Below are 129,188 nucleotides of genomic sequence, written 5' to 3'. Positions count from 1 at the left end.
TCTTTTACCAATTTGCAAAAAATCTAGTCCTTTTAACCAATTTAGTTCTAATTGCCTAGGCAAGAGAGAGCAACCCTCATCATCACAAGCGCAGGTGACCTCCTAAGGATGTTGAGGCCCTTGTTGGTGACTAGCAACCTTCACCAGCCATTGACGAGGCCTGGCAATGGCCAGCAAAGGGAAAAATGGGAAAAGGGGAATAGAAAAGAAAATGAAAAAGGCAAAAGAAGAAGAAGAAGAAGAATGCAAAAATTCTCCACATCAGCACTAATCGTGTCGTGAAGGATGACTTTTGCTAGCTAGACCACCATGCCAGTTATTTCTGGTCAAATTTGGCTAAAAAGACTAAATTGTCAAAATGTTTATGACTAATTTGACAAATCACAAAAATGTTTAGAATTAAATTAGCACAATTGAAAGTTTTAAGATTAAATTAGTAACCATAAAATAAATTTAGGATTTTTTAGACAATTTTCTTTAGATAGATAGGCCTACAAGTTTTATCGAACAAAAATTTTTTTGTTAAAGATTTTTAGTACTCGTAAATTGGACATGAAAGATCTTAATAAAACATATCACAACCCAATAAACATAATCGAGCTTGGTCAAATTGATCTCAAGCTGGGAATATTTATAATACTCAATCAAGCAAAAGTCTATTTCTAGGATTGAGTTTGTGAGTCGCATCGAGCTCGAGCCTACCAGTGGATCGACTCTACTTAACTCAACTTGAATGCATTCGTACCCTTGAAAGAAAACAATGGACATATGAATAATTCTATATTTCTCAAGAGAGCCTTCATATTCACTTAAACTCAATTTTCTTCTCCTTTGGTTATATCAACATGGAAGTTCACCATTATGATTGTTCATCTTGAGTGCAAGTTTTTGGGGCCGCGATCTTTTGTACTTTTAGCCTTTCCTCATTATATCTATTACCTTTTACCAAAAAAAAAAAAAAAAATCATGGAAGTTCACCATGTTTCAGTTTCCAAACTAGAACCATAATTATCTCATAAATTAGTTTTGGTGTTATTTGGCATAGGGCTTCACTTATGGATGAGAGTATCCCAAATTCTGCAAAGATCAGCAAACAAACAAAAATGGAGTCAAAAAAGAGCAAACGACAGGAGCATTTACGTACACTGTAAGAAGTTTGCTGGCGCTAGAACAGAACTCTACGCATGTTGCAGCCCCTCATATGTCTCCGCCAACTTCGCTTTTCAAAGCGCAAACCAGAGGTGACATATTGTCATCAAAGCTAATCACTAGAGCCTGTTTTTTTCTCTGAATGATCCGATGGTGAAAGAGCCAATATGTCGAACATGTTAATGTCCGGGTGACGTGTATATATTCCTGTCAAGGATCGAGGTTTTCGATTAGCTCTTGGATGTCAAGTGAACGACTCAGTGTTAAGCTCAAAGTCTGATTGATCTGATGGTCAAGGAAAGAACCGCAGATGCAAATGATATGTCGAATCAGTTTGATAGCCTGATACAGACTAAACGTTTTAGTATTCAGCAAAGCTGCATAAGCGAATCTGCTACAATTGTGACTCATTTCATTTGGAAAATCTTTTTTTCTATCAGTAAAAGAACAACAGTAACAATAAATCTTCGTAGCGAAGTTTCATTGGAACAAGATATTCCTATACTAGGACGATCAGAGAAACTGGTAGGTGGGTAATGAAAAAAACACTCATTTTTTTAGTGTAAACAACATAAAATTCTCATTTTTAATTTAGCAGAAAAGAAAAAAGAGGACATTGAAAAGTGAAGAATAAATTATACTGGTCATCGCTTTCGCCAAACTCCACATGATGCTGCCAAGTAGGGACGTGCGATCTGACCCGTAAGTGCTCCATGATCTTAAGTACTCCTGCAAAAGCGGGCTTCAAAAGGCTTATTTGAGTGAAGCCTGTCGTCATTAGCAGCATTGATAATGTTCAAGCATATATGTCAAGTGAGATTGTGCGATGTGCATTCTGCATCTTCCTGAGTCATGAAAGTATCGATAGCTTGAAGGAAAGATAAATCTGCTCTATTTTTTTGATTCATATAATTAGAAATCGATACAATTCAAAGAGATAGGAAACGAATACTCTTTCGCCCCATCAGGAGTTGGCCTTATGCAGGAACTTTGATAGTTTACTTCTATTTCCGAACAAGAAGTTTTTAATTCCTTCCTACCCTGCACATTCAACCATATTCAAACTTTACATGCATCCCGGCGCTTAGTTTGGATTCCTACTAGTTTTTATTGCCTTCAATATGCTGAGATGGAAGGAAAAATGGATTAAAAATATTTTTGACATACTGCATTTGGTGTCCATTACTTTCTTTCAAATATTGAAATGGCTTGAGGAGAGTGACAGTCACGGACCGGCTTCGCGCGTCGTGGATGTGAAATGCCGAAAAAGGTATCCTTCTTCTATGGTAATTACTATACGAATGAAGATCTGCTAGATTATGGCGATCGATCCAACACCTGCGCATTGTTGAAACCGTCGCCTACATCTGGGGATCTTTTTTTTTTTTTTTTTATTATCAATCTTCTGTCCTTTAAAGAATAGAAGATCTTGTCCCTAGATTCAATTAACCAAAGCAACATGCTTCAAGTTCAATGAGGATAAACCTCCTAAGACAATCGGTTTAAGGGAAGGTTAACTGGCCCGCTCAGATGTCTAATTGCAGCAGGTGACGAATGACCGATGATCGATTGATCTGAAGCTATAACATAATCAAGCAACAAGAGCAAAGGTTAAGCACAACATTCTCACTGATCAGATATGAACATAACAGGGAACGCATTATACCCCTTGAAATCTTTAAACAGACCCCTTTAGCTTCTTGTTTTGTTATGTAAATGCAAAATGACTTCACACATACGATCATACAAGCAAATAAAAGTTCAGAAACATAAATAACTTCAAAATACATCACTAAATAAGCATATAATCACATATCCATAGAGCCGATAGAGAGCTCAAAAATATCCGGATCCAAATCCAAAGTTGTATTGATGAGGGTTGGGCGGCATCACTGGAGCGCTGGTTCCATTCTGCGATTGGAAAGGAATAGGCGGTCCATGGCTCGAGCTTGCTCCAAAGAATGGCTGAGTGTTGGTTGCCTGGATCACCATCTGCTCCGTCTCCTTGCTGACGTTCTTCCGGAGCTCAAACAGCGAGATCTTCAACTGCTCAAGTTGTGGCACACTCAGCTCATCGACTGGTCTCTCCCACCAGTGGCTTTCCTGGTTAGTCCTTACCGCCTTCTTGAGCTCCTCGCCACGCTTCTTCTCCATTTCAAGTTGGCCAAGCACCTCAGTCAGCTGCACGTTGAGCTCGCAAATAGTGGCGTTGCGATGAGCCTCAATGAGCTGCGCCGTGCCAGCGGTCTGCTGGGGCAGCTCGTTGCCATTGAGGAATCGATCGAGCACGGTGTCGACATTAGGGTGACCAAAGGAGAAGGCCTTCTCGCCTGGTGAGAAGACAATCAGCGCAACATCTGCACCACAGAGGGTGCTGAGCTCGCTTGCCTTCTTGAAAAGGCCAGATCGGCGCTTTGAGAAGGTAACTTGAAGGTTACTCTCGTTGTCCATCTTAGCCATCTGAATCCTTTGGCGACCTCTAGTTGTTCTTGCCATGGCTAAAGCACAGGAAAAGGGCAAAGGGACTTCTCGAGAAAGACCAGATAAGAGAATGGAGATGTGAATTGAAGGGCTTGGAATAGGGGGTTTTATAAGAGCTCCTGTTTTGGCCAGGATTAATGTCTTTGGTTGTCAAAAATGTTACTGTCTTTCAAGCAATTAATCTCTTACCGCCTAAAGACAGCCCAGAATCTCCTTCAGTCTCATGTATATGGCATGTAAATTAGTGATTATTGGTATGTATAATGCCTCATACATGCCAACGATGCGTGTGTACAGGCAAATGAAATACTAGCCACATCTCATCCTTAGGTGCACTTGTGTATTTCAGGAAAAGAGAAGGATTAGGATGCTCAAAATTCTTAGTTGGACAATTTAATTTTCCCTTATCGGGGCCATATAAATGCTATACTATCGTAATTATGATATCTCGAGAAAATTTAAGTTTCGAAAAGTACCTTTTAAATACAGTACATATCCTGCTTGCTGGTGCATTGTGTGTACTGCTTCATTACTGAAATGGCTCTCCCATATCGGTGGCAGTTTTTACTGGACAAGGACAAGTATTTATCTGTCGAGATATGATAAGAAATATATCTTCCCCATATGATTTGCTTTTTCCCGTCCGTACTAGAACCATGACATTTCTCATTCTGTGCAAATTTTGTGAATCCCATGAGTCCACAGTCAGCTACGTTGGATGATGCAGCGCCTTAAGCAATTAGGTCCGCGATAAAACTGCCATTATCCTCCACATTTGCATTGTGTTATCTCATCAGTTATTTATCAACCAGAAAAATCTCAATTCTATTTCGACTAAGGAAATCTCAGGTGATTTCAGATAAGGTTCAAGCATCGTTGATGGTATTAATAACTGACGTATTATAGGCTTTGGAAATAAATCCATCATTGGGTAGATTCATGTATCATGTGGAAGCAGAACAAGCCACAATTATTATTATTTTTTTTGGGTGAAGACAAGCCACAATTATTTTGAAGACAGATATAGCAAAAATGCAGTCGACCACTTTGCGTTTCCTATATTGAGTTTGCAAAGCAACTGGCGTTATTGCAGATTTCCATTAGTATTCAACAGTTGTCATTTGAATGCGTTCGAGCCTAGATATTTTTCATACATATAAATGTACATAGTTTAAAATGTATTTTGACAGATTAACGGGATTTAATAACTGATATTGTAGGTTTTGGAAACAAATCCACGAATAACCAGATACATGTATCATGGGGAGACAAATGAGCCAAATATGCCATTGGAGGTTGATAATAGGAAGAAGTCGACCGTGTTCTTGTTTTTACCATATATCATGTGAGTATTATAAGGCATCCTGGCATTATTACCAGTTACATGTATCATCATGTCCAATATGTCAACAGTTGTCAATGGCTAACGTTCGGATAAAGACGTAACCATTTGCATGGTTAGCATGGGCACTCGGGCAGCGTTGCGAACTTCTGGAGTCTTAGGAAGACGGGTTATTTGAGCAAAGTCAGCCATAAGTTTTCCGGTATATGAATTAGGAGAGAGCAAATCATGCAGACGTGAGTAAGTCCGACGATATAAGTAGGCAATGGTTTTTATCAAAAATTAGGTGCTGCGACTTTCGATAGAAAGAGAAAGACCCCTCTAAGAAGTATTGGCTTGGTAAAAACTAACTTGCCAGCCACAGCTCATATTATCGGGCATTCAGTTTACTTATTTAGTAAGAAGCATGAAAAGTATCCTGGTAGTGACAGGGAAGTCTGTGTGAAGCATTTTTAGAGGGACCCAGATTTTGCAGGGTAGCAGCAGCAACAGCAGCAGACTACTCCATTCACAGAGAGAGAGAGAGAGAGAGAGAAGGAAAGCAAGATCGTGGAATGATAGTAAAGGAATATCAGGGAAGGTCTCTTGGCCTAGACATCTTTAAACATGACAAATTACTTCCATTAAATTTACTTGCTTTCAATATTCCTTCACTTATCTCAATGACGTGTTACATTTTAATGGGTACTGAGAACCTGGAGATTTGTTATTAGCGGAGTAGGTGAAGGGGCTCACAAACAATGTCATCACGTAGAGTAATCTAAGGAATTAGGAGATTCCATATTAGAAAATGTGAAGCCTAAATGAAGAGAGAGAAGCCGAATGCGTTATCAGTTTCGTACACTGTTGATTAATTTTTCAGCATAATTAATCCGTGAATTCCATAAAGGGTGGAGGGAGGAAGTACGGTGGATGTACCAAAAGTTATATACAATGCTCATTTTAATGTAAAAAATTTCCGTGACTTACTTAATTGCCAATCGGAAAAAAAATGATCACTGAATTATGTAACGGTGGGATATTTCGATCAAAATGATTACTTGACTTATATATTTAAAAAAATAGATCGAGTTGGATATTTTGTTGAAAATTCAAGTCCACTTGGTTGGCAAAACATTTCGCTCAATCAATGTGGCTTGGTGGACCACACGACGCCACACCAATGCGTTGCCGAAAAACGATGCCGCACCATCTTGCCCAAAACAATGCTGCACCAATGCTGTTGCCCAAAAATGACACCACACCATCCTAAATCCAAAAAAACACTTGGACTCAGGGTGCCGAACATTTCTTCCCGGAGTACAAAAAATTTGCACAAAAAAACGTTTGATAACTACACAAAATTTTTATCTAGAAATAGAAAAAAATGGAAATGCGTTTGGTAAGTGCAGTTTCTTTGTTATATTTATTTGAAAATCCAACAAAAATGCTAACGTGGTGTTTTTCTAGCGAAGCACTTGCAACGACGTCATTTTGGTGCGACCCGGCCGGGCGACATGGCCATAGGCTGTCGGCCTCCGGCGGCCGGGCGGCGGCGGTCTTCCGGCGGCGGCTGCGATCGGCCGCGGCGGGGTCGGCCCAAAGGGAAGAAGAAGAAAGGGAAAGAGAAGGAGAGATCAAAAAAAGAAGAATAAAAAAGAAAAAAAAAATTAACTTATTTCTTAAACTTGTTCTTGAAAACAAGAAGTTACTTTTTTTCTCATTTTTGATTCCAAAACCATTCCGGGCTAACTTTTTGTTCTCACGAATAAAAATATGTTTTTTTTTAGGGAAGGAAGAACAAAAATTTTGGGCAAAGGTTACTATTCTTTTTTTGTGCCAAAAATTGGCACAAAAAAACAGAATCAAACACAAGTGATACTTAAAGTAAAAACAAAATGGATCCTTAAGTGTCCATTTGGTCAAAATTCAATTTGATAACATGGATTGATGAATGCGTGAACGTTGTTTTGGCGACATGGCCAAAGACCTTGTCCTGCCAAACCTAAGAAGTTCAAAAAGGATGTGTTTGAGAGAAAAAAATAGAAAAGAAAAAAAGAAAATAATTTATTTTTAGAAATACTTTTTTTCTCTTTTTTCCCTCAAACAATTTATGAGTAAAAGAATGAATTTAATAACTACAAAAATTTCTATTATTATAATATAAAAAGAATATAAATACATTTGGTACAATCCACGAATTTTTTTGTAACATAGAATTTCTTTTAATTTTTCAATATTTTAATTTTATTATTTTTATTTTCCTCTCTTCTTCTTCTTGCTCCTCCTCTAGTCAGTGGCGGGCAATGGTAGGCAGTGGTGGATTGCAGATGATAGGAAGTAGCAAGCGGTGAGAAAGAAGAAGAAAAGGAAAAAAAAAAAAAAGAAAATGACTTAATTCTAAAAATTATTTTCAGAAATAAGAAGTTACTTTTTTTTTCTACTTATTTCTATTTCAAATTTATTCCCAGGCTACTTTTTAACTTTGGAAAATAGAAAAAATTAGTTAATATTATAAAATGAATTTATATTTTTTATTTTGTTAAAAGAATAGAGAAATTAGAGTATATCATGCACATTCTAATTAACTTGATTTTTGTATCCCCTTTGAATGGGTGCATACATACATGTACTTGGGCACCCTCGGGCGATTATAAGAAATGATGCCATGTGTAATTCAGAAAGATCACCTACTAAAATATTGCTTCTAAAATTCTTTGGCATCATGAAGTCCTCTAGGGTTGTGATCAAGTTAGCGTGATACAAGATTCACTGCTTCTAACACAATAAGCTTCTACGTGTCAAAACCACAAGTCACAAAATTTCCAAAGTTCAAAGAGTTATCAACCAACACATGAGGGACATAACCAATTATTCATATTGTGAAATTTTAGATGGAGAGAAATTGTTATTCTCATTCATATCTTCTGGTACTTTACAATGTTGTATTTATAGGCTAATACATAGATAATTCCTAGCGAACAAAAAAAAAGAAGGAAAGAAAGCCTAAAAAAGGAGGAAAGCTAAAATCCCACGATTTGTAGGTTAACAACTATAATCCCATGATTTGTGGGATTTAATCAGAATCAAATCAGAATAAAAAACCTCCTAAAAAATCCTATGTATATTTGCCTATTTATAGCTCAACACTCCCCCTCAAGCTGGTGAATAGATATCTTTCATTCTGAGTTTGGAAATTAACTCATGAAAACTTCCACCATTAAGCCCTTTGGTCAAGACATCCGCCACTTGCTGTCCCGAAGGAACATAAGACAAACAAATCAATCATTCTTCAAGTTTCTCCTTGATGAAGTGCTTATCAATCTCAATATGTTTCGTCTTGTCGTGCTGCATAGGATTATGAGCAATATTAATTACAGACTTATTGTCACAAAATAGCTTCATAGGACTCTGCCACTCAACCTTTAAGTCACTAAGAATGATCTTGATCCATAATAACTCACATATTCCTTGACCCGCTACCCTAAACTCATATTCTACACTTGATTTTGTCACCACACTCTGTTTTTTACTCCTCTAAGTTACCAAATTACCTCCAAGGAAGGTACAATAATTAGACCTCATCTCAACCATTGAGCCTGCATAATCCGCATATGTATAAGCCTCGAGCTTAAGATCTAGGCTCCTCTTGAAAAGTATTCCCTTTCCTAGACTACTTTTTAAGTAGTATAGGACTTGATGAATAGCCTGTAGATGTGATTCCTTTGGATTATGCATGAATTGACTAATCAAGTTAACGGCATAGGATATATGGTCGGGTATGAGTAAGGTAAATTAACTTTCCCACCAATCGTTGAAACATTTCTCAATCCATTGCTACCTCCTCTTTTGCTTTTGTTAGCCTCTGGTTCGGCTCAATTGGAGTAGCTACTAGTTTACAACCAAGCTTCCCAGTTTTTTCCAAAAGATCCGTCACATACTTTTGTTGTGAAGTAAAGACCCCTTACTTGGAGTACGGAACCTCAATTCCTAGAAAATACCGTAGCTTCCCTAACTCCTTTATTTCAAATTCCTTAATCAAGCACTATTTCATATGCTATTTCTCCCTTTCATCATTGCCTGTGACTATTATGTCATAAACATACACCAACAATGCTGTAACTCCCCCCATGTCCGAGTGTTTTGTGAACATTGCATGATCTCCCTAGCTTTGTTTATATCCAAATGCCTTCATGACTCTAGCAAACCGTTCAAACTAGGCTCTAGGTGATTGCTTGAGCCCGTATAAATGCTTTCTTAAGTTTACAAATCTTTTAAGTTGTTTCATTTCCTTCAAAACCAGGTAGGATGCTCATGTAGATTTCTTCTTCTAAATCTCCGTGTAAAAACGCATTCTTTACATCATACTGTTGAAGTTTTCAATCAAAATGAGTAGCTAAAGACAATAAAATTCTTATAGTATTCATTTTAGCCACTAGTGCAAATGTCTCTTGGTAATCCACTCTATATGTTTGAGTGTAACCCTTTGCAATCAATCTTGCCTTGTACCTTTCTAGAGAGCCATTTGCCTTGTACTTTATAGTGAATATCCACTTGTAATCAACTAGATTTTTCCCCCTTGGCCTATCAACAATTTCCCATGTTTTATTTTTTTCGAGTGCTTCCATCTCTTCTTTCACGGCATTTCTCCATTCCTCTTTTGAAAGTGATTCAAACAAGGTGTTAGGTACAACAATTGTGTTTAAACTCACAATAAAGTTTCTCCATGATGATGATGATAACCTATTAAGGGACACATAATTTGATAGTGGATGTATCAATTTCTTGGTGCACTCTCTAATCAATTTTCTAACAGCAATAGGTAAATCAAGATCAATCTCAAGTGTATCACTAAGTTGTTATCCAAAGGAGATTTAGAACTTACTATGCTTTCATTGATAGTACCTGGAGTGGTATTTTGGACATGCTCTTGTGTTGGAATGGCTGTCCTCCTTGAATACACTTGAGAAAATCTCTTAAAATCATGCATATGAGTTGGACTAGTGAGAATAGGAACAGAGATAAGTTGTTGTGTGGGAGATTGTGGTGGACAAGAGACTGGATTCAAGATAGGTTCATAAGCAACAATGGATGAGTTTTGGTTGATAGGGACATTGGATGATAAATCTAAGTTATCAATGACAGCAAGATCCTTATCTTCCATGATTGAAAAATCCCCCTAAGATAAGATTGTGAAAAATAGGGTTTATTTTCAACAAAGTAACATCTGCAGAGAGATAAGAGTTTTTTAGAAAGAGGATGGTAACATTTATAGTCTTTTTGTGTTTGTGAGTAACCAAGAAACACACATTTGATTGCACGAGAATTTAAGGATGCATTTGGTAACATTTCTGTTTAAAAATTGTTTCTAGGAATAGAAATAGAAAAAAATATTTTTGCTTCAGGAAACGGAAACAATTTTTGAACAAAAAAACACGTTTGGTAAATCTGTTCTAGAAATATAAAAATAATGGAAATATGTTTGGTAAATTTGTATAATTTTATTTATTTATTTTAATTTTAATTTTTCTATTTTCTTTCTTATTTTTCTTATTTTCTTATTTATTTTTCCTTTTTCTTTTTCTTTTTCCTTTTTCCTTTTTCTTCTTTTGCCGACGGCCTCGCCTTGGCTAGGCGAGCTCGAGCTCGCCCATATCCGGCGAGGTCGAGCTCGCCCAAGCCCGGCGCGAGGCCGAGCCTCGCCGGGGGCTAGCGACGCTTCGGCAAGGTCGTCGACCCTCGACCGATTGCCGACCATGGCCGAGGCCGGCAACCGGCCAAAGAAAAAAAGAAAAAGAAGAAGAAAATAAGAAGAAAAAGAGAGAAGAAAATGGAAAGAGAGAAAAAACATTTATAAATTTTGTTCGAAACAAGAAACAAAAGATTTTGTTTCTTATTTCTGTTCCAGATATGTTTTTGAGAACAAAAAAAATAGATTTGGAACAAAAATGTAAATAAACGCGTTTGTTCCTTTTTGTTCCCAGGAACAAAAAAAACAAAAAAACTATTTTTAAACAGAAAAAAGAAGTGAAAACAAACAGGCCCTAACTTTCCTCATTGATGATGATGAATGTGGGCAAAGGAAGTGCAACCAAAGACTCGAGGTGTAAGATCATTAGATATACGAAGGTGAGGATAGAACTGAGAAAGAACTTCCATAGGGGTTTTGTGGTCTAATATACGTGAGGGTAGTCTATTAATCATATATATATAGCTGTAAGAACAGCTTCCCCCCAATATGTTTTAGGAACTTGTCTGTGAAACAAGGCATGAGTTGTGTTAAGGAAATGACCATTTTTCCTTTCAGCAACAAAACGTTTTGTTATGGTGTATTCACACAAGATGACTCCTGGATAATGCTCTCCTTTTGAAAATAAGGGGATAATACTTGATTGAAGTATTCTCTAGCATTATCCGACTGAAAGATCTTGATCTTGACCCCAAATTGAGTTTCAATCATTGAATGAAACAAATGAATAATGCTACTCACATCATATTTATGTTTGAGTAAGAAAGTTCATGTATCCCTAGAGCAATCATCAATTAGAGTGACAAACCAACGAGCTCCAGAGATGTTTAGAATCATGGAAGGTCCCCAAATGTCATTGTGAATTAAGTCAAAAGGATTAGAACTACAGTGATTGCTAATAGGAAATGGTACACGATTATGCTTGGCTAATTCACAAACATCACAATGAAAGTTTTTAATAATCAGATCTTTAAATAAGGATGAAAACATAATACTTAAGACTTGAAAGGACGGATGACCAAAATAAAAATGATGAAGCCAAATGACTTCTTTATTTGAAGTACTAAGAAATGACGAAGACATATTATTCATGATCATTCTTGTAGTAAGAGGTGTCTCAAGGTAGTATAGCCCATTTCATTCCTTAGCAAGTCCAATCCTCGGAGTACAGCCCATTTCGTTCCTTAGCAAGTCCAATCCTCCTCTCCGAGTCCCAATCCAGAAAAACACAGTAATATGGGTAAAAAATAGCTTGACAATGAAGATCTTTTGTGAGTTTCTGTATTGAAATTAGACTGGTAGATAGTTTAGGGACATGAAGAATATCTTTAAGGACAAGATTAGGTGCGATAGAAACATTTCCAACCCCTACAACAGTAACAAGAGACCCGTTTGCCACAATAACCTTCTTATTGCTAGGACAAGGTGTATAAGTGCTGAAATGGGATGAGGTGTGAGTCATGTGGTCGGTAAACCCTGAATCAATAACCCAAGAATTACTTGAGAGTGCTAGTGAGCATGCAACAGAGGGTTTATTAAGAGACCCTAACAAACCTCTTAATTTCTCAATTTCTTCATTGCTGAAAGTTGCTTTCTCCTGAAATTCTTCTTAACCAGCTTTCTCAATTAGGAGGACCCAAGGCCTTGGCCGTGTTGCCCAATTCACCCACTCTCGGCTTGAAGTAGTTGGTCTGCCATTCAATTTCCAGCATTGTTCTTTTGTATGTCTGGGCTTCTTGCAGTAGGCACACCACAAGCTGTCCCGGTTGTCTTTCCTTGGTAGGTCACCATTTTCATCAACCTTTCTAGTAGTCGACCCTTGTACAGCTTATGGTTCTAGCATGACGGATTGACGGCTTTCTTCTGCCTAAATCAAGGAAATTATTTCCTCTAATGATGGCACTTCCTTCTTGCCAAGTATTTGAATTTTGACTTGGTCATATTCAGAATTAAGCTCGGCTAAGAAATCGTAGACCCAATCCTTTTCAATAAAACTCTTTAGAATGGCCGCATCATTTGGACACCGCACCTGAAATACTCGATAATGATCAAGTTCTTGCTATAAGTTTTGCAGATAATTAGCATATTCGGTAACAGTCTTACCTCATTGCTTTGTCCCACTAATTTTCACCTTAATTTCATACACCTAGGCTGCATCACGAGCCTTTGAGTCCATCCGTCGAACGGAATCCTAGATCTCCTTTGCGATTGGTAGAAACATACAAGTGTCGCTTGTGGCTGGTTCCATGGAATTCCATAGCCATGACATGATCAAGGAATCAGCCTCATCCCACGCATCAAAATCAGGATCTCCTTTCTTGGGTCCCGTCCCAAGTAAATGGCTAAATTTTCCTTTCCCCTTCAGATATGTCTTGACAAATTGTGACCACTTGAGGTACTTCTTCTCATTCAATCTATAGATTGGCCTGATATTCTGAAGATCACCTATCATGTGTGTTGAGGCGACCTCCTTAGATTGGTTCATGGTAGGATCTGTGGCTTTGGGTGTGATTTCAAATGTGGCCATTTTGGAGAATGAATGTTAAGAAGAGAACAAGAGCAATAGTGCAGCTATGAATGTTGTGTAAAGAAGAAAGAATTTTTGAAAAATAATAGACAGCAATGAAGGCTGCAATTGAAATCCATAAATCTATTTATGGAGAATAATAAACGACAATGAAGGCTGAAAAACGCAACAATGAAGACTGTAATTTTAAATTCAAGAATCTAGCCTAGAGCTCTAATATCATGTGAAATTTTAGATTGAGAGGAATTGTTTGGCCTTGTTTGGTAACCATCCGAATAGTAACTGATTTTGATTTTTTGTTCTCGGAAGCAATTTGAGAACAGAATCGCGTTTAGTAAAATTTTTGTTATCGGGAACTGATTTAGAGTAGAATCAATAATTAAAAAAAAAAGTTGATTCTTATTCCTAGGAACAAATCTAATAATCAAGTCTTTTTTCCCTTTTCTCTTCTTCTTTTTCATCTACCGCCATCCTGCGATTGCCGTTTGCCGCCGCCACCGTCTGCTGGTCGTCGACAACTGGTTTGGCGAGCTCGCCGGAGGCTCACTAGGTTAAGGTGAGGTTTAATGAGCTTGCCGAAGGTAAGCCTAGCTGCCGAGGCTCGCCCAACCCCATCAATGGCCGGGCGAGCCTTGCTTAGCCCCCCAGCAAGGCACGCCTAGCCAACAGTGAGGCTGGGCGAGCCTTGCAATCTGGCGAGGCTGAGCCTCGACGGGACTAAGTGAGCCTTGCTGGTGGCTAGGCAAGCCTCGCCCTCACCCAACCCCACCGAGGCTCGCGCGGCCTCATGATGGCCAAGCAAGCCTTGCCCAACCCCGCGACCAACCACTTGAAGAAGAAGAAGAGGAGGAGAAAAAGAAGAAGAAGAAGTAAAAAGGTCAAAAAATTAAAAGATATTGATTTAAAATAGAATTAATGAACACGGTATTAAACGCAATTCTATTCCAAAATCGAAAATTTTGGATAGTTACCAAATAGCTTAAAATACTTATAAATTATTTCCAGAAAACATAATAAAAAGAATTATTTCGATCGAGAATGCATTAGAACAGAATCATTCCAAACGCGCCCTTACTCTCATTCATATCTTTCGGTGCTTTACAATGTTGTATTTATAGGCTAATACACAGATAAATCCTAGCAAACAAAAATAAAGGAAGAAAGCCTAAAAAGAGAAAAGCTAAAATCCCACCATTTGTGGGATTTAATTAGAATCAAATCATAATCAAAAACTTCCTAAAAAATCCTATGTATTTACAGCCATATAATCTGTCTATTTACAACTTTTAACACATATCAACTGCTTCCATTTTAAGTGATGCAGCCATAGAGAATCCAGATTGCAATCCATCAACGATAAAAAAATCAGATAAACGTTACTTATCAGTGAAGTTTCTGTCCTGGTTCCCAGGCATGTTTGACGCAACATTGACAATTGGCTCATTAGGTGTATAGCTCTTTCAAGCCCCAAAAGGGCTAGGACTATAAGAATAACATAAAGAAAAGCTGCTTTGCTGATCAACAAAAACTTTTGATATTCCATTAGTTACATTTATGGAGACAAACTATTGAGGAAGTACATTCCAGCCACTCATGTAATTAATCCTTTCATTATTAACCTGCTCTTGAGATATTAATGAGATTAAATGATAAAAAAATAGGTCACGTCTTAAAAAATGATAGCTATAAAGAGGAGCTAGCTCAACACTCATAAGTTACTGGGCCTGCAAGGATAGATCTCTCAGCTGCTGAGGATCGACCTCTGAGGGTGCACGAGTCAGGGCACACTGAGCAGTAGTCGTCTTTGGAAAAGCTATGACATCCCTTATCGAATTAGCACCAGCCAATAGCATCACCAGTCTGTCGAGGCCATATGCGATTCCACCTGCACCAAAAACATTGAGGATCAAAAAATGATTACATAGAGTATGCATACAATTTAAGACACTTGCAATGCAATCAGCATTGAAACTGTAATTACAGCATGGTCTGTCATGGCATGAACATTTCCAATACTTTAGGAGCCCACAGCTGCATATTGAATCAGAAGATTATGTGTAGAGATGCACACAAAGGAAATCTCATGAGGCAAAGAAATTCCTTACCATGGGGAGGAGCACCTGCATCCAAAGCCTCCAGAAGGTACCCAAACTTTGCTTCAGCCTGTTGATGAGAAAAATAACATAATGAGCCTAAAGGAAAATTGACATAATTTGAGCAGCACCTGCATTTGACCCACTACAGAAGTCAAATGAAGGGTCTATAGAAGTCAAATAAATAAACTTAAAGCCAGGGGCAAAAATCAGTAATCAGAAATTATGCATCATCAGTGGAATATATGGTTCGGAGTGACATCTCACGTTTTATATAGCACATCAGTAATCAGATGACCTTCATATCTACCAGTATGCAGCCAATAATCACACAGAAGCCTGAAACTAGCAGACATTCTGTTGACTATAGACATTATGTAGGTCCATTTTCATTGTAGACTGAAAACATCAAGGCAAGGGTTGAACTTATAGGCGGATATATTGTGAGATGAAGCTGAAGAAATTTTTGCAACCATGTTTGTAATGGAAGTTAGACATTGAAGATATCTGTCCTCACCTCTTCTGGAGAGATTCCAACAATTTCCAGAACCTTTTGTTGAACTTCGCGTTTGTAAATTCTCAGGCTCCCGCCACCAATCTAAAGGAACAGATGGATGGCCAAGACAAATTTTGGTTCTCTATATCATAAGATTAACATAATTTACCAACAGAAGCTGCTGAAAATGAAATACGTGCCTCTACTCCATTGTACACCATGTCATAAGCCAAGGCACGAGCAGATGAAAGATTTTCCAAGTCTTTAGGGTTTGGGGCAGTAAAAGGATGATGCAAGGCCTGCAAAAGAACAAGATAATGAAGACAAGATAGAACAAACCAACAGCTAAGAGTTACCAGTTCTTCTGAAATTAAAGGTTCCATCATGAGTCATGAGATATAGACCAAGGCGAGGAAACTTGGATCAGTTTTAATGAGAATATCGTTATTTTTTCACCATTAACATCCACTTGAAAAAGAAAAGGCTGCCTAACTAGTAGAAGGTAAGAGGACCAAAATGGTTGGAAAGGACCAAAGTGCATCATACCATGGTCAAGCAGGGATAAATTTACCATATGAAGTATGACATTGGTAAACCAAATTTTGATAATGTTCACGCTCTAGCACTCATGTCTGACAAACATAAATGTAACTATATCTGGATTTTGGACATAAAGGATGTGTATGTATAATCCCAAGATAGATGTATTCGCTGCTTGCCATCCAAAACTAGATCATGCCAATGCACATACATAGATGTAGAGGGGGAAAAAATAGAAATGAAACCAGGTGCTTATCACATCTAAATTGAAGTGGAAAAGATTTCTTCACTTCATGGTAAAACTACCCATTTCCCCTAAGTATATCTGAAATAGTTGCCATACTTGCAATCAACCCCTTACATCCTTCACCAATAAAAAAATCCTCACATACGCATAGAAGTGAAATTTATCAATATTTCATAATATCTCGCCCCATTTTCTAACAACCGCATCTCAAGGACACAGAAGATGACTGGTTTTACTGAGCCCGTTCCTTAAGGCTTTGTTTGGGAAGAAGAGAAGATGGGGAAAATGAGAGATGAGGGAGGAAAATGGGTAAGACTTTGAATTTAAGTGGAAATTTTGAACTTCCAAGAAATTCTCTCCCCTCTCCAAGTATCCCTCCCCTCACCTCTTCCCAAGCAAAGCATAAGTATGTAACCCAATACCAATTACCTCAACTGTGAAAATTAGCAAAACTCATCCATCTGTGGAATCTAGCAAATGTCCTAGTTATTGAGTTACACGGCAGACAGTACAGAAACAAAAAAATAAAAAATAAAAACAAACTGAAGAGAAACAAAGAAAATGACAATGCACACCGCAAGCAGCAAACTGACTACAGAAGCCATTTGCATAGAAATTTGTCCTCATCTGACTTCAATTGCAGGTGAAAAAATGGAGACAGCAGCCATACCTCAAGTCTCTGCTCTGAATCGTTCCACTCAAACATTGGAAAGTCAGTCACCCACAGAATTGAATGCCTGGACTACAGATTGAGGAAGAAAAATTTATCAGGCAGCCTACAAAGGTAAGTCATGCCATTAGGTTAAATCAGAAAAGATAATTCAAAACCTCACATGATCAACCAAGCCTAATTCCTGCGCAATAAATAACCTAAGTCGGTCCAGAGATCTATTGACAGAACCAGGATCTCCAACTGCAAACAAAATAAGATCACCAGAGGCTGCAGCACATCTTTTCAATAGCAAATCCTTTTCTTGAGGGCCCAAACTTGATACTAATGCAGGAATGCCCTCAATTTCCCCTGAAAGATTTCAATCAAGTAACTAGTCAAATGAGGTCAGCTATAATGAAAAGACTGAAGGCAACAGTATTCTAATTCTACCATTTTCCAAGACTTTCAGGAAAGGCAGGCCCTTTGCCCCAGATCTAATTGCTTCGCTGTAAAGTCCACCTTTTTTGAGAGCTGTGTTTGAGTAAACTTTTGCACCCGAAGGAACACATAATGCTTTAACAATCCCTCCACTTCTCAAGGTGTCAGAGAAAACCTTAAAGGATGTGTCCACAAATATATCAGACACCTGTAGAAGACCATGATAGAGTTACCGATGAATCTGCTTCCAAGATGTCAAACAAGAATCCATCAATGGTTCCAGCATTAAATTTCATGATTACACATAAATTTGCTATCTCAAGATGTGTCAAAACCACACCCCTGTAATATGAGCGCCCCAACTCAAAACAAAGATCATGGCCACAATACTCAAAAGAAAGATCCACGGACAGTTCATTTAGTACTTGTTCAATGTCTTACTAAGGCAAAAATCTCACAAAAATGGCACGAAATGTGGCTTTATTCTGCTTGCACATGCATTCAGAAAAATAAAAAAGGCCATCTACATGAAAATGTTTTGTTCATACACGTCCACAATTTAAGTGGATGGTGAAGAGCAACAAACAATGAAATGTCCTCAAACACATCAGAGGATCCGCATGTTTTAACTTATGTTTATATTTATTGCAGGGATCACATTCACATACTATCATATCATTCACCAAAGAACCAGAAAACATAAAGCAAAATACCATCAGATCAGTTAAAATTAAAAGAAAAAAAGGGTGTAAATAGTAGGAACATGGCCCAGAGAAGGTCATATGAAGCTGGTCCTAGAATAGACTCAAAATAAGACAGGCATTGTAACATCATTTCATATTGAAGAACAGGAGCTGTCTTATCATATGAGTGGAAGGAGGAGTATACTCTTTAACAATGCTTTGCAGTATAAATTCGGCAGTTATATTCAAAGGAAAGGTAAATCAAGAATTACATCTTTCAATTCTAGCTCGTAGCGAGTATCAGGTCGGTCTGAACCATATCTGCTCATTGCTTCAGTGTAAGTGAGCCTTGGAAAAGGGTCAGGCAGCTCGATGCCTTTTATCTCCCAGAAAACCTGTAAATCAGATTACTCATGAGCATATATTGGCTTTATGCAGATAGAAGGATGCTAAGGGCGCGTTTGGTAACATTTCTGTTTAAAAATTGTTATAGGGAACAAAAATATCCGGGGAACAATTTTTTAATAAAAAACGCATTTGGTAAACTTGTTCCGGGAACAAAAAATGAACAGAAACACGTTTGATAAATTTATGCTCTTTTAATTTTTTTGTTTCTTCTTTTGGCCGGTCGTGGCCATGGCCGACCAACGAGGGCCGGCGGCCTCGCCCAGCCACGGCAAGGCTCGCCGTGGCTGGGCGAGGCTCGGCCTCACCTTGGCTGGGCGAGCCCGAGCCCGAGCTCGCCCGGCCTTGCTCCGCGCCGGTGAGGCTCGGCCTTGCCTTGGCTGGGCAAGCTTGGGCTCGCCCAAATCTGACGAGCCCGAGCTCGCCCAGCCACCGGCGAGGCTTGGCCTCGACGGGCCACCGCTAGGCCGGCAAGCCTCGTCGGTGGCTGGGCGAGCTCGAACTCGCCCAGCCAAGGCAAGGCCGAGCCTCGCTAGGGGCCGGCAACGCTCCAGCGAGTTCGCCGACCCTCGACGGCGGTGCCGGCCATGACCAAGGCCGGCAACCGGCCAAAGAAAAAAAAAAAAAAAAAGAAAAAAAAGAAGAAAAAGAGAGGAGAGAGAAAATTCGTTCTTAAAAATTGTTCTAGAAACAAGAAACACGTTTTTCTTGTTTCTGTTCAATCCAAATGTGTTCGAGAACAAAAAAATAGATTTGGAATAAAAACGCAAACAAACGCGTTTCTGTTATTTTTTTGTTCTTTGGAACAAAAAAACAGAAATTTTGTTCATAAATAGAAACAACGAACATTAACAAACAGGCCCTAATTTAGTCAAATTGCTGTAAACCATAGGTGAATTTTATTGCGCACATATATACAGAATAGAAATATCCACAAAGCAGGACACAACGAATTTCAGGTCACATCCATCCAGAAAAATGCTTGGAGAACGAACTTTGATGAAATATCTTTCTTTGTCATCCTGACAAAGTTAAACATATTCATAGTAAACCTACGAGCATGGAAACTGATTGCAGTTGCTGCAGGTCCCAACACGGATTTATTTTAAAGGTGGACTCAGACTTCCTAAATAGTTAAAGAAACACCAGAATCAAAAGAGCAGAATATGGTATCTATTAGAAAGAAGATTTCATCCATAGGAGAAAGTGTATCTATTTCAACATCCTAGATGCTTTTTCCTTTTTCTGCTTAATTCATTAGCAATGGGGACAGTCTCCTAGGAAGGGGAATCACCCACTCCCCAGTGACCGGTGAGATTGCAAGAGGCATAGTGGTGAGGAGTCAAACAGACCCATGTTGATGAGAGGCCGGTTCCTTGCTGCTGCACTACACTAAACTCCACCTGGAACCACAGTTTAGATTTTTAAAGTCTATTTGAATATTTCGAAGTGCTTGCCCCCAAAGTTTATAATTTCTGCCTAAAGAAAGTGACAGGGAGACTGCACTCATAGTCCACCCTTTTTGCTTTTGTCTATGTGCACTCACCATTTACCTTTGACATTCCTGCTCCCTGCAAGCATTTTCCCCTATGGGAACCATGCCAAATGATTAATGCAAACCCAGGTAACCATAACAAATAGTGTGTGCAAAGTATAATTTCTGACCAACTGATCCAGCCAAAAAGTTGTATTAACCACTCCATCTGGGATGTAGCTACCTTTCTAATTAAATCCTCATTGAGCTTCAGGATATCTTCCAAAGGCATGAAAGCCATTTCGATATCAAGTTGTGTAAATTCAGGTTGCCTATCAGCCCTTAGATCTTCATCTCTGAAACATCTGCAACACGAAAGAGCTAAATCATCATCAATAGTTTTCATTTAAAAGTATAGTCACCACAATTAAATTGGCATCAGTTCCAGCAATTAGCTGAAAAAAAAAAGCACCAGTCTATCTCCTAGACCCACATTAGCTTGCTTTGTCATTGACCCATTCACTTCATCTCCTACATTCTTATAACTCCAACAATCCTATGATACTAAACATAAAAGAGCAAGCATTAGCCCAGCTAAAGCTATATTTTTCTCATTTTGGTGGGAGAGGTTCAACCTAAGGACGCATCCCTCAAGAGAAAGCTCATAAACTAAATGAACAGGAACCTCTATTGGAAGAAACACAATAATCTAGATGCAGTCTTGTCACTAGAGTATCATGAGTCCAAAAGTTCCATCTTTGAGGATGTTACTCAGTTAGAGTCAGATGCATGTCCAAGTTATGGCTAATGGCGAGAACTTAGATTAATGCATGCAAAGGTGACGGCAAAGGGACAAATTGACACCACTTTACCTTGCTATTTGATAATATCTATCAAAACCGGAGACCATCAACATTTGCTTAAACAGCTGTGGACTCTGGGGCAAAGCATAAAATGTTCCTGGCTTCAAAATAAACAATTAAACAATCAGATTCATGACTCAATAAAAAGGCATGTTTAGTAAATAATTAATCAAAAACTACTGTCCTTCCTTGCTAGAAGATAATATTCTTACTAGAAGATATGCAAATCAGAGATCCCTGATTGTAGGAAGCAGAGAAATAGATAATCATGGAGCTTATTATTCTCCTTTCACATTATTTGGAGTACATCCATGTACCAGACATATAGACAATATTCATTCACATTTTCTTTACATTATCCTTGTATACTTCTCATGTGATTTGTTTATCAAAGGGGTTGCTCTCAGGCTTCACACATCTGATGCCCACAATAAATAAGAAATAATATAGAACTCCAAATTGATTGTGCATGTATGTAAGCGCAGGAGCATTGCTGCATGCATTTCAGAAAGAGAAGGATAAATTATCAGAGAACTCCATGCCTTCCCAACCATAATTTCAGGAACAAATTTGATTTGCTTCTGGAATTTACACTGCCAGCTGATGCCAATCATGTAAGAAGATGATTCACTGGTGAGTCATAATTCTCACTGTGGCTTGATCTGGCTTAAGATTCTAATCTAAATCCATACTGAATGATTTACAATACCCATCAAGATAATTCGTTTAGTTTATGTACAAAGGAATATCCAAGTTTTTACAAATTTTTCTTACCAAAATATCTAAGTAGTTCGAACAACTAATCAATCAGTTGAAATTACCTATTCTAGCAAACTAGGCACTTCCTGCCTCCTGGTTAGCCCATTCAAGGCTGTCTCCATTTGATAGACTCATTAGTCTACCAAGGACTTCCCGGGGCTCAACCATTAGATTTGCTACCCTGTCTATACCAGTCCATTATCCAATTCAGACAACTCATTATGTCACAAGGCATTTTATCTGCAAGATCAGAATCCCTTTTATGCCACAGTAGTCATAATACAAACTTCTTCCAAAGCTTCATTGTTCAACAAGGGTGCTGTTGTGGGGTAAGCACCTAGTCCAAAATCATCCTTCTAAAAGCTTCGAATATGGACAAGCCAAGCAAAATGTACAAAGAAATGAATTACCTGAACTCTTGATGGCACCAAATAATCTCGAGCACCTTCCGGAGTTGATTTTGAAAGAATTGGAGTCTCAATCTACCTTATATCCATGAGAATGTTGAGAACTCGAGATCAAAAAAACAAAATCGACGAAATAAACAAGCAAAAACATACATATTCAAGCATGGACATTCAAAGTTGCTAATCCATCACAAAACAGTACCTCCACAAAACCATGCACATCCTCCAGGTACTGCCTAATGAGTTTGACCACTCTATGTCGCAATGTGATGTTGGAGTACATTTGTTGACGGCGCAAATCAAGATATCGGTATCTAAGGACATTAGTCAAGATTCCTTACAAAAAAATCACCAGAACATATGCTAGAAGGGTATTCACTATTCACATAACAATCACATTGCAGATACCTCAGACGAATCTCCTCCTTCACTGCATCTTTTCCTTCATCTCCAGTAGTGACCAAAAATGGCAACTTAGACTTGACAGCATTCAACATTTGGACATGCTCAGCAGCAACCTGAAATCCAGGAACCAGATTGTATAAAATGCGGTAATGCCACTAAGGAATTAGGACAGTCTACATGCACAAAGCGGGCTGATTTCTGTGGACACTCGCCAATCATAGGGAGCTAGAAATATGACCCACCCTAAGCGCAAAAGGCCAGATGGAGGAGCATATTACCATGCCTGCTAACACTTAGAAGAGATTCTTCTTCTTTTGAACCACAAAGGCATAAAGGGCAAGTACAGTGTGCAAAAGTTGTGTATGTACCTCTATCATCCCAGTTTTTATTTTCTTGTTGATTGACTCAGCTGGCCGACACCGCACGACTCCTTCGACGGAAACCACATATTCAAGCCTCAATTGATTTATGGCAGTGTGAGCCTCCGGGAACTCACTGGGCAGGGTTGTGACCTATGCGTAGAATTAAAAAAGCACGCAAATTGGAAATTAAGCCACTTTGGTTGAAAAAGTTCATTAGTGCGAAATAACACAACAAGCACCACTTAAGTTTGCACATTATAGTCAATAGTCTTGTCATACCCTTAATTCAATTCATATGCCTTCGTACAGTATTCTGAAACAAAACATTATCATCCATGGGAGATAAATCAGACCTCCTTCTGCTTCGACCAACTTTACTTTGGAAATATCTATAAGCATGACAATATTTGCAAATAGCAATTCACGAGCTAATACACATGAAAGCTCCTCAAAAGCATTTCTGCTCCACTATCAAATTCCCCCATGACGCAAACCAACATAAACAAAGCATCACCGAATATGCCAAAACTGGAAAGCTCGGATGAAAACTATACCCCAAACCATGTCCTCGAAGCTAAATTCCGTCAAGTAATCATAAAAGAAGGGAAGTTTTTCCCGTCAAAATCCAATCTTTTTTTGTTTTTAATCAATAACGAATAGCAGCGTCTTCTAGTACAAAAACAGCGCAGAAGCACAATAACAAGAACGCGAACAAAGCAAAAGCACCGAGCTTGAACATGGACCTGCACAATGCCAGAGTGGTCTCTGAGGTTGAGAAACGTGAGACCACCGTGTACCCGATGAAGCGCGACCCACCCGCAAATCCGGACCCTCTTGCCCACGTCGTCGGGCGACAGCTCGCCGCAGAGCCCGGTCCTCGAGACCCAGACGAGCCCGCCGTCCTTGGGGGCCACCGGAGCTTGAGAACCGGCGATCGGGGCTTCGGACGAAGTCGAAAAGGAAGAAGAACGGTTGGCGGCCACGCGGACGGAGCGAACGCCATCGTTCTTCCGCGGCGGCCGGAGACTGAGTCGGAAAACGCCGGGGACGAGGGCGTAGGAGGGTCTGAATCGGAGGGAGAGGAGAGGGATGGCGCGGAGAAGCGACATGGTTGGATTGCGTCAAGCTTGAAGAAGAGGAGAGAGAACTTCGAATCTCTCTCTCTCTCTCTCTATCCGTTGTATCTTGTCTTCCCGGAAAAGACTGTTCTTTGTCACAGGCAAAGTACGAGGTTGGGGGTCGCCCCAGCATTTGCTTGAATTCGTGCGCTTGTAACAATACTTTTGAAATATAATTCAGATGCGAAAAAAATTGTTGTATGTAAGTGAAATTGGAAAATGAAAATGAGAAAGTCCAGTTAAGGATTTTGGTAGTCTAATAATATATAGAATTTGAGTTGAGGCGAAGTATAAGTGATGAGATATTTTGGATAAAAACATGATTTGGCGGGAATTATTTACTTAGAAACTCTGAAATAAATCAAAAAAACAAAATGAATATTGCCGAACATAAAAATGGCTATTTGAATTGCTTTGTTTAATTTTGTATATAAATTCTTATGCATCTCTCGAATTTATGAGTTTGAGTGTTCTTTGGTATTTTTCAAATTGTGTTAAGAGTTGAGGATCTACATTGTTTGATCCAAACACCGAAATTGTAAGTATTTACTCTGATTTTTATTTATTGAACAGCATGTTAGAGAGGTAGTGACATAAGTCTATCTACCAAATTTTCAAATTCTTGGCATTTGCATATTTAAGGAAGTATTAAGAGGAGTTTTTAATTAAAAAAAAGCATTTTCAATTGAGGAGCTAATTTTTTTTTATTGATAATGCTTCCAATTATGCATTTAAGATAAAATGAGTAATATTATTTCCAACTTTCACAATAATCCAGTGACTTACTTTCATGAATGATAGTGTCTTCCTATCTCTTGCTAGCATCCATGGATGGTTTACACTATCCTGGGAGAAATTTAAGGATTTGAGGTCTGTTTTGGAGGAAACTCTTTTAGTCGATATCCTTATTGGTAGTTTGGTACACATACAATTATAGATATCACCCTATTTTTTTTTTTTTAGTGAAGTCAATAACGAGTGATGTCTGTATTCATGACCAAATAATTGTAAATTTAATTAGACGAGTCCCAAAATGCTAAGGGCTATTGTATGTCCTACTTAAAAGGTTATTAAGCAAGTTGCACAGTTATATAAAGTCCTGTCCTTTTGTACTTATTTTCTAAACAAATATGTTTTTTTCCATAAAAAAGATTATTGTTACACGAACACATTTTAATAGTTGGAAAAAGACGAAATTTTAATTTCATTATCCATGAAATAACTAAGGTGATTTTTCCTTTAAAATCGCTCATTATGTTTACTCATTATCTTTTCTTTCAAACTTAACAATGATAAAAATCATCATAAAAATCAATAATTCATAAAAAAATTCATCAATTATTTAACACGTCGATATTTGATTATTTTGAAAGGCTTTAGGGGCCGCATGCACAATGAAAATACGAGAGTCGCGAGATTTAGAAAAAAAGGCCTGCACTCTCTCGCGTCGCGTGCCTATTCCATCGGCGAAATCCCCGCAGCAAGCTCTCATCTTTCCGCATGCCCATGTCCGCTTTCGCCCCTGTCTCCAGCGAGGTGACCGGAGAGATTGCCAGGGTTTAGGTTTTGGCTGCTAGTGGTGGTGGTGGTGGTGGTGGTGGCGGAGGGATCGGGAGGATGGCGGCCGCGGCGCAGGCGCTCCCCTTCCTCGTCCCCGGATCGGCCGCGGGCGGCGGCAGCTTCGACACCTTTAATCGGATTGTCGCCGACCTCTGCACCTCCGGTATCCCGAAGGTACTGGGTCTCTCTCTCTCTAAGTATTAGTGGTGTTCTCTGTTTTGGGTGTCGCCGGGTGTAGTTTGAGAAATGGGGAGAAGGTAATGAACCTTTGCTGCGGCCTGCGTTGTGGGTCCAACTCGAATTCTTCTGGAGAAGACGGTGAAGCTGAGTTTCTGAGTTTAGTACGTGCCCTCTACTTGCTTATTGAATTCTAGGTGGAGGATGAATGAAACGCTGAACAGGGCAGAACACCGTTCTGTTTTATTTGTTAGGACCACCGCAGGAAATAGGAAAGGATGTAGTTTTATATGTCTCGTCCCCCCTTTGGTGGAAATAGGATGTATGGCCTGATCTCATTCATGTTTTTACACATATGAACGAATATGATGTCCTCATTAAAGAGTGCACAGTAGTTGACAACTAACAAGTGCTCTATTGAATGTAACGGAACAAGCTATGAAGGTGATCTGATGTCATGTGGGTTTGGACACGGGGCGCAGCTGAGCCACGTCCCTGCTTCTTTATAAAACATACTCCTCGTTAACTTGGTTGGGTTAGCAAACTAGTTCAATAACAATTCTTGGTCTTGACCCAAAACTATAATGATCAAATAGAACTTTAACTTGGGTTGACCAGAGTACTTTTTTGATTTCAACTTCATATTAGCAATTTTATCCAAGGATGCCACCAAATCTCCCTTGATATTTCCTACCCCTGGAAAAGTGTTCTCTATGGATTGCTTTGAAGATTGAAACAAAAAATCTCTTCATTATATATGTTATGTGAGGCGAATAATAGAGTAATCGTTGTGAGACCTTGAGAAAATATCAGCGACTAAAATTTACTTTAAATTGAAAATAAGAGCAGATAACTTACCAACATAAGTAGGTCTAAGAAAAAGTGAAATAATCAATACCACTTGAATGTGCGCGATTTAAAATATAAGAAGTTGGAATCATTGGAAGATCATTCGAAGTTTTCCTATAACAAAAAGAGTATGTATAGTTATTGTGTTACCCTGTCCTTGAATGGAAGTAGTGCTGTTGGTGGTTGTCATGTTGAATGAGATGGATACGGCAGTCAGAGGTGGTGGCCACGAGGTGGGGTGTAAAGAAAGGGTAGTGGCAATGATGGGGGTTGTGATGCTAGCGGCATTTCTTAAGCGAGGTAGGCATTCCATCATGAACATTTTTGAAGGTTAAGCAAAAGCTTAAACAGCCGTTCGTCACCTCCAGGTGGGGGAAGTACGACCTTATTCTATATCTTGCACCAATATGGCTGAGATCAATTTAATGAGAGATTTGATATTTTGCAAGCCAACTGTTCCTTTTTGTCCTGATCGATGGGGAATAATCTAGCAATATTCTTATGTAATCTGTAGATACTATCTTGCGCCTGTAATCACTTGCCATGCTATCACTCCTCTTTTAACGCACTTTGATTCCTTGAAAACCACGATAGGAGGGAGCATCATTGGCTTTAAGAAAGTACGTGGAGGAAGAAGCTCGAGAGCTTAGTGGGGAAGCTTTTGCCGGGTTTATGGCTCAGTTGTATGATCGCTTATCAGCTCTTCTAGAAAGCAATGCTCCTGACGAGAACTTGGGTGCTTTGAGAGTCATTGCTGTGCTTATAGATGTTGCTTTTGGTGAAAATGCTTCCAAGATTTTGAGATTCTCAAATTACATGCGAATGGTATTCGAAGTAAAACATGATAAGAGAATTTTGGTCCATGCTAGTAGTGTTTTGGGCTATCTAGCGTGGGTTGGTGGAGCAACGATAGCTGATGAGATGGAGCGCCAGGTGCGTCGCTTTTCTATCTGTTAGCTGTATGCATTTTGGCATTGTATGTGACATGAAGCTTTTATTCGTTTAGTTAAAAATTGCTCTGGATTGGCTTCGTGGACCCAGAGTGGAGCATCATCTTCTTGCAGCTGTTCTGATCTTGAAGGTAAGTGCTTCTTTATTTACGTTCATGCTAAGCAAGTTGTTTTTCAAGTGGAGGTTGCTTAGCTGCATCTTCCAGATTTGTTGAATTTCATGGTGGAGCAACTACTTGTTTGACGGATTATCTGCCCATCTTCCGGACCATATCAACTGCTTGGTTTGATATCTGACTGTTTTCAAACGTTAGTGATGTATACTCTCTGGTCTGGTGTAGGAAATGGCTGAGAATGCTTCAACTGTTTTCAATGTCCATGTTCCTGAATTTGTTGATGCTATCTGGGTTGCATTGAGGGATCCAGATGAGAAAATACGAGAACAGGCTGTGGAGGCATTACGTGCCTGCCTTTGTGTTATTGAGAAGAGAGAAATGCGTTGGCGCGTGCAATGGTCAGTGCACTCATTGATTATGGTTATGATTGAGTGGGCAAATGCATTTGTTGTTGTCATTGTTTGTGGTACTTCGGTTATTGTGGAATACTTAAGTTCTGTTTTTTGAAATCGAGAGAGCATTGCTGTTGCCACATCATAAGTGTGCAAATCTGCCATACTTTTTGGGTTTTCTCAATTTATGTTTAGGAAGTTCAGTATCAGACATCCATTATATTACTGTTGGTAGTAGAAAATTCACTTTAATATAAGGAATAGGTTTAATCTGTTTTATACTGTCAAGGTCAGTGGCTGCTTTTCTTTCCTATCAAATTGCACCTCATTCTAAACATAGTTAGATTTGTAAGGCAGATTTAATGGAAGATCTGCAAACTTAAACAGAATTTAGTCATCTTGCCTATCATCTGGCTACCTATTCAACAAGTTCCCTGTACTAGCAGAGTAAACTCCTGATGATTTTGAACATCTAGATTTGAGACTTTAATGGGGTGTTGACCCTGTCAAATCACTAATTCAGATGTAAAGAAGCCTGATGCTCCATCTTGGCTAATGAAACAATCATTCTAGCAATTCAATGGAGACACCAATGTCTTGATGCAGTCCATATATATTAATAGATCATATTGGAGGATCCTCGGTATCATTAACTTGAAAAAATTAAATGCTGCATGCTCTTATATTTTTAATGCTAAATATTTTTCGTCCTCCATAGTATTGAACTTTGATATAAGTTTCTGACTTTTTATACTTTGACAGGTACTATCGCATGTTTGAGGCCACACGAGATGGCTTGGGTAGAAATGCTCCTGTTCATAGCATACATGGGTCATTGCTTGCTGTTGGGGAACTTCTGAGGTTTGTAAAGATGGTCCTTTCTGCTGTAAGTAGAAAAGCCCCAACTGAGGTTTTAATCCTGTCGGAAAATCTCCTGTAATCTCTCTCAAATCATTTGGGATATTATGTGATATTATTTGATTTGATTTGATTTTATTATGTGATCTGATTTTGTTAGCTGTAAATTAGTTACTGACAGAGATTAGGTCTTCTATCCTTGATTTTCTCACCTAATTTAGGTCCTCTATTCCTGTCTATATATATATATATATATATATATATATATATATTGTAATCACTCGATGATAATAAGAAAATACAGATTCTTTTCTACATGGTATCAGAGCCTAGTTTTCTGATCTGTATTTCCTGCCTGTTTCTTTTCCACTACTGCTGCTTCATTGCAGCCTTTTTTTCAGCCTTATTGCTGCTGTTCTGTTTCAGCCTTATTGCTGACTTAACCAGTCTTGTTGCTGGCCTTCAATTGTGTGACAACCACCCTTGTTTCTCGATCCTTTCTTAGTCTCCTCCTATAATCTGTCCTTAAAGTTGCTGGAATGGAAGATTCAGGGAAAGCTATCTTCGACCAAATTGGTTCTCTGTTCAGAATCAATCCAACTCATCGATTGGAGATTTTCCCAACATGAAGGAGTACCGACTGGATGGAAAAAATTATCTTCAGTGGGCACAGATTGTGAGGACTATTCTTAAAGGAAAAGGAAAGCTCAGTCATCTAGAAGGCACTGATCCAGGACAAGGTGATCCCAAGTTTTAGACATGGGATGAAGAAGATTCCTCAATTATGTCATGGTTGTGGAGCTCGATGCAACCTGAAATCAACAAAAACTATGTTTCTCCCTACTGCCAAGGACATATGGGAGGCTGTTCGTCAGTCTTATTCAAAAGTCCAAGATGCAGCAGTAATATATGAACTCAAGACGAAGGCTTTTTTCGACCCCCAAAAAAAAAAGATGAGGGCTTCAATAACAAAACAAGGTAATCGTTCTGTTACGGAATACTACAATCTCATGAGAGGTCTCTGGCTTGAAATAGATCACCATCTGAATATACAGATGAGGTGTCCAGAAGACACTAGTACTCTCCGAAACTATATGGAGAGAGATAGGATTTTTGAGTTTTTGGCAGGTTTGAATGCAAACTTTGATCAGATTCAAGTTCAGATTCTTGGAAAGAAGCGGTTGCCATCCTTGAATGAAGTTTTTTCTATTGTAAGAGGAGAAGAAGGCCAACGGATTGTAATGCTTGAAGACCAACACATCGAAGTATCTGCCATGAAAGCAATTAAGGAGAAACAAATCTTTACAAAAACAAGAGACCAGATCCAATTATGACAATGGGCAATGAAGGTTTATGGTGCAGTTTCTGCAAGAAACCACGCCATACAAGAGAAAATTGCTTCAAGCTTCATGGAAGAATGCAGGTACTCAGCAGAGCTAAAAGACAGCCGCAGGTGCAGATGACCAGTGAAGGTGAAGCTGCCCCTATGGACCAATACAAACCTGTCAGTGAGGAGATATTTAACAAAGAAGAAGTTGGTAGAATCAGGGTTCTTCTTGACTCCCTATCTAAGTCTTCTGATATGTGTTCATTAGTTCAGTCAGGTGTGTATCTAATTTCCTACAACTCAACAGCTTCTCAGTACCCTAATTCATGGGTTCTTGATTCAAGAACAACCAACCATATGACACATGATATAACTAAATTCGAAACTTATAAACCATCACCAGGAAATAGGAGTATTACCATAGCAGATGGATCTCCTATTACTATAGTTGGCCAGGAACAACAATTCTAAATTCCTCACTTAAACTCGACAATGTCCTTCATGTTCCTAAGCTGTCCACCAATTTCCTTTCCATTCATCAACTTACCAAAAATCTGAATTATAAGGTGCTTTTCTCTATTGATCATTGTATTTTGCAGGACCTAAAAATGAGGACAATTGGATTTGCTAAGGAACGGAATGAGCTCTACTACTTTGAGGATTTGAGCAGAAGTGATTGGTCTCTTGTGGGATATAATACCTCTTACAACTCTTGTAATCCTATCCACTTATCTCAGATTTAGCTTCATCATTTTCGATTAGGACATCGTTTAGTCTTCTTAAAACTGTTTCCTTCAATTTTTAAAGACGCTGCAGTTGAAAATCTTCATTGTGAAGTTTGTGAACTTGCAAAACATCATCGTGTTTCATATCCCGTGAATAATAATGCTAGAGTTTCAACACCATTCTCTCTTATCCATACCGGAGCTAAATGGTTTCTCTTTTATTGATGATTGTACTCGAACTACATGACTATATCTTATGAAAGACAAATATAATGTTTAATCTATCTTTCAAAACTTTCATAAAATGATAGTCAATTAATTGGGGGTGTCAATTAGGAGACTTAGGTTTGATAATAGGAAAGAATATTTCAATTAGTATCTTGATCATTTTTTCCAAACTCGGGGTATTATTCATGAGTCTTCCTATGTTGATACCCCTCAACAAAATGGAGTAGCCGAAAGGAAAAATAGGCACCTCCTAAATGTTACTTGGGCTCTTCTCTTTCAAATGTCTGTTCCAAAGCATTTTTGGGGGAAGCTGTTTTAACTTCAGCATATTTTATTAATCGGGTTCCTTCCAAAACCCCAGGAAATGAAAGTTCCTTACAACTCTTGTTTACCTTTTATCTTGATGTCTCCCATTAATATCACATTTCCCCTCAGGTCTTTGGCTATGTTGCATTTGTGTATATTCATAATCACAACTGAAATAAACTCGACCCTCATGCTTTAAAGTGCATCTTTATTGTGTACTCTAATACTCAAAAAGGTTATAAATGCTATGACCCTTTAACACGTTGAGTTTTTATCTCTATGGATGTCACTTTTAATGAAAACCAATCGTTTTTTCATTCCAACCACTATCTTCAGGGGGAGACTCCTAATGAAGATAGTGGGTTTGAACCACTAGCTTCACTACCTAGTGCATTGCCCAACCTATTTCGTCCAATCCAACTTTGTCTCATTCACCATTTCTGTCAAGTCCTAGCCCTCTTAGTTCACCTAGTCCTTCATGAAGTCCATTGAGTCCTCTGACGAGTCCTAGTTCCCCGGTAAGTTCTCTACCTAGTTTGTCGTCATCTTTTCATCTAGTCCTTCTAAGAATAAACCAACCAAACTTCAAGTTTACTCAAGAAGGATGAAGCTCAATCCGGAACTGAATCAAATCCCATTATCCGAACCGTTATCAGGTAATGAAATCACTCACCCTTCTTCTAATGTACTTGAGTTAAGTGATTTGGATTTACCTATTGCCTTGAGAAAAGCTACCAGGAAATGTACCCAACATCCTATCTCCCAATTTGTGTCATACCATAGACTATCTACTCAACACAAAGCCTTTATTATTGCTCTTGATTCAATTACTGTTCCTAACTCGTACATGAAGCTTTTGAGGATAGGAATTGGATACAAGCTATGACGGAGGAAATGAATGCATTGAAAAGAATGATGGGAAGTTGTGACTTTACCCAAAGGCAGGCAACCGATGGGATGTAAATGGGTTTATACCCTCAAGTACAAAGCTAATGGCACATTGGAGAGGTATAAAGCAAGATTAGTTACAAAGGGGTACACCCAAACTTATGGAGTGGATTATCAGGAGATATTCGCACCAGTAGCAAAGATGAACATAGTACAGTTACTATTTTCTCTTGCAGCTAATTTTGGTTGATCTTTGCAGCAATTTGATGTGAAGAATGTGGTTTTACATGGAGATTTAGAGGAGGAAGTCTTTATGAAGCCTTCACTAGGTTTTGACAAGGACTTTGGAAACAATTAGGCGTGTTGGCTTAAAAAGGCTCTATATGGTCTCAAACAGTCCTCAAGAGCTTGGTTTGGAAGGTTCATGAAGGCAATGCTTGGGATGGGTTACAAGCAAAGTAGAGGGGATCACACCCTATTCATGAAACATTTAAATGAAGGTATGGTCACAGCTCTACTTGTGTATGTAGATGATGTAGTTGTGACTGGTAATGATGAAGCTAAACAAAAGTTTCTTAAGCAATCTTGCTCAACAGTTCGAGATCAAAGACCTTGGAAAGTTGAGATACTTACTTGGAATTGAGGTGGCCTAGTCTAAGAAAGGTATTTTTATATCCCAAAGGAAGTACGTACTTGATCTTCTCGAGGATTGATCTTCTCAAGGAAATAGAATGTCTCAATAGCAAGACGGTGAGCACTCCTATTGATGCAAACCATAAAATGGATGGACACGGAGAGAGTGGCATTGTTGATAAATGGAGATATCAAAGGTTAGTAGGAAGGATTATTTATCTATCTCATACTAGGCTAGACATAGCCTATGTTGTGGTCATTGCAAGTAAGTTCATGCATGATTCTAAAGAAGAACATATGCGAGGTGTCTATTGGATTCTTCACTACCTCAAAGCTACTCCTGGAAAATGTATTTTGTTTAAAAAGGGCGACAAGCTAAATCTTGAAGTCTATATTGATGCAAATTATGCTGGGTCACCAATAGATAGAAGGTCCACATCTGGCTATAGCACTTCTCTAGGGGGCAATCTTGTCACTTGGAGGAGTAAAAAATAAAATGTGGTTGCTAAATCTAGTACTGAAGCTGAATTCAGGGCGATGGCGAATGGGATATGTGAACTTTTGTAGCTCAAGATTGTCATTGAAGACCTCAAAGTGGAACACGAAGGAACTATGAGACTTTGTTGTGATAATATATCAGCAATCAACATTGCTCATAATCCAGTTCAGCATGATCGAACCAAGCATATTGAGATAAATAGGCATTTTATAAAGGAGAAGCTTGAATCTGGTTTGATCAGTACTCCCTACACTCCTAGCAAAGATCTGCTAGCAAATGTATTGACCAAAGGTCTACCGGTGTCGAGATTTCAGGAGATTATCACCCAGTTGTTCACTCACCAACTTGAGGGAGAGCGTTGGAAAATCTCCTATAATCTCTCCCAAATCATTTGGGATATTATGAGATATTATTTGATTTGATTTGATTTTAGTATGTGATCTGGTGATCTGATTTTGTTAGTTGTAAATTAGTTACTGACAAAGATTAGGTCCTCTATCCTTGATTTTCTCACCTAATTAAGTCCTCTATTCCTGTATATATATATCCCTTGTAATCACTCGATGATAATAAGAAAATACAGATTCTTTTCTACATATCCATTGAAATGTCACTTGCAGTGTAAAAATTAATTGTTCCTTCCTAATGCAGGAATACAGGTGAATTCATGATTTCGAGGTATAGAGAAGTTGCTGAAATTGTTCTTAGATATTTAGAGCACAAGGATCATCTTGTTCGACGCAGCATAACATCATTGTTACCTGTGATTGCACATTTCCTACGTGATCGATTTGTTGCACACTATTTAACGGTTTGCTAGCATCTTGTCTTGTTTGTTTTCTCTATGTGGGCTCTTTGCTAGCTCCTTATATGGTTTCAAAATTACTTTTCCTTCAGATATGTATGAAGCATATACTTGCAGTTTTACGGACACCGGCTGAACGAGCTAGTGGGTTTATAGCCCTTGGCAAGATGGCAGGTGCTATAGATGTGGAGCTTATTGATTATTTGCCGACAATCATGTCTCACATACGTGATGCGGTATGTATTGTCTCTCACTTTCAATTGTTGCTTATAAATTAAACATTCTGGCTGCAGCAAATTTTTTTAAATTAAGAGAGTTTGATTTGGTTATAATTTTGAGTATTCGGGTTTTGAAGAATCACTTTCCAATTTGGGTAGGTCATTTGACTCAGTAGACTCTGTTTGTCTGTAATTTTCTATATGCTTCTCTTGTGTAAAATATCTTTCTTCTTTGCTTTCACAAGAAAAAGAAGAGACTTCGATCATCCAGGATAGACCTGCATAATTTAGAGATACATGCTCCCTGTCTACCAACATGGAAGGATGAATACTGGTTAGAGGCTGAAAGCCAATATGTCTGCAACAATGTACTGCCATGTTGGTGGAAGGATTGATATGTTAGCATAGTTATTCCATTATTGTTGGTTCTGACCAACTTTTCCATAGTGGGGAGTGGTCTATTACATGCTCCCTGTCTACCAACATGGAAGGATGAATACTGGTTAGAGGCTTAAAGCCAATATGTCTGCAACAATGTACTGCCATGTTGGTGGAAGAATTGATATGTTAGCATAGTTATTCCATTTTTGTTGTTTCTGACCAACTTTTCAATAGTGGGAGTGGTCTATAAGTGTTGGTGACAACATCTCAATATCTGGTGTTTTGTGATTCATAGATTGCTCCACATAGAGGTAGGCCTTCACTTGCGGCTCTGGCATGCGTTGGAAATTTTGCCAAAGCCATGGGGCCGAAGATTGAATCTCACGTTCATGGACTGTTGGATGTTATGTTTTCAGCTGGTCTTTCTCCAACACTTGTAGAGGCTCTTGAGAAAATAACAATTAGGTACAATAGGGTGGTACTCTTGTCCCGGGTTATTGTGTGATTAAATATGAAGAATTTACTCTCTGTTCAAAATTTGATTTCAGTATTCCATCTATGCTACCTACAATACAAGTTCGGTTGCTCAGCTGCATTTCAAATGTTCTTTCCAAGTCCCATCCTCCTCAGGCAAGGTCGGCTGTAGCCATGGTTCGAAGGAGCATGATGAATACTTCACAGCAATTTTCTGAGTTCAGTGGTTCCGCTCTCGTGCAACTTGCTCTGCAAACTCTTGCCCGTTTCAATTTTGAGGTGCTAAACAGTGACTGTCTCATTTGAAGCATACGTATTATATCTATCATTGCTTGATGCTAGCACTATTATCTTTAGGGTCATGAGCTTCTTGAATCTGTCAAAGAATTGGTTGTTGGGTACATGGACGATGAAGATGGGGCAACACGAAAAGATGCAGCACTATGCTGTCGCAGACTGGTTGAAAGTTCTTTCTCTGACGTGACATTCACACAATTTGTTGCTACTAGGTCAAATCAAATTGGAGGAAAGCAAAGGCGAATGATTGAGGAGGTGATTTCTTGTAATTGTCGTGTGTTGATCTTCTTTTATCAATTTATGTGTAAATTATGTGCATGTAACTTCTGTACATTATGGATGAAAGAAAAGTACATTGTAGCAATGTGAACCTATTCAGTGTTTTAAGTCTTCTTAAGGTAGTCTGTTTGGCATTCTTGTCCATTTTCTAAGGTGGTGCTTTATTATCATCAATCTCCTTTCCACTGTTAACTTTTTTCTGACATGAGGATACACATTCAGATCACTTTGCCATTCAAACTGAAAGTGTGGTTTCCCCAAGGAACATGTGTCCTTAATGCTGAAGTGCTATCCACACCAAAACATCCTAGTTGTATATTTTGATCCGTAAGGTTAATATATTGTGGTTCATTTGAAAATCTGATTTGGGCTTTATGCACATTATTGCTGCATATGATGATCAGGACTATATGGTTCAATAGGTTAGGAATAGTACAATACAAAATAGAATAGGATATCTCATATCCGTTTGGTAAATGGATCGATATAAGATTGGGTATATACTATTAAATTGAGTGTTTGGTGTGAATGGAATAGGACCAGATTAATAATAAAAAAATTAAAATGGATTGTGAAATTGGGAGAAAAAAAAAAAAGAACAAAGAAAAAAACCTAGGCTGAGGAGTTACCTCAATGAGGTGGTGGCCAACCCTTAAGTTCATTGACCGCCTCACTGCGATCAGTTGCTGATCTTGGATGTGTGTTTGGAGATAGAGTGAGATAGAGATGTGGAGGTGATCACTGCCGTGGTGGTGCGCCTCAGAATAGTGACTGCAGCAGTATGGTTGCCTTTCACCATGGCCACGGACTGCTGCTGTTCTCTCTCCTTGCCTCTCTCTTCAAGGCTTAGTAGCCATGTTTTTTCTTAATTTTTTTTTTACCAGATAGGGGAAATACTACCTGGTTATTCCTCTTCTAGGTGGGCTATTTTTTTTCCCCAGGATGTATCCAGTTTATATCAACAAATAGGGCTGAGATCAATTTAATGAGAGATTTGATATTTTGCAAGCCAATGGCTCCTTTTTGTCTCGATTGATGGGGAATAATCTAGCAATATTCTTATGTAATTTGTTGATACTATGTTGCTCCTGTAATCACTCGCCATGCTATCACTCCTCCTTTAACGCAGTTTGATTCCTTGAAAACCACAATAGGAGGGGGCATCATCAGCTTTAACAAAATACGTGGAGGAAGAAGCTCGAGAGCTTAGTGGGGAAGCTTTTGCTCAGTTTATGGATCAGTTGTATGATCGCATATCGGCTCTTCTAGAAAGCAAGGATCCTGATGAGAACTTGGGTGCTCTAAGAGTCATTGATGAGCATATAGATGTTGATCTTGGTGAGAATGCTTCCAAGGTTTCGAAATTCGCAAATTACGTGCGAACGGTATTCGAAGTAAAGTGTGATAAGAGAATTTTGGTCCTTGCTAGTAGTGTTCTGGGCCATCTAGCAACAGCTGGCGGAGTGATGATTGCTGATGAGATGGAATGCCAGGTGCGTCACTTTTCTATGTGTTAGTTGTATGCCTTTGGCATTGTATGTAACATGGACCTTTTATTCTTGTAGTTAAAAATTGCTCTGGATTGGCTTCGTGGAGACAGAGTGGAGCATCGTTTTCTTGCAGCTGTTCTGATCTTGAAGGTAAGTGCTTCTTTATGTACGTTCATGCTGAGCAAGTTGTTTTTCAAGTGGAGGTTGCTTAGCTGCATCTTCCAGATTTGTTGAATTTCATGGTGGAGCAACTACTTGTTTGATGGATTATCTGCCCATCTTCCGGACCATATCAACCGCTTGGCTTGATATCTGACTGTGTTCAAATGTTAATGATGTATACTCTCTGGTCTGGTGTAGGAAATGGCTGTGAATGCTTCAACTGTTTTCAATGTCCATGTTCCTGAATTTGTTAATGCTATCTGGGTTGCATTGAGGGATCCAGATGAGAAAATACGAGAACTGGCCGTGGAGGCATTACGTGCCTGCCTTCGTGTTATTGAGAAGAGAGAAACGCGTTGGCGTGTGCAATGGTCAGTTCATCCATATGATTTTCATTTTGTTCATGATAGAATGGGCAAATGCATTTATTGTCGTCATTATTTGTGGTACTTCAGTTATCATGGAGTTTTTAAGGAGTTTGTTTTTGAAATCAAGAGAGCATTGCTGTTGTCACATCGTAATTGTGCAAATTTTCCTTACTTTTTGGGTTTTCTTACTTCATGTTTAGGAATTTAATGTATCAGACATCCATGATATTACTGTTGTTAGTATATAATTCACTTTAATATAAGGAATACGTTTAATCTGAATTATACTGTCAGGGTTAGTGGCCTCTTTTCTTTCCTATCAAATTGCACCTCATTCTGAACATAGTTACCTTTGTAAGGCAGATTAACAGATTAACAGATGATCTGCAAACTTTAGCAGAGTAAACTCCTGATGATTTTTGAATGTCTAGATTTGAGACATTAACGGGATATTGACCCCATCAAATCACTAATTCAGATGTAGAGAAGTCTGATGCTCCATCTTGGCTAATGAAACAATAATTCTAGCAATTCAATGGAGATACTGATGTCTTTATGCAGTCCATATTATGGTGATAGATCCATATTAGAGGATCCTCGGTATCCTTAGCTTGAAAAAATCAAAGCTGCGCGCTCTTATATCTTTTATGATAAATTTTTCTCTGTCCTCCATAGTATTGAACTTTGATTTAGTTTTCTGACTTTTTATTCTTTGACAGGTACTATCGTATGTTTGAGGCCACGCAAGATGGCTTGGGTAGAAATGCTCCTGTTCACAGCATACATGGGTCATTGCTTGCTGTTGGGGAACTATTAAGGTTAGTAATGATGGTCCTCTCTGCTGTAATTAGTTGCAATCTTTATGGCAGGTTGATTTTTTGGTTGAGTTGCTTGGTTTGAAGTTTCTTATCTGATAAATGTACTGTTTTCTTAGTAAACTTGAAAGCACTTCTGTTCCATGTACTCTAGATGTTTAAAAATTTAAAAATCCATGCTTCTTCTGGGATTGTGATACATGTCTGGTGTTCTTACAAACAGAACATAATTTCAGAGGAACATTATTGCTCCCCGTGGGTTATGTTTGTTTGTGAAAATAATGCAATCAACAGAGGAAGAAGTTCGTGGCCTAATAGAAAAGGCCCCAACTGAGGTTTTGATGCATGGAAATGTCACTTGCGGTGTAAAATGTTTTTTTCTTGCGGTAAAAGTTAGTTGTTCCTTCCTTATGCAGGAATACAGGTGGATTCATGATTTCAAGGTACAGAGAAGTTGCCGAAATTGTTCTTAGATATTTAGAGCACAAGGATCGGCTTGTTCGACGCAGCATAACATCATTGTTACCTCGGATTGCATATTTCCTTCGTAATCGATTTGTTACACACTATGTATGGTTTGCTAGCATCTCATCTCGTTTGTTTTCTCTATGCGGGCTCTTTGGTAGCTCCTGATGTCATTTCAAAATTACTTTTCCTACAGATATGCATGAAGCATATACTTGCAGTTTTGCAGACACCAGATGAACAAGCCAGTGGGTTTATAGCCCTTGGTGAGATGGCTGGTGCTCTAGATAGGGAACTTATTGATTATTTGCCGACAATTATGTCTCACATTCGTGATGCAGTAAGTATTTTCTCTCACTTTCAATTGTTGCTTATAAAGTAAACATTCTGGCTGCAGCAATTTTTTTTTTCTTTAAAGTTAAGAGAGTTCGATCATGGTTATATTTTTGAGTATTCGGGTTACGAAGAACCACTTTCCAATTTGGGTAGGTTGTTAGACTCATCAGACTCTTGTCTGTAATTTTCTATATGCCTTTCTTGTGTAAAGTTTCTTTGTTCTTTGCTTTCACAAGAAAAAGAAGAGACTTCGATTATGCAGGGTAGAGCTGCATAATTAAGAGATGCATGCTTCCTGTTAACCAACATGGAAGCATGAATACTGGTTCGAGGCTGAAAGCCAATATGTCTGCAACAATGTACTGCCATGTTGGTGGAATGATTGATATGTTAGCATAGTTATTCTTCAGCTGAAAAAAATATTTTTAGCATATATTCCATTTTTGTTGGTTCTGACCAACTTGTCCATAGTGAGGGGGTGCTCTATCAATGTTGGCGAAAACATCTTAATATCTGGCGTTTTCTGATTCGTAGATTGCTCAACATAGAGGTAGGCCTTCACTTGAGGCTCTGGCATGCGTTGAAAACATTGCCAAAGCCATGGGGCCGAAGGTGGAATCTCACGTTCGTGGACTGTTGGATGTTATGTTTTCAGCTGGTCTTTCTCCAATGCTTATAGAGGCTCTTGAGAAAATAACAATTAGGTACAATATGGTGGTATATCTCTTGTCTGGGTTATTGTGGTGATAAAATATGAAGAATTTACTTTCCGTTTAATTTTATTTCAGTATTCCATCTATGCTACCTACAATACAAGTTCAGTTGCTCAGCTGCATTTCAAATGTTCTTTCCAAGTCACATCCTCCTCAAGCAAGGCCGGCTGTAGCCATGGTTCGAGGGTGCATGATGAATACTTCACAGCAACTCTCGGAGTTCAGTGGTTTGGCCCTTGTGCAACTTGCTCTGCAGACTCTTGCACGTTTCAATTTTAAGGTGCTAAACGGTGACTGTTTCATTTGAAGATTGCATATTATATCAATCATGGCTTGATGCTGACACTATCATCTTTAGGGTCACGAGCTTCTTGAATTTGTCAAAGAATCGGTTGTTGGGTACTTGGACGATGAAGATGGAGGAACACGAAAAGATGCAGCACTATGCTGTTGCAGGCTGGTTGCAAGTTCCTTCTCCGATGTGAAATCCACAGAATTTGGTGCGACTAGATCAAATCGAACTGGAGGAAAGCGAAGGCAGCTGATTGAGGAGGTGATTTCTTGTAATTGTTGTGTGTCAATCTTCTTTTATCAGTTTATGTGTAAAGTTTGTGCATGTGTATATTATGGGTGAAAATAAAGTACATTGTAGCAATGTGAAACTATTCAGTGTTTTAAGTCTTCTTGAGTTAGTCTGTTTGGTGTTCTTGTCCATTTTCTAAGGTGGTGCTGTATTATCATCAATCTCTTTCGCTGTTACTTTTTTCCTGACATGAGGATACACATTCGGATCACTTTGTCATTGGCTACTCAAACTGAAACTGTGGTTTCCTGAAGAAACATGTCTCTTTAATGCTGAAGTACCATCCACACTGAAACATTTGTTTTGTAAATTTTGATCCGTAAGATTAATATGTTGCGGTTCATTTGAAATTCTGAATTGGGCTATATGACCATTGTTGCTGCATTTGATCATCAGTACTACTTGGTTCGATAGGTTTGGAATAGAACAGTATAAGATAGGGTAGGATATGTCATTTCCTGTCTTCCGTTTGGTAATTGAATGGATATAAAATCGGTATGCGCATATACTATTAAACTGGGTGTTTGGTGTGAAGGGAATTGGACCAAATTAATAATAATAAATTTAAAATACATTGTGAAATCGGGGGAAAAAAAACTCTAGGCTGAGAAGTTACCTCAATGAGGTGGTGGCCAACCCCTAAGTTCATGGACTGCTTCACTGTATCAGTTGCTGATCTTGGATCAGTGTGTGGAGATTGAGAGAAATAGAGATCTGGAGGTGGTCACTCCCGTGGTGGTGTGCCTCAGAATGGTGACTGCAGCAGTATGGTCGCCATTCACCATGGCCATGGACTGCCGCTGCTCTCTCTCCTTGCCTCTCTTTGAAGCCTAGTGGCCATGCTTTTCTTAATTTATTATTTATTTTTACTTGATAGAGAAATACTACCTGGTTATTCCTCAAGGTGGGTTTTTTCCCCCCGGGATATGTCCTTTTATATCCCATTTGATGACAAACCAAAAGCTTAGATAGGATGAAAAGTGTCATATTTTTTCCAACATGTAGCCTATGGGGTATGATAGGGTATTTGCATTGTGTTGGGAGCATATCTTGTGCACACACCATCATGCTTTTAAAATGTGGTTTACAGAAATTGCCCTAGATTTTTATGATATCATGTGATTAGTATTAAACTTGAGATCATACTTCTACCATATTTTCCTCCATAAAAAACAAAATTTTATTGAGTGGCACTGAGGGAGCGTCAACCCCTACACAGAAATCTTCTACAAATCATGGTTTTCAACATGTCTAACTTATGAACCTCTACCAATCTAGTCTGGTAATCAAACAAAGTTGATGTAAAACAGCCATGAGTCCTTTATATTTGCTAAATCATCTTACACACCCTTGAAAACTCCCTCGTTTCTCTACCTCTACACTAACCAAAAAGTAGTAAGAGCCTAAGAGGAATCATTTGTGGTGTTCTGCTAGAATTTTCCTTTCCTCTTAACTTCGCAGCTCTCAACTGGGACTCTTCTATGAAAACTAAGTATTGAGATGGCTAATCATGGAATCTGTGTTGCATTGACCCTTTACAATGACTGATCCTTGTTACAGCTTGTTGACAAACTCCTCATCGCTGCTGTTGCGGATGCTGATGTAACCATAAGGCGGTTCATCTTCTTCTCCTTGCATGTGAATAGAGGATTTGATGAGTATTTAGCACAGGCAGATTGTCTCAGTGCAGTTTCTGCTGCTTTAAATGATGAGGTACTCTCTTATTCCCTCATTTATTTCTTCTCTCTGAAGGATGTTGTGAATTTGAAAAAAGTAATGTATACCTGCATGCACACAAGCAGACATTCATAGTTATGCAAATACAGGTGCACATGTGTACACACCTCCAAAAGCCCAGATACTTTCTGTGGGTAACAAACTAGGTTAGTAACTTTGATCATGATTGGTGTCCTATCCTCAACCCTTACCCAGCATTGATATATGTATTTCGAGGACCTGAAATGATTTAGTAAAGGAAATATGGAGAGAATGGAATGATTTATTTTTTTGTCGTGGTCCCAATTGTTAAGGGTTTATGGACGAAGAAAATAGATGAGCCACAAAAAATCATGAACTTCTGTATAATGAAGTGTTTGACATTTGTGATTTGCCCCTTCGAGCTGTTTGGGTGTTCTAGTTTTGAGAAGCAAACGTCCTAGAATGTTGCACTTATCCAAAATCATTAGAAATATTTCATAAGGGAGGATGAAAATTTGAAGAAGCCTTACATTCATTGTGATGTTAATTAGTCTACACCTGTCACCTAATTGAATTCAATAGTTTTGCCCTCTATAATCAAATAATCTTTCCCCTATTGCTGACCCTTCTTTCTATAAGATTGACAGGCTGATGTTCTGGAATGTTGTAGCATAGATTAGCTGGTAATAGTACAGTTACATTTTTTTTGCTAGTGGAAGTGGTACTTGCATAGATGTAGTACTATCTGTGACCTTTACACTGGCAAAGTTGTCTGAGTTTATTAAAGGTAAAATCAGTATGCTTTGATGCAGAATGGGAATGTTGGAGGTGTTGTCCAGATTGGTTGTATTGTGACTTAGGGCGCGTTTGGTAACGATTTTGTTCTCGGGAGCAGATTTTGATAAGAAATGATTCTTTGGGTGTGCATGGAAATACTCCAAAAAAGTGTTTCCCGAACACTTCAGATGGAAAGTGTTCGAGAACAAAAAAGCACAGAAACGCGTTTGGTTGCGTTTCAGTTCTTTTTTTGTTTCGGAACGAAATAAGAACAAAAAAAAAAAGAAACAACAATTTGTTGTTTCTTGCTCCGTAAACATTTCTTGAAGAAACATTTCTCTTCTCTCTTCTTCTTCTCTTCTTCTTTTCTTCTTTTTTTTCTTCTTTTTTCTTTCGCCGGCCTCGGCCATGGCCGGTGACCGGCCGTCGAGGCTTGGCCTCGCCCAGATCCGGCGACGCCGAGCCTCGCCGCGCGGGCGATGCCGAGCCTCGCCGTGGCCGGGCGAGGCCCGCCCCGTCGGCCGGTCGCCGGAGGCCGGTGGACCGGCCGAAAAAAAGAAAAAAAATAAAAAAGAAATGAAAACATGAAAAATAAAATAAAAATGTTTAAAAAATTAAAAGAAACAAAAAAAGAATAAAATTTACCAAACGTGTTTCATTTTTTATTCTCGGACCAAACGTTACAAAAACGCGTTCTTTTGTTCAAAAATTGTTACCCGGGTAAACAATGTTTCGTGCTCGGAGAACAGAAAAAGTGAACGTAAATAATTCCATGCGCGCCCTTTTTGATTTTATTCTTGAGAACATATTATAAGCATTTTAAGCCGTTTGGTAACTGTCCAAAATTTCTAATTTTGGAATAGAATTGCGTTTGGCACCGTCTTATTGATTCTATTTTAAATTAAAATTGATTTTTAAATAACTTTTATACTTTTATACTTTTTTTTTTTTTTCTTTTCTCTTTTTCTCCTATTCTTCTTCTTCTTGAGCTGGTCGGTCACTAGACCGGCGACCGACTAGATGAGAGCAACCGACCGACCGGACGAGGGTGGCGACCTCATCGGGCGTCGTCGGCCATCGGCGAGGCCGGCCCTCGTTGGCCGAGCCTCACCAGCGGTTGGAGCTTGCGAGGCTCACCCGAGGCCTGCAAGGCTCGGCCTCGCCGAGATCTAGCGAGGCCGAGCCTTGCCGGTGGCCAGAGCTGGCCTCTCGGGGCTGGGCGAGGCCTGCCTGGCCACTGGTGAGGCTGGGCGTTGCGAGGCTTGCACAGGCCAAGCGAGGCCGAGCCTCGCGGGTGGCCAGGCGGGCCTCATCGGGGCTGGGCGAGGCCCGCCTGGCCACCGGTGAGCTCCCCAGCAGCCTGGCTTGCCTCCGGCAAGCTCGCCGGACAGGTTACTAGTGGTGGCAGCAGCAGATGGCAACTGTAGGATGGCGGTCAATAAGAAAGAAGAAAAGAGAAGAAGAAGAAGAGTTGGTTTTGATTCTTAGATTTTTTCTCGGGAACAAGAATCAACTGTTTTTTGATTCTTGATTCTGTTCCAAATCTAATTCCGGGAACAAAAAAATAGAAATTTGTTTCCGGGAATAAAATTCTTACCAAACACGATTTTGTTCCCAAACTACTCCCCGGAAGAAAAAATCAGAATCAGGCACTATTGGGATGGTTACCAAATAGGCACTTATTATGTTCTCTCTTTTAGTTACTGGGGCCTGTTTGTATGTCTCAAATTAATGCTGCTTCTAATTAATGAAATTACAGACTAAGGGTGTAAGATCTTATCACACTCTCAATCTTGTATAGCAAAATTCTCCGTTTTCTTTTTGCAGATTCCTCTTTGTCTTTACTCTTAGCTTATATTTTGTACCTAAGTCCTTTTTTGCGTTTTTTGTCCAATGTTGGTATTCATTACCTTTTACTGATATATTGCACACCTTTTGGAAGGATTGCGATGTTCGGGAATATGCTATCTCAGTAGGTGGGAGGTTATCTGAGAAGAACCCTGCCTATGTCCTTCCATCTCTTCGTCGTCATCTCATACAGTTGCTGACATATCTAGAGCAAAGGTTATGTGAAATGTTCTTTTAAGTTTGCTTTTAAATACTGGCGTGTAGTTTAACAAATAAGTATAACTGTTAATCTGTTGGTTGTTTGAACTACACTTTTCTTCACAATTCTTCTTCCACTGATGCTAGAAATAGAATTCGGGTGCTTTTAAGGCAAGTTATTTGCTAAGATGCTGCTTATCTGTCAGCAGGGCAGATAGCAAATGCAGAGAAGAGAGCGTGAAGTTACTTGGTTGCTTAATACGAAATTGCGAACGACTAATACTCCCATATGTGGATCCAATTCACAAGGTTTCACTGATCATTTGATGATTGTAGCCATATTCAAGTGTTTATTTCTGTATTTATTGAGTGAATTCCAAATTTCAGGCTCTTGTTGCAAGGCTTGAGGACGGCTCCTTGGGCAATGCTAATACAGGCATTGTAAGTGGAGTTCTTGTAATCGTGGGGGATCTTGCTAGAGTGGTGAGTTAAATATTAATTTAACTGTTCTGATTCTGTGTGGAAATTCTCATATTTCTTAAAATGATAGCATAGAATTTTAAGTTAGATATATCTATGAATCTTAACTTTCAATGTCAAAACTAATTTATCATCTCTAAATATTGAACTTTAAGCTTATATTAATGATTCTCAAATTTCAACACAAAACTAATTTATTCGGCATAAATGGAAATTGAATTGTCAATATTGATAAGGTTGTACTGATCTTAAATTGCTATCAAGTAGGATTGAAATCCCTCAGAAGTCCTGGTGAACTTGATTCTGCTTGAAGTCCTGACCCTCTGTTGGGTTAATGACCGAGGATCATTTATGACCAACTATGATAGTTTTGGGCCCAGATTCTTGGGCTTCCTTTTATTTCACAAGATCTGAAGATGGAAACATTGTGGTGTTAGAGTGCATGAATTCTTTCTTTAGAGGCTGTTGAGGTTTCCTCTTTTGGTTTAGTTAGCAGCACTGTCTCGTCTGCGTGCTCTCCCTCTTTTAAAAGAGATTTCTTTTCCATTGTTAATGTTGATTTCAACAACGAGGTTCATTGTTTTCTCAGTGCTGGAAATAGGATGATACATTATCGAGGTATATTTCCTAGGTTTCCAATGTGATTATTGCATTTTCTACTGAGTCTGCTGATGTCCCTTTTTAATTACGTGGTTTGCAGATAAGGTTCCATATAGAATGGCTCATAGGAGGAGATATTGAAAGACTTGGTTGTGTTCCAACAATTTTTGTTGGACAAACAATTGAATTTCAGGACTAGAATCCAATTAAGTAGGAAATCTCCATTGCTCGACCTTTAACAAGCTTTAATGGTTGTGTATTTGCATCTCTGTCATTTGAAAACCTCAAGGATGTCTTATTTTATGAGCCCTGTGTTGTCTAAGTTATTTATGTTATGTTGCCTGAGTGACCTCTCATGCTCTTTGATGCTTTTAGACTTTATTTGTAGTGTAGCACTGGCACCACTAGCAAATGTTCTGTTTTCTTAAAAACTTTAAAATCTTGGTCTTGGTGTTTGTCCAGGGTGGCTTTGCAATGCGACGATATATCCCAGATCTAATGCCTTTAATTGTGGATGCTCTATTGGATGGAGCTGCAGTCACAAAAAGAGAAGCGGCAGTGTCCACTCTGGGTCAGGTTGTACAGAGCACTGGGTATGTCATATTTTTCTTATGTTATACAATTTCTTATGTCGAGATCAAGACATGTTTCCACTACCATGTTAACCTATGAGTAAGCACATATCATGATCTCAAGAGTGCTCGTGTAAAGAAAAGCTATGCTGGCAGTTTATGATATAAAATTCTTTGTCATTTTCCTTTAAAAAGACATAATGGATGCATTTTGATTCTGTTTTCTTTTGACACTCCAGGCTGTTAAAAACTTTATAACGCAATTTAACATTCATTTGTTTCCCTTTATTTCCTGGTTTTAAATGCCACTCAAGCTGACTGGTCCAGTCAATACCGACTTGGCAGTCCTTAGTAGCAGTTTTATTCATATTTTCTTGAAAGGACCGCCAAAAACCATGAAGGTTAGTAGTGCAGGGACCCAATCAAAAAAAATTAATTTCATGGATTTAATTGAACATTTTGCAAAAGTTCATTGACCATAAGTGCCTTTATTCCTTGTCTCTGTGTTAGCACCACCTTGGCGCTGTATCAATTAAGTTATCTTTGTTTATGAGGAAAATTGGTCGATTTTTCGAATGTGAATCATCACAGGTTGTAAAATGGCTTATAGAGAAACGTATCTCCCAAATATAGCATTATTTTCAGGAAATTGTGAAATAATGTTTTGTATTACGACGTATGCCGAATCAGTACACCATCCAAGGCTCTTGTTTGGTTTAGGAGAAATATGAGCTTAATCTCCATCTTAATATTTCCATTTAGCTCTGAATAAAGCAGAAATCTCAAAAGTATTGTTAGTTTTTTCTTGAGCAACACTTTTTGGTGAAATAGGAATACTTGTTCATATTTCTTTAAATAAAATAGGGTGATGATGAAGGTAATTTAATAATCCAGATCCTTTATATGTGATATCATTGAATTGCAAAATTTTCATTTTGTAGAACTCCAACAGATAAAAATAAGATGAAAGAGAAGGATGGTCAAGTCTTTCTTCAATGGTTAGCATGGTTATGGGAAAATCATAGTGTCTAAATACGATTGATTGGAAGTTTTCCACAAGTTGTACCGAATACAGGAATTGTGACTAAATCTTGGCGAATAGTATGCTTCACACTTGAAGTCAAAGCATTTTGTATTTTTTGTTGATTTGAATCACATAGTTCAAATTATGAATTCTACATTTTGAACAATCCATGGGATTACACTAGAAAATGTATTCTAGATATTGAAATAAAAGTATTGTCATGCTTTCCCTGATTACTTAGATATATTTGTATCTATGCATTCACGGATCTGTAAAAAGTTGCTCCATGTCAATTTATCTAAAGGTTATTCCATCCCATGGTAAACATGGCAATAAGTACTTTGCAATTTCCATTCAGGAATGTTAAGGAAGATATAGTTGAGTAATCTATTATGATAAAATTTCGTGCCACTGTGAGGTCCTTTGTTCACTTCCTTATGTCTACCTGGATAATGCTTCAATGGTGTATGTCTCTTCTCTTGTTCAATTCTTTCCATATGTGGATTTAATGGCTACTTTCAAAGAAAATGAGTTCGTGTTTTCTGAGATTTAACTGTAATGCATGTAAAACCTTCAGAATGTTCTGATATTTGATCTTTGCAGGTATGTGATAACTCCTTACAAGGAGTATCCTCCACTACTTGGCTTACTCTTGAAATTGCTGAATGGTGAGGTACCATGGTCTACCAGGCTTGCAGTTCTTGAGGTATATGAGTTAAAACTTCTTGTACATTTATGCCTACTTATTTACTGTGATGTTTAAGTAATAAAGCGAATGAAATTTCTCCTGTGCTTTTATCAGGTTCTTGGGATTATGGGTGCTTTGGATCCCCAGATGCATAAACGGAATCAGCTCATGTTGCCTGGTTCACATGGAAAATTTGCTCGTGCTACTGATGATTCAGGCCAGCACATGCAGACCATCAATGAAGTACCCATGGATCTTTGGCCGTCTTCTGCTACATCCGAGGATTATCATTCTACGGTAGGATATTGACCTCAGAAAACTCACTCTGTTGTGCCAAGTCTCATATTCTTTATCCATGGGGATTAGGGATTTCGCTTAACGATGCAAAGTTCATGTATCTCTTTGTATAAATGACTCCAGGTGGCAATAAATTCTCTGATGCGGATTCTTAGGGACCCCTCCCTCGCTAGTCACCACTACAAAGTGGTTGGCTCACTTATGTTCATTTTTAAGGTATGTGGTTTATTTGGAATTTTCGTTAATCTTCAGTTGTTGTGCGTATATAATCTCTCTCTTTCGCGCTGAAACTTTTTACTTTTTGGTTTGGCTCTCTCTGAAACTTAATCGACTCCTTTTCTTGCAAGATCAGTCGATGGGTCTTGGTTGCGTTACATACTTGCCAAAGGTAAGTCGTCAGAAAGAAGGGGGAGGGGGGATGAGGAGAGGTGAATTTGGCTATACTTTTCACAGTTCTTGTTGAGTGTCGTTTTTAACTGCAGGTTTTACCTGATTTCTTTCACATTGTCCGTATATGTGATGATACACTGAAGGACTTCATAACATGGAAGCTTGGAACTCTCATATCCATTGTCCGGCAGGTGTGTTTTATGTAAAAACTTTCATTGCATCATTGTATTGGTCTCCTATGGAGGTTTTTATGGGGAAGATTATGTGGTTTATGCAGCACATTTGCAAATATCGGCAAGAATTGCTTTCGTTAATCTCTGAACTGTGGTCATCTCTGAGCTTGCCAGCTATTAATCGTCGTCCACTTGGCTGTCCAGTGAGCTTCTCTCTCTCTCTCTCTCTCTCTCTCTATATATATATATATATATATATATATATATTCATATCTGTGTGTGTATGTGCGTATGTATATTCATATTTTTACTTAGTCTGCCAATATGCTGAATGTGTGGACTGATTTTCAGCCAAAATATTCTTAGGTTCTGCATCTGGTCGAACAGTTGTGCCTGGCTCTCAATGATGAATTCAGAACATATCTTCCAGATATACTTCCATGTTGTATTCAAGTCCTTAGCGATGCAGAACGGTGCAATGACTACACATATGTTCTTGATATCCTTCATACCCTCGAAATCTTTGGTGGTTCGTACTGTTATACTCTTCTGATGTTAAGTTTGGGTAAAATTAAGAGAATCAAATGAGAATCTCATCAGATTAAAGCAGTTTGCAGTGTAATCTTTTGTCTCATTTTATCTGTCTCGATCTGCCATAGAATTAGTCTACCTTGTATATTCATGTTGAGAGAAGGAAGGATGGATGGATGGAGGAATATCGGAATGCTTGCATGATGAAGAGGGAGTGGTCTTGAAGAGATCAGTGGTACTAGAACTAATGAGTTAGTACAGGAATTTGTATTAAATTATATAGATATGATCTGAAAATTGAAGTCCTTTCTCATTTGGAACTTTGGAGTAGTGGGACTGTTCTTGCATTTAGTTATAAGTATTAGCAAGTATCCACTTATGTGATTCTGAGTGAAGATCCTCTCTCTATTTTGATGTATTGAAGCATTATCACCCATAGAGGGACACACTCTTTACTCTTAAACAAATGCAGGGACCTTGGATGAGCACATGCATCTACTTCTTCCAGCACTCATTCGATTGTTTAAAGAAGATGCTCCAGTGGACAAACGACGTGCTGCCATTAAAACTTTAGCCAGATTAATCCCTCGAGTTCAGGTAGGCAGTTTAATTTCATGAGTTAAGCTGGTAATATGTGGGATCCTCTTAATGCCACCACAGCACATGTCAAGGATAGGACAGTACTACTTTAAAATAAAGATGAGTGCCTCTTATTTAAGGACAAATTGTGGAAGTTACTTCTGATGGAAAATATCTGTTATGCATATTGTTGGTTTTAATTGTAGAAATTAATATAGGAGAAGAAAAGAGAGCGATGTAGAAATTGATAAAGAAGGAATGAGGAGAATGTGAAAACTCCGGATTGGGTTTTCCACATCTCACACTTCTATTATTAAATAATACTTAATGACCATAATAACCCTATCAACGTTAATGACTATAATAACCCTCACACTGTAACACTCCCCCTCAAGTTGGAGTATAGATATCAAGCGTGCCCAGCTTGTTACAAATATACTCAACTCTACTACTCCCTAATGATTTGGTGAAGATATCAGCTAGTTGTTAATTGGTCCTAACATGACTAGTAGAAATAACTACAACCTGATGCTTTTCACGGATAAAGTGAGAATTAACTTCAATATGCTTGGTATGCTCATGGAATACTAGATTTGAAGCAATATGGATTGCTGCCTGATTATCACACCACAACTTTATTGGTGCAGGATCTTCAAATCCAAGTTCAACCAATAGTTGATGTATCCAAATTAATTCACAAGTAGCTTGAGCCATAGCTTTGTATTCTGATTCTGCACTTGATCTAGCTACAACACTTTGCTTCTTACTCTTCCAAGATACTAGGTTCCCCTCCACAAAAGTGCAAGAACCCGATGTAGATCTTCTATTTGTAGGAGACCCAGCCCAATCAGCATCCGAAAATATACTTCCACTCCTCTGTGACTATGATCACCAAAGAAAAGACCACGACTTGGAGTCTTCTTCAAGTATCTCAAAATTCTAACTACAACATCCCAATGAGAGGTACGAGAAGAAGACATAAATTGACTCAACACTCACAAAAAAGGAAATATCGGGTCGAGTGACAGTCAGATAATTCAATTTTCCAATAAGCCTTCGATACCGTTTTAGATCATTCAATAGTTCACCTTCCTCTGCCATTAATTTTGAGCCAACTTCCATGGGTGTATCTAGGGGTTTTGCTCCTAGCATACTTATCTTTTTAAGCAAATTCAAAACATACTTGTATTGTGAGATATTGATACCTTTCTTTGCCCGTGCCACTTCGATACCCAAAAAATATCTAGGTCGTCCCAAATCCTTTGTTTGAAACTGTTGTTGTGAATGTAATTTCAATTCATCATTTCCTGTAGAATCATCTCCAATTATAACAATATCATCGACATAAACTACAAGAAATATCCGACCAGCTCTTGAAACACGATAAAACATAGAATGATCTTCACTACATCTAAACAATCCAAACTGGAGTACCATTTCTGTAAACTTCCTAAACCAGGCTCTAGGAGATTGCTTCAAACCATATAAAGATTTCTTTAAATGACAAACATGACTAGACTCCCCCTGAGCAACAAACACAGGTGGTTGCTCCATATACACTTCCTCATTTAAATCATCATGAAGAAAGACATTTTTCACATCAAGCTGAAAAAGAGGCCAACAAGCAGAAGCAGCCAATGAAAGTAAAAGACGAACAGAGGTCATCTTAGCCACTGGAGAGAAAGTATCACCATAATTAACCCCATAAACTTGTGCATAACCTTTAGCAACCAATCTGGCATTGAGGTGAGCAAGAGAGCCATCGGGATTAACCTTAACAGTGAACACCCATTTACATTCAATGGTAGTTTTTCCTTCACGTAGAGGAACAAGATCCCAAGTCTTGTTTGTTTTGGTCAAGTGCCATTAGTTCCTCTTCCATAGCTGTCCTCTAGCCTTGACTAGATAATGCTTCGGCATTAGTTTTAGGAGTAGGATGTTTATCAATAGTGTCTAAACTAGCTCGAAAAGAAGCAGACAAACCAGAATAGGTGACAAATTGTGCAATAGAGTTTTGGGTACAACTGCGAACTCCTTTGCGGTGAGCAATAGGGATATGAAGATCAGTATGTGATAGACTTACCTTAGACTTAGAAGACAGAGAAAACAAAATAGGCGGAGGTACATTTGTAGGGGGCTCCACATGCTGATGACGTCTACTGTATACATGCTGAACTGGTGGAGGGATTGGAATAGAATCCGAAGTGGGTTTCATAATGACATATGTAAAAGAATTATCATCCACTGTAAGAGGCTCCATTGGTTAATCAAAATAAGTAGTCGACTCAAAAAAGGAAACATTTGCAGTGGTGAAATACTTATTCAAAGAAGGACAATAACAACGATATCCCTATTGTGTACGAGAATACCTCACAAAAATATATTTAAGAAACCGGGGGTCTAGTTTGGAAAGTCCTAGACGATGGTCACGAATATAGCGGACACAACCAAATATACGAGGTGGTAAATGAAACAAGAGTTCTGAAGGAAAAGAAGAGAGTGGTGTCGCACCCTTAAGAACAAAGGATAGCATGCGGTCATGATAGCATCAGCCCAAAAAGATTTATCTACCTTCATTTCAAACATCAATGATCGAGCAACTTCAAGTAAGTGGCGGTTCTTCCGTTCGGCGATACCACTTTGCTATGGTGTATCTAAACAAGAAGATTGATGAAGGATGCCCCGTTGGGCCATGAATTCAGAAAAATATTCCTTAGCATTATCACTTTGGAGAATGCAAACGAAAGCTGAAAATTGAGTATGTACTTCATTAACAAATGCACAAAATATAGAAAATAACTCGAATGACTTTTCATTAGATATAGTCAAGTGGCTCTTGAATAGTCATCTACAAAAGTAACGAAGCACTTGAAACCCAACTTAGAAAGAGTAGGACAAAGACCCCATATGTTAGAATGAACTAACACAAACGGCTGAAAAGCCTGTTTATTGACTCTTGGACGATAACTAATACAGTGCAATTTCCCAAACTGACCTGACTCACACTCAAGACTAGATAAAGATTGAAACTGTGGATCTAACTTTTTTAAACTTTACAAGGATGGGTGGCTCAAATGATAATGGGTTTGATGTGGGGAAGCTGCGGAACAAACAACACTTGTAGTATCATCAAGCAAGTATAGCCCTCCTTACACATGTCCTTTACCAATTGTCTTCCTTGTCTTCAAGTCCTGAAAAACACAGAAATCGGGATAGAAAGTTATGGAACAATCATATGCTTTAGTAAGCTGACTAACACACATAAGGTTGAACGGAAAACTAGGGAGATACATGACTGAAGATAAAGATATAGAGGATGTTTGGGGAACTGTGCCTATCCCCTTCACTGTGGATAGAGAACCATAAGCTAATGTAACATTAGACATAGACTCATGAAAGTTAGAAAAGATACCTGAGACTCCAGTTATATGATCGGTAGCACTTAAATCAATGACCTAGGGGCGGGAGGCAGAAGAAAGACATGCTTTTGCATTACCTGTCTGAAAAAAAGTAGCTACAGAGGAGGACTGTGAAACCAAATGGGAAATCTAGAGTTATTATATCTAGCAAATTCCTCTTCTGACATTCTGATCAACTTTCCCCCCGTAGCGGATTGTGAAGAGGTACTAGATTTTACTGCATTAGCTACATTAGCTGTAGCTTGTTGAGAGGGCTTTTCATGAAGCTTATAACAGAATCTCTGAATATGTTCTGGTAAACCACAGTAATGATAAGTTCGAACGAAACCGGTATTACCCCTTATGTCACTATAAGTGTTGCTAGCAAAGGGTGGTTGGCCTCTACCAAAACTACGGTTAGCACCACCACCACCACGACCTCGACTACCACCACGATTTTGTTGGGCTGCTAAGGTTGAGTTCTCACCTATAGAAAATGCATCCTTAGGTGGTTCACGTGAGACCCTTAGAACACAAGCAAATGTCTTATCTCCTTCAAGTATTTCGGAATGAACAGCATCATAGTCTTGCTCTAATCCTCCCAAAAAACCCATAACAGCCAATTGCTCATGTTGCTCCTGCATTTCCTTGACATTAGAAGTAATGGGTAGTAGAGAATTAAGCTCATTATACATTTGTTTGAAATTAGCAGAATATTGAGTAAGTGGCCGACCCTGTCTATTAGCCTTATAAAATTCCTGGGACACTTTATATATCCTTGAAAGATTATCTTGTCTAGAATAAAGGACATTCAAGTAGTCCCACAAATCCTTCACAGTATTAATATGTGTAACCAAAATCACAATGTGAGATTCCATAGAATTCAACATTTGACCAAGAATTCTAGCATCCACAGTATCCCAATTTATATCGGAGGCAGATCTATCACTGGTTAGATGATTCTGTTACTCTCTTCTAGTCAACACTAACGATACGATTTTCTTCCATTATTGGAAATTGGTGATACCTTCTAGCTTCTTCTATATCAAACAACTAGAGGATGTAGACACAACCTCAGCTACTACACCTCTATTCTCCGCCATAATTCGATGTGTACCAATATAACGCAAGAACTTTCAGGACAATAATCAAATTTAAATCCCTCCAACTAATTCAATTCAACAAACTATCACCTTTGTTCCAAACAATCCATATCTCCATAATACTTCAATCAACTCATCGTATTTCATCAAGAAAAATGCCCAAAAACATAGATTATGCCCAAACAGAAACCACCTCATCCAACATCAATTTCATGGTGAACAGGATCAGCATCTCTATCAAGCAAGTTGCTGCAATTTTTTTTTTTGGTAAAACTAAGAACAACGAACACACGAGCGAACCTTAGAGGACCACACCAATCAGATCAGCTTGCATGGAGGAACACAAGCTCAACCAGCGTTAGATCTTGAATGGATGGACAAAATAGTGTGACGTCGGACGACATTGAATCTATGCCAACGAGGCCAGACCTGAGCCGACTACGTTTGTCGGCATCAAATCTAGACTCGAGAGGGCTGGCCAACACCGGCTTGGGTTGAGCGATGCTTGTTGATGTGGTTCCGATACCATGTAGAAATTAATATAGGAGAAGAAAAGAGAGCGATGTAGAAATTAATAAAGAAGGAACGAGGAGAACGTGTAAAACTGAAAGGAGGAGAATGTGAAAACTGATTAGGGTTTTCCACGTCTCACACTTTTATTATTAAATAATACTTAATGACCATAATAACCGTCACACCTTGTAACATTAATATTGATGGGAATCAATCGTAAGAAGAGGAAACTATCTTTGTTGGAGATATGTAAATTTCTCACTCATATTGACTGAAAATTACATCCTCTTTGAGGTAGAGATCAGATAATAGGTTGCATCTCCTTTGATTTGGGTCCTCTTTGCTTATTGTTAATATTTACATCCTTATGAGTTGCCGCTCTTTGCCACTGTATTAACGAATGTAGTGGATATGAACTTTCCACCTAAAAACATTGTAAGTGCAATGACATTTTCAGTCTTCAATCCTGGTCATATTTCTCAGAGGCAGACTTGATTAACTTTGAACTCTTCATTGGTCCAAAATGACATTGCAAATTGTTGAATGGGTAAATTTATAATGTTAGTTCACACCAAAAAGAAGAGCATTCTTATCCTACCTCTCAATCTCTGTCTGATGTTGTGATAGTGTCATTTTGGCAAATGAAAATGAAAATTTTTATGTTTCTTTTTACTCATAGGCGAGTAGAATTTATGGAAGTGTAGTTGAAGATAATTTTCAGAGAACGGAAAAAGAGATTATTTTTGGAAGAGGAGGGGAAGGATGGGGTGATGCCACTTGTTATGTTTGTTAATTTTATGCATTTAAATCTATGAAATAGATATAGATGATCAGGTTTTGGGAACACACATAACCTTAATCGTTCTTTCTATTCTTGCTAATAGCTAGTTCTTTGTTCTATTTTCTCCATCTATTGTTTTGGTGAATCTGTTTTGACTCTTATATGCACTCTCTGTTATCAGGTTACTGGTCATATATCTTCACTAGTCCATCATTTGAAGCTGGTTTTGGATGGGTTAGTTCATTCCTAAGTTATGGAATTATATCTAATAGAAGTAGAACAATGTCTTCTTGCATGATGCCTGAATCTTGTCTTTGATTATGCAGCACATATTCTTTTAATTATATCTTTCTATTGTCACGGCTTTCATTTTTCACTTCTTTATGTTTGGGTTCAAGTTGAAAGTTTAATCTTTTCTGTTGACCGTTTTTTATTTTAAAAAGAAAACAGAAAATGAAGTATGCCTGTGTTTCTTTTTGTTGATTCTTTGAAACTTCTCTTAATCTGTTTATGTTCAAGTTGCAGAAAACTTGATGAGCTCAGGAAGGATGCTGTAGATGCACTTTGTTGTCTTGCGTATGCCCTTGGGGAGGATTTCACCATCTTCATACCATCGATACACAAACTTCTTTTAAAACATCAATTGATGGTCCTCCTTCTGACTGAAAAATTCCTTGCAGATTGCATCCTTAATCTTGCTTTTTATTGATTATTATATGACAGTGGTTAACCTATTTTCAGCATAAGGAATTTGAGGAGATTGAAGGTCGTATCTATAGACGTGAACCGCTGATATCAGGAAGCACGACTGCTCAAAAGCTAAGCCAAGGGCTTGCTGTAGAAGTAATCAGTGACCCATTGAATGATGTGGAGAATGATCAATATGAAGATGGGTCTGATGTGCAAAATGAGCATAGAGTCCATCAGGTATACTCTACTCTCACTATTAGTTAAAAGGTGTTTTTGGGGCTTCGCCTCGACAGAAAGAGGCAGGCCAAGTAAGTATGATTTCTTTGAGAGTACTCTTGCGTCTTTGGTGTGACACGCATGCATTATTTAAGTTTGAGGGACATGTAATTTTAGATGGAGTGTTATATTGAGGAAGGTGCTTTTTACCCGCGAATAGTATGTCATTATATGGTTACACTACAAAGTTGTGAAATCACTGGGAGTTGTTCTTTCGTAATTAAATGTTGGTAGTGGGCAAATCATGCAACACCCACTATGGAAGTTAATGAGTCGTGGAATAGCAAAATATCACATGAGGTTTAGTGAGAAATTTATGATTTGGAGTTCGAATCTACCCAATCTATTTTCTTAATAAGTACTAATTAAAGAAAATTCTCTAGAACATGAGGTTCCGTAAGAAGTTAATGAGTCATGGAATAGCAAAATATCACTTAAGGTTTTGTGAGAAATTTATGATTCGAAGTTCGAATCTACCCCATCTATTTTCTTGGTAAGTACTAATTAAAGAAAATTTCTCTAGAACATCAGGTATTCATACGAACCACAGACTAAAAGAAGCCTAAAGACACGTCCTTTTTATCTAATTGGGAGCTTTGTCCAATACTATATGTCTATAAGGGTATTATGGTCATAAACAATTTATATTTAATATAAACACAATGGGTGTAGGGTTTCTGTTACACAGAAAACTACGGCCCTCTCTTTGTTTCTTTACGTTCTTCTCCTCCTCCTCTCTATTCCTTCTCTCTTCCTTCCTTCTCTCTTTCTACTTGCTGTGGGTTCTCTAATCAGCTTTGTGACCGTTGCAAACTAGCTTGGTACTTAATGAATACGAAACTCCTCGGCTCTTAGCATAACTGTGCTGAGAGCTGTACTCCTTCATGCATAAGAAAGTATCCTTACATAGTATATTTTCTTTCTCATGCATGGACTCATGCCTTTATACCTTTCATTAAATTTAGCTAGCCATACTTGTGGAACTCTTTTTTGGCTGAAAGTTTTAAATTGCACAATTGAAATACTGCTTTTTTTTTTTTTTTTTTTCAATGCCAGATAAATAATGATTTCTGAAAGGTTACATTTTAGATACCGAATTGCAGTTTCTCCCTGCTTCTCTGTTCAAGTTCTGACTCAAAGTGGATCATTATCTGTCGGAGTAGTGGGCTCGTTGATGTTAGCATGCATTTTCTGTTTACTCCTTTTAAGCTACTCTAGATGTGTAGTAATAATTATAATTTAGTTTTGATCATTTCTACCAAATATAAGATTTGGTATTTAAAGAAACTTAGAAGCAGTTTAACTTTTTGTCTACTGTGATAGTTTGATCGTTCTTGTTCTGTATGATGTGTTTTGATCTACTACTGTGGTTTACTTGTCTAGGCTTGCTAATTTTCGGTACTTAGATTTTGATAGAAGAGCATCCATCTTTTATCAATTCTGGCCTGTTGGTCATTCTCATTTTTGCATTCCACTTTTGCCTTTTGCTTATTCTAGCTCTTGTTTGTGGGGTCCTGGAGCATGCGTAACTTGAATCCACCTTCACACAATGCTTACATTTTCTGTCATTTTTCAATGACGTGATAATAGTTTTTATTTAACTACTTAAGAATCTTTATTAAAGGTTAATGTTGGTCGTCTACTTGCTGCTGGGGAGGCTTCTCAATGCAGTACTATAGAAGATTGGGCTGAATGGATGCGGCACTTTAGTATTGAGCTCTTGAAACAATCTCCATCACCAGCTCTGCGAACATGTGCAAGGTTGGCACAGTTGCAGGTGGGGTTAACATTTCTCATCTCACACTTTCTGGTTTTGGAATGATAATCTAACCAAATGATCTTCAGCCCTCTGTTGGAAGGGAGTTATTTGCAGCTGGTTTTGTGAGCTGTTGGACACAGCTGAGTGAATCTAGTCAGATACACTTGGTTCGGAATTTAGAGATCGCATTTTCTGCTCCAAAAATTCCTCATGAAATTCATGCAACACTTCTTAACTTGGTATGTCTAAATTTATGAGCCATGTGCTTGAGTCAATCTGACTTTGAATCTGGTTTATACTTTGACTCGTATTCTTATTGAAAATTTTGTCTATCATTTTCCTTTCAGCAATGTTTATACATTGTTGATAATGAAAGCTGACAATGGAGTTCCTTCTTTTGTTCTTTTTTGGTGCACTTCAATGCAATTTGAAATGTTTGAGGCAATATCTGCAGGCTGAGTTCATGGAACATGATGAGAAACCCCTTCCTATTGACATCCGACTCCTTGGTGCTCTTGCAGAGAAGGTATTGTTGATGCATTCCTGTTGAGAAAGTTTTCTTCATTTTAACTTAAGCAATATCCGAGACCATGTTTCGAGCGTATTTTGGACTTTGTATATAGGTAACTAATTAGCCACTTGTCCATATATTATTTGAAGAGAATTGAATCTATTGAAAGACAAAAACTGAATTGAATGCTCGGGTAGGTCAATCTGAGCCCAAGCTATCTATTTATAATAAAGTCAAAAGGCCAGAATTACAATATCACTCTTATTGCCACCATACATAAAATAATAAAGGCAATAGACAAATATACCCCTATTAGTCAAATCCTTCCAATACTCCTCAAGTTGGAGCATAGATATCACACATGCCCAACTTGACCAAAACAGGATGAAAGGATTTGCCCCCTAGTCATTTAGTGAACACATGAGCTAGTTGATCACTGGACTGAACAAAGGGCATACAAATTAAACCACTGGCCAACTTCTCATTGATAAAGTGCTTGTCAATCTCTACATGTCTCGTATGATCATGCTGTATAGGATTATGAGCAATGCTAATAGCAGCCTTATTATCAAGTATAACATCATAGGAACATGAACAGATACATCAAGATCTTCAAGTAATACTTTAAGCCATAACAGCTCAGAAACTCCTTGTGCTATTTCATGAAACTTTGCTTCAACACTAGACCGAGCAATTACATTCTGCTTTTTACTACGCCAAGTCACTATATTCCCACTAAAGAAAGTACAATACCCAGAAATAGACTTTTACTCAGGGGATCCAGCCCAACCAACATCTATATAGGCTGACTTTCAAGCCATCATGAGGAGACAAAAGAATCCCTTTCTTTCAAATACCGAAGGATCTGAAGAACATCATACATATGAGTAGAGCGTGGATCTTGCATAAATTGACTTAGTAGGCTCACGGAAAAAGCAATTTCAGGTCGGGTGTGGAACGTAAATCAACTTGCCTACTTACTGTTGATAACGATCCTTGTCCACTGGATCATTGTTCTTTTCTCGAAGACGAGTATTGGACTCAACAGGAGTATTAGAGGGACGATATCCCAATAACCCAACTTTTGTTATAAGATCAAGGACATACTTTGGATAGAAAGATACCTTTTGAAGATCTGGCAACTTCAATCTCAAGAAAGTACTGGAGCTTTGCAAGATCCTTTATCTCAAACTTTTGTCCAAGAAATTTTTTTAACTTGTCGATCTCATGAATATCATTTTTTTGTGACAACAATATCATCTACATACACAATGAGATTAGGGACTTTAGCACCTGATCTTTTCACAAACAAAGTATGATCAACATTACTCACTCTGTTTATACCCAACGGAAACCATAGCTTTTTGAAACTTACTAAACCAAGCTTGAGGTGATTGCTTTAAATTGTGAAGTGGATATTTTAGCTTACACACTTTACCTTGAGTTTCACAAGAAAAACCTGTAGGAATCTTCGTATGCACCTCTTCTAACTCTCAACTAAGAAAGGCATTCTTCACATTTAACTGCTGAAGATCCCATCCTAGGTAACAGCACAAAAAAGTAGAACTCACACAGTATTCAACTTGGCAACAGAAGCAAAGGTTTATATCTGTCCATAGGAACATCCATCTTCTGTTTGACTGCAAACACCCACTTACATCCTATCGGTTGCTTCCTAGGAGGAAGAAAAACAAGATCCCATGTGCCATTTTTCTTCAAAGCATGTATTTCCTCCACCATTGTTGCCTTACACTTCTCATCAGCAAAAGCTCCCTACCGAATCCGTGGAATAAAGGCGGAAGATAGAGAAGACACAAAAGCACAATAAGAGCTTGTCAAAAAGTTCTAGTACTCTTTCGAAGTGCAATAGGAAGATTAGAAGGATACATCTCACTAGAAGAAGTATTAGAATCCGGCTTCGGAGATGATGACCAAACGGGCAATGTATCAATGGTCTTAGGTGTTGGTAGTGGGATCCCTACAACGATATGTCTTCAATGTCTTCCTCTAAAGTGGTTGTTCTGTTATCTCCCTCTGAGGTATTATACTATCCTCTTCTAGTATTGCATTGTTCTCCTCTTGAGAAGAACCATCAGAGATTATTGGAGGAGGAGACTAAGTAATATCCTTAGGAACATTTAGGATTGGCAACACCTCTACACTATGACACTTCCTCTGAAGAGGTGGAGCAGAATAATAGGAATTAGACTCATGAAAAATCACATCCATGAATATAATGGTGCGCCTAGAAGGAGGATGACAACACTTATAACCCTTTTGATTAGTTGAATACCCAAGGAAAATGCAGCGTAGACCACGGGGTTCCAACTTACTCTGAAAATTTTAGGGGGATGGAATGAAAGTTGACGATCCTTGTAATATATCAAAGGTGTACGGGAATCAAGAATTCTAGTAAGTATCTGATTGATTAAATAGGGAGCAATTAAAATAGCATCACTCCAGTATTGAGCTGGCACATGACGGGCAAACAAAAGAGACCTAGCGACCTCTAACAAATGTCGATTTGACAACATCTCTTTGTGCTGGGGTATCAACACAACTGGTTTGATGAATAATGCTGTGATTAGAGAGATACACTTGAAATTGGCCCTCGTTGTACTCGGTGCCATTGTCACTGCTAAGAATTTTTGCAGTAGTGTTGAATTGAGTTTGAACCAATTTGTGAAAGATTTGAAATCATCGAAAAACGTTAGTCTTATATTTCAGCAAATAAAACCCAAGTGGTACAAGAATCATAATTGATAAAAGTGACAAACCATCAATGTCCGGAAATAGAAGTACGATGGGAAGGACCCCGCACATTAGTATGAATCACATTAAAGGAAAACAACTTTTATTATTTGAAGATGGATATGTTAAATGAGTTTGTTTAGCCAAAATACAGGCTTCACAGAAAAACCCATCTTTATTATAAGCTGAGATGAGACTAGGAAATTTAAAAAAAAAAAAAATCTAAAAGGGGTATTGACCTAATCTGCAGTGCCATTGGTGGAGATCCCTCAATGTCGAATTAACTTGATGAGGCGCAGAAGACAAAGTCGGAGTAGAAACCCTACTGCCCTCTAGCAAATAATGACCACCATCCAATCTACCATATCCAATCTCCTTCTCTGTAACCAGATCCTGGAGAACACAATAAGAAGGAAAAAAACATTACTTTATAGTTTAATTCTCAAGTTAGACTACTGACAGAAAGGAGATTAGTAGAGAATGATGAGATATGTAAAGCAGAAGATAAGGGAAAAGTGGAGGAACAATTGATAGACCCTTTTCTAGTAATGGAAGAGAGGGTTCCATCAACCACACGAACTTTGCTTCTGCTGGAAGTAGGGGTGTATTTATGAAAGAGAGTAGAATAACTTGTTATGAGATTTGTAGCCCCTGTATCAATGATTCACGGGCTGGAAACAACTGATTTGTAGAACACCCCCCCTCCCCACCTCCAAAGAAGATACCGGAAGAGTGGGGTAGGTTTGAAGCATAAGGAAAAAGCGAATTGGCAACCGTGGAGGAGGTAGCAACAGCAGAAACTTTCAATAGACAAATAGACATTGAAATGTCTGAAGTTCTTCTTGGGATAAACTAATATTAGTAGTAGGTGCAGCAGGAATAGGTTCAGTATGGTTTGCCCTGTTTTTTGCCTTTCTTTGTACCCTTTTGGCATAAAATATGAAGGTTTTTCATGTAACTTCCAGCAGGTAGTCTTAGTATGATATGGCCTATAACAACATTCACACTTCACAACCTCCTTAGAGGTATCATTGAATCAAGCAGATGAATCAGATTTGACAACAATGTCAACACTGTTTGTAGAGCAGATCGATCCACAATAGACAGGTAAACCATTGTTGTCCTACGGCTTTCAACAAAGTGAACTAGTGCATAGGACTGTTCCAGAATAGGGAATAGAGACTGACTAAGGATTTGAACACGTAGTTGATCATGTTCAATATTCAATCTCGCTAAGAAATCATAATTCTCTTGTATGCACCAATATCTGTAGCATTGGTTGGGTGATAATCGGCATGATGATCTAGCTCTTGCCACAAGCTCCTAAGCTCAGCATAATATTGAGATATAGTCATCTCTTTTTGAGTGGGTTGATGAACCCTTTTTTGAAGCTCATACACCTGTGCATCATTCCCAAGTTGACCATAAGTGTCCTCTGCAGCCAACCAAATTTATGTCGTAGTATCAAGAAGCAAATATCCTTTTGCAATCTGTGGCTGCATCGAATTAAGCAGAAAAAAACATTACCAAAGAGTCATTCGAGATCCACTTGTACTAAGCATCACCTGATGTCTCCGACTTCATTGAAGTGCCATTGATATGTCCCGTAAGCCCACGGCCTACAATGGTCAAGAATGCGGATTGAGACCATATCAAATAATTTGTGCTGTCAAGCTTCACAGAGATTGTAGCAAAAGTAATATAATTTGGACGGCCATCTCCTATAGGTGGAGAGTTCTCAACTAAACTCTCAAACATTGTGTCTCAGATTTCGCCCTAAAAAGGTCTGAAAGGAGCAATCGAACCTCCAAAACTTGCCAGAAAAGGCCAAATATTAGATCAAGGTCCTCTCGTAGTAAGCTGAAGTTGTCCTCCAAAAATCAGCTAAATCAAATCAAGGAAAGGAAAAAATCAATTTTTTCGGGGTTTTGAAAACCTGGAAAAAAAATCGATAAATCTTGATTTTTGCCAAAGTATCTGAAAAAAGAAAAAGAGAAAAAGGAATATGATGGTCCACGAACTGCACTACTTTGGTCTTCAAACACGAGATAGTTGTAGGCCGGTGGCAAGACAAACAATCTCGAACAAGGTCCAAAAAATCGTAGAAGAGGTTGAACCACCAATCGCAGGCTGCAACGAAACTTTAATTTAATTCATAGAGGTGAGATTTAGGGCAGACACTAGATTCAAAGAATCGGCTCATTAGTGTTGCCTTCCCCTTGAAAGAAAGCAAAGGAGAAGGTGAAAAGGAACTGCTGTGAGAGAGAGGGAGAGAGACTGCACAGAGAAGAGGTTAGTTCAACCTTGGCTCTACTATCATGTTGGAAGACAAAAACTGAACTGAATACTTGGTTAGGTCGATGTGACCCAAGCTATCTATTTATAATAAAGCCAAAGGGCCAGAATTACAATATCGCCCTTATTGCCCCCATACATAAATTAATAATAAAGGAAATAGATAAACATACCCCTATTGGTCAAATACTCTCGGCAGAATCTTTTTAACTGTTGTAGGTAGGCAGATTCGGAAATCCTAATTTCTATCTTCTGATTGCTCTGACATTTTGCCGTTAGTGTGGCAGCATCAATTCTGGTTTTACTTGATTGAATGACTCTTTTATTTTTGGTCGTTGTGCCGTTGCAGTTTTTTGCTTTTGCAAAGGCACTGCATTACAAAGAAATGGAGTTTGAAGGTGCACGCTTCAAGGAGAAGGGTGTTAACCCTGTTGCTGTAGTTGAAGCTCTAATACGTATAGATAATCAGCTACACCAACATGAGGTCCGCTTTCATTATTTATGCTTGTTGACAATCTATATATTGCTTCATGAAGTTGATTATGTCTGCTCTCAGATTTTCATCACACGATCATTGTATTAATGATAAATGATTCCTACCATTAGGCAGCAGTTGGAATACTAACCTATGCCCAGCAAAATCTGGATGTGCTACCGAAGGAGTCATGGTGATGTTGAGCTTGACTATTCAATTGGATTTGGTGTTTTAGTTCGTGCTTGCGTGCTTTGCTTTTAATCATGGTTTTAGCTTTTCACTGTAGCCATGGCTTTTGGTTTGTGGCATGTAACATCTATTTTGGATTTAAAAATTGCTTTATTTAAATAATTGTGATATTGAACATCTTGAATATCAAAAATATAAAATAATTATTTCATTTATAGCCGTTTAAATTTTCTTATATATGCTTTCCAAATAAACTGCTTAAGTGAAAAGCTAGTAAGTATGTAACCCAACTTCTGGCTTCTATGCCAAAATCCCTAGGTTTGACAATATTGCATGAGCATCATAAGCCCAAGTCATCAAATAATGCAGTGTCCAATTATCAGTCATAGTGTACCTTCCATGTACAACGACTTCTGCAACTTGCTCCATTTTCTTTGTGATTTTGAATGTTGAACATTGACCCACTACACAACTGGATGGCTAACTGTCATTTCTAGTTTGACACCACATAGATTGATGACATGATGTGTAATTCTAACTCAATTCCTTTTCCGCATGATGTACGTCCTTTCTTGGTCAATATGATAAAAAGTAGACCTTACCCAACCCATTGATGTGAATGCTTATAAAGGCCTGTCTTCTCAGGTATGAGAAATTTCAGCTATGGGATGTTGCTCTGGAGGCATATACTCTCAAGGCATCTCAGGCATCTAGTCCACAAATGGTTTTAGATGCTACATTAGGTTAGTCATTGTGTGTGTGCATATAGTTGTTGTGGTAGCAAGTCTTAACTTATTATGCCTATAATCTTTGGAAGAATTTTCACGTTTTAGAGATTTTTCCATAGTCCATCAGACTGTAGGTCTTCTTGGAAATGAACCATCTCCCCATTATAGAGTTATGCTCTCGGGATGAACTTCAAGAGCTTACATGAGACGTGTATATGGACACCAGTCTTTGGATGGTGCATATTGTGTTCAGTCAGTACTTTGAGAACAGAATGATTGACTGTGCACAAGTGTGGTTACACAACTGATGTGGCAGGAAAGGTTTTACACTGATGAAGTTTGGGAACAAAAGTGGATGGCACCTGCAAATGTTATAGTCATAAGAGATGTTAAAATGCTCGGTGCTTGGTAAAGTCGATTTATAAATTTAACCATTTATCATATTAGTTGCTTTCCTTTTCTAGTCTCACTTGGAGTTTACCCTGTTTTGTGTAGTCTCTAGTTAGTGCAACATGTATAATGTTGCAGTGACCTTTCCCTGAGTAGAATGATGCTTTGTTGATGGACAATTTGGATCGAATTGAAAGTGCTCTTATCTTTTTGCCATTGAGCAGGTGCTTGATTTGGGTTTTCTTGTTGCTAGATGTTTATAGATACCTAAAACATGTATTTGTCAGAACTTTACTGCCCCTTGTTCCTAGATCAATCCACATGTGTATATCTCAGGCCGGATGCGATGCCTTGCGGCTTTAGCTAGATGGGAAGAACTCAACAATTTATGTAAGGAATATTGGACCCCTGCTAATCGAGCCGCCCATCTAGAAATGGCACCGATGGTTAGGATTTTCTTTGTATCACTGCTCCTCTTCTTCCTTGTTACGTATTTTTAATTTTGTTGTGTTACTCAAAGGCTGCTAGTGCTGCTTGGAACAAAGGAGAGTGGGATCAGATGGCAGAGTATGTCTCTATACTGGATGATGGCGAGGAAACTGAGTTTCGAGGTTTAGGAAACTCTGCTGCTGGTGTTGATGGCAGTAGCAATGGCATGTTCTTTAGGGCTGTTTTACTTGTGCGCAGAGGGAAGGTAGTTTGCTGTGCACTTCTGTCTCAATTGTTTAGATGTATTCAGCATTGACCTCCTCTTGTACCTTGCAGTATGACGATGCCCGTAAATATGTTTACAGGGCCAGAAAGTGCTTGGCAACTGAGCTTGCTGCTTTGGTAAGTTTCCTCTATCTTAAGAGCTCAATCCTTTTAGTGAAATTTCCACAATCAAAGTTTGTGCAAACAATTGCTGCTGCATTTCTTTCTCATGCGTATTTTCCGTCATGCTGGCCACCCATTTTTCTCTGGTATGCTCCAGTTAACAGAAGTAAAACTGGTCTCTTTTACGATTTTTATTGATATTGAGACTATGCTGGAAATCAAATGAGTAACTAACTTTTCTGTGAGATTTTAGATGGAGAGATTGTTATTCTCATTCATATCTTCCGGTGCTTTACAATGTTGTATTTATAGGCTAATACACAGATAAATCCTAGCAAACAAAAATAAAGGAAAGAAAGCCTAAAAAAAGGAGAAAAGCTAAAATCCCACGATTTGGTGGTTAACAGCTATAATCCCATGATTTGTGGGATTTGATCAGAATCAAATCGGAATCAAAAACCTCCTAAAAAACCCTATGTATTTACAACCATATAATCTGTCTATTTACAGCTCAACACTCCCCCTCAAGCCGGTGAATAGATATCTTCCATTCCCAGCTTGGAAATTAGCTCATGAAAACTTCCACCATTAAGCTCTTTGATCAAGACATCCACCACTTGCTGTCCTGAAGGAACATAGGATAAGCAAATCAATCCTTCTTCAAGTTTCTCCTTGATGAAGTGCCTATCAATCTCAATATGTTTCGTCCTGTTATGCTGCACAAGATCATGAACAATATTAATTGCAGACTTATTGTCACAAAATAATTTCATAAGATTGCCACTCGACCTTCAAGTCATCAAGAATGATCTTGATCCATAATAACTCACATATTCCTTGAGCCGCTGCCCTAAACTCAGATTCTGCACTTGATCTTGCCACCACATTCTGTTTTTTACTCCTCTAAGTTATTAAATTACCTCCAAGGAAGGTACAATAACCAGTTGTAAACCTCCTGTCAACCATTGAACCTGCATAATCTGCATTTGTATAAGCATCGAGCTTGAGATCTGGGCTCCTCTTGAAAAGTATTCCCTTTCCTGGACTACCTTTTAAGTAGTGTAGGACTCAATGAACAGCCTGTAGATGTGATTCCTTTGGATTATGCATGAATTGACTAATTAGGTTGATGGCATAGGAGATATCTAATCGGGTATAAGTAAGGTAAATTAACTTTTCCACCAATTGCTGATACATTTCTCGATCCACTGCTGCCTCCTCTTTTGCTTTTGTTAGCTTCTGGTTCGGCTCAATTGGAGTTGATACATTTCTCAATCCATTGCTGCCTCCTCTTTTGCTTCTATTAGCCTTTGGTTCGGCTCAATTGGAGTAGCTACTGATTTGCAACCGAGCTTCCCAATTTCTTCCAAAAGATCCGTCACATACTTTAGTACTAAAGTAAAGACCCCTTGCCTAGAGTACAAAACATCAATTCCCATAAAATATTGTAGCTTCCCTAACTCCTTTATTTCAAATTCCTTAATCAAGCACTGTTTCAGCCGCTGTTTCTCCCTTTCATCATTGCCTGTGATTATTATGTCATCAACATACACCAACAATGCTGTAACTCCCCTCATGTCCGAGTGTTTTGTGAACATTGTATGATCTCCCTGACTTTGTTTATACCTAGATGCCTTCATGACTCTAGCAAACCGTCCAAATCAGGCTCTAGGTGATTGCTTGGGCCTGTACAATGCTTTCTTAAGTCTACAAACCTTTTCAGTTGTTTCCTTTCCTTTAAAATCAGGTGGGATGCTCATATAGATTTCCTCTTCCAAATCTCCGTGTAAAAACGCATTCTTTACATCATACTGTTGAAGTTCCCAATCAAAATGAGCAACTAAAGACAATAAAATTCTTACAGTATTCTTTTTAGCCACTGGTGCAAATGTCTCTTGGTAATCCACTCCATATGTTTGAGTGTAACCCTTTGCAATCAATCTTGCCTTGTACCTCTCCACAGAGCCATCTGCTTTGTACTTTATTGTGAATACCCACTTGCAACCAACTAGATTTTTTCCCCTTGGCTTGTCAACAATTTCCCATGTTTTTTTTTTTTTTTTTCGAGTGCTTCCATGTTTTCTTTCATGGCATTCCTCCATTCCTCTTTTGACAATGCTTAAGACAAGGTGTTAGGGACAATAATTATGTTTACTCACAATAAAGTTTCTGCATGATGATGATAACCTATTAAGAGACACATAATTTGATAGTGGATATACCGGTTTCGTGGTGCACTCTCTAGTCCCTTTTCTAATAGGTAAATCAAGATTACTCTCAGGTGTATCATTAAGCTGTTCATCCAAAGGAGATTCAGAACTTATTGTGCTTTCATTGACAATACCGGTAATGGTATTTTGGACCTGCTCTTGTGTTGGAACGGCTGTCCTCCTTGAATACACCTGAGAAAATCTCTTAAAATCATGAATATGAGTTGGACTAGTGGGAATAGGAACAGAGACAGATTGCTGTGTGAGAGATTGTGATGGACAAGAGACAGGATTCAAGATAGGTTCATGAGCAACAGTGAACGAGTTTTGGTTGATAGGGACATTGGACGATAAATCTAAGTTATCAATGACACCAGGGTCCTTATCTTCCATGACTGAAAAATCCCCCTGAAGATAAGATTGTGAAAAATAGGGTTTATTTTCAACAAAAGTGACAAAGATATAATTTTTTAGAAGGAGGATGGTAACATTTATAGCCTTTTTGTGTTTGTGAGTAACCAAGAAACACATTAGATGTATGAAGGTGAGGATAGAACTGATAAAGAACTTCCATAGGGATCTTGTGGTCTAATGTACGTGAGGGTAGTCTATTGATCATGTATGTAACTGTAAGAACAGCTTCCCCTCAATATGCCTTAGGAACTTGTCCGTGAACAACAAGGCACGAGTTGTGTTAAGGAGATGGCCAATTTTCCTTTCAGCAGCCCTGCTTTGTTGTGGTGTATTCACACAAGATGACTCATAGATAATGTCTTTCTTTTGAAAATAAGGGGATGATACTTGATTGAAGTATTCTCTAGCATTATCTAACCGAAAGACCTTGATCTTGACCCCAAATTGAGTTTGAATCATGGAATGAAACAAAGGAGCTACTTACATCAGATTTATGTTTGAGTAAGAAAGTCCACGTGACCCTAGAACAATCATCAATTAGAATGACAAACCAACGAGCTCCAGAGATGTTTGGAATCGTGGAAGGTTCCCAAATGTCACTGTGGATTAAGTCGGAAGGATTAGAACTATGGTGATTGCTAATAAGAAATGGTACACAATTATGCTTGGCTAATTCACAAACATCACAATGGAAGTCTTTAATATTCAAATCTTTAAATAAGGATAGAAACATAATACTCAAGACTTGAAAGGACGGATGACCAAAACGAAAATGATGAAGCCAAATGACTTCTTTATTTGAAGTACTAAGAAATGACAAAGACAGATTATTCATGATCCTTCTTGTAGTGAGAGGTGTCTCGAGGTAGTACAGCCCATTTCGTCCCTTAGCAAGTCCAATCCTTCTCTCCGAGTCTCGATCCTGAAAAACACAGTGAGATGGGTAAAAAACAGCTTGACAATGAAAATCGTTTGTGAGTTTCTGTATTGAGATAAGACTGGCAGATAGTTTAGGGACATGAAGAACATCCTTAAGGACAAGATTAGGTGTGATGGGAATATTTCCAACCCCTTCAACAGTAGCAAGAGACTCATTTGCCACAATAATCTTCTTATTTCTAAGACAAGGTGTATAAGTGTTGAAATGGGATGAGGTGTGAGTCCTGTGGTCGGTAGACCCTGAATCAATAACCCAAGAATTACCTGAGAGTGCTAGTGAGCATGCACCAGAGGGTTTATTAAGAGACACTAACAAACCTCTTAATTTCTCAATTTCTTCATTGCTGAAGGTTGCTTTCTCCTGAACTTCTTCTCGACCAGCTTTCTTAGTTAGGTGGACCTGAGGCCTTGGCTGTGTTGCCTGATTCACCCACTCTTGGCCTGAAGTAGTTGGTCTGCCATTCAATTTCCGGCATTGTTCTTTTGTATGTCTGGGCTTCTTGCAGTAGGCACACCACAAGCTATCCTGGTTGTCTTTCCTTGGTAGGTCACCATTTTCATCAACCTGTCTAGTTGTCAAGGTTTACCCTTCTATAGCTTGTGGTTCTATCATGACGGATCGACGGCTTTCTTCCACCCGAATCAAGGAAATTGTTTCCTCCAATGATGGCACTTCCTCCTTGCCAAGTATTTGAATTCTGACTTGGTCAAATTCAGAATTAAGCCTGGCTAGAACTCAATAGTGATTGAGTTCTTGCCATAAATTCTGCAGAGAATTAGTATACTCGGTAACAGTCTTACCTCCTTGCTTTGTCCCACTGGTTTTCACCTTAATTTCATACACCCGGGCTGCATCACGAGCCTTTGAGTACGTCCATCGAACGGAATCCCAAATCTCCTTTGCGGTTGGTAGAAACATACAAGTGTAGCTTATGGCTGGTTCCATGGAATTCTATAGCCATGACATGATCATGGAATCGGCCTCATCCCACGCATCAAAATCAGGATCTCATTTCTTGGGTCCCGTCCCAAGTAAATGGCTGAGTTTTCCTTTTCCCTTCGAGATACGTCTTGACAAATTGTGACCACTTGAGGTAGTTCTTCTCATTCAATCTATAGGTTGGCCTGGTATTCTAAAGATCACTTGTCATGTGTGTTGAGACGACCTCCTCAAATTGGTTAATGGTAGGATTTGTGACTTTGGGTGTGATTTCAGATGTGGCTATTTTGGAGGGTGAATTTTAAGAAGAGAACAAGGGCAATAGTGCAGCTATGAAAGCTGTGTAAAGAAGAAAGAATTTTTGGAGAATAATAGACAGCAAAGATGATCACCTATCATGTGTCTTGGGGTTCGCCGCTTCCTTCCTTGTTTGGAGCCCAAGATTGGTTCTGTTGGAGGGAGGACTCGACGGGCTTGTACTCTATGGCCTCGGCTTGGGAGGCCATAAAGCAGAAGGAGGCTAGAGTCAATTGGCATTGTGTCATTTGGAGTAATGCCATCCTGCCTCGATACCAACTGAACCTGTGGCTCATCACCAAGCGGAGGTTGCCTACACAGTCTCTTCTCATGTCTTATAGTAGGATTGATGCTATTTCCTACCCATTTTGCAACAAGGTGCCTGATTCTATCAATCATCTCTTTTTTGGATATCGCATTACTTCGAGTATTGCCTTCTTTTGGGCTACTAGATGCAATCTTCCCTAGACCAACGGGACTTGGAAGGAGACTCTCAGTTGCACCATTGCCTAGCTTGCCGGCAATGATTTTTATAAGTGTGTTGCCCGATTTTCTTTTGGGGCACTTTGTCACATCATTTGGAGGAACATGAACAATATTCTTTTCAGGGAGAGCTGTTATCTATTCGTCCATGAAGAAGCATCTCCTCAAGGTTGTCAAGGACAAGACCCTTACCTTTAAGAATGTTGAGGACTATCCTAGGATTAGGCGGATGCAACGCTCGTGGGATGTGGACCCATTATCTTCACTGCCACTGATCGAAGTCTGACTAGATAGGCTTCTCATTGGGTGCTAGGTCGCTTTTGCCAGGCGTTGCTTGCCGTTGGCTTTCCGTTGGTCATTTTGTTGCTTTTTCCGCAGCTTCCTTCCACTCATAATGAGCGTGGTCATTTTGAGTGTAAGTTTTTGAAGTCGTGTTGCTTGTACAGTTTGACCCTCCCTAATATATTGCTTACTTTACCAAAAAAAAAAAAAAAAAAAACAAAAGAAAACAGAAAAACTGCAGCAATGAAGGCTGCAATTGAAATCTAGAAATCTATTTCTAGAGAATAATGGACAGCAACGAAGGCTGAAAAACGCAGCAATGAAGACTGCAATTTTAATTTCAGGAATCTAGCCTAGAGCTCTGATACCATATGAGATTTTAGACGGAGAGAAATTGTTATTCTCATTCATATCTTCTGGTGCTTTACAATGTTGTATTTATAGGCTAATACACAAATAAATCCTAGCAAACAAAAATAAAGGAAAGAAAGCCTAAAAAAAAAGGAGAAAAGCTAAAATCCCACGATTTGTGGGTTAACAGCTATAATCCCCTGATTTGTGGGATTTAATCAGAATCAAATCAAAATAAAAAACCTCCTTAAAAATCCTATGTATTGACAGCCATATAATCTGTCTATTTACAACTCAACATTTTCACTAATAGGCGTTAAGGTTTCCTACATCTCTAAAAGAATATGTCCAAGAAATTGACAAAATTAACAAAAGACGGCATGATGTATGGTATTTGTTAGCACCATAACAGTGGTTTGTAATGGTCACAGGGGCCACCGTTTCCATTATGTAATGGCCTTTACAGACTGATTTGTGTTTCCTTGGTTGTAACTGCTCACTGTAGCATTTGGATCTGCACATTGTGTTTTACAATTTTTTGATGGCACTGGGTAGACCTCCTGGTCAGAATAAGTTTGAGAGGGCTTATGGCACTCGTATTAGATGATGAAAGAAACATCGAGTATATAAGTAAAATTTGTTGATGGAATCTTTCTTGACCTCCTTTGCTGCCTTGGATGATCATGAGTCTAAATCTCTCCTAATGCCAGGAAGCGGTATCTGTTGTGACTGGTAAACAGGAAGAGAGTTTTTGAACACATTGGTGATAAAATTCATATCTTGCTTCTTGCTAATTATCTGGAGTCTCTTTGTTAACTTTGGTAAAATCTTCCATTATCTAGACCATGGGAGCTTTTTCTGGTTGTATGTTCATATAAAGTGGTTTCAGTTTGAAACAAATTTTAATTTGTTGATACCTGCATAGGTCTTGGAGAGCTACGATCATGCTTACAGCAACCTGGTCCGTGTTCAGCAGCTTCTGGAACTTGAAGAGGTTTAACCTCATCTCATCATTTACAATAGTTGAGGTTGGTTTATGTGATCAATGGAGTTACTGCTTTTCTTTCATGTTCAATAATCTTGACAGGTCATCAATTACTCTACTCTTCCTTTGGGAAACCCTGTCGCTGAAGGTCGGCGAGCCCTTATTCGGAATATGTGGACTGAGCGCATTAAAGGAGTGAAAAGAGACGTTGAGGTTGGCTATGGGATAGCTCACTAGGTTTTTTATTCTATCATATTCCACTCATGGATCTATGACCATTTATACAATCCTCTTGCCTTGTAGGAGGTAAAACGAAAAAGCTGTGGTACTGAGAACAGTCAAAATTGAACTGATTAAGTTTTTCCCATAATTTCACATATTAACATCTGATAGGATCATATCTCACAAATGGATGGATTTTAGCGTCTAACTTATTTGATGTTTTTTTAATGTAACATTTTAATCTTATTATCCATCTCTCCGGGATTGACTTGTTTAAACTTATTTGCATTTACCTTGCAAATTGTAGCAAAATTAATATTCTTGTTGCTAGAAGTTATATGGCTATCTGTTTATTTTAGACTATAACATTTTTCATGAATTATGGTACTTCTGTTCTGGTGTATTTTTTCATCTCTCACTTCTTCCCAACGCTTAATTGACAGGTCTGGCAAGGCCTCTTGGCTGTTAGAGCACTTGCTCTACCACCGACAGAAGATATTGAAACTTGGCTCAAATTTTCTTCTCTTTGTAGAAAAAGTGGACGAATTGGTCAGGCTAGATCTACCTTGATTGAGCTCTTGCAGGTGAGTGGGGTATCTTTACAGCAGTGAAACAAAAGAGGCATGCAGATTTTAAGTTTATCACGATCTGACATGTTTGGTATAAACAAGCAGTTTGACCCCGAAACATCTGAAAATGTGGGATACCGTGGTCCTCCACAAGTAATGCTGGCATACTTGAAGTACCGGTGGTCTCTTGGTGATGATATTAAGCGAAAAGATGCATTTATTAGGCTTCAGGTCCAATGACTTTATTTATAGAATCATGGGCAAATGTATCACATAATTGCCCTGTCTGATTTCCTTGCTGTGTTTTTTACTGGGGCAAAAATATGGTTTTACAGAATTTGGGTGTAGAGCTCTCGAGTGCAACGAAGCCTCAGGTGATTTCTCCAATGGGTCTAACAAGAAGTAAAAGTCCTGGCGGTCGACTGCTCGCACGTGTATATCTCACACTTGGTTCCTGGCAGTGGGCGCTTTCTCCTGGTTTAGATGAAGAAACTATAGAAGGTAATCCTCTTTTGTTGGTCCCTACTGCCGAGATCACTTGGGTCATTATGTAATAAGCTCCTTCACTTGCAGAAATTCTCAATGCATTTGGGAAGGCCACCCGATGTGAACCAAAGTGGGCAAAAGCATGGCATAAATGGGCATTATTCAATACTGCTGTGATGTCGCATTATTCTTCAATAGGTTATCCCAATGTTGCTGCCCAATTTGTTGCACAAGCAGTAACTGGATATTTTCGTTCGATTGCCTGGGGGGCTAATGCAAAAATTGATAGTTTGAAGGTAACAAAGTCTATCTCCCTTATGAAGTATTCTACAGATGCTGTCTTCAGTGGTCTTTATGTCCTGATGTGATGCAAGATGGCTTTACTTCTGTTCAAGAGAAACATTTCCTGATCATCTGATGCACTTTTTCCCTGTAGGACACTGAAGTTGTAAGTCTGGATTTTTTTCAGTCCCTTGATATTGTGCACCAAAGTCGTTATTTTGGATGGCCTTATCTGTGACATTTGTGGTCAGGATGAAGATAAATATATCACTCTCCTTTCAACATAACTTGAGTGCTTATCATTGAGAGATAGAGAGAGAGGACCCCCTTGCCCCCCCTGCGCACGGGGGCGGCGGGGGGGAGGTGGTTGGGGGGGAGGAGGAGCGGGGAGAGAGAGGGAGAGGTGTTCTTGATGATTAAAAGAACCTATTTAAAAATCAAAGTTGGAAAATGCTAGAATATTTAAATGATGAACCACGCATTAATTTAATAGCTTAATCTTTTAGAATAGTTGGCAGTAGTCTTATAAAATCATACATGGTATCAGAGCTAGAGGTCCTGAATTCGAATCTTTGGAGGCCCCATTTATCTCCCCAATTGAATTTCCACACGTAGTATTAGGCAAGAAAAAGACTGGACTAAGCACGAGGGGGAGTGTTAGAATATTTAAATAATAAACCCCGCATTCATCTAATAGTTTAAGCTTTCAGAATAGTTGGCGGTAGTCTTATAAAATCATACAGAAATGATGCCCTTCATGTGCTTTATTTTCGAGCGTCCTACCAAAATGCATTATATCTAGCAGAACAGTTCTGTGAAGGGGGAGGGGATTGCTTTACTTTATTGTGCAATAACAGTGGCCGAAGGAAACCTCACTTCTCACCTCCATGTGTATGGCTGAAAACATCTTCCTATAGGATGGACAAGTAGTATATGATGACCGAAGTGTTAATTGATGGACTTTCACTCTGAAACTTTGCCTATAATTTTTCAAGTGGTTGCCTAGTTATATCCTTTACTCCCTGTATATTTTTGTTGGTTGCACTCAACCTGTTGAAAGAAACTATAAGAATGTCCAAACACATGCTGCCTTTCTGCAAAATACCTTGCTTTCTTTTGTGAGCATGTGTGGGCAACTGAATAAATAAATATACAGAAGGAATTATCTCTACTATTGATTTGTCAGTCTGAATGAGTCCACATGAATGGTTTTACTCTTTGAAGATCATACTTGGTTCTTTGGCATGGAGATTACCAAATCATGATTGTTTTCTCATCATAACACTACCCACAGATGTCTAATTTCATTTTACTTCAGGATATACTTTGTCTTCTTATGCTGTGGTTCAACCATGGAGCTACTGTAGAAGTTCAAATGGCACTGCAGGAAGGATTCACTCTTGTAAAATTCAACACATGGCTGGTTGTGCTGCCACAAATAATTGCCAGAATTCATTCAAACAACCGTGCTGTTTTTGAGCTTATCCAATCACTTCTAGTTCGTATTGGACAAAGTCATCCACAGGTTTGCAATGAGGTTTCCAAGCCTGCTGTAATCTCCATCTCTAGTTCTTTTCTGCTTGTGCTTATTGGATCAATGGCCTTCTAGAATTATTTTTATCAATCCCTCTATTACATGCCGGGTGAAGTTGTCTTGTGTTTCTCATTTTAAAATGACTAAAAACATATATTTCCCCCTAAGAATGATGTCGGAGGTGGTATGTGCAGTTTTATGCTGTTTGGCTTGGACACTCACTTGCTTCAATCTCTATATGTGTTGTCCTTTTCTGCCTGTGGGGTCTTCTTTCCATTGAATTATTTTAGTTTTCTCCCTAGGCCATTGTGTACCCTCTTCTGTTGGCGTGCAAATCGATAAGCACTTTTCGAAGAGCTGCTACTCAGGAAGTTGTTGATAAAGTACGGCAGAACAGTGGTGCGCTTGTAGAGCAGGTGAAAAGTGCTTTAACCCTGTACAGTTTTGGTGTGCAAGTTGCTTCTGCTGATCTTGAAGGTAAACCTTTTTGATAGGCACAACTTGTGTCAACAGAGCTCGTCAGGGTTGCAATTCTTTGGGATGAAATGTGGCATGAAGCATTGGGAGAGGCTACTCGCCTCCATTTCGGGGAGCATAATATTGAAGCTATGCTAAAGGCGCTGGAGCCATTTCACGAATTGCTCGAGGAAGGGGCTAGGAAAAGCAATACAACCATCAAACAGAGGGCATTTATTGAGGTTGCCATCTGAGCATTGTCTACAGATAGATACATATTGTTTATATCTCTAGGATGTTTTGTTTTGTTTGTTTGGTCATGATGATTGCATATGCTCAGGTGGAACTCCTAATCTTTTAACAGTGTTGTACTTCTACGCATCTGCATGACCTCAAAATTCTTCATTTCAACTCCTGTGGATTACCAGTTATTCCGGACTGTCATAGTCTAATTAGATGTTTCTTCCTTTTACAATCCAGGCTTACCATGCGGAGTTGATGGAGGCATATGAATGTTGCATGAAATATAGGAGAATCGGTAAAGATGCAGAGCTTACACAGGTACAAGTCCTCATCCATAAAATGGACATTCTCCTGTGTCAGATAATGCTATCTCTTTAAGTATATTTACTCAATGATTTGGAGGATTATTAGCATTGGATTTTTTGGCGTATGATGGTGTATGCAATTACAGCTATTGCTGATTATTTGCTTTCCATGTAACATCCTGAGAATTTGTCCTAATGAAGTTCTGCCTGTTATTTTTTGCACTAATTCTTGCCAGATTGTTCTCTGGGTTGTCATTTGGTTTTAAAGTTCTGCTTGATGAAAAGATTACTAAAAGGACTAAAGGAGAGTTTATTTCTTGGACGAAACATGTTTCCTTTCCACATTATTGAGTTGACTGACTATTCTCTTTCATGCTGATAGCGTCATGTTGTCAGACGCATCAAGCACTCAAAGGGTGCGGGGATGATATTGCTTCTTTTTATCCCATCTGTCTGCACATGCCTTTGGATTATTATTTTTACCTTTTTTGTTGCGTAAATTGACTAAAATAACATCAAAAGAGTAAAAAACGAATAAACAACTCATAATTATACGATGACGACAACAAACTAGCCTGATCATAGATTGCAGCTATGCTTCTAGTCTTCCGGCAATTGATATTCTGAATGCAGTTTTGTTTACCATGAGTTCATAATTTGAAGAGATCATTTCAGTTGTTAATGACCATAGCCTTTGATAGTCTATTAGGAAGAAACCTTGGGTAACATTAACTCTTTGGGATGTAATAAAAAAATTGTGTGGTCATGTGAATTTGTGTAGTGCCTGCTTGCACAGGACATAATGCCCCTCTCCTAAAGCAGTCTTCCAGATTGGTAGGATTCTTTGCCAAGACCAGGGCTTGATCAACTGATTGAATATAACCACTTCCCTAGCCTCCTTTCAATCAGGGTTCTACCGATCAATTAAGAGTTTCTGAATATCAGTATTCCCATATGATACTTATAATATGTGCTACTTCTTGACCAGGCATGGGATCTTTACTATCATGTATATAGGCGAATAGACAAGCAGCTTCAGAGTCTTAGCACCCTGGACCTCCAGGCAAGAAGTAGATTCTTTGTCATTAACATTTTTACTCAATATCGTTGCCATTATGCGCTGACCCCTATTTTGTGGATTATTAGTCTGTCTCACCAGAGTTGTTGGATTGTCGCAACTTGGAGCTTGCAGTGCCTGGGACATACCGTGCAGGTGAAAAAGAGAGAGCTAACTGATAATTTATTGTTAAAGGGGAAATAAGTTACTTTATTCGATACCAACAAGGTGTTTGTTTTCCAGATGCACCATTGGTGACAATTGCATCATTTGCTCCTCAGCTGGTTGTGATAACTTCCAAGCAAAGGCCTCGAAAGTTAACTATTCATGGGAGTGATGGCGAAGATTACACTTTTCTGCTGAAGGGACATGAAGATCTACGTCAGGAAGAACGTGTCATGCAGGTTCATCTTGATTTTCTTGACATTATCCTCTTTTTGCACCATTATCAGGCATTTGGTGGCTGAGTCACAATCAGACACATTGTTTTTGCTCATACTTTTTGTGTTGGCACTTTCTCTTCGTCAAGTGAACATCCACACATCCTAACAAGATTCTTCTCTCAGCTCTTTGGTCTGGTGAACATATTGTTGGAAAATAATGGAAAAATGGCTGAAAAGGATTGGTCAATACCAAGATATTCTGTGATTCCATTATCCCCAAATAGTGGATTAATTGGATGGGTCCCAAATTGTGACACTTTACACCAACTGATTCGAGAATATAGAGATGCCAGAAAGGTCGGTTGACTTCTATATCATCTTCTTGTCAGTAAAATCAACACTTTGTATTAATCATTTCTGTGATTGAGCAGTTTTGTTTGGTCAAAGGGAAGCTGCCTTCATTCAAGAAATGTTTTGTTCTTGTTAACAGATCCCTCTCAATGAAGAGCACAAATATATGCTAAATTTTGCCCCAGATTATGATCATTTGTCCCTGATAGCCAAAGTTGAAGTTTTTGAGTATGCCCTACAGAATACAGAAGGAAATGACCTTGCAAGGGTAATCTATTGTTACCATTTTTTGGGGAAGAGGAAGGGAAAGGGGGAGAGTTTGGATATTTTGTCTGATATCTATGACCAATGATTTTGAGCTCATAATGTCCTCTTTGGATTTTGGTAGGTTTTCTGGTTGAAGAGCCGCACTTCTGAGGTTTGGCTGAAGAGACGGACTAATTACACTCGGAGCTTGGCAGTCATGAGTATGGTATATGCTTTCTGGCATCTCATATGAAGAAAAGAGGAAGATGTTTCTCTTTTTTCTCATTCTGCAAGAACTGTAATTAGATGCCAAAGAAAATGTAATATTATCTCTTAGAATATCCACGCTAAGCACTTAGACATGTGGTCTGATATAAAATTAGATGTGCTTTCTGTGCAAAGAGTGTGATATATCCATTTATCCTTGTTTCTTTCTATTTAACTTCCTTATTTCAAATAGTCTGGCCCTCATCATATTATTGGTGTCTAACAAGGAGAGAATATCATGTGATTACATGGACAAGAATCAGTGGGTTCTCAAATGTAGGTGTATATAAACAGGTTTGAATATCTGGCCAGAGTAAAAAAATTGATTTTGAATGGCATCATATATGAAACGTTCAGATTCAGCACTTTGGTGGGAAAACAATATACGGTTGCTTTTTTTAACTTGATAGGACTTGAATTTGCAGAACTTTGTGCTAGATTTACTAATTTTAGGATTTGATTTCAGGTGGGCTACCTTCTTGGCTTAGGTGATCGCAATCCAAGCAGCCTTATGTTGCACCGTTACAGGTAAATCATGTGCAGCAAGGAAGAAGGTTGGATTTTAGTCTCAAAGTATCATGTTTGTCTCTTGTGTTGCAGTGGAAAGATCTTACACCTTAATTTTGGTGACTGCTTTGAAGCTTCAGTGCACCGAGAAAAATTCCCAGAAAAGGTATCGTCCAGAATGCGCTTTTTTCTGTGTCACACTCTAACCTAACAAACAAAGCACATTGATGTTAGTTCTGTACATGAATTAAGTTAATTGGGCTCTTCATTAAAGTATATTCTGTGATACAGGTACCTTTCCGCTTAACTAGAATTCTTGTGAAAGCAATGGAGGTCAGTGGCATTGAGGGGAACTTCCGTTCAACTTGCGAAAATGTGATGCAAGTGCTTCGAATGAATAGGGACAGTGTAATGACAATGATGGAGGTATATCTTTCAGAATGGTTCTTTTTGTTTAGTTGCGTCTTAACTTTGGACATGAATTGGTGGAATGCATCATTTAAGCCATAGTTGTTTGTATGTCGTGAATTATGTATCTAAATATTTGCATGGTGGGAGGGACAGAGGAATCATAATTTGAGTGCTGGCATAATTTTGCCCTTCCTTTCTATTTTTTTAGCTAATAGCCATGTGTTTTGAAGTTTGCAATTGCACTGATGTAAAATGCTGCCAATTGTGCTCATGCATTGATGATAGAACTTCTAAAATCATGGTCAATACGACTATTGAAGGAAATTGATTCCTGTTTCATCCGTTTTCAGGTTTTTGTACATGATCCAATTATTAATTGGTGTCTTTTTCCCCAAGTATCAATGTTTGCTAATACTCATGTCCCACCTGTTGTAAATTCTGAAGAATCTTCTCAAAATAGAGAGCTTGCTCAGCCACAGTGTGGTACCAGAGAACGGGAGCTTCTTCAGGTAGACAGATTCAGAAGAGGAAGAGCTAGATACTACCTTGATCTAAGTGATGCTTACATTTTGATATGTTTTGTATAGGTCATTAATCAATTTGATGCTAGTGAGGTGCTGAATGAACGTGCCATGATGGTCATGGCTCGGATGAGTCATAAGCTTACTGGCCATGACTTTTGCAGCTCTCCAGTATCCAGCAGCTCTAACCAACATTCCATGGATCACAGAAATCTATTTTCAGGGGATTCTTGTGAAGATCATGGTTTATCTGTTAAACTTCAAGTTCAAAAGTTGATTATTCAAGCTACATCACATGAAAACTTGTGCCAGAACTATCTTGGGTATGCTGCTGTAATTTCACTTTGTTGGATTGTGCTGATACTGTAGCTGTCTTACATGCATGTGATTTATGCTTCCAAATGTCTTGAGGCTTGTCTTGATTGCTATTAGGAGCCAAAATGGCTGGGTTGGAAGAGGATGTTGGTTTAATTTTCCTTACTGTATTTAGATTCTTCCATGCACTGCACGAAGCTAATTTTCTAACTGTACTTGTGTTCCAGGTATAGATTTAATCCTTAGCAAATTTAAGATGATCTGTGGAAAATGGGTAGCTAGTCCAATTCTAGGTTTGGTGGTCGGGGTACCTGTATTTTGGCATTGTATATTTTGTCGTTTCTAAATATGTTTTTGAGTTTACAAAGGTCATTGCTTCTGCAAAAGATTTTGGAGAGAGTTATACAAATTAGGAAATCAAGTTTTCTAGGATTTGCTTATAGAATAGTTTAGATCTGTCGACCACAAACTGAGCCTTATCCCACTAAGTGGGATTGGCTGAATGAATTCTATTATTCCATTGAGCTCGATGTGTCATTAGATCCGCTGGAAGTTCTAAATACGTCTTTCTTTGAAGTCATTTCCACATCTTTCTAGGTCTTTTCCTTCCCCTTTGAACCCATGTGTCCATTCCCTTGCTCAAGTCTCCTCACTGGGAATTCGGAGTTTTGTTCAGCACAGTCAAATTATCTCAAATGACCTTCTCTTATCTGGATCTCGATTTCTATCAAGGGACGACAGAAATCATAGACTTGCTTATCCTGTTGACTTGAATTGTAGCTAAACTGTAAGAGAGATTTTCACGCTCGTGTTATTCTCATTCTAAAATCCATGTCTTGTGTTTCTCAACTGTTCTAAGAGCAAAGCTATTCCAATGTTTAGTTCTGCCATATCTGTACTAGAGAAGCAATGGTTGGGTGGTCTCAAGGAATGCTTATCTACGTGAACCCTGATTTTTCATGGTTTGCACCAATAAAAGAGTCCTAAATGAATTCCAATTGAAGAGAAGAGGTTTAGAGGGGCTGCTTGTTTGGTTGTGTTTTAGGAGTTGGCATAACATCTTTGGGAGTAGTCAGCTGTTTTTTCCATTTGATGCTTAAGGTTATGAATCTATTGGTTCTTTCTAGACCATGTGATAAAGTGTCTTGTCTTTGCTTGAGACTGTTTGGAGAACTGAACTCTTGGGCCCATCATAAGTCAGTCACTTGCCAAACCATCTTTGGCTTTGAAATTATCCATTTTTTTCCTACAACTGTTATTTAGTCTAATTATCTGAATTCTGTTCATTACAGGTGGTGTCCTTTCTGGTGAGCTGAAGATAATCATATGTTGTATATATCTTGTGCATAGCTGGGATTTGTCTAGGTACCTCAGGTAGCATAATATATTATACGGATTATTTGCAGTCTTTGTACGCAAACTCATGGTGTATAGATGTCTTTACCAAAAAAAAAAAAAAAACTCATGGTGTATAGATGCAATCTGAATTACTGGAGTACTGAGTAGTTGTGCATAGGACGGGCAATATATTTTGTCAAGAAGCAACGTTTAAAGGGTTGATGTGATGACAACGTACAATGGAGATCACGAAGGCAACGGCCACAACTTATCTAGGCTGACAAGGCTTTTGTTGATGAACACGGGCTATCATAGATTATGGATTAATTGCCTAGATGTCAAGCTTATCCAGTAGGGAGGGAATGAAGCCATCAATAAAAGTCCAAGTGGATATATATGGACTCAACGTATAAGAGGAACAGAGAACAAGTTTTGGGTAGGCAAAATTTCTTGCTTCGCCCCAGCGATAAGTAGAGAGTCTAGTTGCATCAACGTTTTCTCAACAGTGAACCATCGGATCTTAGGGTTTCACTTTTGGACTCGGTTATTGCTGTGGTGGCGTCATCAATGTTGACGTTCTTATGTGAGAGAGTGACTCCATTCATCCATATCCTGAGCTAGCATGTGCTGTCTGGCACTCTGCACAGAGATAAGACCTCTCAAAATGGGTCGACCCATTTATTGACCCATGTATAATTGGTTGAGTTATTATATGGGTTTGTTACATTTAACAAATGGGTCGTAAATGAATTTAAACATAGTATGTGTATTAAAAAGGTTACAAATGGCTTATAACTTGTTTAGATCCAACCCACTTTTACAAATTTCTCTTTATTTTCTTTTGTTCTCATTTAATCTTGTGCTTACTCCACATTCTAGCCATAGTTTGGATGTGAGTTTTGCTAAATTGGGTTAAATAATGAAGTGTTATAGTAATATGGATTGAATTGAATATGGATTATTAGATTTACATTATTTGGAAACGGACGTATTTGGGTCGGATCATTTTTTACCCAATTCAATCTCAATTTAACTCATTCGTTTGATGGGTCTATACAGAGATGATCTTTAAACTATCTTTCATGGCTCAGTGTTCATGACCTTGCATGCTGTTGAATGACCGTCACTGTCGATGGCCTTCGCTTATACAGTGTTGATGGTGGTTGGTACCTCTTAAGGCAACCTCAACGGCGGTAGATTCTAGGACGGAATCTGGGGGAATGCTTCTAGGTTATGGTAATCTTTTACTCCTAGTTTCTATTAACAATTTCAGGTAAGGTTACTTGTGATAGTCACATGTTGAATCAGCCTTAAAATGTTGGTGTAAATTATTATCTGAGGATTATTTACCCCAAAAATATTTCCAAGTACTCCATTTGCTTCCGTCTTTTTTTTTTTTTTTTTTTTTTTGTTAAAGTGATTTGCTTCCCTCTTTAAATTGCACAAAATATTGAAATGTCAGATTGTGGCAACTACGTCAAACATCAAAAGAGAAAGATCCTGTTTTTATTGCAACGAATTAAGAGAACCGTTAGGATGTTACATCGACCGTGATGCTACGAAAGATTGTATAATGCATATTAACCAATTTTATTGTAAATGGCTTTCAAGACTTCTCTCATTGAAGGTGAATCCTCCTAACAGAATAAGTCTGATGCAGAAGAAGTGTTGTGACCCGCTCAAAGGCGCATGCGGCGTTTCGGGAATCCTCCTAACAGAATAAGTCTGATTCATAAGATGTTCCAATTTGACGTCCCTAAAAAAAGACTTGAACACATTATCTAATGTTGATTAGAATCGATCCATCGATTATGAAAGCGGGCTTTCCCAAGCATGTACCTCGTATGACATTTGGACATATTTTCATTTTAAAATTCTTTTTTTTTTTATAGTAAAAGTAAGGAATATATTGGGGAAAGGCCAAACTGTACAAGCGAAACGGCTTCAAAAACTTGCACTCAAGATGAAGAGGCTCATTACGAGTGGAAGGAAGCCGCAAGAAAAGGCCAAATGGCTACAACAAAACACTGAAAAAGAGAGCGCTAGGCGGCAAAAATCAACTGCGAGTCAAAGGCAACCAACAAAGACCAATCGCTTAGACAAGCGGTTGAAGATCTCTAGACGAGAAGATAATGGGGTCTAAATCCCAAGAGCGTTGCAGCCTTCTGTTTCTAATGGAGTCCTCCACATTCCTAAAGGTGATAGTTTTGTCCTTGACGACTGGAAGGAGGTGCTTCTTCAGGTGCGTTTGTTTGTGTTTCTATTCAAAAAGTGTTCTAGGGAACAGAAAAAAAAAAAAAAAAAAAAAAACTATTTACATTCAGGAGAACAATTTTTTACTAGAAAAACGCATTTGGTAAACTTGTTCCAGGAATAAATAAATAAAAAAGAATAGAAACATGTTTGGTAAATTTTTGTTCTTTTTTTACTTCTTTTAATTTTTTAATATTTTTTATTTTTCCTTTATTTATTTTTTATTTTTTTCTTCTTTTGGACGGTTGCCGGCCTTGGCCATGGCCGACGGCCGACCGACGAGGGCCGATGGCCTCGCCCAGCCATGGCGAGGCTCGCCGACCCTCGGCGAGGTCGAGCCTTGCCATGGTTGGGCGAGGCCGAGCCTTGCGAGTGGCTAGGCGAGCTCGGCCTCGTCGGATCTAGGCGAGTCCGAGCTCGCCCGGCCAAGGCGAGCCCGAGCGTCGCCAACGCGGGCGAGGTCGAGCCTTGCGGGGGCCAACAACGCCCGGCGAGGTCGCCGGCCCTTGACGGCTGATCGCCAGCCATGGTCGAGGCCGGCGACCGGCCAAAGAAAAAAAGAAAAAAAAAAAAAAGAAAAAAAAAAAGAAAGGAGAGGAAATTTATTCTTAAAAATTATTCTAGAAACAAAAAACAAGTTTTTTTTGTTTCTTGTTTTTGTTCCAATTTTGTTTCCGGGAACAAAAAAACAGATTTGGAACAAAAACGCAAACAAACGCATTTTTGTTCTTTTTTTGTTCCCGAGAACAAAAAAAACAGAAAATCTATTCTTGAACAGAAAAAAAAAGAGTGCAATCGTGCAGGCCCTTCATGGCCGGAACAAAAGCGTCTCCCCCCTGAAGAGAATATTGTTCATGTTCTTCCAAATGATATGGTGAAGTGCACCAAAAGCAAATTAGGCAGCACACTTGTAAAACTCTTTGCCCAAAAGCAAGGTTATGACCCAACGGATATTCTCCTCCCAAGATCTGTTCTGCCAGGGAAGATTACACCTGGCCGCCCAAAAGAAAGCCAAACTAGCCGTAATGTGACACTAAAAAAAGAGATGATCTATAGAGTCAGGTATATCATTGCAAAAGAGGCAAGAAGCAGCATCAATCCTATCATGTAATAAAAGGAGAGTTTGAGTAGGAAGCCTACTCTTGGTGATGAGCCAAAGGTAGAATTGGTACCGAGGCAGAATGGCATTGTTCCCGATAAAGCAATGACAATTGACACGAGCCTTCATTTTGAAATTCTTAGTAGTCTAATATTTCTATGAGTCATCATTAACCTATTGGGGTCGGTTAAAAACCAATCAAGACAAGAGAGTGTCATCTTGATTCTTATGAAACTAGAGATTCTAAAAATCGAAGACTTGCTTATGTTAACATTTTTATTAGCGCCTTTTTGGTGTGATCCTAAAGGCATTTTAGTCACTAAGTGATCATGTAAGTGTTATTATAGGGTTCATTTCCTTTAAAGTCCAAAGCTAACCCTAACCTATTTTAGGAAAGGGAAATTAACAAACAATTTATTAAAAGGCAATGCGATAATTAAATACTCAATTATTGAAAGTAGCTAGGTAACGAAAGTTAAAACCCAATACAAGTTGAGCAAACGGTACACATGACCTCGTTATAAGCCTTGAGATACGATCCCTCAGAAGCATGTATCTCTAACTATGGCGAGCGAAACTTTAAGGCCGGAATTTTATCTTGACTGCCAAACACAGCCTAACATATTATGATAATGGACTAGCCTAGGCCATTCTGAACTAAACAATTACAAATTACTAAGGCCAGAATGGACATCGGCCTTCTACCATTGACGGCTCTTCTTGGTTCCCACCTCCTCGGGGTCGCCTCCAGTCACCACCTTCACGTGCGTCGGTTTCATAATCAAACGATCCATTCACATCATTCAAAGCATCCACTCAAGCAAAGCTAGGCATTAACGATGTTTACATCAACTCGATGTTCAGTTAGTTCAGAATCAACTTCGAGATTAAGCATACACATCAATCAACCTAAGCCACCACCTAATCCTCTAGGTATTCATTAATCAAGATTAGTGATAGTTAGCCCCACTTGTGTTCACATAGCAATGGGCCAGTATCACTAATCCCCTAATTACATTCTAATCAACCCTCTAATATACCCGGCGTCATACATATCGCAGGCCTAACTCGTGCCTCTAGAACATCACATACAAAGGCCAGCTAACCATGTATTTAGGACCAAAGGACCTTGAACAATCCACAAACAATCAAGTGAGCACTTAATTATCATTTTATTGATTCTAAACAATTATGTTTGGGTTCAATTGAGTGCCTTAATGACCTACCCATTGAGTGACATTTACATCATTGGAAAACTTGAGATGTGTACTTCAAAGTTCATTAAGATTACTTGACCCGCTTCTAACCTGATTGACCCCAGCTTGACCAATTAGACCCGACTGTTCCTGATTCAGAACCTCTTCCAACCTGGTCTCGCAAAATCTGAGAAATATACCAAACAAATCAGAAAAATCTGATATTTTACACAGATAGCCATGAGTATGTTCTACAACTTTCAAGTTTTGAGTTTTTGAACTTCAGTTTCCCAAGTTTTCCCTGGGACTTGATTGAAAAGAGTTTTGTAGGCCATAAATGACCTTGTCCAGTTTTTGGCCAAATTGACCCCCTAATCTTTGCTTAAAAGTACTCGAACTTACCAGATATATAGTTAAGACCCTAATGAACAACTTGCCAGTTTTGACCTCTTGCAGAAAAGGACTCCTGCTATTTTAATTTTGCAAATCAAAATCTGAGAAAACCGGAATCTGAATTTTACTTCAAGTGGGAAAAGTTTTTGCTGGGTTACAGACCGAAGTTTTTGCATCAAAGGATGTTGGAATTTTACGAAATCTAGATCACTATGAAGCTCATGATCTGAACTTATAGCGATATATCACAAAGATTTTTGAAATTCTGACTCGAAAATTTTCTGAAAATCCAAGAACACATCGAGGTCAAAACAGATCCAAATTTCCAGCGATCATCAAACCTGCACGCAAGCTGTTTCATGCATCTACGAACCTATTCCCAGCATACAAGAGCACATTCAAGTCACAAACACACAGAATTTGACGCTAATCGTTATAATTCGCCCTGACTCATGTATGGAATTGCAAAGAAGATGAGCACAGAAAACTAACCCAATTGAAGCCTCAGTCATGGATATAATCAGTAATGATGGTTGAGAAAGATATCTCCATAACGCAGTGAGATGAGTTTAAGGATTAAACTTCAATTACAAAAGGATTATGTTATCAAGTCAAGATGTTAACTAAAAACGTGTAAATCATGCTCATATACACTCATGTTGACCGACAATAGGAACAGAACCACACTGACTTAGCTTGGGCATGTCATCAAACAGGTGATGAGCATGCATAGAAAATGTATAAAGATCAAGCAAGCTTTGAGTGAGGGAAGGCCACGGCCAAGCGTGGAACAAGCTAGCAGTCAGCTCAAACAATGCACACGCTAGACAAAATCATATCCAATTAGTGACGTCCAGCAACATTCAGAATTATTATAGATTAATCAAGACCAAAACTGCCAATCATTTCGGAAAGAATTGATGTGAAGTTGATGTAATGTCCTCACACAAATGTATATGAAATTCTGTCATCAAACTAAGGACGAAGTAGAACAAAACCCTCGTTGGATTAAGAAGTACAATCATGATCATGCATTTGATTCAACTGCAACATGCTCTGACAGAATTCAACTTGTTTCAATGAGACTCCAGTATAATCTAGTGAGTTTCAACAATTCTGAACAAAAGATATAGATGCAATGTCGAAGCAATATTCTGATCCAAAGTAGCAACATTTTATCAGAGCAAACTCAAATCATTAATGGAGCCTCGGTCACAATAGATTTTCACATAGGCAATGTCTAAGACTCACGGCTTCTACTTCGCGTGTAGAACTACTAGAAACAGAGTATATGATGGCCTTACATTGGTGCGGTTTAACATCTCGCCTCAAGCATAATCTTACAGAGAAAGCAATCCCCCCATGCATCATCACCAATTACCTCGGAGCACCATGGTAGTCACATGATTGCCAGCGTCACATATATATATAATGTTGCAACCTAACCTTAGGTGCACCACCTAGGATTTAGCTAATAGATTACTAATCGGACTCTCCCAAAATCATATCAATTCTCGACTTGGATTTAAGTTTTTAGCATGCAAATGAATTTTATCTAGAAGTTGATTAGACATCTAAGTAAAATAATAGGAGAATTATTTTATTCCTAAAACTAGAGAATTTAGGCACAGGGACTTGGTTACATTAGATTTCTCTAATACTTTTTTAGTACTGTTCTTTTCATGAGAAAAATGTTTATAATGCAGCTTGGATTCATTTTATTACTCTTTAGCTGATGCGCAATCCACCAATTTAACACCCAATAAAATAATAAATCAATTGCAAGACTTACCTCATATCGACAGCATAAGCTCAGAATACACATTAACAATCATAGATATGATTTCTAATTAAAATACAGTCACTCAATTTTTTTTAAGGACTTTTTCCTATTCATTGAAACCTAATCTACGTGCAATTCAATGTAATAATGTACAAAAATATGTTTATGCTAACATGACATGCGACATACAATTAAATAAAAACTATATGTTACGCAACATTAATTAAATGACCTAATCTAATGACGGGTAAATATTAAATGAAACTATCCTAATATGTCACACATTTAAATGATATAATCATGCAATGACTAGAAGGTGTGCAAAGAATGACCTAATTCTAGGTGACATACGCATGATATTTTATGTTTTTTTTTTTCGTTTTTTATAAAATTCGAAATTAAAATTACCTAGTAATGAACATGCAATTTAAATTAACGAAAAGAAAATCTAACGTCCTAAATTAACGTTTTTGGTTTTTATTTCAAAAATTCGGAATAAGTAGATTGCATAATCTAAATATGGAAACCATCCTAAAACAAGAGTATTCTAGCGAGAATTTGATCTAACTCAAATATATTTTTTGGGTTTTCTTCTATGGGAGCAAAATCAATTCGAGCAAAGGCATAAAAAACAACACAGCAACAAATCAAGCAGGATATCATTCGTGTCCGCTTAATCTTAGAAATAAATTGATTAATCATATCTTGCAATGAAATTAGATTGGCCAATTTTTAAAGAAATCGCGAATCATATCTTGAGCGTGAGATAGGATTGGCGATTTTTCCGTGTGATTTTGGTAGAAAATCGAACTATCAATCGTGTGCACGCTGTGAGGGCTCTCAACCACATGGATAGTTTAATGTGCTCATCAACACCTGACCCTAAGATGTGGATCATTCAAGGCACATTAGCATGGTGTACTTCTATTCGAACCAGGTTTGAAACCAAACCTCTCCTCAAGAGGATAGATGGGGGTGATTTAGGTGAGATCCAATGTAGATCCAACTTTTTATTACTTAGAACTAGGGAGGACGGAATCAGTTTCTTGCAGGTATGCTTTTCCACAGTAAGTGAACATCTCCCGTTCAAGCCCTTCAAGGATAGCCTTTTAGCAAGAAACTATTTTGACCTTTAGTTCAGAGTCTAGACACTCAGAGATGCCAGGATGGTAATGTTTCTAACTATCCGAGTTGCATTTCTCAGAGGATCCTACCAAGTTGGAGAAGAAGAAGGAGTTTAGAAAGCCATTAAGTGCTTCACAAAATACTCACTTTACTTCAAGGGTCTTTGTCTAACACATTACATTATCCTTACCTTTTATAGACATTAGGATGTCACACACAAACAAGGACCAAACTCATGGGTTCTGAAACAAATAAAGGCTTCGGAAACTTCCGATAGGGAATTATTTTGGTGATATAAACAGTGAACAGTGAACAGTGATTTCCCTAACCTACTGCTACAGTAACGCTACAGTAACTTGCTACAGTGACTTGCTACAAGCCGCTACAGTCATCGGTCTTATCTGTCACGAGCATTGTAGTCATAATCTGAGTCATCAGAACTATGCATTGCTAGAAGATGTTCTTCATATTTTTACTCAAGTCCTGTAAGTGAGTCTAGTGAGAGAATCTGGTTTGACGAGGATGCTTCCTCTTGATTTTAGGAGGAGCCTGTAGTGTCGGCAAGAATGTCTGGCTGAGCATAGTAGGATGTGTCCATGCCTAGAGATAAGGACAAAGGTCCTTGATCATAGGGGTCTTGGGAAAGAGGACCTCCCCATTGTGCATAGGGGTCTTGAGAGGACCATACAAGGTCATATGTTTGTATCATTTCTTGCTCCTATGATAATACAGCTTGTCTGAATTCCTTGAGTGCTTCATTGGCTTTTGGTGCTAAGCTATAATGATCCCATGCAATGGGTACATATAATTCCATACATCTTCAAGAATAGTTTTATTTTCCTAGCACAAAACTTTTTGGTGTTCTCGGTACTGGTGTTTACAGCAACCAACAGGTCTTGGACAAAATTTGTAAATCCAAGCTTCTATACTGTGCGATTGGGGTTTATAGGATGTGATTCCTATAGTTTGTGGGGCATTAGTAATGTTGCCATTATTTGTGACAAAAACCCATGGTCGTCGGAAAAACAAAATAGTATGGACCTCAAGGTTTGGTTGGGTGGTTCTCAGTTATTTCTGTAAAAGATGTCTCTAGTGAGTAGGAGGATAAAACCAATTAAGAAAGTCTAAGAGATTTCTGTCACTCTCATTTTCAATGTTTCGACCGAGTCCAAATATCCTAATGAGGTTGGCAATGAATCTTTCTGGTTGGAATTTCAATAGCTATTAAGTATTTATCGGTTTAAGTATCATAATAACCATCGAAGTTGGTCAGGGAAATCATCTTTCTTCCATAGTAGAGGATGTATGAATAGATAGTCCAAATTTAATTCAAAAGGATAAAGAATCAAACCTCCATTGAGTTTGAACAGATCTATGTGGCATTACCACATGAGGTTTTCCAGATTTTCAGTGAGGCTGTCATTCTGGATTTGTTCAACAATCTTCTGGGGGTATCGGCAACTTGGCCAATTTTGTATTCTTTCAATTTTGTACTTTTCATTGTGATGAAGAGTAAGAAAAGCATGCCTCATGATGTACATGTTGATTTCTCTTTTTTGTTGCTTTTGGTCTTGGCAAGAAGTCAGCAAGTACATTTTCTTCCCGGCAATATGTTTGGTTTCAAAAGAGTATTTTGAAAACCATTCAGCCCATTGAAGCAGTTGTGAATTTGGGATCTGCTTCTATTTGAACTTGGTTATTTAAGGAAAAGATGCCATGTCTAATTCTACCAGGGAGTGATGGCCGATGAGATGGAATTCGAACTTTTTTATTCCATTTTTCACCGCCAAGATTTCTTTGAAAGTGGAGTGATAATGCATTTCAGCATGGGAAAACTTATCACTTTTGTAGGCACATAAATGTCTCTAACTCTCAATTTCTTCGAACATGATGGCTGCCCAGTATTCATCACTAGCGTCAGTCTGGAGAATTCTCTTTCCTGTTGATGGGATTTGTAATGGAGGAAGAGTCTGCATTATCTCCTTAAGTTTAGCAACTGCTTTAATTTGAGATTTTCCCCAAGGTGGAGGATTCTTCTTTAGCATTGATTGTAGTGGAATCAGCAGCTTCGCAATATTTGGAATAAAGTCTATAAGATAATTAATTATCCCAAGAAATTGCTGAACTTGTTTTGTCGTAAAATTTTCTTTAGGAAATTTTAACAATTCCTAAGCAATATGCGGCCCTAGATAGTATGTCCCATTGTTAAGGTGCATACCAAGAAATTCAATTTATGTCTAGGCAATATTCATCTTTCTTTGAGAAAGCATAATCCCATATTTTTTCACAATTTCTGCAAACTGCCCAAGAAATTGGCAGTGGGATTCCTCATCTGGGCTATAGAGCAAGATGTCATCAATGTATATCATTGCGCTTGACAATATTGGTTGTAAAATTCGACAAATGACCTTCTGAAAAAAGGACGGTGCCACCTTTAAGCCAAAATGAAAAAATTTTCATTGGAAATGTTGGTTTGGCATACGTAACCCTATTTTTGGTCTGTCTTCGGGATGGACGCCTAATTGCCAAAATCCGGCTTTAAGATCAAACTTGGAATAGATGTGGGCTTTTGATAATTTGGTAAAAAGAGAATTTCTGGAAGGTTGAGGAAATTTGTCATTTTGAAAAAAAAAAAGGTTAAGAGGCTGATAATTTATTACCAGCCGCATCTTTCCTTTGTTTTGCTCGGCTCGTTTGTTGACATAGAAGGCTTCACAAGCCCATTGAGAATTTGAAATTTCAATAAGACCTTGTTGCAGCAATTCTGAGCATTCCTTCTTAGCAGCAATTAGATGCTCTAGGTTCATTCCCATGTGACTTGCCTTGATTGGATTGATGTCTTCATTTTTCTTGAAGATAAGTCGAACAAAGAATTCCGGATTTTTTCATAAAGGATGAGAAAATTTTTGAGCAAATTCATAATGAGGTTCAGTTAATGATTCTAACAGCTTATGTATGATTGGATCTAACAGATTCATTTGGATGGAAAAAAGTCTTTGGATATTGATAAATTCAGATAATTGGTTTTTATACTTAAGACCTATTCCAGGAATTATACGAAGCTGAGAAATCTGAGTCATAATGTCCCAACCAATGATCAAATCTTTGTTGGAAAGATTAAAGCCGAAGATCTTTGTAGTTATAGAACACTATAGAAAAAACTAGATAGTTATCGGAGTGGTTCTTACATTCGTAGAAAAAATATCTCCTGAAACAGAATTGAAATATCGAATACAAGAAGTCCAATATTCTTCAGGGAGAACTTTAATGTCTAAGATTGAAGAACTCGCACCAGTGTCTATGAGAGCAATGATGGTGATAGGTTTGGCAAACTTGAAAGTTAAGATTTTCACAGGAAAATAGGGATAATGAATTTGGCTGAAAAATATATCAGGATCTTGTTCCAAAGAAGTAAGAGATATATGAAAAATGTCTTGATAATCTGAATTAGAATCGGTCTCACTATGAGTTTGGTAACGAGGAATAACATAAAAAGTTTGTTCAGATAGTTCTTCTTCCACAGACAATAAAGATTCAATATCATCATTTTCAAGCGAAATACCAATTTTATTCTCTATGTGATGTATCGGGTGATTCTGATCTTGTTTGGGGACAATTTTTAGCAAAATGTCATTTTTGATTGCAAATGAAGCATCGATTTGATTTCTTATGGCCTAAACGATCTTCCCTTTTGCGTAGGTATCGTCATTTCTTCTTTCTTCGGAAGTACTTAGAGCCATGTCTGGATTTCTTTATCCAGAGTTTTTTAAAGTGCTTCTTTTTCCTCGAAGATTTTCCATATGAACTATCACAGTCTTTCTTGGAACATTTGATCTTCAATTTCCGGCGAGAACAGGCCTTGTCAAGTTCTCTCGTTGTTTGTGAGATAAGTTTGGACCATCTGATGCTTTAAGCATAAATCATCAAGGCACAAATGGATTTCTCGTTGTATTTCTCCCAACAAAATATCTGCAATTCTCCTTTGCTTGTTGAGAAAAGATCTCTCAACCTGTTGGGATAATTCTTTGGGGATAGAAGTCAGGAAAACATGTTTAAGGTTTGGATAAGCTACAATACCATAGAAGAGTTTGAGCATTTCTTGATAATGCTTATCGAGATGCCTTTTTTGAAGAGAGTAGCATTTTCTTTCAAAAAATTCTCTCCTTTTGAGCTCATGGAGATCATAAGGTTTTCAAATGAAGAAATGATATAGAAGGGTAATGGCATGACCAAAGTCAGGTGAAAGTAAAAATTGAACCCGATCTTGTTTTGTCATAGATTGCCACCAATGTTTGAGGCTACCTGTGAACCTTGTGACAAAACCAAAAAGGACATCACACTTATCTTGATTGGTAAGTGCTTGGGTATTTAATCAAGTATTAAATTCCTCAAATCTTTCTGGCCATTTGGAATAGGGAATGTCATCAATAGTAAAGAACTGTTTAGATGAAGTAGACATATGTTGAGGAGGGTAGTTCAGCTGATCAACCTCGGGTTCAAAAGGGTTTGATTCCATATCCTGGTTTGGAGAATTAGCCATAAATATTGACGAAATTACTGGTATAATAGGAAATGAATCAATGGTAGGGATTGAGAAGGATGATGAGGATGAGAGTGATACTGAATCTGACTCAATATCAAAGTTGTTTAGAAAAGCTGGTTCTGATGAAAATAGAATCTAATATGTTGGCATGATAGGATCATCTTTGTTGAATAACGGGATCAAGTTTGTGGTTCTGATTGCCCAAATCTTTCAAGAATGCTTCTAACGGATTTGATAGCATCATTTGGTGTGGCTTTTCCCTTATGACAATCAAGGATTCTGCATGCATCTTTTCTTTTTCCCTTTTCTTTCCTTATTCGGTCCAATTCCTTGAGGCGATTTCACATCTCTACCAAATTTGTCTTATCTTGTATGATAGAAGCATCTGTAAGGGTAGCAAAAATAGACGTTTGAGGTGATGAAGGAAGCGAGTGCTCTGTCCGTACTGTAGTTGGAAATGGGTTGAAAGGATTGAACATTCATTCTTCAAGGAGTTGGATCTGTCTTTTGAGCTTTTCAATTTCTGCCTTAGGACTTTCGAGATGATGATATCCCAGATGTTGTTTGGATTCCAAGGCATGAAGCCTCTTTTGGAAGTCCGAAAGCATCTTCTTGGTAGTTTCATCATATTTCGAAGATCTTGTTGCACATTCACAATCTTGGAGTCAATTGTTTTAAAAGCATTGCTATGTGCCAAAAGAGTCTCTAATTGTCAATTCAGGACGGCTTCAGCAATAGAAGTCCTTTTCTATCTTCCTTATTCATCCACATCAGTGGGGGCAGGTATCTTGGGAGCATGTCGATATCTACCTTGTGGATCAATGAATTCTTCAGGAGTAGGGAACGAAAGTTTTGAACTCTCTCGAACAAGAGGAGGGAAATATGTTTCATGGAACATGGTGATAGAAGAACTCGGTGGTGTTTCTTTCGGAGTCTCAAGTGGGTAGGAATGCTTTTTTGCTCACTTTAGAATTGGCTTATAGAATGGGGAAATAGCTGATTTTTTCTGAGGAGGAGATGGAGGAGGTGATGGTGGTGGAATTGGTGAAACGGAGGGAGGAGCAGAGAACTCTGGTGGTGGAGTTGGTGCATAGGAAACCATAAATTGGAATTTATCACATTCACCAAGAGTATCAACGGAGAAATCTCCGTTCAAGTACCTTTGGTACATAGTATCCTTCGGCTTCTTGTGCTTCCATTGAGGTCTTGCATATGGGTCTACCTTGTTGGGAGAGTTTGTGCAATAAGAACACTAACATAAAGAATCCCAGAAACAGTGACCATACTGGTTCTTGTCGTAATGGACAGGATGTCCATCACTTTCGAAGTATTAAACAAGCTTTTTTGGCTCTGGCTCGAAAATTGATTCAAGAACACATGGTTCAATCATAAAGAAGGTTTGGAAAATATAAGGACTTTCTTCATTTTCCCTACCAAATTTGATGGAAACAATTTCATCTTTCTTTCTAACAAATTTAGAGCCCGAGCACTGGAAAGGCTTGTTGTTCTGATGCAGCTTTTCATAGTTGGTAATCCAAGTCTTTGGAAGGAGTTTAGCTAACTTTTCTTTCGAGATCTGTCTGGGAACATGAATGCAGGATGCTTGATCATTTTACATGGAAATGAATACGAGTGGTCCAAGGGGGAACCCCACAGCTCCTCTCTTCTCGAGAATCCATACATCCCTTATCAGTGTATGGATAGCTATCTCTCGAGCACAGGTTTAGGTTCGACCTCAATGGAAAAAAAAAAATGGCGCACCTAACAGTGTATCTTCACAGACTAAGAACTACAAGATTGCCCCTTTCATTTTAGGGTGATGGAGGGCTCGTGCCATTTGAACATTTTTTTTTTCATGCTTTTTCGGAGGACTCGGAGAAAGTTGCAATCAATAAGATTTTCCTAATCCTCCCTTGCCGAAAAAAAGAATGTGAAATTCATTTTCCTTTTCGCAGGGATCAAGAGATTGGATCTAGCATGCTTGGATGACAAATAAATCACTTCTTGGTCTTCGATCCCCTCAGTCACTACGAACGCCCCCGATCAGTGCAATGAAATGTGTCTATTTATTTATCTCTTGACTTGAAATGGAAGCAAGTTTGAAAAAGGATCTTAGAGTGTTTAAGGTTGGGCCAGGAGGGTCTGTCTCTTAATTTTTAATAATTATTTTCTTTTTTATTTTCTTTTTTCTTCTTCTTCAGCTGGCCGCCGGCCACGATGACGGCCGGCAAGCTCAAGCCTCACCGGTCGTCGGTGAGGTCGAGCCTTGCCGGATCGGCGAGACTCGGGCTTGCTGGTGTCGGGTGAGGCTCGATCTCACCGATCCGGCAAGGCCTAGGCCCCCCGATGCCGGCGAGCTCAAGTCTCGCCGGATCCAACGAGGCTCGAGCCTTGCCTCGCCTGTCGCTAGTTGCTGGCTAAGGAAGGAAGAAAAAGAAAGAAAAAGGAAAAGAAAAAATTGAAATATGAAAAATAATTATAATTTCGATTTTTTATCTAAAAAAAAAAACATTTTTATAAAGTTAAAAAAAGCCCATGTGTTTAAACTTTAAAGTGGATTTCCTAATAACCCATATAGACCTATTTCTTTTTGTGTTTTACTTTCTTAAATTCATTTCTGACCTATATTTAACTTTCACTTGACCCATTTATGATCCATATTTAACTTTCACTTGACCCATATATGAACCATTTAACTAAAAATGGGTCATAATATGGGTTTATGACCCATTTTGCCAGCTCTAATCATGAGTCATGAATTGGTAGGAGAGTCCAAACTAAACCTAAGTTTAGCATTAGCCATTAACCTCGCCTACTCGCCCATAGGGCTCAAAGAGGTCGCAACAAGCACAACGACCGTTTCGGCCGATGTCGATGCCAATGGTCTCGTTGACCATCAGCCCCGTCCACATTCCCTTTCCCATTCTCTCCCCCATTCTACGTCCCTTCTATCTTTGAAATATTACTTTCCTTAAATTTAACAATCATTAATCCTACTTTTCTAATAGGGACAAGTGCCACATTAACTTGCGAGCATAGTTAGCCATGTTGATTGCCACCTAGAAAATAAGAAGGGAAAATTGCAAAAAAAGAGTTAGACATTTATTCTAATTGTGTCAATTCAATCTTAAACTTTTTTTTTTTAATTCAGTCGTAAACCTTTTACATTTGTATTAATTCAGTCTATCCGACTAAATTTGACTAGCCAACACTGAAATGGACGCTGGTCGGCATTGATCGTTCGGTCGACGCTGACGTAACAATTTTTATAAACAATAATTTTTTATCAATTTTTATTTTCTTTTCTTCCTACTTTGTTTTTTATTTTTATTTTTTTAGATTATCTTTTCTCTTCTTTTTTATTTCTTTTGTCCATTTCATACTGTGTCTCCTCTCGTTCAAAATCAAATTTTGAATACTTTATACATAGATGAAAGGTTCAATTAATTGCTTGAGAAAACCTAGCAAAGGTCCAATCTAGTCTCAAGAAGTTAATGGATGGGAATAGCGAAGATGGGTTTGAGATAGAGTACAAATAGAATTCGATCCCTTTCATTTATTGTTATTTTCTTTTTTTCATATTCTATTTATTAATTCTCTCCTACGTGCTTTAGAATCAAATACAAATTTTGAAAATTTTCTTCAATGCAGTTATAACTAAGCCTAAGACTAAAAGAATAAAAAAAAATCTATTGGCATAAAAGAAATAAGTAAAACAGTTCCTCCATGGTCATACAAATTAATCAACGATTTAGATAGTCATTGTTGATCGGCAATCACAGGCCCTTGCCTAGCCACACCTAGATATGGGCAAGGCTTGGGGGCCGCGGGCGAGGTGACCTAACCCAAATCTAGGCAAGGGCAGCCTCACCATGGCCTCGTTGACCGTGGCAAAGGTGGTCTCGCCCCTAACCCCCAAGCCTCACTTAGATTTGGGCGAGGGCTTCGCGATAGCTCCCTGGCCTTGTCAACCACTCCCTAGCCTCGCTAGCCACTAGGGTGAAGAAGAAAAATAGTGGGAAGAAAAGAAAAATAAAAGGAGAAATAAAAAATTTGAAAAAAAAAATATCATGTCGGTGTCGACCGGATGGATTGAACTAGCATAAATAAAAAAAATTTAAGATTGAATTAACAAAAAAAAGATTTAGAACTGAATTGATACAATCAAAATAGATTTAAGACATTTTTTTTTATAATTTTCCCAAAGTAAGAAACATCATCGTTTATGTGCTTTGAACATGAGTAAATGTCGTTTTTACGAATCATTTGACAAGTGCATGAGCATGTGATTTTCTTGAGGGACATGAGCAAAAAAAAATTGTCTTTTCTCATCCTAAACACATTTCTAATTTCTCTCAATTTTTCATTGGTTTCAGTCTTTTGTTTTGGCACGCACTTGAACGGGCAAAAGAGGTGGTGCTAAATCCAAGTAGGAATTGGTATCTCCGGGCGTAGAGCACGCGCCATTTAAAGCGCGGGAGCTGCGGTCCTCGCTGAAGCCGTCAGTCCCACGACTAGACAGACGTCTCGTATGAAACCCGCGCTAAAGACACTGCGAACACCCACGTTCTCCCCTTTAATATATATTTTTAATTTAGGTGCACCTTGTTCGCGTTCACATCGCTTGATTTTCTCTCTCTTGCCTCACATGGACGCAGCGCAGAGACAATATTCAGTGATTTAATACCATCATATCAACATTGGCACACATTTTTTGTTATATCCAATAATAAATTGCCACATGTTAGTTGAGCTGGAATAAAATATTAAAAAATGATTGTTTTTTACTTCTTCCTCCTTCTGCAGATCTTGTCTTCCATGGCCCCCGGCGCTTCCTCCTCCATCACAAAGGACCACCCAATCCGGCCAGCATTTCCACCACTTCCGGCGTCACTTGCAGTCAACCCAACCTACCCTTTCGTCATCGCTCACGTTTGGCTCAGTCCTTGCCCGTTTGGATCTAGACTGGGGTCGTGCCTCTAGAGCCGCAAGCATAGCTCCTACATGGTCGTGAGCCTTGGCAGCGAGCTTGAGGTCCAGACGACCATGAAATGCGCTTATTCGTCTGCAGGGCTTTAGATCTGGACTGGTTAGGTCATGCTCGGGAAGAAAGCATGGCTTCCACTACCTCTGCTTCAAATTTGAACTGAAGTCATGCTTTCTTCAATAGTGGAAGCGGCACTGTAGGTGTTGGCTTCTAGATCTGAAGCCACCTTCAGATTTGGCCATGAGTAGCTCGTCCATGTAAAAGTTTTTCTAATTGTGGACTACATTAATTGATCTTGTAATTTACCGTTTAACGTTTACCGTTTTACGGGGTTTGGTCTAAGGTGAGATATAAGGTTTCTTAATTAGTCTAATATGGGCTGGCTAGTGTGGGCCGAGTTGAGCTTGGCCCATAATGAGAGGGACTGGCTGGAAACTCTATAAATAGTGCTCAAGTCTCTCCTCTAACCCTAATTCTCACATGTATCCTCACCTAAGGGGCGTTTACCTAACGCTACACGTGAGGGGGGCCACCTCATTGAGCTAGTGATACGGAGGGCAATAGAGGAGAAGGACTTGCGCGTGGAACATTGTGTTTCCGCTTCCGCTTCAAGAACAATTGATTCCAAAACAGGTGTGTTAATCTTTCTACTCAATTATACATGTTCTTGTTCTAGTTATGGAGATTTTGGGGTTACGCAATTTGCGTATAATATGTGGTATCAGAGCCTCCATAACCCTAGAACACGAACGCAATTGATTTTGCCCTAATTTGTACAGATTAGCCCTAATTAGTGCGGATCGTGCCCTAATTTGAGATTTTCAAGATTTTTCGTTCAATAAAAATTAAATTAAATTATATATTCGGATTGGGCTCAACGAGACGAGCATGAAGGTCGGCGGCGCGTCGCCGAAGGAGGCCGCACGCACCCCCACGCGCCGCCGGGCGTCGAACGCTCGCCGTGCACTCAGGCGGCGCGTGTGGGTGCGTGGAGCCTCCGTTCGGCGTGTGGCTGGCGGCACTGGATTTGTATGGCCGTCCTCTATCTTGTGGTGAATTTATTTTGCATGTTTGATGATTTTATGGATGAGAAAATACTTGCAAAGCCCTAAATACGTTAATTTTTAATGTATTTTTGCGTTTTTTTCTTGTATTCTCTGTGTTTTTGGAAATACATGTGTTGGGTTACTGATATGTTATCACATAAACATTATAAAAGTGTGATTCATTAATAAAAATTAAACTTTATTGTATTTTATTAATGAATAAGGCAGTGTAATTAACATAGCATGTGATTTGAGTGATATGATGCCCCTATCACTAAACTTAAATCACATGTATATGGTGTATGTAAGATGTAAAGATTATATCCTGGTATGAGAGAATTTCAAGGATTCAATTGAGTTGTGACCACCAAAGTGGTACACTTGATTGGGTTTGAGAAATTTCAATCTCGTATATTGATCGGGATGTCTCCTGGTCTAATGCATAGTTATACTCCCAAAGGAGGTGATTGTGTATTAGTTCATGGAGGGATACATGATAGTGTGGTGGAGGAGTGACCGATCCTAATAGTTCATATGCCCAAAGGTGATGAATTCACGAAAATTGGAATATATTCTCATAACCCTTATCATGTGGGGAGTGTACAATTGCATGTCATGTATTCTGCCCAAATGTAATTATGTGGTTTTGCATGTAACTCTCTGGATGTGTACTTGTACGTCAAGTTACACAATACTCACATTATGCTAATTATATATACTGCGTGTTTTTCAGTCACCTTTTCTATAAATGGTAACTCCGTCACCATTGAGGTTCTTGCTGGTTCGAATTTTAAGAGATGGAGAGAGGATTTTGTGTTTGCTATAGAGATGGCAGATGTTCATATGGCTCTTACTATTGATCGACTGATAGATTTGACTACCGAGAGTACAGATGCTCAAAAAGCAAATTTTGCTGCATGGGAAAAGAGAAATAGAATTTGCTTGCTGTCCATGAAGCGTTCCATTCAGGAACACTTGAAAAGTGGTTTGCCTGCAGACTGCAATGCTAGGCAGATGATGGAAGCTTTGATGGCTAGAAACCGTGTCTCACCTAATACTGAGATAGGAACATACATGCAAACACTTTTTACTATGACGTATGATAGTTCTGGTGGAGTTAGAGATTATGTTCTGAGGATGGTTAATTTATAGACAAAGCTTCAAGCTCTCAATGTTGAAATTCCTACTGCTTGCATTGTCCATAAAGCTCTAAATACTCTTCCTCCTGATTTTGTGATTATCAAGACCAATTATAGTTCCCAAGATGAAACATGGTCTGTTAATGATTTGATTGCAAGGTTGGTGGTAGAGGAAGAGAAATTGAAGAAAGATAAAGAACATATTGCTCTTTATGCTTCTAGTTCTGCTAGTGACAAGTGTAAGAAGTTGAAGAACTATACCCACAAAGGCAATTCAAAAATTGCTGGTCCTTCCAACAACAAAGGAAATTCTGAAGGTGCAGGTCCTTCTAACACTCTAGGTCCTAAGAAAGCATTCACCAAGAAGGATGGTGTTTTTTGCTATTTTTGTAGGGAGAGAGGACACGTGAAGAAACGTTGCAGCAAGTTTAAGACTTGGTTGTCTAAGAGAAATAAGAGAGAACCTAAAGGTAATGATTCTTTGGCATTTGTTTATGAATCCAATTTATCTGAAGTTCCGACCAATTCCTGGTGGTTAGATAGTGGTGCAACTAATCGTGTTGCATTTACCATTCAGGGATTCATAAACCGAAGGACGCCAAATCAGGATGAATCAAAGCTCACTGTTGGAAACATCGTTAGAGTTGGAAATGTTATTTTGATTTTAATTTCTGGTTTTCAGATGGTGTTAAGAAACACTTTTTACGTACCTTCTTTTAGGCGGAATTTAGTTTATGTGTCTTGTTTGACATGTGTGGATACTCTTTTGAAATAAAAAGTAATACTATTTCCATGTTTTATAATTCAAATAAGATTGGGTGTTGCAATTTATCCAATGGATTATATCGATTGAGCTTATCTCCCAACGACATATCCGTTGCTTATTTCGCTGAAAATATTGTTTCCAAAATGCCTCTACCTAAGGAACAGTCTTATGCATTGTGGCATAAATGTCTTGGTCACATCTCTAAAGATAGAGTATAAAAGCTTATAAAAGCTGATATCTTGCCTACTCTTAAAGATGATCAAGAGACTTGCGTAGATTGTTGCAGAGGTAAAATGACTAAGATAAAGAAGAAATCTGCTATACGAAGTTCAAACTTGTTGAAGGTTATTCACACTGATATTAGTGGACCATACACAGTTACTTTGTGCAGAAATTTTTATTTCATCACATTTATTGACGACTATTCCCGATATGGATACTTATACTTGATTTAAGAAAAGTCCGAGTCTCTTGATAAATTCAAGATTTTTCGGACTGAAGTGGAAAAATGGTTGGGAAAAGTTATTAAGATTGTCAGATCTGATCGTGGTGGTGAGTATTTTGGTAGACACGGTGATGCTGGCCAACTTAAAGGGTGATTTTCTAAATACTTAGAGGATTCTGGGATAATAGGTTAGTTTACTATGCCCGGAAGTCCTGAACAAAATGATGTAGCTGAAAGACGGAATCGTACTCTTATGGACATGATGAGAAGTATGATTAGTAGGACCAATTTACCTAATTTTCTATGGGGAGAAGCTTTGAAAACAACTCTTTATATTCTAAATCGCGTTCCTACCAAAGCGGTTCCATTGACTCCTTTTGAGTTGTGGACTAGACATAAACCTAGCTTGAATCATCTTAAAGTTTGGGGATGTCCAGCAAAAGTGAAATTATATAATCCAACATTGAGTAAGCTCGATTCCAAAACTACTCGGTGTTACTTCGTGTCTTACCCAGATCATTCAAAGGGGTATCGGTTTTATAATCCTAATGGAGGTACAAGAATTGTGGAATCTCAGACTGCAAAATTTCTGGAATTTGATGTAGTTGAAAAGGGTAGTTGCTCACAAACTATCGAATATGATAGTATGGTGGGGATTACTGGATCTCTGTCTCATCCTGTGCAGACAATTATGGAGCCTCTCGCGCCACAAACTAAGCCTATTGTGGCACATGATCCTATTGTTGAGACAGTTCCTGATAAAATTCCTCAAGCCCCTCAAATTCAAAATGAGGTTGAAGTAGCTTCACTCAGAAGATCAATTAGAGAAAGACGTTCAGCTATACCACCAGACTATCTAGTCTACTTGGGAGAGCATGATTATGATATAGGCTGTGTTGTTGATCCTGTGACTTATACTGATGCCATCTCATGTCCTCAATCAGATTTGTGGTTAGATGCGATGAAAGATGAGATGCAATCTATGAAACATAATGGTGTTTGGGAGCTTGTTGAATTGCCTGAAGGTTGTAAACCTATTGGTTGCAAATGGGTATTCAAGACTAAAAGGGATTCCAAAGGAAAGATTGAAAAGTTTAAAGCCGGGACCGGTAGCTAAGGGTTTCACTCAAAGAAAATGAATAGATTATGAAGCAACATTTTCTCCAGTTTCTTCTAAAGATTCCTTTAGAGTGATATTGGCATTAGTAGCTTATTACGATATGGAGTTACACCAGATGTATGTTAAAACTGCTTTTCTAAATGGAGACCTTGATGAGGAGGTTTATATGGTGCAGCTTGAAGGTTTTGTAGCAGTTGACTCAGGTAAGCTTGTTTGTAGATTGAAAAAGTCTATTTATGGCCTTAAGCAAGCTTCTAGACAGTGGTATTTTAAGTTTCATAGTGTTGTTACTTCATTCGGATTTATTGAGAACAAAGTAGATCAGTGTATATACACCAAAGTCGGTGGGAGGAAATATATTTTTCTCATACTTTATGTAGATGATATCTTGCTTGCTAGTAGTGACATTGGTTTACTACATGAGACAAAGCGGATGTTATCGAAAAATTTTGATATGAAAGACCTTGGTGATGTGTCTTTTGTTCTTGGCATTGAGATCCATAGGGATCGCTCACGCCGTTCATTGGGTTTATCTTAGAGGGCGTATATTAATTGTGTTTTAGAAAGATTCAATATGTAGGATTGCAAACCAGGAATTGCTCCTGTTGTTAAGGGTGATAAATTGAGTCTTTCATAATGCCCTTATTCAGATTTTGAGAAAGCTCAAATGAATGATGTACTTTATGCTAGTGTGCTTGGAAGCATCATGTATGCTCAAATTTGCACTAGGCTAGATATTGCTTTTGCAACAGCGCTTCTAGGCAGATATCAGTCAAATCCAAGACACGATCACTGGGTTGCTGCCAAGAAGGTTTTAAAATACTTAAAGAGAACAAAAGATTATATGTTGATGTATAGACATGTTCTAGACTTGCAACTAGCAGGCTATTCAGATGCAGATTTTGCTAGTTGTCAAGATGATAAGAAGTCAACGATAGGATACATATTTATGTTGGCAGGAGGTGCAGTATCATGGAAGAGCGAAAAACAGAAATCCATATCTTCTTCTACCATGCAAGCGGAGTTTGTAACATGTTTTTCAACTGCTACTCAAGTTATTTGGCTCTGAAACCTCATTAGGGATTTATTAGTTTTTGATTTTGTGGATAGACCCATACAACTATATTGTGACAATAATTCTGCAGTGTTGTTTATTAATAACAATAGAAGTCTCAAGGGGTCTAAACACATGGAGATCAAGTTTTTTACTATAAAGGAATTAGTACAGAATGGTGACGTTGCAGTAGATTATATTCCTACAGATGATATAATTGCAGATTCACCAACTAAAAGCCTACGCCCGTGTGTTTTTGATCGACATGTCATTAGTATGGGCTTATGAGCATCTTGGGATGCTGTTATTTAATGGGAGTTGTGTTTTATTTTTCTTCGAATAAAGTTTACATCTGCTTTGTTACAATTTAGTAACACTTTAATATATATATATATATATATATATATATATATCAACTTTTGCATTCAATAAAATATTTTTGAATGGATTGTTATTATGTTGAATATATATATATTGTTGAAAATCTCAAAGGTATTGTATAAACCTTGAGTGAAGGCTAGGGGCATCCGGGCATCCGGTTATTAGTCTCGTGCATATGTCTTGTGATACATAAAGAAATGTTAACCATAAGGACAAGACATATGTGAGTTTATTGGAACCATAAAGCATTCTATAGTGGTACAAGTTTTTGTGATGCCTAAAGTTAAGAGAATGGTGACTGACAAATGGAGTCTCTCTATGAGAGATGTTATCCATTTGCCACTCTACCATATTGAATCCATATCAATAAAGTTGAGAACATTTGTGACCATGGAAGGCTCTGTGTGTATACATGCAGTTACCGCCATGATTCGGTGTTTAAGACTTTATGGGATATGATTGACTATTAAGAATTATCTCTGGACCAATGTGCGCACATACAGTACGATTTCAATTAATATAGTCCAAGTGAGAGAATGTAAGAGTTTTTCTAATTGTTGACTACATTAATTGATATTGTAATTTACCGTTTAACGTTTACCGTTTTACGAGGTTTGGTCTAAGGTGAGATAGAAGGTTTCTTAATTAGTCTAATATGAGCTGGCTAGTGTGGGCCGAGTTGAGCCTGGCCTGTAATGAGAGGGACTGGCTGGAAACTCTATAAATAGTGCTCAAGTCCTCTAACCCTAATTCTCACCTGTATCCTCACCTAAGGGGCGTTTATCTAACGCTACACGTGAGGGGGGGCCGCCTCATTGAGCCAGTGATACGGAGGGCAATAGAAGAGAAGGACTTGCGCGTGGAACATTGTATTTCCACTTCCGCTTCAAGAACAATGGATCCCAAAATAGGTGCGTTAATCTTTCTACTCAATTATACATGTTCCTGTTCTAGTTATGGAGATCTTGGGGTTACGCAATTTGCGTCTAACAGTCCATGGCCATGATGTGCAAGGTCAGATTCCAACGGCCATGGACGGAGCTCACATATTAAGAAGAAGACCAGAGGAAATAGAGGTCATACTCGGGAAGACAAAGACGACCACAAAGACGACGAAGACTATGCCTGAACGCATTCGACCCTAGATGGACCAGCGACAATTTTGGCAATGGACGGGCCAAATCTCGAAATCTAGATAAGGATGAGATGGAGAAAATAGAGGAAGCTAGCCACGCTCGGCTTGAACGCAGCCGCAGTGGGCCTGGTCACGGCGCCGGCAACTACACCGATGGCGATGGCCAATGTGCAGTGGAGATCCGTGGCCATGGATGGAGGAGGAAGACAAGGTAGAGGTGAAGAGAGATAAGATTTTTCTTTTATTCCAAGTCCATTGGTAACATGGATATGTGAACACGTGTCAAAATGTTGTTGGATACGAGTAAAAAAATACATGCCACGTAAAATGTTGACATGATGGTATCAAACTACTAAATATTTTCTCAGTAACGAGTGCCACCAGTAGGGCGGTGATGAGCTGCAGCCAACACCTTCAACCATGCTTGCTCAATATATATATAAAACACCTTCAACCATGCGATGACAAGCCTTGGCCTATTTAGGGCCTATTTGGTAATGTGCCAAATGGTATATAATTCTACTTTTTGTTCCCCGAAACAATAAAAAAAATAAAAATCCATTTAGTAACTTTTTTTGTTCCCAAGAATAAATTTAGAATAGAATCAAGAAGTAAGAAAAGATTCCTCCTTTATTCCCGAAACAACTCTAGGGTCAAGCATTTTCTTTTCTTATTTTCCTTTTCTTCTTCTTCTTTCACTAGCCGGTCACCCTTGCCTAGCCATTGGTGAGGCTCGGGTTGGCAAGGCTCCACCATGGCCGAGGTTGGCAATCAACAAAAGGAAGAAGAAGAAAAAGAAAAAAAGAAAAAAAATGTAATAAATTTATTTAAAAATTAAAAGAAATTCCATATCACAAAAAATTTTGAAAAGTGTACCAAACGCATTTCCATTCCAAGAATAAAAGTTTTGTAAAGTTATCAAACACATTCAAATACTCAAAAACTCGTCTAGGTAATAAAATCGAAAAAAAAATCATTTACGAGCAAAAATTGTTCATATAAACAAAATGGTTATCAAACGTACCATTACATTTCATGAAAGGATGACAACCTATCAAATCAGAAAAATCAAATGTTAAAGCAAATTGGTACTATTTTGGGAAACTACCACTATCAGAAGACATTGCCAATGTCAAAGAGCCATTCTGACGATTTCTAGTAACGACTTGCTGACAATGGAAGAATTAATAGCTACTTGAGAATTTCAACCAAAAACGGTCATTTGAGGATGAATGGCCATATATTGAGTCCAAAAGAAATAATTAGTTTGGTGGAAACGAACAAAATGAATTATATGCTAAGTCAACGTATTTGCTCTGTGTTTGTTGATATTTGATGTGTATTCCTAATTTCAATATCTAGGTCATATGCTAATATTTGTAATCAGTGATAAAAGCAATTGTACAAAAATCATAGTAGCACACGAGGTCTTGATAATGTCATCTATTGGGAAGGCAGTACTTGCTAACTATAATTACTCTTAAAGATTACTAGTAAATTCCCACCTTGTTGTAACTATTAAGTGTTGACAATGGATGTAGGGTTGGATATAAATTGAACCATTATATATTTGCTTGTAATATCTTCTATCTCTTTACTATTAATATTACCTATTCATAATCATCCCCATATGTTAGATAGCAACACATTCATCTGATTTCTACAATCTGTTCTAACAATGTTTGAAGTTTAACTTGTTATCTTCCGTAAACGTTAATCATAATTCTCGAATATCCTATTCGACCCCATTTTAGGTTGTATTCATAGCCCACACAAAAAGGCAATTAGACGGCTAGGATTAAAGTTCCGAAGGATTGATGACTTGGCAAAACTTAATTCTTAATTAAGTAAATGGTATTTTATAATTTGCTAGACATGGGGAGAGGGTTGGCTGGCGGGCTGAGCCAATGTAGCCAGCCGAGTGGCTAGCTGATGTAGCGAGCCAAGTGGTCCTATTGGGTTTGACCCAGTAGGCCGAACTCGCCTAATCCGGTTCGGTTCAACCAGGGTTGGCCCGGGGCAGTCCAATCGTCTAGTTTTGTGCTAATTTTCTAATTGAGCATGTCATTTGAGTCAATTTGGATCCTGCGGCCCAATGATTCGGTCCAATAAGGTTGACTCGTGGCATCTCAATTGCATTAATTATCCTTGAATTATACTATGGGCATGATCAACCTTCGCAACTAAAGCTCAATTAGTCAAATTGGACTTCAATTAATCAAATTGGGTACCGGCCTAATATGGGTCACATTGAATTGGGTCAATTGGGTTGGACCATCTTAATTTTATCAATTAATGATCCACTAATTTAGTCAAATTAAGCCTATCTTTTGTGATTTAAAAAAAACAGTACAATGACCTTTTTTTTTTATTAATAAATAGGTCATGTTACGATCAAAAATTATAATCTCGAGTTTTTACCTTTAATGGCTTATTGATTAAGAATTAGGTATCAACAAAGTCATCAATATTATTGACTATAAATCGGAAGCTACACTTGCGTAACAAAATTTTTTGTACGCGTTTTTATACGGCAAATGGGATCATATTCAATTATGCTAAACGTAATGTTCTCTGCACCTATTGCGTAATTGCCTATCCGCAATACAAAGAGAGGAGCGGTGATCTTGGGTTAAGCAAGGGAGGAGATGGGAAAACTATTAAAATATATGTCGAGTTTGAGCCCAATGCGAAATTTCGAATATTCCGAATTAGATATTTTGCGGATGTTCAAAATCGAGCAAAGAACATCCAAAAATCAACTTCCTAAAATTTCGAATATGCCTTGAAGGGTTTAGCCGTTAAAATAAGAAAGTCCAACTTTGACTTGGACTTGAATTTTGTTTAAAATATATAGAGATATTTTTTGGTTAAAATCGGCAAGATAACTGCAAATGAAAGTCCAACTTTTGCTTGGGTTGACCGGATGGCTTATATATCAATTCTCAAGGCTTGTTCGTGGGTGGAGGTTGATCATGAAAAATTAGTCTTGAAGCATCGTCTCGTTATCGAGTGCTTGGGAGGGATTTTTTTTGTTATTCTTGTCCGTAAATTAATTCAAGAAGATGTAGTGTTCAAGCTAATTAAATCTTTAATTGAAAGATTATTTTTTAAAGAATTTCGGAACTAAACACTACGTGCGTTATTAGGTATAATTGAGGCTTAGAAAATATCGAGAGAGTCTTAAGTATGTAATTTCCTTGTATTGCTTGATTTATATTGAAATTCGTCGATGCTCTCCCCGTGGACGCATGTCTCTACAATCGAATCGCGTAAATCTCATGTTCGATTTATTTTATTCTTCTGCCTATATTATTGTTCGATCGCTCGCCTTCCACAACAAAAATAGGTCTACTCGAGGCGACGCAACATATGCTCACTGACCTCAGGTCAACATATTAATACTCAAAGAGTTGTTAAACAAAAAACCCGACAAAAGAGTATTCAAACATAACAAATCCCATAGAGGCTGGAGGATATATTACCCAAGAAGAGGCTGAAGTATTCCTCCGTTGGGATGTAGCAACCCAATCGGCTATTAAATTTGCGGACCGATCACCATGGGTCAAGGTAGGGGGTTCGTGATGGGCAACAAAATTCTGGCTTCTTCCGTTAAAGACAACATCTCCCATTGCACGTGCTTATCTTGCAAAACAGCATCCACCATCTTCAGACAATCAGATTCAGACTCCATCTTACTCTCTCTCTTCGATCGAAAAATTTCAGAGCTTCGATCAAGGCCAAGTGCTCCGTCTGGATCGTCGATGAAGTTGGGATCGTCTTTGCGAAGTTGTCGACAAGGGTTCCCGACACGTCTCGAAGAACTCCCGAGATGGCCCCTACCATTGCTCCTTCCATAAGCGCTCCGTCGATGTTGATTTTATAGGTAAGAGGCTTCGGTGGGATCCAATTTTGAGTCAATTGAGTCGTTTGCATGTAAAGTTTCAAACTTTGCTTGTTTCACTTGCTGAAATTGCTGAGTAATGCTTCTGCCGAGCCAATTAGGGTTCTCGAATTTGGGGTAACCTTCGAAATACAAAATCATTCCTTGCTTTCCAAATGAACCACAAAACGGTTGCAATTTCTTCAAAAGTCAGTGAATTTCCTGGTTGTTCAATTATGTCCTGGAGCTGAACCTCAGTTCGTGAAATGTTTTGACGCAAAATTTGGATTTTTATTTCAGGATCCGACCAAATTGAGTTCGTCCATAGACAAAGCAAGAATAGATGTGCCACTGATTCTGCTTCTTTATCACAGATTGTGCGTGCTAGCCCTGGTAAGATTTTCCGCTGATGTAGATTTTCTGTTGTGAGAAAAGCATTTTGGCATATACTCGATAGAAAATTCCTAATTTTAAGGGGGGTCTTCATGTTCCAAATATGGTATCATAGTTTGCTGGATGGCTGAAATGACAACGTTGTTTGCATGCTGTGTTGTGGGTCTTTTGACTCTTTAATAAGATTATAGGCACTTTTCACTGTGTAGGCACCTGATTTAGTAGTCATCCACATCAATCTATCTTGTGTAGCACAAGAATTAAGCGGCATTGCTAGGACTTCTCTTATTATTTGTTCATCAACAAGTCTTCTGAGTGTGTGAACATCCCCCCTTTCTCCTCTTCTACGATTAAATCGGCAACAAATTATTTCTTCAATAAGGAGCATCTGCCCGAGAAAGATAATTTAATCGAAGATAAATGCCCCGCTATTATTTGTCCAGCTCGATCAGAAAGATTCCCGCACTTTTCCCCAGCAAGCACGCGCCCTCCATTTTCTATAGATCCGGGAAATGTGGTGACACTTGGATTCGAATAAGAGTGCATCTCATCTTTTGATATCACGAGACTTGGAATCACATGCTTGCTATTGATTAGTCAAATAATTATTAACACTTGGCTCATCCACTTTTGACCCGAGAATTTAACAATCCATTCTCTTAGTAACTATCACTTAAAGTGAGAATAAGACCGGTTATAGGAAATATTCTTACACCAATACTGCATGTTATAATTACTCCAAATTGTTATGTGTCGATGCATTGGACATCGTTTAGAAAGATGCCCATACAGTACATATGAGGAAGCAGTCACTTTTAACAAAAAAATGCTCATCTGTAACTTCCGATTCAACCCCATGAGTCATGCAATACAAATGTCCAAAATGATGTCCCCACTAACGAAAGTGGCATTGGGTTTCGGGCATTCATACTGAGAATGTCATCACATATATCTTATAATAGGCACTCTTTTCTCCTTTTTTAATGTAACGCACTAGTTCTCCTTTTGCAAATTTCTGAGGGAGGATGACCTGGTGAAGAAGTTTTTCACATTAATAATGTAATAAAAAGCTCTTCCAATTAATGAGATATCCAATCCAAAAGTATGAATGTAAAATATTGGTTTTGACCCGGTCAAAAAAAAAAAAAAAGAGAGAGAAGGTTGAACGGTCAAAAGAAGAAAAAAAAAACGAAGAGAAGGAAGGAGAGAGATCGAGAGTCTTCGGGAGGGAGGAAGAAAAGAAGAGAGAGAAGGAAAGAAAAGAAAGAGAAAATGGAGGAGATAAAAGGGAAAGAAAGAAAGGAAAAGAAGGAAATAATGAGAGGTAGGGGCATGACTAGAGAGCTCGTGCAAGGGAAAGAAAGGAAAGAAAGGAGAAGGAGAAGAAGGAAAGGAAGAAAGTGCTTGGCATGTTCTTGCCATGAGAGTCTCGGTAAGCCACCTCAACTATGTAATGCATTGGCCGGTAGCGATCGTGCCCCTGTTCATTCAATTGAAGTAGTTTCGGACTTAAAAGCTTGAAATTCGGAATTATTGATGATTCATGCGATGAGGTCTGATTTTTGAGTGGTTGAGCTGCGTATTTTCTATGAAAATGATAGTATATGGTGTTGTGGAGCTGCAGAATTTTACGGATCGTGATTTGAGATTACGGTTTGCCCGAAATGAAATTTCAAATTTTCCCGCGCTTGATGAACAGTGTGCGTCCAGCAGCTTTGGGCCCATATTTTGTCTTTTTTTTCGGCTTGATTTTGGGATGGTCAAGTTGGGATTCTTGTAGTATATTTGAAGCGCTTTCTACTAACTATAAGTATGTTTGGAACGGGGTTCAGAAGAAAAAGTTATGGCGTGACCAAGTTTCGCGCTCAAGCTCCGCGTAATGGATGGCTTGAATAATCGCTATGGATATGCGATTTATTAGTGCGCAGGTGTCATTTTATCAATGTATAAATATAGTTTAGTCAAGTCGTTAGTTGAGATAACATTTTGCTTTGTTTTGATGATATTTTTCGCTTATATGATAGGAATGTGAGTTCATTGATTCGAGTGAGTCTTGGTGTTTGGTTTTGGGCATATTCACGTAAGCAATGCTATCTCTTCTGAGAGTTTAGAAGCTCATGTCTTCAAAATAATAAAGATCGATATATTACGAGTAATGAATAAGCATAATTGTGGCATAAAATTTGGATTGAATATTTACTATATTTTGGTATTTGTAAAGGGTGTGAGAATTGTTTGGTGGAAATATATATTTTGTTTTATAAACGAAGTTGAGAAATAATATATATTTTAGGTTTGCAAAACCTTTTTACAAAATACTTTTTGAGCATGGTTATGGAATATATATCGATTTGTGAAATGTCTTATGACATGTATTTGATTTGATTCTGTTTATAAAACTGGTTTGTGATATGAATCTTGAAATGATTGAGAATGTTTTATGAAAAATATTTCTGACGGATAAGTTGAGTTACAAAAGTTTGTGAAATGTATTTCGAAAAGTGAGATTGTTTATGGATTAGATTTTTAATATTGGAGGATATTGTAGATTGTTATCGATGTTCAATATTGTGGTGAGCCCAATGAGGGGTTTATGGATATGTGCATACTAATCTAGGATATCCTTGTGGATCGAGCTATCGGCTAATACTAGGGTGGAGACTTGCTAGTGGGAATCTTGGTCGCCTTGTTACTAAGTGTTGTATCGTGACCATGGTTTGATATTGAGCAACAGATTGGTCAATGAAGTTGACCATTGACATGTGATTTGAGTTTAGTTAATAGAATGCACTATCGACGTGTGATTTGAGATTAGTCATTGGAGTAGATTATCGATGCGTGATTTCGTTAGACCATTGAGATGTGGCATGAGATTAACCAAAGGAATGGGTCATTAACAAATGATTTAATGACATCGCTCAATGGATTTAACCATTGATATTTGTTTTGATATTATTATGAAGTGATTATTCCTGTTATAAATATAGCTATGTTGAAGTTGTGTGTTTGTTATATTCTGGATTTGAGTTAAAAGGGTTGTGATTTTGTTTTCTAAACATGCATAGTGGGTAGTTAATCTGTTTAAAAGAGATGTACTATTCACTAAGCTATAGTTGATCACCCTCGATTTTCTAATCTTTCTCAGGTTCCTCAGCTAGCAATGAGTGGTACGAGAGCGGTATTGATGAGGGGACTTTTGAGAATTGGATTTTGGATGGTTTGAGCTATGTCCTTCGGATTTAAGGACAGTCGTGTCATCCTCATTCTTGATGGTTTGGGGGTGACAACGAATGATTATTTTTCTTGAAATAAAAAAGAAAATGGATGGAATCGACAATTAGGGTATTGCATGCTTGAAATAAACTAGGGTAGGATTAGGCTCCGATACATGTTAGTGTCCAACCCAAAATCTTGCTAGGAGAAGGGAGACCATATGTAAACAAAATTACAAATAGCATATAAACTTCCTAGACAACCGATGTAAAATACTTTAATAATTTTTATTATAATTATTTTTCTTGTTTGAGGATTTCTACTCATAACTTTGAATTTGATGGCTTTTTTAAAATGTTAAGAAATATTCAAATTTTCAATTTTATTTAATACCAAATAAAAAATACCAATATATAAAAATATATATATGTTCTATAACTATTTCGCTATAAATATTTGAAACGTAATGTTTTTTTCAATGAGGATCTCATTAACGAAGTCCTATAAGCATTAATTAAATTAAACATCCACGCAAAATATTTAAACAGTCCCCTAGAGGTCTCCAAAAGGCTTCGTAGTGACTTTGATATCAAAGTCCTCCACTTGCATTCGAGAATCGCAAGGCTTTGTGTGAAATTGCCTAAAAGAAGTATTTCAACAGTGTCTCAGAGATAGAGAGACAGAGAGAGGTCACCCTGCTAAGTGTGAAGTGAGCTTTTATGGCGAACTCAGAGATAGGAACGAGCACATGCAATACATTAGGAGGTGAATATCAAGTGTTCTTGAGTTTTAGAGGGCTTGATACTCGTCGTGGATTCACCAACAGCCTCTACCATGCCTTGGTAGACACTGGGGTCCGTGTTTTCTTTGATGATGAAGAGCTTCGACCGGGTGAAACAATTAGTGACAACCTTCTGCAAGCAATCGACAATTCCAAACTCTACATACCAATCTTCTCTGAAAACTATGCTTCAAGTCACTGGTGCCTCTGCGAGCTCGCAAAGATGGTGGAGAACACCTCTAAGTCGAAAGAAGATGGGAAGAAGAAGTTCATATTGCCCATCTTCTACGACGTGAAACCCAATGATGTGAAGCTAAAAACTACGTTGTACAGTGAGGCCATATCGAATATGGAGCAAAAGATGGAGAATCAGAAGAAGAAGTTTAGCTATGAGGATATAGAGACATGGCGGCAAGCTCTCAAAGAAATCGATGGCACCAAGGGATGGGAGCTAGAGAAATATTCAGGGTAACAATCTAACAATAATTGTGAAATATTTTGTACAATTAGGTCATATTTCTTATAAAAATTCATTAACTATATTCCAACTCTATTTTTCCTAAATTTAAACCAGAGGTTTCAAAAAAAATTTCTTTATTTTTTTTAACATGAGATTTTCAAAATTTTCTGACCTAATCAGGTTATTATCATTTTCTTTTTCACCTAATTTCCATCTTATAAAAGTTTAGCTTTTGCTTCATCTTCTTTATACTAATTTGATCCATGTATGAACTAAGATTCCTATTGTATGCCAGAGAACTTGATCAAGGAATTGTTGCCTTTGCAGAGTTCTTTTCCACGTCGAATGAAATAAGTAAATATACTATTACGGTAATTCATCAGCCGTCTATATTTTGATTCTTCTAGCCTTTTTTGCCAGAAATTTTGATTCTTCTACTTGGTCTAAAGATCAAACTTTTCTCTTCCTCTATTTCTTCATCTTGTAATGGATGTTCAAGTTTCTAATGGCGAAGCTTTGGGGGTGACTCTGAATTTTTGTATATCACAAATTTGATCGCGTTCCCACCTGGTTACTTAGTTCATGGTTCATCAACGTGCAAATTTGTGAACTTTTCTCAATTGAAACTGTTCGAATTTGTGGCAGCTATGGGGATCTTATAAAGTTGGTCGTTAATGAGGTTGTGGTCAGGCTCAAGACAAGAGAAAGACAAGTGACTGAAGATTTAGTTGGAATCGATGATCGGATAGCAGCCGTGAACAATTTATTAGACATCAACTCTGGTGGTGTACGGCTTATTGGAATTTACGGAATGGGCGGTATTGGTAAAACAACACTCGCCAAGATTATCTTCAACCAATTATGTCCTCATTTTGGGAAAAATTGCAGCTTTCTTGATGATGTAAGAGAAACGGCAAAAACCAAGGGCTTGGTCAAGCTACAAGAACAATTATTGTCCGATATCTCTTATTCAAGAGTGACTCAAGGCATTGATAATATTGATTGCGGGATCAATACAATTGGAGAGACAATTTGCAACAAGAAGGTACTAATTGTATTAGATGATATTGATGAGGGCAACCAAATCCAAAAACTAATCGAAGTGAATTCTCTGTATCCTGGTACTAGGATACTCGTTACCACTAGGGACAAAAACGTTCTGAAAATAAGGAGATTTAAGTATGAAATCTTGACTTATGAAATGGAGGGGTTGAGCAAAAAAGACGCACTCCAGCTTTTTAGTAGGCATGCCTTCAATGGCAGCTCTCCTCCAAATAATTACTACACTCTTTCAGAGGGCATAGTCTCTATTACAGGCAGACTACCTTTAGCTCTTGAAGCAATAGGCTCATTGCTCTTTGGTCAGGAAGAGAAAACAATATGGGAAGAGATGCTAGGGAAGCTCAGGGAAACACCTACTGGGGATGTCTTGGGAAAGCTAAGGATTAGCTATGATGCCCTAGATTCAGATCAACAACAGATATTTCTCGATGTGGCATGCTTTTGCATCGGTCAGAAGAAGATTGATCCACTCTATGTGTGGAAAGATCGTGGGTTTATGGCAGATTATGCTATTCACATTCTTATTGACAGGTGTATGATAAAGGTTTTAGATGATAATAGTCTTTGGATGCATGATCAGTTTAGAGATCTTGGAAGGACAATTGTCAATCAAGAAAATCTACAGTATCCTGGAAAGCGTACCAGGTTGTGGGTTAGAGACGATATCATTTGCGAATTAAGATCAACAGAGGTAAAGTATGACCAAATATGAATTCAAAAATTGCTTACCCTGTTCTTAATTGAGGATTTAATCACATTTCTGAATTGGGAACTACTCAACCGTTTCATTTTTTTTCCTTCTTCGACGAATTAAATTGTGTAATACTGACAAATTTCTGCTCCTGCTCCTTAATGTCATTAGCAGATCAAGGGAAGCGTTCAAGCACTTTGCTTGCAGGCGGAGTCTGGCAAGCCTATAATTGTCACTGCGGAGCAAATGAAACGGTTCACACATCTACAGTTTCTTTGGTTGAGTAACGTAATCTGCGAAGGTGACCTCTCGGGCTGTCTTTCCAAGTTGAAATGGATCATTTTGCATCGTTCTGCATCTAGTGCTTGGGATTCTTATCTCAACCAATGGAAACATTTGGGTCTAGAAAACGTGGTTGTGATGAATCTTTCTTTCCTTGACTTCGACCATTTTAGTTACCTAATCAAGGTATGTCAGTTTCCCTAGTCTAATTTTCTCATTCAATGATGGATAAAATTTGATGGGTTTATAGTCTAATTTTCTCATTTAGTGAGAGGATCATATGACGTAAGATACAAATTGGTAGCCTAAATCCATATTTATCTCTTGTTTGTCCTTATGTTTCATTGGCTTTTGTAGGGGGCAACGAAATTGAAGGTTCTCACTCTTCAATGTATGTTGTCGATAAATAGGACGCCAACCTTTCCGGAATACTCAGTTTTAGAGAAGTTGACTATATCTGAATGTCCATTTCTAATGGAAATTGATTGCTCTATTAAGCAGCTGAGGTGCCTGACTGACTTGAGTGTTGAGTCATGTTCTGCTTTTCAAAATTTGCCTGAACAAATTGGAGGACTACAAAATCTTCGGCACCTCTCTCTCAGGAAATGTGGTAGCCTGAGTAAACTCCCTGGCTCAGTTTCAAAATTAGAGTCATTAGCGAAGCTGGATGTATCACATGGGAGTATTACAAGATCACCGGACTCCATTGGTATACTACAAAGCGTGTCATATGCCCATGTATCACACACACCGATTGCGGAAATGCCTAGTACAATGAGCAAGTTTCTTCACCTCCAAACACTAGACTTGGAAGATTGTCATGGGATAGAAGAGTTGCCGGAGCTCCCCCGAAGTTTGACCACTCTACGACTGATATCTATTTCATTGCTGATTGTCCCTAACCTCTCATACCTTACTAATCTAGTTGAACTGCATCTATCTAATGGCTCTGAAGGTATGGCAACATCAAAGTTAATTCAAAGTTGTGACTTACCGTGGATTGGGAGGTTATCAAAAGTGCACAAGCTGCACTTTTGCTTATGGAATGTCTGCGCACCAACTACAGAGTTGGGTTCCCTTTCTTTGCTAAAAGAACTTGCTCTATATGGACTAGACTTACAAAAACTCAAACAACTGCCGTCAAACTTGATGGTTTTAGAGCTCCGCAACACTCGAGTGAAGCAAGTCCACGTCAATGGGCTTCTTTCAGTGGAAAAGGAGACTGTATTCGTTTCATCAAGCCTAAAAAAATTGAGAGAAAAGGTGTTCAAGCAACTTGATATTCAATCTGTAGATGTCTTTGAACTGTCAGAAAGATCGTGTATTCGGGACTGCAAATCTTCCGAGAGGTTGGCTTGTCTGCCGGAGGTGCCGGGGTTCAATGAGCTACAAGCTCCAGAGTTGACTGATCGTTGTAGGGGAGCGAACCTTGTCTTAAACTCTCTAAAGATGCTTCAAGAATTCCATATGGGGTTTTGTCCAGACGTACAGGATATTCACTTTGTTTCTACATTGGAATCATTGGGAGTATTTACCGTTGAAGAGTGCGTTTCACTAAAAAGGTTAGGCGGTTTGTCAAACTTGAAGAACTTGAAGCAGTTAAGTATTAAGTGGTGCAAAAACCTACGGGTTGTTGGGGGCATTGACAAATTAGAGTTTTGCATCTGTTGAGTTTTGGTTGGTGCAGATCAATGGAAAGGATTTTTGATGCATCGAGCTCAAAAATACCAAATGAGTGCCGGATAAAAATAGAATATTGTGGGAAATTACTCGACACTCATTTCGTCACTTGGGAGTCTTACAGAAGAAAGATTCTGAATGGAACAATTCAAGCGTCAGATTCTAATATTGAAACAACGGACTCTACAATAGAAATGGGGGATCCTCTACAGAAGACAGTATGCCTTCTTCCTATTCATAGATCATCGATGTTTCTTTTGCTTTATTTGCTTTCTATTTCTGTTCTATTCTATTGAACAGAGACAATAAGCCGATATTAAAATGTGCAACCATGGAAATCTCATTAAAAAATTCCCGATCTTGCTAAGTATCTCTACTTGCTCCGTGTGTGTGTGTGTCAACTTCGGTGGCGAAGTTAGGGATCTTACATCACTCACCATCTGTAATAAAGGCCCTTCTTAAGAGAAATTTAGGCCTAGGAGACCTCAACTCACCTTATTATTTCTTTTTGCAGAAAGAGGGGAAATTGAAGAGGGGAACAGACGGACTTAGTCAGTTTCAAATAAGAATCTGAGTGCACCGGTCGACCAAATGTTCACCAGCAAATCTTTCCCGGTGAATAAAATAGGAGCAATTTTTTCCGAAATTTGTATTTGGCAAAAAAATTAGAGAAAATCCCGAATTGAATTGGGATTAGGTTCTTTCTCACATTTTCTTCTTCCTCTCCTGCTGCTCAAGCAAATCGCTCTCACCTGATCCTCAACTGTCCCGTGCCCAATCATTGTCGCTACTTGCGTGCTCATCGCAAGCTTCAGTCCATCATCCGCCTCATCTCTTCTTTCTCGGGTTCTGTCGTCCGCGAGCTTCAAGTTCTTCGACCATGAGCTCTAAGTCCTTTTTCGCAAGCTTGAAGTTCCATGTCGTAAGGTTCCAGTCCTTCAGTGCCTCTCAGCTGGAGGAATTTGGTGCTACATGAGGCGCCGACGGTTGCATTTATTAACTCCATCAGTGGCGACAGGCATGGACCTGAACTAAAGCTCTCAATCATCAGCCAATCGCTGAAGAACAGGTCCAAGTGATGTGGCAGTTGGTGTTTAGTTGAATGTAATCGTCTGATTTATCTTTGCGTGGTTAAGCATGAGCTCGAGCTCGAGCTTCAGATGGTAATAGTTGTATAAGGGTATGCTTTTTGCAATTGTTTGACTATTTAAAAGCCTAGTCTAGTTATGTTGCTATGCTTCTGTGGACTGCTAGATTGAGTGTAATCATTTGCTAGCATTTTGTGCATCTGTTAGTTGGAGTATTACAAGAATCATGTGTATTTGGTGAGCTGACTTGAGATTAGAAAGTTCAAAAAATTTGGGAAATAAAGTTTTACCGCTGCAGACCTCTATTCAGAGGATGGGCAGGCTTAAGGTCGGTTTTGGAGTCGTGGGAGGGTACCTTCCCCTCCCTCTCTCTTAACCAAGATTGCTTTTGCTGGAAAAATAATCTGGCGGAGTTCATGGTGGCCATGGCGTGGGAGGTCTTTAGGAGGAAGAAGCCCCGAGTTTTATGGCATCGTTTCATTTGGAATAATGCCATTACACCTAGGTATCAATTTCACTTTTGGTTGGTCGCCAAGCATAGGCTTCCCACCCAAGCTTTCCTCCTCTCTTATGGCAGGATTGATACTTCTTTTTGCCCCTTCTGCGAGGAGGTGCCTAACTCTATTGACCATCTATTTTTTGAGTGTCGGCACAGCTGGTTTGGCTTTCTTTTGGGCAATCAGGTGTAATCTTCCGTGGCAGAACCAATCTTGGGATGAAAATCTCCTTTGGGCCACAACCTTTCTTGTGGGCAAGGACTTCTTCAAAAGCATGGCGCGGTTTTCTTTTGGCACTTTTTGTCATATCATTTGGAGGAATAGGAACAATATTCTCTTTAGAGACGAGGCACTTTCCATTCCGGTTATGAAGAATCATCTCCTCAAAGTGGTCAAAGATAAGACACTCTCTTTTAGGGATGTGGAAGATTCCTTCAGGAATAGGAGATTACAGCGGAATTAGGACCTAGATCAGAGTATCTTTGCTTCGCGCATTTCCCTCTCGGGTGATTAGCCGTCTCTAGTCTGACCTTTTTTGGTCTTCGTGTCGCCATGCTTGTCTAGCGATTGTTCATGCCGTCTTGACCTCCTTCTTTTTCTTTCCTTGCTCTTGCCACTTGGCCTCTTTCTTGGCTTCCTTCCACTCATAATGAGCTTGTTCATCTTGAGTGCAAGTTTTTGAAGCCAGTTCGTTTTGTTCTTTTTGGTCTCCCTATTTATATATTGCTTACTTTACCAAAAAAAAAAGGTTTACCGCTTCAATGGAGAACGGCGATGTAAATTTTTGCAATTGACCATATGAGAATTGAACCATGCCTATGAATGTTATTGCGTTATTGCGGAGCGCACAATTTTCTACACAGTTTGTTGAGCATCTTCTCATGAAGAGTTTGTCTGTAGGTATATTTTAAGGTTTGATTAATGGTCACCTTAATGAGTATCCACTCTCTTTAATACCTATGAGGAGGTTTCAATGATTGAAAATGAAGCAAACAATGCTTCTCTTCTTGGTTGAATGAAAGAAGCTCAAAGATGCACCAAGTGCTCATCTCCTGACTTTCCAGATCATACGGAGCATTCTATTTCAACGCAAAATCTGACGGCTGAGCTGTAGTTTTGTATTGTCATTGGCCAACACATAGAAACACCAACACCAAGTAAGAATGATAAGAGACACAAATGATCATCATTATATTTTTCTGTTTTTATTCACTGGGTGAGTTTTGAGTAAAAATACACGTTCGATGATGACACAAAATTTCTTCTACTTGAACAGCCAATGGCGAGTGGTCGAACAGCTAGTAAAAAAATAAATTACTTGTAGAGAATAGTTTTATTTTTTATTTATGTTCTAGAAAAAGAAAGTAAAAAAAAAAAACTTATTTTTATTCCAAACTTGTTTTTAACACAAAAAAAAAAAGAGAAATAGAATGACTATTTCTATTTTAGAAATAAGAAAGTAAAAAATCTGTACTTCTCATTTTTATTCGAACATATTTCTAAACTAATAATTTGTTTCAAAAATTAAAAAATGAAATTGCATTATTAAACTAATTTCTATTCCAAACTTGTTCTCGAGAATAGAAAAATAGAAAAAAAAAAACAAAATGATTATCTTGCGCGCCCTAAGAGTCTATCTATTCAACTTTCGGTACCAACCGATGTATGCATGAGCTTGCCATAACGAAGACCCCGCCCTGCCCCACCTATAGGTTCAAGTAATTAACTTGGTTTTTGTATTCCCTCTGAATGGGTGCGTACATATACGAATTTGAGCACCCTCAAGCGCTCATAAGAAATCAAGGCACGTGTGACTCAGAAAGATCACGTACTAAAACATTGCTTCAAAAATTCATTGGCAGCGTGAAATCCTCTTAATGTTGTGATGGGGTCAGCGCGAGACGACGTTCACTGCTTGCAATTCAATAGGCTTCTAAGTGTCAAAAGAGCAAGTCACGAAATTTCCAGAGTTCACTCGACAAAGTTGTCAACCAACGCATGAAGGATCAACAGAACCAATTATTCATATCTTCTTTTTCAAGACATCCAGCCATAGAGACAATCCGGATTGCAATTCATCAAAAATAAAAAATAAAAAATCTGATAAACGTTACTTAACAGTGAAGTTTCTGTCCTGATTCCCAAGCATGTTTGACATAAAATTGACAATTGGCTCATTAGGTGTAATATTATGCAATAATGTAATATTATGTTAGTGGGCCCCAAAAGAAGAAACTGAAAAAAGAAACTGAAAAGTCAGTAAAACAAAAAGGAGAGGGGAGAGGGCTCCGCTAAATAGAAGCTGAGAGTTCCCTCGACCAAAGAGAAAAGAAAGAAAAGACGAAGAAGAGGAAGGAGAAGAGAAAAGGGGAAAAAAGGAAAGGAATTTTGGCATGTGCACGTCTCGGATGCCTCGCCAAGCCGACTCGACTCCATAACACAGCACCCGGTAAGAGATCAAGCCCCTTGTTTGTCCGATTGAAGTAATTTTTGGATTTAGGACTTAAATTCGAAATTTTTGGAAAACTGAGCAGCGAAGTCTAATTTTGGAGTCGTTGAGCCGCGTATTTTTGCAAGAATGGTAATTTAGGCTGTTGTGGAGCCGTGGGATTTTATGGATCGTGATTTGAGCTTATGGTTTGTCCAAAACAGAATTTCAAAGTTTCCCGCGCGCAGTGAACAGTACGCGTCCAGCAGCTTTGGGCCCGTATTTTGTCATTTTTCGGCTTGATTTTGGGATGGCCAAGTCGGGATTCTTGTGATATGTTTCAAGGGCTCTCTATTGAATATAAGTACGTTCGGATCGGGGTTCGGAAGAAAAAGTTAAGGCTTGATCAAGTTTGCGTTTAAACTTCATGTTGCAAATGGCTTGAACAATCGCTTTGGTTATGCGATTTGTTAGCGCGCAGAAGTCCTTTTGTTAGAGTTAAGGCGTAACTTAGTCATTTTGTAGTCGAGATAGAATAGATTTTAACATTATTTTTCGGTTATTTGATAGGGCTTTGAGTGCGACGATACGAGTATTGTTCGTTGTTTGGTCATAGACGACAAGGTGAGTGGTATTATATCTTCTTTGGTTTTATAAAATCATGTCTTGAAATATATATATGTATATATATTAGATCATTTTTATTGCATAAAAGCCAGATCGAGCAATTGCTACCCTTAGGTTGATTGTGAATCTTTGAAAAGCACGTTATACGAGGTTTGTGGAGAAACATATATGAAATTGCTTTGCGACTGATTTATGGAAAGATTTATGATGATTTGAGAAACGAGTATGAAATGGATGATGGGCTATGTTGCAAAATGTTATTTGTTTGGTTTAAGATATTGATTTTTGGATTGGATTTCTGGTATTGGATAATGGTTATTTATGCTCAATATGATTGTGAACCCAGTGAGGGGTTTTTGGGGTATGCATACCAAGTTTAGGATATCCTTCTGGGCCTAGCCACCGGCTTTGTAGGTGGAGACCTTGCCAATGGGGGAATCTTGGTCGCCTTGTCACAGGGCGTTGTGTCGTGACCATGGTTAGTTATTGAGCAAAAGATTGATCAATGGATAGACCATTGATATGTTTTTTTTTTTTTTTTATGGAGATTATTCAATGGATTCGATCATTGATACTTGACTTTTGATGGCGATTCAAATGAGTTTTCCATATTAGTATAAATTTTTGATGATAAGAAATAACTTTTATATGATTCAATATGTGTTTTATATATTGAATTGGTGTTATGAAATTTGGTATTGCTTTGTATACATGCATAGTTGTTGTTCGATCTGCTTAGAAGATATGTACTACTCATTGAGCTGTGGTTGCTCATCCCATTCCTCCTTTAATCTTTTCAGGTTCCTCAGTTAGGGGCGAATAGAGCGAGTGCGTAGTCGATGGAAACTTTTGGGGAGTTCTATTTTGTTTTTGGTATGGTTTAAGGAAGTGGTGCAAATAATACTTACTAGTAGTTGGATCGTCGAGTTTTAAACGTATATCTCTTTTCTCTTTTGGTGGATTATAGAAACTACGATATTGCAACCAATTTGTTGGTTCATCTGATATATATATATATAAGTTAATATCAGTTTGTTGGTTGTGTTTGAGGCTGCGTCCTGTGTAAAGAAGGACGGCCGTGTCATTCCCATTCTTTGTGGTTTTGGGGTGTGACATTAGGTGTAGCTCTTTCAAGCCCTGGACCGACCAAAAGGACTTTGACTATAGAATGAACAAAAAGAAAAGCTGCTTTAACGATCAACAAAAACTTATGATATTTCCAATAGATACATTTACGGAGACCAACTATTGAGGAAGTACATTCCAGCCTCTCATGTAATTAATTCTTTTATTCTTATCCCACTAGATTTTTCTTTAGACATTAATGAGATTAAACGATAAAAAGGGATCACATCTACAAAAATTATAGCCATAAAGAGGAGCTAGCTCAACACTCATGTGATAAGTTCCTGGGCCCGCCAGGATAGATCTTTCAGCTGGTGAGGATCGACCGCTGAGGGTGCACAAGTCAGGGCACACTGAGCAGTAGTCGATGTTGGAAAAGCTATGACATCCCTTATCGAATTAGGGCCAGCCAATAACATCACCAGTCTATCGAGGCCATATGCGATTCGACCTGCACCAAAAACATTGAGGATCAAAAAACAATTACATACAGTATGCGTACAATTTAAGACACATGCAATGCAATCAGCATGGAAACAAGAAATCTGCATGAGGGCAACCAGTAATTCTTGGTACAGAATCCAAGTTTTACCCCTATTCCACCCAAAAAATTATTTTTATGTGTATTGCAACAGTAATTACAGCATGGTCGGTCGTGGCATGAACATTTCCAATACTCTAGGAGCTTACAACTGCATATTGAATCAGAAGATTATGTGCAGAGATGCATACACAAAGGAAATCTCATGAGGCAAAGAAATTCCTTACCATGGGGAGGAGCACCCGAATCCAAAGTCTCCAGAAGGTACCCAAACTTTGCTTCAGCCTGTTGATCAGGGGAAAAAAACACAATGAGCCTAAAGGACAACTGACATCATTTGAGCAGCACCTGCATTTGACCCACTATAGAAGACCATGATAGAGTTAGCAATGAATACATCCTTTAAGCTGGGGGCAAAAATCAGTAATCAGTAATCAGGCATCATTAGTGGAACATATGGATTGAAGCAACATCTCACATTTTATATGGCACATCAATAATCAGGTGATCTTCATATCTACCGGTATGCAGCTATAATCACACATAAGCCTGAAATTTGCAGAAATTCTGACGACTATAGACATTATGGAGGTTCGTTTTCATTGTCGACTGAAAACAATAAGGCCAGGGTTGAACTTATCAGCTGATATATTGTGAGATGAAGCTTAGGAAATTTTCGCAACCATATTTGTAACAGTAGTTAGACATGAAGATATTTGTCCTTACCTCTTCTGGAGAGATTCTGTTAAAATATGATCCATTTTGTGAAAACTCTAGAACTCACTAGACTACTCATGCCTAATGGAGAAGGAGCAAAGTCGGCAGCAACAATTTGTACAAGTTAAAAAAGACTCTCATATGTTGGAGAATTTTCTGGTACTATGTGGGCAGCAAGTATACGTATGAAGGAAGAAAGCCAGCTGGAAGTTGGTTGAAAAGTCAACAAAAGTGGCTGGGAGTTGTAAAGAATAGAAAAATGGAGAATGATGGAGAAGCAACTACAAGAATCGGGAGAAGCCGCAACAAGCAGAGGCAAAGAAGCAAGCTGCAATTTTATATTATTTCTTGTACTCAATGTCGGTGAAGGAAAGGCGGTGCTCACGCCTATAAATAGGGGTGTGGTGTCTGTTTTAGGTAGCCGAAAAACCATAAAACACTCCCTTCTCTTTGTAATACATACTTTCATAATAATAAAAGTTATGTTTTTTTTTAACCCATACACCCTTGCCATTGTAGTCCTTTTATTCACATACACACTTGCATAAACACACACACGCTTCCGCAAAAACACCAACAGTGGTATCAAAGCCACGTCTTTGGTTGGTGTCGGGCGTTTGTCCTACCTACCCACTCCTAAAACTACCCTTTCCAAATACCCACTAACTAAACCATGGCCAACTCTATCTCGTCCTCATTTCCCATTCCCATTTTTGATGGGAACAACTATGACTTTTGGAGCATAAAAATGACTACATTCTTGATGGCCCAAGACTTATGGGACATCGTGGAAAAAGGTTGCGAGGCTCCGCCAGAAGGTGCAAGTGTTTCGAAGAATCAACTACAAAAGGATGCAAGGGCGCTATATTTTATCCAACAAGCACTCTCGGAAACCGTATTTCCAAGAATTATTGGAGCAAGGACTGCAAAAGAGGCTTGGGATATACTACGAGAAGAATTTCAAGGATCGGAAAAGGTACGCATTATTCGCCTTCAAACACTGAGAAGAGATTTTGAAAATTCTAAAATGAAAAATTATGAGACCGTACGAGAATATTGTGGAAAATTAAAGGAACTCGTTAATCAAATGAGAGCCTATGGAGATGGGATAACTGATCAAAGAGTTGTTGAGAAAATATTGGTGTCACTTACCAAAAAATACAACTCCATAGTTACAACTATAGAAGGAACTAAAGACTTGACGACCCTATTAATAAGTGAATTAATTGGCTCTCTAGAAGCATATGAGAAAAGACTAATGGCACAAG

At 38.5% G+C, this 129,188-nt stretch overlaps 4 protein-coding genes and 1 pseudogene across 20 annotated transcripts; 2 read left to right on the top strand and 3 right to left on the bottom strand.

The window, feature by feature from the left end:
• Window positions 1-2,985: 2,985 nt before the first annotated feature.
• Window positions 2,986-3,645, bottom strand: LOC104420808 (agamous-like MADS-box protein AGL62). The gene has a single exon (XM_010032588.2). It carries the CDS (start codon window positions 3,643-3,645, stop codon window positions 2,986-2,988), a length of 660 nt encoding a protein of 219 aa, XP_010030890.1.
• Window positions 3,646-14,577: 10,932 nt separating this feature from the next.
• On the bottom strand, window positions 14,578-24,237 carry LOC104419807 (aspartate--tRNA ligase, chloroplastic/mitochondrial). Its single transcript, XM_010031584.3, has 15 exons — window positions 23,795-24,237; window positions 23,058-23,201; window positions 22,693-22,802; window positions 22,487-22,598; window positions 22,288-22,359; window positions 21,128-21,219; window positions 20,500-20,620; window positions 18,649-18,771; window positions 17,706-17,901; window positions 17,437-17,624; window positions 17,274-17,345; window positions 16,017-16,115; window positions 15,838-15,918; window positions 15,333-15,390; window positions 14,578-15,112 (listed from the first exon to the last, which is right to left on the bottom strand). The coding sequence occupies exons 1-15, from the start codon at window positions 24,158-24,160 to the stop codon at window positions 14,943-14,945; spliced, it is 2,004 nt and encodes a 667-aa protein (XP_010029886.2). The 5' UTR covers window positions 24,161-24,237; the 3' UTR covers window positions 14,578-14,942.
• A 1,327-nt stretch (window positions 24,238-25,564) lies between these two features.
• On the top strand, window positions 25,565-84,829 carry LOC104419805 (serine/threonine-protein kinase TOR). Of its 14 annotated transcripts, none has more exons than XM_010031582.3 (66): window positions 25,566-25,903; window positions 27,350-27,688; window positions 27,762-27,836; window positions 28,047-28,219; window positions 28,976-29,074; window positions 34,329-34,488; window positions 34,575-34,718; window positions 35,377-35,546; window positions 35,630-35,834; window positions 35,913-36,107; window positions 37,286-37,624; window positions 37,697-37,771; window positions 37,982-38,154; window positions 38,871-38,969; window positions 39,383-39,536; window positions 39,628-39,771; window positions 40,302-40,471; window positions 40,556-40,760; window positions 40,839-41,033; window positions 42,624-42,776; window positions 45,481-45,602; window positions 45,794-45,893; window positions 45,972-46,067; window positions 47,127-47,257; window positions 48,864-48,966; window positions 49,063-49,245; window positions 49,369-49,461; window positions 49,598-49,633; window positions 49,728-49,826; window positions 49,913-50,011; window positions 50,175-50,337; window positions 50,812-50,936; window positions 56,895-56,947; window positions 57,239-57,362; window positions 57,455-57,640; window positions 59,304-59,456; window positions 59,525-59,677; window positions 59,893-59,964; window positions 65,345-65,479; window positions 65,602-65,663; window positions 66,305-66,402; window positions 67,114-67,223; window positions 67,298-67,471; window positions 67,543-67,608; window positions 74,435-74,503; window positions 74,597-74,707; window positions 75,160-75,300; window positions 75,391-75,516; window positions 75,621-75,786; window positions 75,859-76,067; window positions 77,372-77,578; window positions 77,890-78,003; window positions 78,082-78,285; window positions 78,524-78,604; window positions 79,580-79,654; window positions 79,738-79,804; window positions 79,892-80,052; window positions 80,215-80,388; window positions 80,522-80,650; window positions 80,771-80,854; window positions 81,362-81,423; window positions 81,496-81,568; window positions 81,694-81,828; window positions 82,164-82,322; window positions 82,401-82,657; window positions 83,942-84,829. In XM_010031582.3, exons 1-66 carry the CDS (start codon window positions 25,787-25,789, stop codon window positions 83,958-83,960), a joined length of 8,943 nt encoding a protein of 2,980 aa, XP_010029884.2. In that variant the 5' UTR covers window positions 25,566-25,786; the 3' UTR covers window positions 83,961-84,829. The 14 variants fall into 14 exon arrangements, 11 of the variants coding, with proteins under 11 accessions (XP_039157640.1, XP_039157643.1, XP_010029885.2 ...); XM_010031581.3 differs by having other exon boundaries at window positions 77,372-77,590; XM_039301706.1 differs by lacking the exon at window positions 83,942-84,829 and having other exon boundaries at window positions 25,565-25,903; window positions 77,372-77,590; window positions 82,258-82,322; window positions 82,401-82,568.
• Window positions 84,830-111,919: 27,090 nt separating this feature from the next.
• LOC104419802 (disease resistance protein RUN1-like) lies at window positions 111,920-123,182 on the top strand. Of its 4 annotated transcripts, XM_039301824.1 has the most exons (9): window positions 111,920-112,022; window positions 112,179-112,338; window positions 112,636-112,728; window positions 115,874-117,190; window positions 117,828-118,935; window positions 119,110-119,403; window positions 119,575-120,779; window positions 120,905-121,115; window positions 121,412-123,182. In XM_039301824.1, exons 4-9 carry the CDS (start codon window positions 116,661-116,663, stop codon window positions 121,469-121,471), a joined length of 3,408 nt encoding a protein of 1,135 aa, XP_039157758.1. In that variant the 5' UTR covers window positions 111,920-112,022; window positions 112,179-112,338; window positions 112,636-112,728; window positions 115,874-116,660; the 3' UTR covers window positions 121,472-123,182. The 4 variants fall into 4 exon arrangements, with proteins under 4 accessions (XP_039157758.1, XP_039157757.1, XP_039157760.1 ...); XM_039301823.1 differs by lacking the exon at window positions 111,920-112,022 and having other exon boundaries at window positions 112,037-112,338; XM_039301826.1 differs by lacking the exons at window positions 111,920-112,022; window positions 112,179-112,338; window positions 112,636-112,728 and adding an exon at window positions 113,951-114,160.
• A 3,524-nt stretch (window positions 123,183-126,706) lies between these two features.
• The window catches only part of LOC104420807, a 20,916-nt pseudogene continuing 18,434 nt past the window's right edge, over window positions 126,707-129,188 (bottom strand).

The sequence above is a fragment of the Eucalyptus grandis genome, chromosome 9 (assembly GCF_016545825.1).
Source record: "Eucalyptus grandis isolate ANBG69807.140 chromosome 9, ASM1654582v1, whole genome shotgun sequence".
In the NCBI taxonomy this organism is placed as follows: Eukaryota; Viridiplantae; Streptophyta; class Magnoliopsida; order Myrtales; family Myrtaceae; genus Eucalyptus; species Eucalyptus grandis.
The sequence above is the reverse complement of the archived record's forward strand: the minus strand, read 5'-3'. Positions and strand labels throughout refer to the sequence as shown.

What these genes read in the sequence shown, in the direction of transcription:
- LOC104420808 (XM_010032588.2), bottom strand. Translation starts at nt 3,645, where the DNA reads ATGGCAAGAACAACTAGAGGTCGCCAAAGGATTCAGATGGCTAAGATG.
- LOC104419807 (XM_010031584.3), bottom strand. Translation starts at nt 24,160, where the DNA reads ATGTCGCTTCTCCGCGCCATCCCTCTCCTCTCCCTCCGATTCAGACCC. An exon ending in ATTCAGAGCAGAGACTTGAG is followed by an intron (nt 16,116 to 17,273) that starts GTATGGCTGCTG and finishes GTTCTTTTGCAG; the next exon opens with GCCTTGCATCATCCTTTTAC. An exon ending in TGGTGTACAATGGAGTAGAG is followed by an intron (nt 15,919 to 16,016) that starts GCACGTATTTCA and finishes CTGTTCCTTTAG; the next exon opens with ATTGGTGGCGGGAGCCTGAG.
- LOC104419805 (XM_010031581.3), top strand. Translation starts at nt 25,787, where the DNA reads ATGGCGGCCGCGGCGCAGGCGCTCCCCTTCCTCGTCCCCGGATCGGCC. An exon ending in TTGCCCGTTTCAATTTTGAG is followed by an intron (nt 35,835 to 35,912) that starts GTGCTAAACAGT and finishes TATTATCTTTAG; the next exon opens with GGTCATGAGCTTCTTGAATC. An exon ending in CAGGTTGTACAGAGCACTGG is followed by an intron (nt 47,258 to 48,863) that starts GTATGTCATATT and finishes TGATCTTTGCAG; the next exon opens with GTATGTGATAACTCCTTACA.
- LOC104419802 (XM_039301824.1), top strand. Translation starts at nt 116,661, where the DNA reads ATGGCGAACTCAGAGATAGGAACGAGCACATGCAATACATTAGGAGGT. An exon ending in GCGAATTAAGATCAACAGAG is followed by an intron (nt 118,936 to 119,109) that starts GTAAAGTATGAC and finishes TGTCATTAGCAG; the next exon opens with ATCAAGGGAAGCGTTCAAGC. An exon ending in GAGTGCGTTTCACTAAAAAG is followed by an intron (nt 120,780 to 120,904) that starts GTTAGGCGGTTT and finishes TGGTTGGTGCAG; the next exon opens with ATCAATGGAAAGGATTTTTG.